This window comes from Triturus cristatus, chromosome 7, assembly GCF_964204655.1.
Source record: "Triturus cristatus chromosome 7, aTriCri1.1, whole genome shotgun sequence".
NCBI classification, from domain to species: Eukaryota; Metazoa; Chordata; class Amphibia; order Caudata; family Salamandridae; genus Triturus; species Triturus cristatus.
Genome location: NC_140590.1, coordinates 67,546,722 through 67,668,617, shown reverse-complemented (window position 1 = coordinate 67,668,617; position 121,896 = coordinate 67,546,722). Strand labels below are relative to the sequence as shown.

Sequence of the window (121,896 nt, the reverse complement as noted above, 5' to 3'; positions counted from 1 at the left end):
GCGAAAAGACGGGAATAGGGGCTAGAAGTATTACACCAGACCCAAGATACATTTTGAAGAGGCGCAGTGTCACAGGGGCTCCTGTAAAGATATGTATAAGGTACACCCTTATAAAATTAGTTTTTATATGCCTGGATAAAGTGAAATTTCACGTTTCACTCCCCACATTCTGGTAAAGTGCTGCTCAAATTCGACTTTGAAGATCCTCCTTCCACAGTGCTTCTAGCATCAATATTTCTGCAGATTAAGAACCCCTAATGTCTCCCCTAGTTGCACAGGGGGTGGGGGTCCTGTCGAAATAAGGGAAATACTTATAAAACATGTTTTTATAAGCCCTGGTGCTAGAAAACTGGCCAACGTCCTTTTTCCCCATTGCAAATCCCAGGCCCTATAGGTTAACATTGCAGGAAGTTATTAAATAACTCCTGATAGGAAGGAGATAGGGCCACCATTCAAAGACTTCTCAGAATAGTATTGCTAAATCCAACAATATCATTGTTGAATTTCTCCTAAAGTGTACATACAAGTTATAAGACTTTCTTGTTTGTAAGTCCAAATTCAGCCTTCCAGTGGTCTGCCCTGATTGGTCAGAGTTAAGTGGATTAGCCAGGCTGCTTTGAAGAGGTGATAGAGTCCCTGGGGTTACCAGCTCTGCTGGGAGGGCAGTGTGCTGGTCCATGGAAATATCAGGCCAGGGAGTGGAGTCGTAAACCATGCTCTTCAAAGGCAGAGGGGAGGCCTGGGTTTCAGTTACACTCTTGACCCAGAGTCAGGGCTAGGCTTAAAGGAAGGTATGTGCAGATGGCAGTGGGAGAGTCTAGGGAAATAAGCCATCCCTGGGGGTGTGTTTAGCCAGGTCTTGACTCTGCTGGAAAATCAGCCATTATGGATTTGGAAGGTGTGATGCACTCTGGGACAAAATAATGCCACTCTACAGGATGTGGACATCGCCTTGAGGAGTTACCCTGCTCCCATTGGTCAGAAGTGACCTGCTGCTTGATCCAGAGAATTTTGAATAAGTATCTGAGAGGGACAGAGCCCTCCAGATCTGCTGCTTGAAACTGAATGAAGCAAGAAGTGCCCTGCTGAAAAGTTTTGCTGTGCAAAGATTTCTAAGGCCTGACCTCTGAAAACTGCGCCATCTGAAACTGCAGCCCTGTGGATTACCTTGCTGCAAAAGGACTACAGAGTGGACTCCCTGCAAGCTACAGGTTAACAGAGCTCATCTGGACATCCCCACAAAGAATTCCCAGCTTGGAGTACCAGTGGATTTGTAAGGGTTTTGTTCATGTGGATTGCGGAATTGAAGTTTCACACTTTCAAGGACCCTCTTGGAGATTCCTGAACCCTGGATTGGGTGTTGGATACTTTGGGACCCGCAAGCAGAACTTCAGGAAGGAGTTCTAACTGGACTCTGCCTGCTGGAGAAGGCACACAACACATTTGGTGAGATTCTCCAGAATAATTTCTAAAGGTGTCCATCAGAGAAAACGAAATGACTAAAAGGGGCACTGTTGGTTTCTAAGCACTAGAAAGTGACTAACCTTTAAAAATTCATATCTCTGGTTCCCTACAGTGGATTTTTTTCATTTTGGTGTCATTTAAAAGATAAAAATATTACCCATTTTTATAAATTGGTGTTGGATTTTTATTTTGTGTTGTGTCTTAATTATTTACTGAAATGGAGTTTTTAAATGCTTTACATACCTGTCTTTGAAGTTAAGCATGTCTGCTCACAGCCACGTTACCAAGGGTTGAGCACAGGAATAATTTTCTAAGACCTATGCTGGATCCCACCATGTGTTATTGGCCCTATTGCCAGTGGCAGACCTACATTTGCCCCTACCAATAACCCACCTTCCAACACATAGCCAATAGGTCTCGCCTTTGGGACCGTATAAGTTTTTAGCCATGCAACACTTGTTGCACCAAGGATATTGTGCTGGATAGCTAAACACTTCTAAGGTCCCAAAGGCGAGACCTATTGGCTATGCCAATGCTAGTTAGTCTTGTTAATGGTCACTATTATTTTCTGCCTGTTTTACCCTCCATGTGCCCCTGCATAGATCCCCCTTTAATTCTTTCTCTTTTGCTACTCTGCTCCTCTGACTTCCCGGTAACGTCCTTTCACCCATAATGGTTGTTTCTAGGGGTGGGTCTGAGAACCACTGAACTATCAGCATGGTCTGACGTAAATATGAACGAGTGAGAATGCGGAACATGTCAAGATTATGACGCTGCCATGACCATCTCACTATCAGGGCCGGACTGGCAGTAGTGGGCACCGGGCGTTTGCCCGGTAGCCGCCAGGGTGGGGGGCCGTTTTTGTTACCGGGGCTGGCAATATCGGTCCCCTGTAATAAAATCGGCCGTTTCAAACAGCTCGGCCGCATCCCCCGCCTCACCCCAGGGGGGCCAGCCGAGCCGTTTGCCAGGGCCGGTTTTGGTTCCCAGTCCGGCTCTGCTCAGTATAGTAAGACCTATTATTACTGAAACGCAAAAAAAAATTCCATATACCAGCCCAACCGGTATCTTGTGAATTGTCAATCATGCAATGCACGACCACTGCATGAACTCCGGCCACAGCACTTGAAAAGGGGGGGCTCTGGGGCCCCCCGCCCGCATGGCGGTGCGGCAACCCCTCCCCATTGTCCTCCGGACCTCTCGGTGGTGGGGCGTGTCCACTGGGGCGCGCCCTGTCACCGATTGGTTGCCACCCCACCCTTGACCCGGATGGCGTTAATCGACATCCGGGTCGGGGGAACGGGGGGGGGGGGTGGACCGCTAGGAAATAAAGAGGCGGGGAGCGCCCAGGTGACCCCCTTGTTGCCTGGACGCTCCCCCACACCGGACGTGCCCCGCGCTCGGGGCCTTGTGTTTTTCACGTGTCTTCTTGATTCCCTTTTGCAGGTTTCGTCGTTACCCAGCTAGAGCGGAGGATCGTTGCGGGGAAGCTGGTCCGGTGCCGGAAAGAGGTTTTCGTGTTGGTGGCGTGCAGGAGCCTTCGTGAGCCCAGCGGGGACTGTTGCGGGGAAGCTGTGCGTTTTTGTAGAGGTCCGGTGCAAAAAAGAGGTATTGCAAGGCAGCGGGTGGGGTGCGGCAAAAAAACGCCGGCAGAGCGGTTTTCCCGCCCATTCTCACGGGTGCTGGGGTGAGTTTTTGGCAGAGGCTGTGGCGTGACCTTGAGAGCTGCTGCCTTCGGACCGGGGTACTCGGGTTCGAGTCGCAGCCAGCCAGACAAAGACCTTCGCCCCCCCCCCTTGGTTCTCGCCCGAGCTCCGTGTGGAGAGAAGCGTCAGTTACAACAACTGGAGCCTGTTAGGAGGTTATTATTTTATTGTAAGTGGGGGTGCTTGGAGAAATAAGCGCAAAGGGCATTAAAGGCTGTAATTAGCGAACATTATTGTTTATGTGATTCTCGCGACAGGAGTGTGTACAAGGGCAGTGGACGGGGCAGTCACAGAAAGTTAGCGCTTGTACATACGTGTTTACCTTTTTACAGTCTGTTTTCACATCTGGGTGATTTACCACTCCCAGGAATTAATATATGTTCTATTTTAGGTGGGTTATTACTGCATTGCTGTTTTTTCCGAGGTAAGCTGCGTGGTGGACGGCGGTGTTGGACGCAGGTCTATTTCCGGCTGGGAGTACGCAGGATTCGAACGGTAAGAGGAGAGCGGGGGGCTCGCATTGCATTGCTTCTGGTAGCCGCCGGGTGGGTCTACGTTAGAGTTCACTCACCCCTGACAAACCGGATAAGCCGGGGCGTTGCGGTTACGGTTGCATGGTGCTTACAGCCCCCTGTACATCCTCCATCTGGTGAAGGTAAAAGCGCACTTACACCTGTGTTGGAATATTAGGAGTGTAGGGCGGTGCACCTCAGTCATGCCGAGGTCGATGGGTGGTAAAGGAGGGTCCAAGATGGAGGCTATGATGCAGGCCATGATGCGGGAGATGAACAGCATTAATAGGCGGTTGGGGAAGGTTGATGAATTGGAGGCCCTCATGAATGAAAGGTTTGCTGATCCCCCAGGCCCTTCAGGCAGGCCCGCGCGGCAGCGAAAGGCACCCTTGCCAAGGGGGGATTTTGCTAGCCCGCCAAAGAAGTCTAAGGCCAAGAAGCCCAGGTGCAGTGCCCCAGCCCCAGTAGTTCCGGTCTCGATTCCTCCAGCACCCCCGAGTCCAGTACCTTTTATACCTGTGCCGGTAGTTCCGGAGCCCGCTGCACCGGCTCCTGCCATGCCGCCGGCGTTACCTCCTGTGGGCCCTGTTTCCCCGCCCGTGGTACCGAGGCCAGTGCCGGGCCTGCCGCCACCGGTCACTCCGTTGCCTGCCATACCAGTGCCACCGGCCACGCCCCCTGGGGCGCCCGTAGTCCCAGTTGATAACCCGGACTCGGTCCCTGCTGAATTGGCATCTCAAATAGCGGCCTTATTGCCTTGGTTACAAAAGGGGGGCGTGTTACCTGCTTCATCAGATCACGCGGCGGAAGCGGCGCAGTTGGTAGAAAGGATTAAATCGGCAGCGGCAGCAGACAGAGCTGTGGTACCATCATCTGCTTCACTTTCAGGTTCCAGCCCCGCTCAACCGAACGCAGATGGTGGTCAACCGGCCCGGGTACAAGGAAATGGTAAGGAGGTGGCGCTACCTCTCTTGGGAGATGGGTCAATTCCCTCCAGGAGTGAGAATTTGGCACAACATGTGTCCCAGGCAAATAAAGAAATGATCTGGGCGGGAAAATATATTTACATTTTTTCGTTGCTACTTGATAGCAGGGAAATGGAACATGCGAAGACACTAAAGGAATGGATGCTTCCTAGTGAATGGAGGGCACAGTGTTCTAGATTTAGGGTGGAGGAAACTTTGCTCAACTGGGTCAGGGCTTTCGCAGTATTCACAACCATCATGTCCGAACGGCCTCCTAATGTGCAGGCGCCATTGGCTTGCTACCAGAGTAGGATTGTGGGGTGGAGCGAGCAGTACCCGGGGGATGCCTGGAAGGAGTATGATGTTAATTTCAGGAAAGCTAAAGAATTTGACTCATCACTGACATGGGATAGGGTTGATTCTGTGTCGTGGCATAGGCAGTTCTCAGGGAGCTCAGCCCCACTCCAGTCCACCAGTGCGGGCAGGGGGTACTCCACCAGACCTCAACACCCCTTTCGGTCGACCCAGGGGAGCGAGGTCCCGGGTAGGAGTAGGGGGGGGGGGGGGGTTTGAGAGAAAAGGGGTGTGCTGGGATTTTAATAAGCGCACCTGCACGAGGGCCCCTGGCACCTGTATATTTAGACATGCATGTGCAGTCTGCGGTCACCCCTCCCACCCTGAGTCATCTTGCAGGTCTAAGCAGGGCAACCACAGTCAGAAGGGGAGGGGGAAGCCAGAGTAGTGCAGATCACTTGGTTATCCCTACCCCTATAGATGTTTTGGCAATGATTCCTTGGTTGAATAGGTACCCGAATCACACAGCGGCCACTCTACTTCAGGAAGGTTTTTCACAAGGTTTTAGGATCCCGGCAGGGGGGTACACAGGTAGTGCACATTGCAGGAACCAACTGTCAGTGCAACATAACCCCACAGTGGCGGCTGCTAAGATTAGCAAGTAACTGTCTTTGGGTAGGATAGCTGGCCCTTTCCAGACGGTGCCTGTTCCCAATTTTGTGTGTTCTCCACTAGGGGTAGTACCCAAAAAAGAGAAAGGGGAGTTCAGACTGATCCACAACCTGTCGGCACCTAGAGGAGCGTCATTGAATGATGCGATTGATGAGGGGATTTGTAGTGTAAAGTACGCCTCATTTGACCAGGCAGTTGACTTATTGCGGGCGCTGGGGCCAGGGGCGATGATGGCAAAATCAGACATAGAATCTGCTTTCCGTCTCCTCCCAGTCCATCCTCTGGACCACCATTTATTAGGTTTCACTTTTGATGGCAAGTTCTATATGGGTAAATGCATGCCCATGGGCTGTTCCATCTCATGTGCCTATTTCGAGACGTTCAGCTCATTTTTGGAATGGGTCATGAGAGAGGCGACGGGCCACCGGCAGGTTATGCATTATCTGGACGATTTCCTTTTTTTTGGGTGCGGCGGGATCTCAGGAGTGTGCGTGGGCGTTGAAGGAATTTTGTGTGCTCATGCGGGCTTTTGGGGTCCCGCTAGCACCGGGGAAGACGGTCGGACCGTCCACCTGTTTAGAATTCCTTGGTATCGAAATTGACTCAGTGGAAGGATGCTTCAGGTTGCCTGTGGACAAGGTGTCTAGGTTTAGAGCAGCCCTACGTCAATGCCTACGCAAAGACAAGGTTACATTGCAACAGCTACAGGAAGTGGTGGGGCAATTGAATTTTGCCCTTCGGGTCATCCCAATGGCACGCCCCTTTTCACGCTCCATTGCTCAAGCCATGAAAGGGTTACGGGAGAAACATCACCGCACGAGGTTGTCATCTGAGGTTCGCCAGGATATGCTTATTTGGATGGCATTCCTGGAGGATTTCAATGGCAGAGTAGTGTGGTCAGGTCCTCCCGCCACATCAGCAGAATTGGGCTTATGGACAGACGCTGCAGGGAGTGCGGGCTTTGGTGCCATCCTGGGGACTAAGTGGGTCGCCCAGCGGTGGCCAGCGGAATGGAGAACATGGGGTCTGACCGCCAATATTGGCTTCCTGGAACTCTTCCCGATATGGGTAGCATTGATGGTCTGGCCGGAACACTTATGCAATCAATCCGTGGTGTTCTGGTCGGATAACATGACAGTTGTGGAATGCATAAATCAGCAGGGGGCACGCTGTCCATTCATACTGCGCTTAATAAAGGAGATTGTGTTGCAATGCTTAAAATGGAATGTGGTGTTCAGAGCCAAGCATGTCCCTGGCATCCTCAACAATGCAGCTGACTCCATTTCTCGCTTTAAAATGCAGGTTTTCAGGGAACATCTTCCTGCGGCAGACCCCCAGCCAGCGCAATTCCCGGCAGTACTTTGGCAGATTGGTGCCCCAGATTACAAGACCTCGTGGTTGCTAGCTTAGCCCCCAGGACCAGGACAGCTTACGAAGGGGCGTTTTTGTCTTACCGGGCCTTTTTGGGGCAGGAATGGGAGGTTAGGTGGGCGCAGGAGGACAGTTTTGCAGCTTACCTAGAATCGATGCACAGGGAAGGGCGCTCAGTTGCGGCTGCGAGCAGACATAGGGCGGCGGTCTCCTTCGCACAGGGTAAGGGTATGCGGGATCCCACTAACACCTTTCTGGTACGCAAGGCCTTGAGGGGTTGGCGCCGTTTACAAGGTTGCCGGGGTGATAAGAGGAGGCCCATTGGACTGGCACGGCTGACAGCATTACTGGGGGCGCTGCACAGTGTATGTAGCTCACAGTGGGAAGTACTTTTGTTCAAGGCTGCATTTTCCCTGGCCTTCTATGGGGCTTTGAGGGTTGGGGAGTTAGTGGCTGGGTCAAAGGCTGATAGGGTGGGTGGACTACAGTGGCCCGGCGTGAAGATCAGGGAGGACGTTCTGTGGATAACAATTCAGAGATCAAAAACTGATCAGGATTCTCGGGGTCACACTATAGTGCTCCGCCGGGCTCGGGCTAACCCTTGCTGCCCGGTTTCACACGTGGAGGCTTTCTGCAGGCAGCGGGAGGGCACGGTGGGGGGCGCACTGTTGTGTCATGCCGATGGTACACCATTGACTAGGTACCAGTTTAGACGAGTCTTGGAGTTAACGGTCGGACGGGCAGGTTTTGATCCAAAGGAATTCGGCACCCACTCATTTAGGATTGGGGCAGCAACTGAGGCAGTGGCGAGGGGTCTCTCAGTTGAGAATGTGAAGAGACTGGGGAGATGGTCGTCCGAACGTTACAAGAGTTATGTACGAATTGACATGTTATGACAGGATGGTGCTCACGCCTGGTATGTTTCTGGTTTTTTGCAGTTTTTCAAACCTGTCACGCAGGGGAGGAACTCGTCACCGGGCGTCAACCACCGACATCGGCACAGCACGGAGGACACAAGAAATTGGTGACTTGGATTGTGGGCCACTCTTATGTTAGGCGTGCCGAACATGTTTTTCTTTCAGGAGACCGTAGGAAGGAGGTGGCGCAAAAGGGGTTTGATATCTCATTCTTTGGGAGAGGGGGTTTATGCCTCAACCAGTTTCGGAACTTTTTTCAGGGACTATTAGCTCAGCAGCCCGCTCCCCCCTCAGTGGTGATACTTCACCTGGGGGAGAATGATTTGGCCAAATTGGGGAGGCGCTTGCTTATTGAGGAGATCGTTTCCACTGCGGGGTGGGTGGCCAGGACTTGTCCGGGTTCCATAGTAGTCTGGTCGCAACTTATCCCTCGGTGGCAGTGGCGAGGGGGGGACTCGGTTAGGGCGTTGAATCACTCGGTACGGAGGATCAACACACAGTTGGACAAATTATTTCGAACCCCCGGTTGCAGACGATTCCACATGGGTGTATCTGGGGTGAGCGGTTCTACCTGAGGGACGGGGTGCACTTGACTGAGGCAGCGAACGTCTTGTGGTCTAATAATGTCTGGGCCTGGTTGGAGGGATTTGCAAGGTAAGCGCGCTCCTGGCTTAGGTCTAGGGAAGGGGGAGGCCAGATCGTCGGTCAACAATGCTGGCCTGTGGCGGTAAGGTCATGACCGGTGAGCAACTATTTTAAGGTCTGAGGGGGCGGGCATCATCCTATGGAGGTTCCCGCCCAGGGGGAGGGGCCATTGGCCCCTCCTAGAACTTCAGGGGCAAGGTAACTGGTGCTTCAAAGGGGCGCGGGTTGGGGAGTCACGCTTTCCTTAGGCTGGTAGCCACCCCGCACGCGCATACTCATGACGTCACCGGATGGCGCAGAGTAAGGGCCCTCCTTTAGTGGGTAAATGAAGTTCACGGTGTGGACCGGGTAATTACCGGGCCCGGCTGCGCATGCGCACATCTGAGGCGCAGCTAGTAGGACCTGACACCGGTTAGCGACCTTGCCATTTGGCCCAGAAATGTTAGTATACAAAAATGCAGATGAGGATGTTAGACTCGGTTAGGAAACAATCTGTATTAGAGTCTTTGTTAAGGATAGTCATTCACACTTGTTGACAATAATGTATCTAATGTCCTGCTGATTTTTGTATAACGGTTTATCATGCAATTATAAAATTTTTATTGTTTTATAACTTAATAAATACGGCCGGGGGGTCTTGAGACCTCCCGCCTTCCAAAGATACCATGCTTATGTTCCTGTTTCTGGGTGTGGTGAGGTCATAAGGGGGGGGGGGGGGGCGGTAGCCAGTCACTGACCATGTGAAAAGGGGGGGCTCTGGGCCCCCCCGCCCGCATGGCGGTGCGGCGACCCCTCCCCTTGTCCTCCGGACCTCTCGGTGGTGGGGCGTGTCCAATGGGGCGCGCCCTGTCACCGATTGGTTGCCACCCCACCCTTGACCCGGATGGCGTTAATCGACATCCGGGTCGGGGGGAAGGGGGGGGGGGTGGGCCGCTAGGAAATAAAGAGGCGGGGAGCGCCCAGGTGACCCCCTTGTTGCCTGTAGGCCCCCCCCACACCGGACGTGCCCCGCGCTCGGGGCCTTGTGTTTTTCCCCACCCACCATCCCTGTAGGACGCGGTTGATGCGTTACTAGTCCGATTTAGGGTGTAAATTGCTAGGTTGGGGTGAACTTACTTTCTCAGGCACGGTAAACTGGGTCTGAAATGTTGGTTTTTCTGATGAGGTTTTCTTTTAGGACTTTCTCTCCCATTGTAGTGATCGATATTGTATTGCGAAGTTATGTTGCTGATTATGCTTTATCGTAGGCCTTTTTTCTCCCAATGTAGTGAATGGTACTGTATTAAGTGTCACTGGTACAATTATGTCTAGGCTTTTTTTCCCTTGTAGCTCTACGGTGTTATACATGATGTATGTTTTGTTTTTAGTCAGTGTAGTTGTTCTTTAGAATTTTTTCCCATAGGTCGTCGTATTTATTAGGAATGGGGCATGCGGTAAGGTCATGACCGGTGAGCAACTATTTTAAGGTCTGAGGGGGCGGGCATCGTCCTATGGAGGTTCCCGCCCAGGGGGAGGGGCCATTGGCCCCTCCTAGAACTTCAGGGGCAAGGTAACTGGTGCTTCAAAGGGGCGCGGGTTGGGGAGTCACGCTTTCCTTAGGCTGGTAGCCACCCCGCGCGCGCATACTCATGATGTCACCGGATGGCGCAGAGTAAGGGCCCTCCTTTAGTGGGTAAATGAAGTTCACGGCATGGACCGGGTAATTACCGGGCCCGGCTGCGCATGCGCACATCTGAGGCGCAGCTAGTAGGACCGGACACCGGTTAGCGACCTTGCCATTTGGCCCAGAAATGTTAGTATACAAAAATGCAGATGAGGATGTTAGACTCGGTTAGGAAACAATCTGTATTAGAGTCTTTGTTAAGGATAGTCATTCACACTTGTTGACAATAATGTATCTAATGTCCTGCTGATTTTTGTATAACGGTTTATCATGCAATTATAAAAATTTTATTATTTTATAACTTAATAAATACGGCCGGGGGGTCTTGAGACCTCCCGCCTTCCAAAGATACCATGCTTATGTTCCTGTTTCTGGGTGTGGTGAGATCATAAGGGGGGGGGGGGGGGTAGCCAGTCACTGACCATGTGCAAAATCACACATCCAACAGCCTGCATGATCGAAGGCATGAACAAATTTTGACAACTTTAAGAAATTGATCACACAACTGACTGCATGGCAGACTTTTTCAACCGTCTGCAAATGTGTGGCAATTAGTATTACAGATTGTAACTCTAATGCATGAGTAAGTCGTCAGCACTGCAAACATCTCAAATGTATGCAACTGATTGTGCGACAGGTTATGGCGACTTGCAGATTGTGTGAGAACTGCATTTTAAACAGCCTCCTACACTTATGTAATGTCATTTTGCCTGGCAGGCCACCTTAAACCGTAGTGACAAGTGAGATAAACAGCAGAAGAAATACAAACAAGTCTCTGGTGTTGTAAGCATCCACACTCGCGTGCTACCGGTCCACAAAGCACTTCAGCACAGCCCCGTCTAGTCTCCCAGGTCCATTCATGGTGTTCTGCACTAGTCCAGGTGATTTGTATTAAATTCTGGGACTTATATTCTTGTTTATTCCATCATAAATCAGGACTACAAGTCCCAGAATTCAATGGAAAACTTTGGCTGGTTCAGCACATCACGCATAGGCCTAGGAAACTTGGCAGCTATGATGTCTGTACCTCCTACCGGGTGGGAAGAGCTATATACAAGGCAGGACAATACTTCTGTAAAAAGTCCTTACTTTGTCAGTCCACAATCGCTCACTCACCACCTATCACTCCCTCAGAGCATGTGCCACTCTTTCCTCCTCGCCACCCTTCCCTCACACCCACCACCCTCATGAGCGCCATCACTCAGGGATGACGTCCATCCCGGGGGTGTTTTTGAGGCACGGTGTGCCAGGAGTGGGGGGGCTCTGTAGGAGTTTTTGCCCTCTATAGGTGGGGCGGGCCGGCTGGGGGTCGCAGGGTTCTGATGGGGTGTGCTACGGGGGGGTCGCAGGGCTCTGATGGGTTGTGCTGCGGGGGGTCGCAGGGTTCTGATGGGGTGTGCTGCGGGGTGGGGGTCGCTGGGCTCTGATGGGGTGTGCTGCGGGGTGGGGGGTCGCAGGGCTCTGATGGGGTGTGCTGCGGGGGGGGTCGCAGGGCTCTGATGGGGTGTGCTGCGGGGGGTCGCAGGGCTCTGATGGGGTGTGCTGCGGGGGGGGTCGCAGGGCTCTGATGGGGTGTGCTACGGGGGGGTCGCAGGGCTCTGATGGGTTGTGCTGCGGGGGGTCGCAGGGTTCTGATGGGGTGTGCTGCGGGGTGGGGGTCGCTGGGCTCTGATGGGGTGTGCTGCGGGGTGGGGGGTCGCAGGGCTCTGATGGGGTGTGCTGCGGGGGGGGTCGCAGGGCTCTGATGGGGTGTGCTGCGGGGGGGGTCGCAGGGCTCTGATGGGGTGTGCTGCGGGGGGTCGCAGGGCTCTGATGGGGTGTGCTACGGGGGGGTCGCAGGGCTCTGATGGGTTGTGCTGCGGGGGGTCGCAGGGTTCTGATGGGGTGTGCTGCGGGGTGGGGGTCGCTGGGCTCTGATGGGGTGTGCTGCGGGGTGGGGGGTCGCAGGGCTCTGATGGGGTGTGCTGCGGGGGGGGTCGCAGGGCTCTGATGGGGTGTGCTACGGGGGGGTCGCAGGGCTCTGATGGGTTGTGCTGCGGGGGGTCGCAGGGTTCTGATGGGGTGTGCTGCGGGGTGGGGGTCGCTGGGCTCTGATGGGGTGTGCTGCGGGGTGGGGGGTCGCAGGGCTCTGATGGGGTGTGCTGCGGGGGGGGTCGCAGGGCTCTGATGGGGTGTGCTGCGGGGGGGGTCGCAGGGCTCTGATGGGGTGTGCTGCGGGGGGTCGCAGGGCTCTGATGGGGTGTGCTGCGGGGGTCGCTGATGGGGTCGAAGGGCTCTGATGGCGTGTGCTGCGGGGGGGGGGAGGAGGTCGCAGGGCGCTGATGGGGTGTGCTGCGGGGGGGGTCGCAGGGTTCTGATGGGGTGTGCTACGGGGGGGTCGCAGGGCTCTGATGGGGTGTGCTGCGGGGGTCGCTGATGGGGTCGAAGGGCTCTGATGGGTTGTGCTGCGGGGGGTCGCAGGGCTCTGATTAGGTGTGCTGCGGGGGGGGGGGGGGTTCGCAGGGCGCTGATGGGGTGTGCTGCAGGGGGGTCGCAGGGTTCTGATGGGTTGTGCTACGGGGGAGTCGCAGGGTTCTGATGGGGTGTGCTGCGGGGTGGGGGTCGCTGGGCTCTGATGGGGTGTGCTGCGGGGTGGGGGGTCGCAGGGCTCTGATGGGGTGTGCTGCGGGGTGGGGGGTCGCAGGGCTCTGATGGGGTGTGCTGCGGGGGGGGTCGCAGGGCTCTGATGGGGTGTGCTGCGGGGGGGGGGTCGCAGGGCTCTGATGGGGTGTGCTGCAGGGGGGTCGCAGGGCTCTGATGGGGTGTGCTGCAGGGGGGTCGCAGGGCTCTGATGGCGTGTGCTTTGAAGGTTACATTTTTGTTACATTTCACTGTATCCTGTTCCCTTTCTTTCCTTTGTTCTCCGAGTCCTGACACTAAGGTCGTCCCTGTGGCGGACACGGCGGCCAGGCCCTTGTCTCGCCCTGTGCTCTGCTGCATGGCACTGCTCCATGGGCCCCCACCCCCTCCCTCTCCGGCGGCCATGCTGCCTCGGCTTGGGCCAGCGGGGCCACCGTACAAGGCCAGGCTCCCTCCCCCGCGCCCCTCCCCCCTGTGGAGCCCTATGGAAGAGCCTGTGCTGCAGGATCCACACCATGGCCGAGGCCCGGAGCCCCCTCTAGCCGCCCCCCGGCGGGGCTGAGGCGGTCCTGCCGCCCCCCTGGGTGCGCCCCAGCCTCCGGCCCCCCCGAGGTGAGCAGGGAAGTGGGAGGAGACCAGCGCATCCCTCTGCCCCTGGGCCCGCCCCCTGCACCCCAGCGTCCCTTTAACTGCCCCTTCTTGTGCAGCCCCGAAGGAGCCTGTCCTGGACTCCGCCGGTGCCTGCCCGCATCTACCCCGAGTGACAGCTCCATCCACTCTCTGCCCCATCTGGTCCCCAAAGTTGCCTCCAACTGTCCTTCTCTTGCATCCGTATCTACCCCAACCCTACGGTCTGCCCTGGTCTCCGCCGGTGCCTGGCCGCATCTACCCCCATGAGTGTTTGTTCTCTACCCGGTCACTTTCTGCCCCATCTGTTCCTTAAGTTATCTCTAACTGCCCCTTCTCTTACATTCGTACCTGCCCCAACCCCCGCTCTGCCCTGTACCCCGCCAGTGCCTGCCCTCATCTACCCCAGTGTCAGTCTCTCCCCTCTGCCCCATTTGTTCCTCTAACTGCGCCTTCTCTTGCATCTGTACCTGCCCCAGCCCGCCCTTGACCCCGCTAATGCCAACCCTCACCCACTCCATTAAGCGTCATTTCTTTACACACTGCCCCATATCTGTTCCTCTGCTCTTCACTTGCCTCTCCATCTGCCCTTACAAGCACCTTCAATCTGACCCATTTACGCCCCTGTCCTGCTGCCCTCTGACTCTCGAATACCTCCTTTATCTGCCCCTTTTGTGATCCTTTCTCGTGCCTCCAATGGTCTCTTTTAGTCTCTGACAGTTGTTCCTGCCTGGTTCACCCTCCAGCTGCCCCAGCTCCCTTCCTTAATCCTCCCCTGTTGCTTCTCAGCTCCTCCATTACCCTTATCACGACTTAAAAAAAATAAACACGACCCCACCCCTCTTCAATCTATCTTTCGGGTGCTTATTTTTCTTGCTCACCGTTTTTCGCGATTTCTTATTTTTCTGCCCGCACCCGTGGTTCCTGTCCTTGGTTCTCACCGTCCTTATCTCGCTCGATTTTTACTTTCTCGCTCTTATCCTTTACTGTTCATCCTCTCTTCATTATATTTTCTGCTGTGTAAACCTTCTTGTTTCCTCTTCACTTCCTTTTCATCTCTTCCACTTTCTTAGTTTATTCATTATTTTTGCCCTTTTCCTTCTTCTCCCAAGTTCCCTTATTTAATGTCGTCTCCATTTACACCATTCTTTTTCTTCTCTCAATTTCCTTCCATCTTTGTGATTTCCCCTAACTTCTTATCTGAATTCTCTTGTCTTTTCCCCGATTATCCCCTTTCCTTTCTTCTCCCCTTCCTTCCTCGCCCTTTCCACCTGCCTCAGCTCCATTTTTTCCTTTTAAAGTAATTTTCTCCCTTCGTTTTTCTCCTCTCGTTCACTACTTCCTATCTTTTCTTTCTTCCTGTTGCATTCTCTCCTTGCAGTCTCCCCTCAGCTCTTTCCTTCCATCTATTTTCTACCTTATTTCATTCTTTCTCCGTTCCTTCCTTCCTCTGCTGTAAACTTGCATATCTTTTGTATGTCTGCCCCGTCTGTTCCTCAAAGTTCCCTCTAAGTGCCCCATCTCTTGCATCTGTACCTGCCCCATGGATTCAGACGCGTCATCCGTTCTCCTCATTAAGTTTGAGTAGCTCACAGGACCCTTTAACTGCTGAAGGTGCTGTATTGTAAACATTGCTGCTTCCCCGGGTACCTTGTGGGTAAAAGAGATCGTGCGGGACTCATCCCACCTCATGGGCTCTAAAGATGCCTACTGTCTGAGACCTGCCATTTATATACAGGGGGCTTCAGGTCCGCCCCGTTCAAAGGTTGGCTTTCTTACAACCAGCCTGTTTCAGTCATTGGCTTGGAATTTGCCCAATCATGTCTCTCCTCAGCTTCAGCAGTAAAGACCTCTCACCTACTACTGTTGGCTATTTGAGTATATCCTTCCGCCTCTGCTTGAACGCTTACATTGAAACTGCAGGTGGAACTACTTTACAACACTCTGTAGCCGCCTGCTGTTTCCCTCCTGTGTATCTCACTCCAATGTGCTAAAATTCCGTGCTTTAGCACATTCAACACACACCTTGGCTTTGCTAGGGCTTGTTTTCCTTAGTTCTATCCACACTTGGCAGGCCCATGTTCTGAAGTCACTTATTAGCTCACGCGGACACTGCTCTGAAAACGGGGTGGAGCAAGGCAGGTAAGGATGGGGTAAAAGGAACTATTGAGGTGTGTGGCCTTGCAAAAGACCAGGGGGCATATTTATAATAACTGACGCATCCCTGCATATCAGCAGGGATGCGCCAGTTATTTTGCGCCCCAGCTCCGCCACCATGGATGCGCCGCATTTATAATGCGGCGCACCATGGGGCAAAAACGGCACAGATGCGTCACGCATCTGTGCCGTAAAAGTGGCGCATTGCTGGAGTTGCGTCGCAAGCGCGACGCAGCTCCAGCAGTGCTCTGGGGGGCCCTATCTTCACAATGCTGCGCCAATCCTTACGCCTGCTTCAAGCAGGCGCAGGGTTTTGACGCAGCATGGGCTCGAAAGTGACTGAGTGAAATCTTGTAGATTTCACTCAGCCACTTTTAGGAGGCGTTCCTGCGCCGGAACGCCCCCACCTGCCCTGGAACGCCTACATGTGGCGCAGGGCTTTACAACGTGACGCATCTCCCAGATGCGGCACGTTGTAAATACCCCGCACCATGGCGCAGGATTTGCGCCGCTGCTGCGTCACAAAAGTGACGCAACGATGGCGTAAATGAGGCGCAAGTCAAACATAAATCTGCCCCAAAGTATTGGGTGCCAAACTCTTTCTTACGCCCGTCGACGACGCAGGCAACTAAACCCGGACAAACAGACGACTGGCTTTTGTGCACATTTTCTTAAACCTCATTTTTCAGCTCCAACAACGTCACTAAAATTGTTTGAACATATAAAGACATGAACAAACAACAAACCTATTGAACCGTTTCCTTTTCAATATTGTATTGACAGCACTGACGGTTACACAACGCAGCAGGACAAAGCTGAAAATTAACAGTTCTGAAAAATACTCCAGCTCATTTTACCATTTGCTAGTTTTCGCAACACTTTAATGAAGGGTCGGCCATACCACAGCTCAGAACCATTAGGGGAAATGTACTTTTTCCTCTTAGCGTAGTTCAGAATGTTCGAGAAGTTGCTTAATTCGAGTTATAGTTTCAAGGAGCCATCGCTCGCAGTAGTGGTGCTTGTCTTTGGTCCACGAAGTCCGGGTCCGTGCCAGAATTTCATGATCACCATTGACCCGGTTTAAAAAAAAAAAAAAGGTATAATTTAGATTTTGTGGTTCTGCTTCACAAAGCCATTTGCGCATCTTAAGTTATGAGTAGATGCACAGATAATATCATGCGAATATAAATTCCCGTTTTGTATTCGCAAAATATCAATTTATTCTGAAATTATTCTAGTGTCAAGTGAAACTAAGCCATCTTGGTCTAATATTTTGTGAGATTAAATCTGCTCTCAGGGGCTGCAATTGAGAGATTCAGACCAGAAGTGCCCTGCACAGGGGGTGAATACCCCTTGCCTGTGTGTTTAGTGAGTGTTCACTTCACAGCCTGGAAACCATGGGAGAGGCGCCAATATGAGGGGCAGGTGTAAATCCCCATCGAAAGGCAGGTGCAACAAAAGAATGGGACATCCCCCCCCCCCCCCCCTACCCCCCCAAATAAAAGTCTGAGCTTCCAGGCACTGGAGGTAGGCTGGCTGGTTCAAGTGCCGGTGGCTGCAGCTTCTGGCACTGTAGGTTGCTGGTCCAGGCACTGAAGGGTTGGTTTGTTCAGCTACCGGAGTTTGGTGTTTGAAGCCCCAGTGGTTGGTACATCCACTCACCATTATCTTTTCAAGTTTTTTTTTTTTAAATTAGTTTTTTACACTTTCGGTGTGTGGCTCTTCATGAGCGAAAGAAGTAAATCATAAAAATATACTGGTGAAATGTAAACTGACACAAGTTAACATAATGCTCCTGGAGGCAGAAAACGTCTTCATAGGGATGAAGGTGGGGAATTTAGAAGGGAAAGGAGCTAAGAAGTGGACTTTGGGGTTAGCTGTTTTGGGGGGAGGCAAAGAAAGGATAATGCCGAGTACATGATTCTCCAGCCGACAGAAAAGGCTTTACAGGAAAGATGGCCTTGAGTTTAGAAGGGAAGACTGAGGCAAGTTTGGAAGGGATGGAGTCGGAAAGGGGTTTTAAAGGGCCAAGTAATAAACATGTAATGCGTTTTGCTAGCGTGATCTTGTGGATGCCCTGGGGAACTTGTAATGTGCCGGCATACATATATAAGCTGAAGAAGCGTGGCACCTTGCTTGACTGGTCTGTTGGTGGCCAGCGGATTGCTTCTCATCCTGTTGAGGCCGCTCCGACCAGGGCCTTTGACTGGGACTGGAGGGTCTTTAGAAAGCTTTGAAGTGTTCCATTGACTCCGCTTCACCTGTAGAACCTGACTGTGAGCAATCCTGGAAAGCAGCGAATAGGGGATCCGTTTTCCTGAGCGAGGACCCCTACATCATGTCGAACATATTCAAGGTCTTGTCTAGTGTGGGCAGGCCTCCTTCGGGCTCAAGGTGATATCTCATACCCATTCTTTCATGTGCTTGAAGACCATTTTTGTGACAATTTGTTTTCTCTTCTTCTTTGTTGATGAGGCCGATATGTCTGTAAGAGATGAAGTCTGCAAGTTTGCCTTTCTTGAAAAACAGGGCTATAGGGGTTTTTCCAGCGTGCCATTAAATATTGATGGTTCATCTTCTGGAGGTTAACGGTACAGAATGTTGGTTCATCTGGGAACCGCAGCCTGTTTTGTCCAGCCACTTGTCCGGCCCGCACCCCTGAAGTTGGTTTGCCTAAGACCCTGTACGTTGGGTGGTCGAGACAAGGCGGGCTGCTTTGAGTAATTACTTGAGGTGTGGATGTTTCAAGGCACATAGGCTGGTGGTTCTTATCACTATATTTCTTCTCTGTTTTTGATATTGCATTTCTTTTGACTCCTCCCTTTTTTCTGCTCTTCCTTTGTATTTCTTACTTTCTTAATTTTCCCTTTTCCACATTTTATGTCTTGTTTCTTTTTAATTTTTTTCCCTTGATCAGCCATACAACCCATGGTAAAGGAGTTTGAAAGTTACACTGTCTCCTTTGTACATAGTTTACAGCACTGCATTAGCAGTTGGGGACCACCCTGAAATGAGATTATATTTTGGGATGTTTCCTTCTTTCTTGTGTGCAGCACCGCACATGATGTATGCGTCTCTTCATTTAATAAGACGGCACAGCTGTCTGGCTGCAAAAGACATACTGTGGGCTTACCAAGAGCCTACAGGGGCTTGGAGACTGCCTGTTGCTTGCCATTGGTTGACCTTCCTGTCATTCTCACCTGTCTGCTTCTTGTTCATGTTCCAGCTTGTCAATCTTGTTCGTACCACCCATGGAGCATATCTGCTTTACCATTTCTTTTGATTGGCTGGCTTTTATGCTTCCTCTGCCTGCTTTTCAAGCACTACTTTATTTCGTTTTGAATAAGCACTTAGTGAGAGTGCTCGGGTGTTGCAGGTGTCTCTGTAATGTGCTTCTATTCCCATGCACTCCGTGTTGCTTAGTGTAGCCTGTGTGCTTCTCCTAACCCCTCTCCATGTTGTGTTTGCTCTTGTTCTTCACCACCATTGCTTTCTCCAATTTGTGCTTCTCCCCTGTACACTCCATGTTGCAGTCTCGTTCGCTGTTTCTCCTCCTCCCCACCCTCATGTTGCTTCCTCTCACTCCCTTCCTCCATGTTGCTCCACCAACTTCACTTAAAAAAAACACTTTTGTGCATTTTGTTCTCATATCTGAATATAAAAATAGAAAGAAGAGTCTGCACCATAGTTTTTTAGGTCGAGCCTGGGAAGCGCATGCGCTGCTGCGAGGCATGCAGGAGTGGAGTATGGCTTTCAAGCCCCGCCCATATTTTTAATTGGCTTGCGTCTTGTCCTTCATAAACGCTGGCTTCTGAGTTATTATTAGGCTTGTTAGTCCCGCCTTGTCTGCCTTTGTTACCTCCCATAACGACTGGACCTTTTACTGGTGGTGTTACATGGACTGCTTCATAAGTCGGTGAGCACTATTTTATTTAATGCTCTTCCCCAATTCCACCCACTACCTCGCAGCACACCACCCGCTTACATTTTAATTTTTACTAATGGCGGTCAGCTTTAACTATAGCGGACACGCTTTTTAATTTATTTATTTTAGCAACACGGTCCGCATTTAGCAGCTGTGCTTATTTATTTAGTTATTTATTTTGTTTACTAGCGCCCATGTGGTGCCTTCACATTCATAGAGCCCGCGCCCCTTTCTTTACAGAAACCATGCCTGAAGAAAGGTACGCGGCGGACGTTAATGTGAAAGAGCGGCATGGGCGCTTTTACCCCCCCCCCAAAACCCATCCGTTTGTCAATTTGACAAACGGATACTTTTTTTTTGTCAAAGCCACCATGCCGCGGTTTCACTTTAATGTCGGAAACACTCCTTTCTTTAGACGTGGTTTGTGGAAAGAAAGGGGCGCGGCCTCTATGAATGTGAAAGCGCCGCATGGGCTAGTAAAATAAATATTTGCAATGTAATAGGTCTCGCATATGCGAGAGTTTATGCTATTGCATTGCCAATAGCTTAAACCCTCTTTAATGCAAGACCTATTGCTTTGAAAATGCTTGTTTTTCTTATTTAGCCATGCTACACACATCAGAAATGCTGTACGTCATGGCTAAGAACCACTCACAAACTTAATAGGTCTCACAGCCATAACACTCTTTTACCTCACTAACCTTTAGCCACGCTGAACCTCAGCCACGCTGGTGTACAACATGGCTAAAACATATTGGCAAAGCCAATAGCTCTTGCATAGGCGAGACCCATTGGCTTTGCCAATGCTTGTTTCTTTTGAGAGTGTATTGTAGAACATTGTGACTAACCATCTCGAAATGCCTCAGATTAGTCGGAGTAAGAGCAGGCAAGCGCCTTCCTTATTCAGGGAGCACAGAGCATTGTTCATGGTCTAAACAGTGGTTCTTTCTGTGTTGTAACCGGTTCTGAAACCGGACTGATCATTGTCTAGTAGGTTATTGTTCGCGATGTATTGATGCCATTGGGGAAATACCGCTCTATAATTATTGCTGCAACGGAAGATGTTACTGGGTGGAAATTATTCAGGTCCTCCAGCTCCGCTACTGTTTTTCTTTCTTTTTCTTCATGAGGGGTGTGACCGCTTTCATGCCGCCTGTGACTTCACCATTGGCCAGTGAGGAGTTGTGGCATCCAGCATAGTGAGGTACCCCTGCTGATGGTTTTAAAAAAAAATTAAGGCAGAGGGAATGAGACCCTCAAAGCATTCAGCAAGATTCGTATTCGCTACAGTTCTCATAATTTTGTCTTTATTTACGTCTTCAAATTCATTCCAGACTGCACTGTTCTTTGGGGGTGGATAGACGATTTGGGCATCAACTAAGTTTGTTTGGAGCAATAGAGAGATCCTTATAATTTTCTCTGTTTAGACATCAGATGGCTCCGCAGAAGAATCCGTAGCTTCTCTGGAGAAGATGGCCGCTGTTGATGCTCGCTCGATCTAATGTCTTTCCTTTCTTCATTCAGCCCTTTAGGGAGCGATTGAGAACCAATGGTTCTCTACAAAACCATTGGTCATTCTTTTAGATTTTCAGTGGCCAAAATATTGCCGATTGCTGTCATTGCCTCAGAATATTGGGAAGAAAGAGGAGTCACTTCATGGTCTCGCCATATACTATCCCGAAATGGCGCCATTTTGTCAGCCAACGTGGCAGGATTAATGTTTGTGAAGCACCTGACTCTTTGTTTAGTTCCTGTAAGTTATTACTGTAGAAGACAGGAGTGAGACGGGATAAGGCGTTTTCTCAACCAACCAACCAACAGAGATCAGTGCCTTCACTTCAGTCTTTCCTTCCGTGACAATCATTGGTACAGTATGGAAGTTGTGGTGTCGGTAGCAGTAGAATGATTCAGATTGTTACTTAGTGAGAACACGTAAAGTTGTGACTCTTCTGCCGCCTTCAAGGCTTTGCAAGTTGAAGTCTCCTAGAAAACTGCTGCTCCCATGTGACATCTGACTGTTAGTCATGAATTAAGTGAGCTGTTCCACGAGTGTGTGTTGACATCCGGCGGTTGATAGATACAATGCTCTTAAGTGAGAGTTGGATCACAGAGCTACACATGGTGTATAGTTTGTGTGATTTTAATTGCTACCTTTCTCTTTTTTAGCTGAATGAGGCATATGATGGCGTAATCTGGTGGAATAGGAGGAGTATCGTAGACTAGCATGAATGCTTTACTCATGGTTTCTGTGACAAATGAGAGGTCTAGGTTTTTATTAGTGGTAATCAGGTTCTAATCCTCTCATCTGTCTTTTGAAGCTGATCTGCACTTCATTAGGAGAAAATTAGTGTTTGTTTTGATCTCAGGTTGTTGTCGTCAGCACCTTTTTTGACACTAGACGTGAACCTTTTTCTTTCTTCGCCACTGCCCTGATAGAGGCTCTTTTGGATGTAGCGTCCTCATGGTCATCTTCTCAAAGGTCCTCTGTATGTTCTTTATTCATCGTGGGTGTAGCTCTACATGGGCGCAGATCATGGACCTGCTGTGGACTGTACCTCTCTTTCGGAAGACGAGCTAGCCTCTGAGAAGGCGCGAGTAGTGTGAGCCTCCGAGTGCTTTCCATGGACGACGCTGCAGCGGTAGTGCTTCGGAGATCTGTCTCCTGAGATCTCATAGCTTCTGGATGAGGCCCTCCAGTTTGTCCATGCGGTCCCTGGTCATGCCTGTAAGGTGGCAGCTGTTTCTGGTGTTTGTGGTAACATGGAACCCTACTTGTCTATTGGATTGAATCAGATTCTGACGCGCCATAGCCCATTCTAACAGGCCAGTGTGCAGAATACTATGTGGCACACCCCCTTGATTACCTTGGGCAGTATGCTGCTAGCACTCTGTGGCACTGCCCCACTTGCTCAATCCGGTGATGCATGACAGGGGGCAGTATCCCGCAAGCGTGCTGTAGCGTAACCCGTTGCAATGTGACAGTGGGTGGTATGCTCTAGGCATGTTGTGGCACATACAGGTGAGAGGGTAATGTTTGGCAGTTCACCCAATGACCCCGGCCAACCCCTCCTTCGAGTAGATGGAGGCTGATGTGTGGCAGCAGGCAGTATACTGATAGAGCAGCCCTCCCTGCAGATGCGGACGAGGTTGTCTCACTGGGCAGTAGACTGTAAGCTTGCTCTGGCACGGACCCCTCAGGCAAAAGATCATGGTGTGTGATAGCGGGCAGTAGACTGTAAGCATGCAGTGGCACCCGTCCCTCACTCAGGCAGGTGAGAATGGGCAGTAGACTGTCAGCTTTCTGTGGCATGGCCCCTTTCGCCAGGCACATGAGAGCGCGGTGTATGATAGTGGACAGTAGACTGTTGGCATCCTGTTGCCGAGATCCCTTGCTCAAGCAGGTGATGGTGGGCAGTATACTGCAAGCATGCTGTGAGTGAGGTGAGTGCGTGGTGTGTGATAGTGGGCAGTAGTCTGTAAGCTCTTAGAGGCCCAGCCCCTCGCTCAGGCCCAGTGAGTGTGGTGTGTGATAGTGGGCAGTAGTCAGTAAGCTCTCAATGGCCCAGGCCCCTTGCTCAGGCCATTGAGTGTGGCACGGGCCCCTCGCTCATGCCCAGTGAGTGTGGTGTGTGAGAGTGGGCAGTAGTCTAAGCTTGCGGTGGCACGGGCCCGTCGCTCAGGCCAGTGAGTGTGGTGTGTGAGTGGGCAGTAGTCTGTAAACTCGCAGAGGCTCAGCCCCTGCACTCAGGCCCCGTGAGTGTAGTGTGTGAGAGTGGGCAGTAGCCTGTAATCCCCCGGTGGCACAGGCCCCTGCGCTCAGGCCCAGTGAGTGTGGTGTGTGAGAGTGGGCAGTAGCCTGTAATCCCCCGGTGGCACAGGCCCCTCGCTCTGGCATGTTTTAAAATAGACCGTCTTTATTTATTTTCCTGGTATTTTTGGATCGTGAAGCCCTGGGACAGGAAGGCCTCGGCAGCGGCTGTTCTCGGGCCGCTTTGGAGGTGCCCTGCATAGAGTCAGAGTTGTCATCCCGTTCGCCCTCAGTTCTACTACTCCGATTCCCCACTCCTCTGAGACACCTTTTTAAAGCGAAGTACAGCTGTTTGACCTGAACCGTCATCCAAGACAAAGGGGCAGAAATGTATTTTATTGTACACAGGATCTCGACCAAGACACCCCAGCTGGTCAGCCTGTTGCGTTGAGTGCCCGGATTGGTCGGAGAACTCAACTGGAAGCAGTTCTCAGCTCGAGTGTGCCAGTTCCCCATGGCTTGTTGTGGTGGTGATTGAGCTGTTGCATATCCGGAAAAAACATTCCAATTTTCCTGGATTAGAGCTCCCAAACATTTGGGTCAAACTTTAAGAAATTGAGTGAATATTTAGATTCGGATCGACTGCATCAGGACTAAAGACCTACAATAACCCCTGCAAGATCTCCAGTGTTTAGCTTCATTTGAAGGAGCTGTGCGCCCCCGTCTAGAGGACGCCGAGGACCTGTGGCAGAGTATTTAGCTGCCGCCTTTGGAGGACAAGGAGTATACATCTAAGACTGAGGACAGGGTTCACGCCACTGAGCCTTGTGTAGAAGGCGATGGACTATCTGCAGCCGTGAGTATTGCCTTTGCACCTCCAGAGCCTCAGTTACAGTCCTGGCTTGTACTGTTCTGTGGGACAGACCAAGATGCGAGAGGTTGCATCACTTCCCAGCCCGACCCAAAATATCTGATCTTCCTGAGTGCTGGGCTTTAACGGACAACGATGCGGACAGCTGGTTGGTATGTGTGACTCTTGCTGGACATTGGGCGCATGGATCGTCACGTCTGTGCGGCACTGCACCCTGACCAGGACGCTCACCCACAAAGACTTATTGAGGCAAATACCCCTACCTTGGTGGCCCATCATCTGCGGCGAGCTCCTGAACCTAAATCGAGCCACTGATTGTGACCCCGCACTCCATCAGCAAGCTGTGAGATGCCAGAGAACATGCTGGTTTCCTCTGGAGCTTCCATGGTCGCCTGAGCCTGGAATTACAGCAGTTGACTTCATGCTGCTGCTGCGGCCGGCTCATAGTGGCTTCACGCAGCACAAGTACTGATAAGAACATGTACTGCCTGCAAAGGCTGTCTGACATGGCCACTACTGTGGTCTCCTTCCTGTACCTGTGACTGCCAGTGGATTCAGAGGGAGAACTCCAAGATACTTGTGCTTCCCAAAATCCCATGCTCAAGCAATACATGCTTCGCTTGCATATGGACACGTGTGTTTGTTTGTACCACTGAATGCCTGTATACACCCAGTGCTATAGTATTAGAAAAAATTGCATCTTATGCAGAAGCATTACAGTTGACTTATAACTTTCTCCAGTTACGGAACATATTCCCATCAGAATTGCAAAATATATTTATTTCTTACATTTCTTATTATGCCGCATACGCTGCTGAAAGTTGACATTGTTTTATTTTCTGACTATATCCTGATATCACGGCTCAAGAATCAACATCGCGTTAGAGGTCCTAACAAAAAAGGACAGTGTTGCATAGTAGTGGTGGTGGGGGAGCAGTTTGCATAAGCATGAGGATAATACTGATGGAAGAGGCAGTCGGCTTGCACTTATGGACAGTCCAAGTTGGGCGATGGGTGCAGCAGAAAGTGCTGTCTGAGATCCCTGTTACAGGTGGAGATTGGTGGTGCCTGCCTGATATGTACCGGGAGAGTATTCATGTCTCTGGAGCGTTTCCATCCAAAGAGGTTTCAAATGTGAAGGTTTTTCTGAATATGTTGAGAGATTTTGGGGTATTTGGAACAGGTATTCAAGCTTTCTTAGGTAGATTATCTTGTAGGTAATACATGCACTCTGACACACCGTAAGATGTTCACAAGAATGCCAACCTTGCGATGGGAGCGTGAGTGATGCACTTAAATCTTTCTTTGTTTGGAGACCAGGAGTGTTGGTTTGTAGAGGACAACTTTGATGGGACAGTTTGTGAAGCCAGTCAGTCCCGATGGGACAGTTTGTGAAGCCAGTCAGTCCCGCATTACCATAGTTCCTGTTAGATGACTAGCTCTCAACAACCAACTTCTAGTTTTGTTTTGGAAGGATAGCTTAAGACTTTCAAGAAGTTTTAACTGGAATCTGATGTTTTCTGGCCCTCTCTTAGATGTAAATATCAAGGTCTTTTGTCAAGTTTGAAGCAAAGGGGTTTTGTAGAGTTGATCATTTCAAGTATAAGACTCTCTTCCCAAGTTGATTTGTCCAGTTGGAGAGAAGAGCCTGCTCTATGGTGGGGAGACCGAGGAATCCTGTCTGCATTTGTTAGTTTCAGATTAGCCATCCTGTTTTGAATTCCTTAAGGGAAGAGGTTAAGGTCACGAGACTGGTTGAGTATATCATTTTAATGCATTCTTGCATATTGTAGAAACGAGCTACCATTTGTGTTGTTGGGCATCTCCCAGTGGATGCACAAAAAGTTTGAAAAGTAAAGGAGCACGAGGCTAGAGCCCTGAGGCCCTTCATACGGCGCTATGATGGTATTTGAGGATCAACTTCCTAGCTTGATGCATTGTGTTTTCTTGGCTAGCTCTGACCTCAACCAGGCAGTACTGCCCCTTCAGTGCCCTTTTGCTTTCGGAGCCCCTGATGGTCAAAAGATTCCAAAGTCACTGATGAGTCACGAAGGATCAGTCGGCAGGAAGGAGTCTGTGATCCGATTAGAAATGTTAATCAGATTAGAAATGTAACCGGATTGTTACTGGTCTTTTAGTGCCAGATGTGCTATTGTTCTGGGAGCAGAAAACAGTTGCAATTTGCGACCAGTTTTTCTAAGCCCAGACACTAATTTTGCAAACCAATTTATGTGTTCATATGTCAGTTAGCAAAATAAGGACTTGATGTCAGTCGCAATCCGACCTGCCTAATTAATATTCATTAGATAGGTCACCAAGGGCCTTATGTAGGTGGGCTGGCATTTACCACTTCATAAATACCGAATCATACCGATTCGGTATTTATGAAGTGGTAAATGCAATGTAGGTAATGAGTCGGTAAATATTACCGATTCGGAAAAATTCGGTAATTACCGAATCGGTATTTACCGATTCGGTAATGAGGCATACCTTCCCATTGATGGGAAGGTATGCCTCATTACCGAATCGGTAAATACCGATTCGGTAATGGGGGAGCACATGCAAGGGTGGCAGGGTGTCACATTGACACCCTGTTGCACCCCTGATTCGGCCATGTGTGCACATGTGGCACACATACATGCCCTAAGGGCATGTATGTCTGCCACATTGCACACTTCTAAGCGCTATAAAATGCTTTTAGACATCCATTCTTTATTTACCACCAACTATTAGTTGGTGGTAAATACCGACTCCAAACAACACCCACACACTCCCCCCTACATCTCATTTCTGTATTCGGAATTTACCGTATCGGTAAAATTACCGATTCGGTAATTTTACCGATTCGGTAAATTACCGAATACAGAAATGAGCCCCCTACATGTCACAAGCCTAAATACCGGTCGGTAACGGTATAATTACCGAAAATCGGCCGTTACCGACCGGTATTCGGCTACGTACATGAGGCCCCAAGTGTGGCTCACTCTGGCCACTTAAAATCAAAGGCTTTGTGGCCAAATGTGCGTAACTGATTTTAAATAAACTTTTATTTTTAAAGCAGCATGGTTTCCTTAGGGGCACAGAGATGCTTTAAAAGAAGCTTTGGTAAGTTTCAGAGAGTCGGCAGTGGTCCTCTGGACCACTACCAAGTTCCCTGAAACCTGTACCTCAGTTCTCAAAGGGCGAGGGGTCCAAACAGTAAAACTTCACTTTTGCGGATATGTTACCACTCCACCTTGGGAGCTGGTAACCTTTTTAATGGTTTATTAAGGCTCTTTTTAAACTTCCCCCAAGTTCGCCCACTGCACCCTTGAGATTATACTTGGCTCTCAACCCAATACATTTAACCATTTTAATAAAACCATTGGTATATTGGATCAGACTCTGTTCCCCGCAAGAACTAGCAATATACAGGGACCGTGGAAGAGACCGGCTGGCTCTCGATAGGGATCGGATAATCACATAGAATAGGAATGGGCAAACCATGGATGTCCCCAGAGCTGATTACTAAAAGAGACGCCCAGAAAGTAAAACACCTGCAATGGGAGGCAATTTTGACGCAAACATGGAAAGGGTGTCAGGATAGTAGCTTAACTGGCCTCTTTTTGAACCATAAGTGTGCACCATTCTTCGAGTCCTAAATCAACAGAATACATCCATTTCAGTCTAAATTTCTATACGTGCAAAATTAGATGTGGGCTACTTCCTTTGAGAGCTCACACCTCGAAATGGAATAATACAGCGTCCAATTCCGTCAAAGCTGCCCTAACATTGGAGGAGCATTTTATGTTTTTCTGTCTCCTATATAAGAATGAGCGCAACCAATGGTTGTTAGCTGCATGTACACATATGCGAGGGAGACATTATTGAGAAGCTACAAGGCTTATTAAGAGCGATACAAGAGAACAATTCGCCTTTGCGGTATCTCGCTAATTGCATTGTGCCTGGAACCAAAGGAATTAGGCCCTAAATAATTGCCAATCTTGATAGCCAAACCGTTAGAAAAAGCTCTCAGTAGGTTTATCTTGTGTCCCTTCCTTTTATCTTTTGATTCAAGTATTGGGTGGGTCTCTTTTTTTTTTAACCCGTTCCGTGCTCATGACGGAACCACTCCGTCATGAGCCACGGGCGCCGTTTGCTCATGACGGAGTGGTTCCGTCATGATGCGGCCGTTGGCGGCCGCTCCGCCCACGCGGCGCTAATTCCCCGCCTGTGCGGGCGATTAGCGCCGTGGGCGGAGTCATGACGGAACCACTCCGTCATGAGCACAGCTCGCCCGTGACTCATGACGGAGTGGTTCCGTCATGAGCACGGCGCCGCCGCAGTGCCCCCAACGCCCCCCCCCCCCCCCCCAGCGCCGCGGCGGAATTCCTGCCGCGGCGAAAGGGTTAAATAATTGTTTTTATTCGTCAATAAACACATAGATTGCCGGCCCCTGAGGTCCCAGGGGTACCGGCCCAAGCATTGCACCAATCATGACATTGACATTTTTATCGTAATAGGATACTTGAAATGCGTTTCAGATGAAAACAAACCCCCCACCCCCGGATCCCCCCCCCCCCCCGACCGCACCGTACCGTATCCAACAAACGACAACTTGAATGAGCATAAGCCGGAGAGATCCAACCCCAGTCCCTGCGCACGCCCCCTTGATGGACACCTCCTCCCGCTCCTCCGGAACCGGCTCCAGGGGGAGACCCCTATAGTCTGCCCAACGCTTCCATATCTGGGTGGGTCTCTTTTAATTGCCATGGTTTTACTGATCGAAGTAAATGATTACGAAATGTGTGTATGTATGTAATATATATATATTTTAATCACCAAATGCCCGAAAGCTTTGTAGGGCACTCCGCAGTCATCCAACCATCCGATTTGTATTTTTAGCTCCCCTTGGCATCCCGACACGTTCATTAATTGCCCGACGCGTTTCGATGTAAAGCGCATCTTATTCATAGGTTGCTCGAAGGAGGACTTCATGTCCCACAATGCCATTGAACTAATATGCACTAAGCAAAGCCCACTGAGGGCAATTGACTAATTGGGCAGGCGGAAACGGAAATAAAAAGAGCGCTTTCTGACACGCTCCCTGCAAGCCTATGAATAAGATGTGCTTTACATCGAAACGCGTCAGGCAATTAATGAACGTGTCGAGATGCAGAGGGGAGCTAAAAACACAAACCGGATGTTTGGATGACTGTCGAGTGACCTCCAAAGCTTGCAGGCATTTGGTGATTAATATAAATAAAAATATATATATACATTTACCGATCTAGGTACTGGTCAAAAAAGGATAGGTCACTATGAGACTTTTTATTGCGCATTTGCACAGCCTTAGATGTGACATCTTCAAACCAATGCATTTATGCAGGAATACATTTTTTAACTTTAATATTCAATATATAATATTATGTGTTTAATTATTTTACAAATGTGTTTTTAGTCTTTTTTTAAAAACATTTATTATATTTGAAATTTTAGCTATATTTCAATGTTTTTAAATTGACTCGTATATTTTGAACAATATCATTTCAAGATATAATAGTGCTATATTAGCTACTATGCGCAATTAATATTAGCTCGCCAGTTAGACCGACAATCCAGCATTTAGCGCGCTTACAATGGATCCAATAGACAAATTAGCGGACCTGAAGAAACACTTGTACGAAAGATTCCAGCATAGTATGCTGTCTCTGTTTATTTGTTACTCACGTGACACGGGTGTATGACACAATGCATTATAAACAAGCATTTGCAATGCAATAGGTCTCGCATTTATAAGAGTTTGAGCTATTGGCATTGTAAAATTACAATGCCTTTTATTTATGTTTTGGTTTTATAACAAATAAAAGGCATTGTCATTTACAATGTCAGTAGCATAAACTCGCATAAAAGCAGTGTATGGCGTGCAGCAGTGTGCGGCGTGCAGCAGTGTGCGGCGTGCAGCAGTGTGTGGCGTGCAGCAGTGTTTCGTGTAGCAGTGTGAGGCATGCAGCACTGTGTGGCGTGCAGCGGCGTGCAGCAGTGTGCGGCGTACAGCAGTGTGCGGCGTGCAGCAGTGTGTGGCGTGCAGCAGTGTCGTGCAGCATGCAGCAGTGAGTAATGCAGCAGTGTGCAGCAGTGTTTGGGGTGCAGCAGTGTGTGGCGTGCAGCAGTGTGTGGCGTGCAGCAGTGTGTGGCGTGCAGCAGTGTGTGGCGTGCAGCAGTGTGTGGCGTGCAGCAGCGTGCAGCAGTGTGTGGCGTGCAGCAGTGTGTGGCGTGCAGCAGTGTGTGGCGTGCAGCAGTGTGGCGTGCAGCAGGGTTTCGTGTAGCAGTGTGAGGCATGCAGCACTGTGTGGCGTGCAGCGGCGCGCAGCAGTGTGTGGCGTGCAGCAGTGTGTGGCGTGCAGCAGTGTGTGGCGTGCGGCAGTGTGTGGCGTGCAGCAGTGTGTGGCGTGCGGCAGTGTGTGGCGTGCGGCAGTGTGTGGCGTGCGGCAGTGTGTGGCGTGCAGCAGTGTGTGGCGTGCAGCAGTGTGTGGCGTGCATCAGTGTGCGGCGTGCATCAGTGTGCGGCGTGCATCAGTGTGCGGCGTGCATCAGTGTGCGGCGTGCATCAGTGTGCGGCGTGCATCAGTGTGCGGCGTGCAGCAGTGTGTGGCGTGCATCAGTGTGCGGCGTGCATCAGTGTGCGGCGTGCATCAGTGTGCGGCGTGCATCAGTGTGCGGCGTGCATCAGTGTGCGGCGTGCATCAGTGTGCGGCGTGCATCAGTGTGCAGCGTGCAGCAGTGTGTGGCGTGCAGCAGTGTGCGTCGTGCAGCAGTGTTTCGTGTAGCACTGTGTGGCATGCAGCACTGTGCTGCAGTGTGCGGCGTGCTGCAGTGTGCGGCGTGCAGCAGTGAGTAATGCAGCAGCGTGCAGCAGTGTGCGGCGTGCAGCAGTGTGCGGCGCGCAGCAGTGTGCGGCGCGCAGCAGTGTGCGGCGCGCAGCAGTGTGCGGCGTGCAGCAGTGTGTGGCGTGCTTTGTAAACAGCAAGAAAAGCGGACATCAAAGGAAGGGTGGGAGGAAACGAGCATATGGGGTGTGAGTTATAACGAAAGTTAGTTGTTGTAAGAGGGGATGCAAGAAGTGAGGCCGAGCGCGCGCTGGCCAAAGCAGTCTGCTGCTTTCAAGTCCGATGCCAGATGCCAGCTTCGCGCTTGAATGCCTCACATGCACTGGCCATAAACCACATTCCTAAGGTCTTGTGCCCCTTACTAAATCTCTCAATGTGTGAGGTGGCGCACGCGCAGGAAGTAGCTGGTGGCAAATGGAATGCGCGTGGTTGTGCGCGTAACCGCCACCCGATCCGCCTGGGAAGCCTTTGGGAGCATTTTCTGAAGCCCCTATGTAAGTCTCCCTGAGCGATCGCTTATGCGATAGCCAGGCGAGACCTAAAACTGAAGGCAAACTGTGTTTCCGCATGTGATCAAGGGCATTTCACTGCCCGAAACGCGTCATACGGCTATTCTGAAATAAAGAAGGTTTTTGCCACGAATTTTGGGTCCGTGACTCTCTTTCCAACCAACTGGATGCAGGAGGGAGACATACTCTGATCGGAGATATATATATGTACTTTATTAGATTGTTATTTGCACTAGAGGTCAATCCAGTTCATTTTAAAAATAACATTCTATAAAGTAGTGACATGAACTGTATTTATAACAACTAACCTCCACTTTTAATCTAATTGTATACGTGCAAAATGGAAGCTTGAATGATATTTGTTGTTATTGGATTTTATGTCTGTAAACCTTTTATGGCTTGGCAGCTGATATTAAGATATTTACTTACTAATGGTTTGCGATTGGAAATCTGGTCGCAACCATTTATTCATGGTACTGATTCACAATTTGGATGGGATGCTCACAAACTGCTCCTTCCAAATTCAGAATCGCTAACCATTTAGAAACCCATTTTTGGAGATAGTAAATGCTGGAGTTTGCAGCCGCAGAATGGGTTAGTATACCTAGCCTCAAGTTTATTCGCAATATATGATTGCGCAGAGTGATGTGTCTATAGTCGTTCAGCAGTAGGTTTCTTGCGAATAGGCACATTTATCTCATCTAAGGGATTCCAGGTACCAGCCCTGGTGGAGGAAAGATGTTATGAATTGTAACCACAGAGGGGAAAGAGCATTAGAGAGTTCCTTTGCTAGAGAGGGCGGGATCAGGTCTAAAGAGAGAATTGATGTAGTGGTCTGCTCACGTCACTCTCAAACTGTGAGCTGTGACTGACCTCGAAAGCCAAAACCTAAAGATGAGGCACTTGGCAAGTTAGTGAGTCAGCACTGGCGCTGATCACTCAGGCCCTGGAGAACTGGACTGACATGTATGTACAAGATTTGAGTGACACCGCATGTTTCATTGTTTTTAATTGGTTCTCCTCTGTACATTTTAATGTATTTGTACTGAATGTTGTAGTTTTTGATTATTGTGTTTTATGAATGTATAGCTTTTAGTGCCCAGTCAAAGAGATAAACCTGTTCTGATCTGAGTGGACTTCTATGTGCATCATTGGAGTCAGCCTGTTCACCAGAACCTTACCCAACACCTTGTAATCCGGGTTGAGCAAAGAAAGCGGGCAATTTGATGCCACCTCGAGCGGATCCTTTCCGGGTTTTGGTAATACCGTGATTAGAGCAACTCCTACTTTTTGTGAGACTACCACAGTCTCGTACATATCGGTACAAGGGCAACAACCTCGGGGGTAAACTGGCTCGGTATGTGGCGTAGAACTCGATACGCATTCCGTCAGGTGTCTTGCCTGTGGCTATTAGTTTGATGGGCAAGGAAATCTCTTCCAAGGTCAGAGGAGCATCCAGTTCTTGCATCCATAAGGGATTGATAGTAGAGGTCTTAAGAGGTCGCAGGTAAGTGGATAGCGCCTCCGAGGTCACACCCAGGGAGCACTGTATAGTGACCTGAAATAACTTTCAAACTCTTTATTTATGTTCAATTGAGAATTCACTATGATACCTGTTAATCGAACTAATGTCCCCAATAGAATGCATGGGTATTCCGATCACAGTAACCATGGCGAAAAACTGCTGGCCTTGTCTCCCATGTCATAGTGGGGTTGGGTGTATACTTTAAAATCAAAGTTGTCAAAGCGTCCTGATAGGTTCCTATAGTCAGTCCTGAGACCCTCCAGTACTGAATGTGAGGTGGGATTGGCACCCAGTTCTCTTCCGCTATCCTCCGGTTGTCCTTCAGCTCTAGTATCCCAGCCTGTAGGGTGCACCTCATGCCATATCTAGTGGCCATACCCCCCCCCCGTAATACCACCTTGAATGCATCCCATTCAATCATTCTGTCGGATGCAGTGCCCTCATTCTCCCAAAAATGTGTTCCCCTACAGTAGTTTGAAACGCCAATCCGTTAGTGCCAGCAGGCACAAGGTGGGAATGGTTGGTCATGGCCTACCTTATTGAAAGGTCACCATTAAAGGACAGTGATCAGAAAGTGTCCGCTCTAAGTATTCCGTTCGACTACATTTAACCACAAGTGTCCCTGTATGGTATACCAGATCTATTCTAGTGTGTAGTGCATATAGTGCCGAGTAGTGGAAATATTCTCGTTGGAGGTAAAGTGTCTGCCAAATATCTGATACTTGTATATTATTAGACCATTGTCGATGTTGCTTAGTGGCAGAACGTGACTGCGCCGCCTGGATAGCAGGGGTAGACCTATCCATCTCAAAGTTCGAAACACAATTAAAGTCACCACACCAGGATGCAGAGGAGTGCACCAAGCTGAAGAGGGCTGGTTTCAATGAGGATAAAAAGAGCCGTTGTCCCACATTGGATGTATAAAGTACCACTACGGTGAGCGGTTCCCATCCAGTGTGCCCTCTGCAATGACATATCGACCCTCGGGATTAATTAACGGTTGGTTTAGAATAACCCGTACTCTCAGAGCTACCCGCAAAAGGACCCCTCTAGCGTAAGTCGAGCCCAGTATGATGCCCGGCCAGCGGTTCTGTAATTTCAGGAGTTCTCTCTTTGTTGAGTTGATCTCCTGAAGGCAGGCAAAGTGAATACTGCGTCATTTCAAATATGTGTTGAGCTTGTGTCTCTTACTGTACGTGCTTATGTCCCTCACATTCCATGTTAGTATGTGTTGTTCATATTTGAACATATGTATGGTGTGAAATGAGAGATCCTAGTTATGATCCGGGAGGAGGTGTAACAGTGAGCTGGGTAATGGAAATAAAATATCTATTGTGAAAAAGGTAACGCACAATAAGCACCATCCCCAACAGTCCCTGGCGACACCCTCAGTCGGTAACGGTCAAGCACTGACATCAATGATTGGGCAACTGATGTAACGTCTACTCGATAATGGTGGCTAGGGGCTTATACAGTCATCACAGAATACCACTAGCTAGCGACCCCTTGACAATACAGGGGAAAGAGTACCTACCTCTTCTGCCTGCGCAGTAATATAGTTTGTCTGTCACAGTTTCTCACCAGTTACCCAGAGGAGCCCCACAAAAGAAACAAACAGTATCAAAATGATATACGTCTTGCCATCAGGCATTCTGCAACAGGTCTGCAGTCATTGGGGTGACCACAGAGCCTTGCTCCTCTGGATAGTCGCTGTCCTGTATGGCCTCCCGAGGTGCCCTCGTATCCTCATTGGAAGCGCTGCCATTTTGAATGGACAAGGATACATGTTCCGCTGCAGCCAATGCCTTCACCCTGCCCCTCGCCACCTGCACCTTCGATAGTCTACCACAGGCGCCTACTGGTTCGCCAAGCCTTCCAGGTTCCTTCTGCGGCCAATTGGGGGGTAGGGTGGAGGGAGGAGTGCTGATAACCACCTCATGTCTCCAGCTGTGTCCTCACTTCTTGAGGCGTCCGAAAGAACAGTGTATTGGTGCTTGAGATGACCTTAAATCGTGCAGGGAACTATGGTGCTTATTTCATATCCAGTGCATGCAGGTGCTGTTTCACCTCCTGGAATGAGTGTCCCTAAATGCGCCCTTCAACTCTATATTCCGGAAAAAATTGTTACAGTGTTATTCTCCACAGTCCAGGGGCCTCAAGTAGAAGAATATTGTCTCTATTCTGGAAGTTGAACAGTCTTGCCTCCACAGGCAAAGGGGTCGCTCCCAGCAGTGGCCGACGGCCCGACACTCTAGGTGGCGCCGTTTCACAGAATAGAACTTGGAGACTCTCTCCCTGTACCTGCTCTGCTATCCACATTTCCAAGTGTAGGTCCATATTTGGGCCCTCCGCGACCTCGGGTAGGCCTGCCACCCTAATATTATTCCGGCGGGAGCGCCCAGAGTGTTCTGGTGAGGAGTCGGATGACTCGCACCTGCCTCCCAAGGAACTGACCAGATGATCCCTGTTAGACGGACCGGGAGGGTCGGCCGAGGACAAGGGGAGAGGTCTCCGGGGAGAGCCGTCTCCAGCGATCGTACAGACGAATAACTTCCCCCCCACAGATGTACACCACACAAGGATAAGGTTTAACGTTCTTTATAAGTGATCTCTTAGGTACGATAGAATGGTACAAGGAGGTCTGGACTCAGGGGTCCCCTCGATTCTAGTCTCTTGGTTGGGAAAGGGGGTAGCGGGACAGTCTGGTTACCAATCTGGTAGGTGCGATGATGGATAGCTCACAATCCTCGAGCTCGGTGTTCTAGCTGGACGGGCCGCGGCAGCGCCAGCAGGTCCCGGTGAAGGTGGTCATTACACGGTCCGCGGCAGCGCCAGCAGGTCCCGACAAAGGTGGTGGTTCCAACGGTCCGCGGCAGCGCCAGCAGGTCCCGACAAAGGTGGTAGTTGCAACGGTCCGCGGCAGCGCCAGCAGGTCCCGACGAGGATGGAGGATGTAGAAGGCCGCGGCAGCGCCAGCAGGCAGGACGATAGTTCACAAGGCAGGGCTACGGCAGCGCCGGTAGTCCGTCAAGGATGAGTTCTTCTCGGTGTCTCTCGACTCCAGGATACAACTACCTTCCTGCTCTGGAGCTGTCCTAGTTATAGGTCTGGCGCCCTTTGATGTCCGGACCCTCGCACTTGGAGGTCGGGAGGCCCGGGATGAGGGAGTCCAGACACCCAGCAGGGGGGTGGAGCCAGCGCCCGGGGAGCTGGAGGGCGATCGGTACCTGGCGGGGGAGAGCCATCGACACTTCTTTCTCCCATCGACCTGCCAAGTGGTCCGTTCACCTCCTGGGTGGATGGTGGTGCCGGGATACCGGGGCCTGGCCAGGCCCAGGGTTAGGGTCGAGCTGAGGCCACGCGGCCTCGTGGTGCAGTGTCCAAGATGGCGGCCGGTCCGGCCGAGGGAGCCGGTAGTGGTTCGGCCCCAAGATACAGAGATGTCCGGGGGCAGGAATTCCGTCTGGAGACGGGGTGCGGGTTGTTTCTGTGGGTAGCACCTGGAGGGCCGGGGCTTGGGCCCTGTCATGCGGGGAGGGAGCAAGCCCTTCATGCGGCCTGTCCAACATGCGTCCCCCCCAGCTGAAGGCGGGGAGAGTCACCCATCCTCTTGGGGACTCTCCTCGTCGAGGCGGAAAAAGCGTGACAGGCCATCTGCGTTGGCGTGGTCTTGGCCCGGTCGATGTTCCACAGTGAAGTCCATCCCCTGCAGGGAGATGGACCAGCGCAATAGTTTGGGGTTTTCCCCCCGCATCTGCATTAGCCATTGCAGGGGTCGATGATCTGTTTGCACCCGGAAGTGGGTACCGAAGAGATAGGGCCGGAGCTTTTTGAGGGCCCACACCACTGCGAAGGCCTCCCTCTCGATGGTGCTCCAGCGCCGTTCTCGGGCCAGGAGGCGTCTGCTGATGAAGGCCACCGGTTGGTCAAGTCCCTCGGGGTTCAGCTGGGAGAGGACCGCCCCGATGCCATGGTCGGAGGCATCTGTTTGCACAATGAATTCCCGACTGTAGTCGGGGGGCCTGGAGCACCGGGGCAGTGCACATGGCGGCTTTCAGCTTCTCGAAGGCCGCTTGACAGTCTGGGGTCCAGTTGATCTTCTTCGGGTGGTTCTTGGATGTGAGTCCCGTGAGGGGCCCCACAATGCTGCCATAGTCCCTCACGAACCGCCGGTAGTAGCCGGTGAGCCCCAAGAAGGCTCGGACCTCGGTCTGCGTGACTGGGGGCTGCCAGGACTGGATGGCAGCGATTTTGAGTTGCAGAGGGGCCACCAGACCGCTTCCCACCTGGTGTCCGAGGTAGGTCACGGATCCCTGACCAATTTGGCACTTGCCGGCCTTGATTGTGAGGCCGGCCCGCTGGAGGGCCTGCAGGACCTCTCGGAGGTGGTGGAGGTGGTCGGACCAGTGGCGGCTGTACACAGCGATATCGTCCAGGTAGGCGGCGCTGAACTCCTCGAGCCCCGCCAAGACCTGGTTCACTAGTCGCTGAAAAGTAGCTGGGGCATTCTTCATGCCGAAGGGCATGACTTTGAAGTGGTAGTGGCCATCGGGGGTAGAAAAGGCGGACCGTTCTTGGGCCCGGGGTGTGAGACCGATCTGCCAGTAGCCCGCTGTCAGGTCGAAGATGCTGAGGTAGCGGGCAGCCCCCATGCGGTCGATCAATTCATCCGCTCGGGGGATGGGATGAGCGTCGGTTCTCTGACAGCATTCAAGCCCCGATAGTCGATGCAGAATCGGAGCTCAGGGGTAGTGCCGGGGGTAGCAGCTTTGGGGACCAGCACGACCGGGCTGGCCCAGGGGCTGTCCGAGGGTTCGATGACCCCGAGCGTGAGCATCTTGGATACTTCCTCTTGGATGCAGGCGATCTGGTACGCGGTATGCCCGGTGTCTGATAGGGGGACTGTCCCCAGTGTCCACGTCGTGCAAGCACCAGGGGGTGACCCCTGGGGTGAGGGAAAACAAGGTAGCAAACGGCAGCAGGAGGTCCCGGCAGCCTTGGCGCTGTTCCGGGGTGAGGGCATCGGAGAGCCGGACCCCGTCCACGGAACCATCTGTCTCACGAGTCTTCAGGAGATCAGGGAGAGGCTCGGAGTCTTCTTCCGCTCCACTGTCTGTAGCCATCAGGAGGCTGAGCTCCGAGCGCACAAAGTGTGGTTTGAGTCTGTTGGTGTGGAGGACCCGGAGGGGGTTCCTGGGAGATTCCATATCGATGAGATAGGTGACGGGGCTCTTGCGTTCGACCACTTTGAAGGGCCCCGTCCACTTGTCCTGCAAGGCACATGGTTCGGTGGGGGACATCACCCACACTTGTTGGCCAGGTTCGAATTCGATGGAGGAGGCATTTTGATCGTACCATTTTTTCATGTCCTCCTGACTGGCCTCAAGATTCGCTTTTGCCACTTCTCGGAATCGCCTGGTCTGATTGCGTAGGGTCAGGAGGTACTTGAAGACGTCTGGAGGGGTCTTTAGGGGGGCCATCTCCCAACCTTCTTTGACTAGGCTGAGGGGCCCTCGCACAGGGTGCCCGTACAAGAGTTCGAAAGGGCTAAAGCCGAGGGACTTCTGGGGAATTTCTCGATAGGCGAAGAGGAGGCACGGAAGTAGTACATCCCACTGGCGACGGAGGGGCTCTTCCAATCCCCCAATCATTCCCTTGAGCGTGCGGTTGAATCGCTCGACTAGTCCGTTTCCCTGAGGGTGATAGGGGGTCGTGAACCGGTAGGTGACCCCGCACTGTTGCCAGAGGGACTTCATATACTTCGAAATAAAGTTTGTGCCTCTGTCGCTGACGACTTCTCGGGGGAAGCCCACCCGGGAGAAGATCCCCATTAAGGCCCGGCCGACCACCGGGGCTGTTACCGTTCGCAGGGGCACAGCCTCGGGGTAGCGGGTGGCGTGGTCCACCAGTACCAGGATGAACCGATGTCCTTGTGCTGTACGGGGGTCCAGGGGCCCCACAATGTCTATTCCCACCCTCTCGAACGGGGTGGTGACAACTGGGAAGGGTTGCAGAGGTGCTTTGAGTTTGCGGCCGCTCTTCCCGCTGGCCTGGCACGTGGGGCAGGACCGGCAGTGGTTGAGGACGTCGTTCCTCATCTTTGGCCAGAAAAAGTGGGTCACCAGGCGACTGTAGGTTTTGTCCTGGCCCAGGTGTCCAGCCAGAGGGACATCGTGGGCCAAATTTAACAGGAAGTCTCTAAAACGGAGGGGCACCACCAGCACTCGACTGGCCCCTAACTCCGCGATTCTCTGTCCGCTGTACAATAGGTCGTTGTCCCAATAGATCCAATGGGCTCCGGTGGTGTCCCCTGCGCTTTGGGCGAGGGCTTGCTGGCAGAGTCCCTCGAGGGAGGGACAGGTCTTCTGTTCTTGACGGAACTGTTCCTGGGTGGGCCCCCCTTCTTGACGCCACTGAGCCAGGTCGGGGAGGTCCTGGGGCTGAGCGACCCCTTCGGGGGGTTGCTCTGGGGGGTCGGTATAGTCGGTGTCCTCTACTGGAGCGATCGGGGGAGGAGGTGCAGGCCATTCTGGTTCTTCTGGTCGGGGGATGGCACGGGCGGCCATGGACCGGGTGGTTACGCACGCCCAGTCCGGGAGGCCCAACATCCCCAGGTGTTCTCTTCTTTCTACGGCGGCCCACGGGGAACTCTCAAGATCATTCCCCAGGAGACAGTCCACGGGGGCATCATCCCGGACCGTCACCTTCAACATGCCGGAGACTCCTCCCCATTCGAAGGGGACGCAGGCCATCCGACATAGACTCTCTGAATTGTCGGCTGAGCGGACGGGGCAGAGAATGTTCGGCAGGATCTGCTCTGGTTTTACCAGGTGACAGCGGACGGCCGTCACACTGGCCCCCGTGTCACGTAGTGCTTCGGCCCGGCGCCCATTAATGTTCATCCACTGGCTATATTTTCTGGTGTTGGCGGGTAGGGGAGCCCGCGGGATCATGTCTCTTCCCCCTAGGCACGCTAAAACCATGGCGGCCGGTTCCCACTCTTGTTGTGCCTGTTCGTATTCTTCCTGTTCTTCGGAGATTTGTTCTCCCCCCAGGGCGGCGGCAGCTACCTGGCGGGGTCTCGGAGTTTGGTTCTGTGGACAGTTCGGGTCATTGGCGTAGTGGCCGACTCGCTGGCATCGGTGACACGTGACGTTGGCTCGGAACCCCGGGCGCATCGGGGGGTTGCCCCGGCTGGCCGGGGGCGGGGTGCTGGCAGCGGGAGCGGCCGGGACGGTGTCTCTCCCTCGTCCCTGGCCTCCTCCACCTCCTCGGGGACGGTGCTGACCTTGGTTGTTCCGGTTCTGTTCGTGTGGCCCTCTCCGGCCCACTCGGGTGCTTTCCCACCGGTCAGCTTCGGCGGCGAGTTGCCGTGGGTCAGTCAATTTACTGTCGAGGAGGTGCTGCCTGAGCTCGACGAAGCTGTTGTTAGAGAGGTGCTCCCACACCATGAGATTAAAAAGTTGCTCGTAGGTCGTTACGTGGCTTCCCTTGATCCAACCCTCGAAGGCTCGGCTGAAATAGTTGACATATTCCACCCAAGTCGTACCCGGGATCCGGGTGCAGTCTCGAAACCTCTGGCGGTACATTTTGGGTGTGAGCCCATAACGGGTGAGGAGGGCAGCCTTCATGTGGTCATAGGATGACATCTGATGGTCTGGGAGCTGTAGCAGGGCATCGCGGCCTTCGTTGACGAACCTCCCCCATAGACCGGCTCCCCAGTCACTTCGATCGATCCGGTGGGAGGTCATGGCGATCTCGTAGGCCTTGAACCACTGTTGTATGTCGTCCTCTCGGACATACTCTCGAACGACATCCTTGGGGATGTGGACTTTCTTTTCTGTCGCTCCCGGGGTGCGCGGTCGCTCGGGCACCTCCGGTTCTTTGTTCTGCTTCCGTAGGTCTATTTCTGCCAGTTTGCGCTCGTGTTCGTATGCTAGTCTCTTTTCTTCGAGCTCTCTCTGCCTCTGTTTTTCTTCCCGTTCTTCTCGGAGCCGCAGATGTTCTAGGTTCAGTTTTTGCTCGGCTAACTTTAGTTTCCCGTCCATTTTGAGCCGTGCCATTTCTAACTCATGTAGTCTGTTTCTTTCTCTCTCTTGGATCTCTTCCTGCGAGAGGCCCGTTCCTCGCTCCTCGGGAGCCGTGGCGTTCCTCTCTGATGCTGCAATGTTTTGGCCCGGGGATCTGGCGGCCCCAGTTTCTGCCCACGACTCAATGGCGTGCTTGAAATCGTCTTTGGTACTCAGGCCGGTGGTAGCAATGCCTAGTTCCATGCAGAATTGTTTCAATTCACGATGGCTGTACTCTTCCAATTTCTCCATCTGGAATTTCTCGGTGGATCCGTTCTCTTTGGTTGACATTGTGGTTTTGTCGTGGGGTGAGCTACTCTCTGTACGATTACGCGTTGATTCGGATCGCGCCGCTGGCCACCAATGTTAGACGGACCGGGAGGGTCGGCCGAGGACAAGGGGAGAGGTCTCCGGGGAGAGCCGTCTCCAGCGATCGTACAGACGAATAACTTCCCCCCCCACAGATGTACACCACACAAGGATAAGGTTTAACGTTCTTTATAAGTGATCTCTTAGGTACGATAGAATGGTACAAGGAGGTCTGGACTCAGGGGTCCCCTCGATTCTAGTCTCTTGGTTGGGAAAGGGGGTAGCGGGACAGTCTGGTTACCAATCTGGTAGGTGCGATGATGGATAGCTCACAATCCTCGAGCTCGGTGTTCTAGCTGGACGGGCCGCGGCAGCGCCAGCAGGTCCCGGTGAAGGTGGTCGTTACACCGTCCGCGGCAGCGCCAGCAGGTCCCGACAAAGGTGGTGGTTCCAACGGTCCGCGGCAGCGCCAGCAGGTCCCGACAAAGGTGGTAGTTGCAACGGTCCGCGGCAGCGCCAGCAGGTCCCGACGAGGATGGAGGATGTAGAAGGCCGCGGCAGCGCCAGCAGGCTGGACGATAGTTCACAAGGCAGGGCTACGGCAGCGCCGGTAGTCCGTCAAGGATGAGTTCTTCTCGGTGTCTCTCGACTCCAGGATACAACTACCTTCCTGCTCTGGAGCTGTCCTAGTTATAGGTCTGGCGCCCTTTGATGTCCGGACCCTCGCACTTGGAGGTCGGGAGGCCCGGGATGAGGGAGTCCAGACACCCAGCAGGGGGGTGGAGCCAGCGCCCGGGGAGCTGGAGGGCGATCGGTACCTGGCGGGGGAGAGCCATCGACACTTCTTTCTCCCATCGACCTGCCAAGTGGTCCGTTCACCTCCTGGGTGGATGGTGGTGCCGGGATGTCGGGGCCTGGCCAGGCCCAGGGTTAGGGTCGAGCTGAGGCCACGCGGCCTCGTGGTGCAGTGTCCAAGATGGCGGCCGGTCCGGCCGAGTGAGCCGGTAGTGGTTCGGCCCCAAGATACAGAGATGTCCGGGGGCAGGAGTTCCGTCTGGAGACGGGGTGCGGGTTGTTTCTGTGGGTAACACCTGGAGGGCCGGGTGTAGGAGAGTAGGGTCTGCTATCCTATGGTCACCCCAAATTTTTGCTTTTTGCTTCACTGGTTTTTGACATATTGAGGCTGTGGGCCTGCCAATCAGACCCCCAGCCTGCTGTTCTCTCTACTAAATTAAAACTATGCACCCTAGGTGCATAACCAATTGGAAGTGGATCACCCTGTCAGCCCCTGTACCAGTGTACACTAGGTACCCAGGGCATTGGTGTACCCAAGGCCTGCCAGGGGCTGAAGCATGTATTATGCCACCCCAGGCTTGGCCTAACAATTTGACACAACTGACTGATCACTCAGCTGGGGTAAGTTGGTGTAATCACCTCTTACTTAGGTGTAGTATACCTATACCTAACCTTAAATGGGACACCTGGTAACCTATAAGTCACTCCTATGGCAGGCCTTAACAATCCTGAAGGCAGAGTGCTTGGTTCCATGTGAGATGGTGCTCTGGCATGAGCTGAGCCTGTCTGCAGTGGTCGGAACAACTTCCTTCTACTGTTTCCAGATATCGTCATACCATATACTCTTAAGTGCATTATGAACCTCTCGGTTAAATGCTATCTTTGGTTTGGCTTTATCAAAACATGTCGAGTAAGGTGTCATACGAATTGGAATACTAACCCCTCGCCAATTCTGGCGACGGGGTTAGCATTCCACCCTTCTAGAGGGACACGACATGTACAGTACCTGAAACCCGGGTAAAATCAGACATAGCCTCAGCTCCACAAAATGGATGCTGCCACCACAGACACAAGTCTGCCCTCCTGCTGCTGGGAGTCCTTCCAGCTTGGGAGGTGTGGACAAAGGGTTTCCTGCCAGGGGAGGTGCATGCACCACCCCAGACAGGATTTTGTGTATTGGTCAGGTAGGGCTTGAAAGAAACCAGACATGCCTGTGGCTCACAAGGAGCCTCCGTGCATATGCCAGTTCAAACCGGTCCTGGGGCACACCAGTCCCGGGCCTGGGGCGAGCTGGACAAAGGATTGGGGGTGTAACCACCCCCCTTCCTGGTCCCACCCATAGGGAGGGACCTAGCAGGTAGTCCGGCCCCTAGAATCCGCTTAAAGGTAGGAGCTGTGTCCTAAGACTTCAGACATCCTGGAATCAACTTAACACTAAGAAGAAGACGGGAACTTCGACGCTCTGCCGCACAGAGGACTGAAGCCAATCTCCCCTTGGTCAGGGAGTGACCACCTTGCTAACGCAAGCACCATCCAGCGAATCAACGTCTGCTTTGCCGCCGCCTCCCGCCGGAGCCCGAGCCCAGAGACTGACAAGACCTGGACCTCCAGACCTCTCACCGCCCGATCCACAGTCCCTGAAAAGAGGAGACCCGTGGAGGCACCGAGACACGTGGAGCCAGCCATCTTGAAACGACCACGACAAGCTGACAAGTGCAACAACCGAGGCTCCCTCCAAGTTGTGCTTTGGGATCTGAGAAGCCCAACCCTCGAGCAGCATCTGCACCAAAGGTGAGCCCTCCAGCATCTCCACGATCTGCGTGGGGCCCTTCTGCATTTTGCCACTCGACGCGCCTAACCGGTTGCTGGCCCGCTGGCTAGTAGCCATCTTGGCGACGAACTCTACGAAATACACCGCTGGTCTGGTTGCTCCAGACTGGCCCTTGCTCCCCTCCAAAGGAGCAGTCCTTCTGACCTTGCTGGTCAGAACCATCAGCTTATTTCATCTCCTACAACAATTGCTTTTGCCAAGGCTTGTTTGCTTCGATCAAGTCGCCGACACCGCCGACAGCGAGAGCCTGCGTGGGACAGCTCGTGAACCGACTCCTGGACGTCGTCGACCTCCAGGGACCACGTGGCTGCAGAGACAAGCTACCCCTTTCTTCCTGTTTGCACCCGACATTGCCTGGTACCCACCTGGTGCCACGCTGGTCACTGGCTAGTGACTGTGAACACTGTCCCCTCTGCTTACAGGTCTTCAACATCTCCGATCCACTCTTGGATCCACTGCATCTCTCCCGGACCGACCGCCTGCAGCATCTTTGTGTTCAAGCTCCACGGAACAGATAGAAGAAACCCGACGCACTTCGAGGCCTATGCACCCGCTTCCTGTGGGTGAGGTAAAGCTGGCACACCTGTGCCCAAGTGTAGTATTACATCTCTAGTGCCTGTGTTCCAAATCTTGAGTTCCTAGTCCATCCGGAAGATCCTCTTTGCAGTAACTTTGTACTTTTTACGCACCCATTGAAACCTATGGGAGCACGCGTGTGACTATTTGCTCTGCACACGCCACCCGTGGACCTCCTGGTCACTAACTGAAGTTAGCTCCTTGTAGGCCCAGCGATTCTAGAGGCCCTAGGCCTTTTCCCTTTTCTGTTCGTGGTACTTATACCACTATTTTAGTATATGGTTCGAGCGGCCACCAGGGCCTATCCATATAAAGTGCAACTTCTGTGTATTCTACTGTAATCTTGTTTGACGATTTGTGCTCCTGTGCTCATAAAGAGACTAGGGGTTACTTTGAGAAATAAATACATATATATTTTGAATATATATCTGTGTGGTGTCCTTTCATTGGTATAACAGGGGGTTACATTTGGTAAAACAGCTGGCTTAACACGCTTCACGAGTTTAGCCTCAAAGACTGCTTAGCCTACGCTACCACTAGGGCAGCTAGTCCGAAAAGGTTGACTTACAACCACACCATAAGGGTGGCTTGGCATGGTACAAGGTGATCACTTTAACTAGTGAGCATCATATACCAGGCCAACTTCTCACATTGGTGAGCAGCGGTTGGATTTGAGCTTGCTGTGTTTTACCATTGTAATCTCTTGGTTACCAATTGAAAGATCACATAGGTACCTGTAGGTACATATAAATCAAGATTAGATATACATAAGTTCTACTGAACTTAGTTGTTGTAGAGCAAAGGGAGTAGCACACCCTGACTACAACTACTAGATAGGTTTAGTATGTAAACCCAAGTGTAGGTAGATTGCAACACATCCACCCACACTTAAGAGCAATGGCCGGGGCAGAGGGGTCCACTGTACCCATCTCTGTTGAGAGTGACCCCCAGAGGGCACCATCCAGCTTTGCTACCCTTAATCAGAATGAGCTCAGGCATTTGGCAACTCTTAGAGGCCTTAAACAGCCCAAGAACCCTACCTCTGCTGAGCTCAGAGAACTCTTGCAAAATGATGAGAATCAGAGAGAACTCAGGAAAGCTTCCCAGTTAGCCCCCTTAGGGTCAGGAACAGGAGGCCCCCCTTCTGAAGATGCTACAGAGGTACCCAGTTCCAATAGCCATCCCTTAGATGAGAATCATACTACAGGGGAGGAAAGTGGTGAGGATACAGAAAGTAGTGAGGATGAAGGGAGAACTAGCCCAGTGCCAAGTGTTATACTTGGCCCAGCTAAACTAAGGCTATTGGGGATTGACAGTGGGTTTACCCCATTGGATCTCCCCAGTGGACTTAACACAGGGCTTGGGAGGCAAAGGAATCGCTCAGGTGACTCCAATGCTTCCCATGGCTCTAGAGGCTCTCAAGGTCACTCCAGGAAAAGGATGACCACCCCTCAGAGGAGGGAACATGAGGCCAGAATGCAGGAAGCCCAGCTGAGGATCAGGAAGCAGGAGCTAGAAGTAGCCCTGATGGAAGAAAAACTGAACAAGGCTAGGCAACCTAGAGAGAGTGGGTCTATACCCACTGGTGGCAGCATTGTCCCTAAGGACAAAGATAGGGTCTTTGATAATAGGAACCTGTCTAAGGTTGTGCCCCCCTACAAAAGTGGGGATGACATCCACAAATGGATAACTGCTCTTGAGAGAGCCTGCAAAGTACAGCAGGTTCCTGAAGACCAGTGGGCAGCAATCCTCTGGCTCTCCTTTGAAGGAAGAGGCAGAGACAGACTCCTCACTGTTAGAGAAGAGGATGTCAGAAATTACAGAGTCCTGAAGAGTGTTCTGGTAGATGGGTTAGGCTTAACCACTGAACAGTACAGGTTAATGTTCAGAGACACCCAAAAGACACAGACTCAGGACTGGTCTGAATATGTTGAATGTGCCACTAAGGCTTTGGAGGGTTGGTTGCTGGGAAGTAAGGTATCTGATTTTACAGGATTGTATAATTTGATGATGAGAGAACAGATTTTAAATAACTGTCAAAACCAGCAACTGCATCAACACTTGGTTGACTCTGATCTGACCTCTCCCCAAGAATTGGGAAAGAAGGCAGACAAATGGGTCAGAACCAGGGTTAAGCAAAAGAACCAGGGCCAAGGGGGTGATCAGAAGAAAACAGACCAAAAGGGTGGAGATCAGAAATCTAAAGACCAGAAGTCTTCAACAGGGCCCCAAACTACTGCTAAGGAGGGTGGGTCCCAACAACAGTCCAAAAAGAAGAAAGAAGGTCAAAAGAAACCCTGGTGCAATCATTGCAAAAATACAACTCACTGGACTAGTGATTGCAAAAAGGGTGGAGCCCCCAACACTGTTGCCCCTAAGGCACCTGCTCCCAGTACTACTGTTAGCAGTGTTGGTCCCCAGACAAAGGGTGTAGTGGGAATCACTATGGGAACTGAAGGAGATTCTGACTTAGACACTTAGACAGAACCCTGACACAGGCAGTCTTGATCTGTGATGGGGACATTGATTTGTCCCTCACTGTGAGCCCCAGTAACCTGGGCAAGTACAGACAGACTCCTTTAATTAATGACAAAGTGGCTCAAGCCTACAGGGACACATGTGCCAGTGTCACTATGGTGACACCAGGCTTTGTGGACCCTGGACAGTACATACCAGGTGAGAACTACCTGGTGACCAATGCCAGCAATGCCACTACTTCACACAGTGTGGCAGTTGTTAACTTCTCATGGGGAGGGGTAACTGGCCTCAAAAGGGTTGTGGTTAGTGCAGACCTCCCAGTAGAATGTTTGTTGGGCAATGACCTAGAGAGTTCTCTATGGTCAGAAGTGGAGTACAGGACTCATGCAGAGATGTTAGGTATATCATCACATGTCCTTGCTGTGACCAGGTCACAGGCCAAAAAGTGCCTCACTGAACCTCAGGTCTTGGATCCTGGAACAATGGACCAAGCACCTACCAAGAAGAACAGCAGGAGGGTCAAGGCTATGCCTTCCCCCCTGCCTCAGAGTGATGATCAGCCTTCCCAGGAAGCTGATCTAGAGGACCCTGAAGGAACTGTCCCTGAAGAGCTTGAACCTGATCAGGTTGAGTTTCTGGGGACAGGGGGACCTTCAAGGGCTGACTTGAGGCAGGCTCAGTTATCCTGTCCCTCTCTTGAACCCCTCAGACAGCTGGCTGCTGCTGAGGCTGCTGGGAATGCTCAAGGTACCCATAAAGTGTATTGGGATGAAGGGCTCCTTTATTCAGAGGCTAGAGACCCCAAGCCTGGTGCTACCAGGAGGTTGGTTATACCTCTGCAATTTAGGGGCTTCCTTCTTACCTTGGCCCGTGATATTCCTTTAGCAGGACACTTAGGCCAGAATAAGACTTGGGACAGGCTTGTCCCTCACTTTCACTGGCCTCATATGAATGAAGATACAAAGGAGTTTTGTCGCTCCTGTGTGACCTGCCAAGCCAGTGGCAAATCAGGTGGCACAACAAAGGCCCCCCTAATACCACTACCTGTGGTGGGCGTCCCCTTTGAAAGAGTGGGAATAGATATAGTGGGTCCCATGTATCCTCCCACTGCATCTGGGCACAGATTTATACTGGTGGTAGTGGATCATGCCACCAGGTATCCAGAGGCAATTCCCCTTAGGACCACTACAGCTCCTGTTGTGGCCAGGGCCCTGCTGGGAGTATTCTCCAGAGTGGGGTTTCCTAAGGAGGTAGTATCTGACAGAGGTACCAACTTTATGTCAGGATACTTGACAGCTATGTGGAAGGAATGTGGTGTCAACTACAAGTTCACCACCCCTTATCACCCACAATGCAATGGGCTTGTTGAGAGATTCAACAAGACCCTAAAGGGTATGATCAAAGGATTACCTGAAAAGCTCAGGCGAAGATGGGACATCCTTCTACCCTGCCTTCTGTTTGCTTACAGAGAGGTCCCACAAAAAGGAGTTGGCTACAGCCCCTTTGAATTGTTGTTTGGGCACCCTGTAAGAGGCCCACTGTGTTTAGTGAAGGAAGGATGGGAGTTACCTCTCAAAAAGCCTAAGCTGGACATAGTGGACTATGTACTTGGTCTCCGCTCCAGGATGGCTGAGTATATGGAGAAGGCATCCAAAAACCTTGAGGCAAGCCAGGCCTTACAGAAAGCTTGGCATGACCAAAAGGCTGTCTTGGTTGAGTTTCAGCCAGGACAGAAGGTATGGGTGTTGGAGCCAGTGGCCCCAGCAGCACTCCAAGACAAATGGTCTGGACCCCATACAATCCTGGAAAAGAAGGGAGAGGTCACCTACTTGGTAGACCTAGGAACTCCCAGGAGTCCCCACAGGGTACTCCATGTTAACAGGCTTAAAGCATATGTTGACAGGGCAGACATGGGCTTGCTCATGGCTACAGATGAGGGACAGGAGGAAGAGAGTGACCCTCTCCCAGACCTGTTGTCTCAGAACCCTGAAGATGGCTCAGTGGAAGGAGTGACCCTTGGAGGCAACCTCACTGCCCATCAGCAGACTGAATGTAGACAGGTTCTACAATCATTTTCACATATGTTTTCCTTGATACCTAGTCAAACTGACTGGTGTACCCATGTGGTGGACACTGGTGACAGTCTGCCTGTAAAGAACAAGCTTTACAGACAACCTGACCACGTCAGGGACTGTATAAAGGCTGAGGTACATAAAATGCTGGAATTAGGTGTCATTGAACCCTCAGAGAGCCCCTGGGCTAGCCCAGTGGTTCTGGTCCCCAAACCTCACACCAAAGATGGCAAGAGAGAGATGAGGTTCTGTGTGGACTACAGGGGTCTCAATGCTGTCACCAGGACAGATGCACACCCTATTCCAAGGGCAGATGAGCTCATAGACAAACTAGCTTCTGCAAAGTTTTTGAGCACATTTGACTTAACAGCTGGCTATTGGCAAATCAGATTAGCTGAGGAGTCTAAGGCCAAAACAGCATTCTCAACCCCAGGTGGGCACTACCAGTTTGTGGTGATGCCCTTTGGTCTGAAGAATGCACCTGCCACCTTCCAAAGGCTGGTGAACCAAGTCGTTACTGGGTTGGATGACTTTTGCGCAGCATATCTTGATGACATTGCTGTCTTTAGCTCCACCTGGGAGGATCACCTGATCCACCTGAAGAAGGCTCTTGAGGCTCTGCAAAGGGCAGGCCTCACTATCAAGGCTACTAAGTGCCAGATAGGGCAGAGTAAGGTTGTATATTTGGGCCACCTTGTAGGTGGAGGCCAAGTTCAACCACTGGAGAGTAAGATACAATCCATCAAGGACTGGTCCCCTCCAACCACCCAGACTCAAGTTCGAGCTTTCTTGGGCTTGACTGGGTACTACAGGAAGTTTGTTAAGAACTATGGGTCCATTGTGACTCCTCTTAATGATCTGACATCCATGAAGATGCCCAAAAAGGTTCAGTGGATAGTAAACTGTCAAAAGGCATTTGATGACCTGAAGGAGGCCATGTGCTCTGCACCTATCCTGAAAAGTCCTGACTACTCCAAAGAGTTTATTGTCCAAACAGATGCTTCTGAGTTGGGTGTGGGAGCTGTGCTGTCACAACTTAATGTAGATGGTCAAGACCAACCCATTGCTTTTATTAGCAGAAGGTTGACCCCCAGAGAGAAGAATTGGTCAGCTATTGAGAGGGAGGCCTTTGCTGTGGTGTGGGCCCTGAAGAAGCTGAGGCCATACTTGTTTGGCACTCACTTCAAGATTCAGACCGACCATAAGCCCCTCTTGTGGCTAAATCAGATGAAGGGTGAAAACCCCAAACTGCTTAGGTGGTCCATTTCCCTACAGGGGATGGACTTTACAGTGGAGCACCGGCCAGGTACTGACCATGGGAATGCAGATGGTCTCTCCAGGTACTTCCACTTAGGACATGAAGACGAGACTGGTCAAGGCTAGTTTAATGTCCCAGCGTTTGGGGGGGGGGTTGTGTAGGAGAGTAGGGTCTGCTATCCTATGGTCACCCCAAATTTTTGCTTTTTGCTTCACTGGTTTTTGACATATTGAGGCTGTGGGCCTGCCAATCAGACCCCCAGCCTGCTGTTCTCTCTACTAAATTAAAACTATGCACCCTAGGTGCATAACCAATTGGAAGTGGATCACCCTGTCAGCCCCTGTACCAGTGTACACTAGGTACCCAGGGCATTGGTGTACCCAAGGCCTGCCAGGGGCTGAAGCATGTATTATGCCACCCCAGGCTTGGCCTAACAATTTGACACAACTGGCTGATCACTCAGCTGGGGTAAGTTGGTGTAATCACCTCTTACTTAGGTGTAGTATACCTATACCTAACCTTAAATGGGACACCTGGTAACCTATAAGTCACTCCTATGGCAGGCCTTAACAATCCTGAAGGCAGAGTGCTTGGTTCCATGTGAGATGGTGCTCTGGCATGAGCTGAGCCTGTCTGCAGTGGTCAGAACAACTTCCTTCTACTGTTTCCAGATATCGTCATACCATATACTCTTAAGTGCATTATGAACCTCGCGGTTAAATGCTATCTTTGGTTTGGCTTTATCAAAACATGTCGAGTAAGGTGTCATACGAATTGGAATACTAACCCCTCGCCAATTCTGGCGACGGGGTTAGCATTCCACCCTTCTAGAGGGACACGACATGTACAGTACCTGAAACCCGGGTAAAATCAGACATAGCCTCAGCTCCACAAAATGGATGCTGCCACCACAGACACAAGTCTGCCCTCCTGCTGCTGGGAGTCCTTCCAGCTTGGGAGGTGTGGACAAAGGGTTTCCTGCCAGGGGAGGTGCATGCACCACCCCAGACAGGATTTTGTGTATTGGTCAGGTAGGGCTTGAAAGAAACCAGACATGCCTGTGGCTCACAAGGAGCCTCGGTGCATATGCCAGTTCAAACCGGTCCTGGGGCACACCAGTCCCGGGCCTGGGGCGAGCTGGACAAAGGATTGGGGGTGTAACCACCCCCCTTCCTGGTCCCACCCATAGGGAGGGACCTAGCAGGTAGTCCGGCCCCTAGAATCCGCTTAAAGGTAGGAGCTGTGTCCTAAGACTTCAGACATCCTGGAATCAACTTAACACTAAGAAGAAGACGGGAACTTCGACGCTCTGCCACACAGAGGACTGAAGCCAATCTCCCCTGTGGTCAGGGAGTGACCACCTTGCTAACGCAAGCACCATCCAGCGAATCAACGTCTGCTTTGCCGCCGCCTCCCGCCGGAGCCCGAGCCCAGAGACTGACAAGACCTGGACCTCCAGACCTCTCACCGCCCGATCCACAGTCCCTGAAAAGAGGAGACCCGTGGAGGCACCGAGACACGTGGAGCCAGCCATCTTGAAACGACCACGACAAGCTGACAAGTGCAACAACCGAGGCTCCCTCCAAGTTGTGCTTTGGGATCTGAGAAGCCCAACCCTCGAGCAGCATCTGCACCAAAGGTGAGCCCTCCAGCATCTCCACGATCTGCGTGGGGCCCTTCTGCATTTTGCCACTCGACGCGCCTAACCGGTTGCTGGCCCGCTGGCTAGTAGCCATCTTGGCGACGAACTCTACGAAATACACCACTGGTCTGGTTGCTCCAGACTGGCCCTTGCTCCCCTCCAAAGGAGCAGTCCTTCTGACCTTGCTGGTCAGAACCATCAGCTTATTTCATCTCCTACAACAATTGCTTTTGCCAAGGCTTGTTTGCTTCGATCAAGTCGCCGACACCGCCGACAGCGAGAGCCTGCGTGGGACAGCTCGTGAACCGACTCCTGGACGTCGTCGACCTCCAGGGACCACGTGGCTGCAGAGACAAGCTACCCCTTTCTTCCTGTTTGCACCCGACATTGCCTGGTACACACCTGGTGCCACGCTGGTCACTGGCTAGTGACTGTGAACACTGTCCCCTCTGCTTACAGGTCTTCAACATCTCCGATCCACTCTTGGATCCACTGCATCTCTCCCGGACCGACCGCCTGCAGCATCTTTGTGTTCAAGCTCCACGGAACAGATAGAAGAAACCCGACGCACTTCGAGGCCTATGCACCCGCTTCCTGTGGGTGAGGTAAAGCTGGCACACCTGTGCCCAAGTGTAGTATTACATCTCTAGTGCCTGTGTTCCAAATCTTGAGTTCCTAGTCCATCCGGAAGATCCTCTTTGCAGTAACTTTGCACTTTTTACGCACCCATTGAAACCTATGGGAGCACGCGTGTGACTATTTGCTCTGCACACGCCACCCGTGGACCTCCTGGTCACTAACTGAAGTTAGCTCCTTGTAGGCCCAGCGATTCTAGAGGCCCTAGGCCTTTTCCCTTTTCTGTTCGTGGTACTTATACCACTATTTTAGTATATGGTTCGAGCGGCCACCAGGGCCTATCCATATAAAGTGCAACTTCTGTGTATTCTACTGTAATCTTGTTTGACGATTTGTGCTCCTGTGCTCATAAAGAGACTAGGGGTTACTTTGAGAAATAAATACATATATATTTTGAATATATATCTGTGTGGTGTCCTTTCATTGGTATAAAAGGGGGTTACATTTGGTAAAACAGCTGGCTTAACACGCTTCACGAGTTTAGCCTCAAAGACTGCTTAGCCTACGCTACCACTAGGGCAGCTAGTCCGAAAAGGTTGACTTACAACCACACCATAAGGGTGGCTTGGCATGGTACAAGGTGATCACTTTAACTAGTGAGCATCATATACCAGGCCAACTTCTCACACCGGGGCTTGGGCCCTGTCATGCGGGGAGGGAGCAAGCCCTTCATGTGGCCTGTCCAACAATCCCCGGTTAAGATCAGCGATACTGCGGGGATTACTTGTGTAGAAATGCGGCGGCAGGTCGGAACTCATGTTTCTGCGACCATCCCGTCTGCCATTTGGACATGCCCCCTAAAGAAGGCTTTAATATTTTCAGAGCCTCATGCTATAAATAAATCATAATAAAAAGGCATACAGTTATATAGGCTTTGTCAGCCCTCCTTATCCAGTGGTCTGCTCAAGTGTCATATACATATTGCTTTTGCCATCTGCAGCAAGGGGAAATGGTTCAATCCACTTCAGCCATTGGCTTTGTTCAATTTAAGGTGATTGTATTTTGCGCATGTGCACACCCACCTAGAAAGTAGTCCACTTCTGAGCTAGGGCTTGAAGGCCAATCTCTGCGTTCATTTCATGTTTTTATTTTTTTTAAACCGATGAACAATTTTTTAATGATAATTTTATTTATTTACTTTTTTGTGCAAAATGTTAATTTGACCTTTAGACATTTCTACTTTTGTACTTTGTATTAGTTTCATATATATATTGACTAATACTCACTGCTTCATCCGTGGCCACACCTTGGAAGTATTGCAGTGTTTTCCTCCTATTTCTCCTGTCACCTCCCAGGTTACAGATTTCTTTTTTAGGTTGAAGCATAAACAGCTAACGTCATCTTTGGGACATTCGGAAAGCTTCCCTGGGAATGCACTCTGCCCGTTGTTTACCATTGGCTTTGTGGTTTGTAACTTACATTTGCTTGCTTTCTGTTTGCTGGCACTATTTGCATTAGGCTGTCAAGCTTGAGTTCATCCCTTCCACTGCCCAAACCCTATTTACTATATGTGCTGGAGTTCTGTAAACAGGCCTTTTATTCTTGTTCTTATCTTGTCACATTTGCTGTGCATTCAAAGGCCAAATGTCATGCTCCATCTTACGAAGCAGCTTGGTGTTTACTTTTGTTTCTCTGACTTCAAAGTGAGAGGATTTATGTGACAACGATGTTGGCCACAGGGAGGGCTTGAAGAAGGCCATGTGATATTTTTTCTAACACACAACAAAACTTGAATGTCTGTACATGAACTGTGCAGATATTTCAACATTATAAAAGCCCAGATGAAGCACATTTTTTGGTCATTCGGAAGTATGCTGAAAAAAATATATACTTCAAAACAAATCATTACACTAAGTGATAACATTTCCACACATTATCGTTTTGTGTACTGTACACTTTTATCTGTGAAACTGTTTGTGTGTGCAAATGTAATGGTGATTTCAATTGAAGATGTGCTGTCTGTAGTGGAAGTGTGCTACCACACCACGCATATTCCACTCTACACCATTCCACTCTACCCTGCACCACTCCACGCCACTGTACTCTTGAGCTTGAGAACTCTCTATTGACTGCTAGTGAGGAAGTGGATGACTTTTAAAGCCCTATGCCTAATAGTTGAGGTTCTTCATCAGCAGGGCTCACCACACTCAACTGAAGAATTTCAGGGAGAGGAGATGGCCTAACGGCTAGAGCGGTCAACCTCGATTCTGGGGAACTGGGTTCGAGTCTCTGCAATAACGCTGAACATTCTGTGATTCTCTGCAAATCACTTAATCTCCCTGTGCCTAACAAAAATGAATGTGTCCTCATGTAATGCAACTGGTGTTATGTAAAGTGCTCTGATACCCGATTTGGGTCAAGTTTGCGCTATATAAAACTACGTAAAAAAAAAGAAAAACTCCCAAGAAAAATGCCCCCAACACTCGACTCGAAGCCAGCTTTAACCACAGAAAGGAGCTCTTCTGCATTGTCAAGGAATTCTACAACCCCACAGCCACTGAGGACACGATCACCCCTCTCTCCGGACCTCTGCGACTCGCTCGCAAAATTTTCCCACAGCAAAACCGCAACCTTCTATGAACACTTTGACCCTCAACCACCCCTAGCTGACCTTGACGGACTACCCACCAACAGCGACACCAACCAAGCAACAATCACTACGTGGGAGACTCTATCTACAAAGACCACCGCCTCCATCATCAGCTCCATACACTCTGGAGCACCCAGAGATCCATGCCCCCACCAAATGTTCAGCCTGGGAAACAACTCCATCAGCAAGGAGCTTACCACCATCTTCAACACCTCCATTACCTCTGCCGACACAGCAGAACTAAAAAAATACTGATCAATCTCCCTACTCCCCATCCTAGCTAAATTCCTGGAGAAAGCAAAAAATGGCAAACTCACTAATCGCCTGGAAACCAACAATCTCCTGGACCCCCTCCCAATCAGGATACAGCTCAAACCACAGCACCAAAATGACCCTTATCGCATCCACCGATTACATCCGAGCAATCCTGGCCAAGTGAGAGACCGCAGCCTTCGACACCGTGCCTGCCTCTCTGCAGCCTTCGACACCGTGCCTCTCTGCAGCCTTCGACACCGTGCCTCTCTGCAGGCTTCGACACCGTGCCTCTCTGCAGCCTTCGACACCGTGCCTGCCTCTCTGCAGCCTTCGACACCGTGCCTCTCTGCAGCCTTCGACACCGTGCCTCTCTGCAGCCTTCGACACCGTGCCTCTCTGCAGCCTTCGACACCGTGCCTCTCTGCAGCCTTCGACACCGTGCCTCTCTGCAGCCTTCGACACCGTGCCTCTCTGCAGCCTTCGACACCGTGCCTCTCTGCAGCCTTCGACACCGTGCCTCTCTGCAGCCTTCGACACCGTGCCTCTCTGCAGCCTTCGACACCGTGCCTCTGCAGGCTTCGACACCGTGCCTCTCTGCAGCCTTTGACACCGTGCCTCTCTGCAGGCTTCGACACCGTGCCTCTCTGCAGCCTTCGACACCGTGCCTCTCTGCAGGCTTCGACACCGTGCCTCTCTGCAGCCTTCGACACCGTGCCTGCCTCTCTGCAGCCTTCGACACCGTGCCTCTCTGCAGCCTTCGACACCGTGCCTCTCTGCAGCCTTCGACACCGTGCCTCTCTGCAGCCTTCGACACCGTGCCTCTCTGCAGCCTTCGACACCGTGCCTCTGCAGGCTTCGACACCGTGCCTCTCTGCAGCCTTTGACACCGTGCCTCTCTGCAGGCTTCGACACCGTGCCTCTCTGCAGCCTTCGACACCGTGCCTCTCTGCAGGCTTCGACACCGTGCCTCTCTGCAGCCTTCGACACCGTGCCTGCCTCTCTGCAGCCTTCGACACCGTGCCTCTCTGCAGCCTTCGACACCGTGCCTCTCTGCAGCCTTCGACACCGTGCCTCTCTGCAGCCTTCGACACCGTGCCTCTCTGCAGCCTTCGACACCGTGCCTCTCTGCAGCCTTCGACACCGTGCCTCTCTGCAGCCTTCGACACCGTGCCTCTCTGCAGCCTTCGACACCGTGCCTGCCTCTCTGCAGCCTTCGACACCGTGCCTGCCTGTCTGCAGCCTTCGACACCGTGCCTGCCTGTCTGCAGCCTTCGACACCGTGCCTGTCTGCAGCCTTCGACACCGTGCCTGTCTGCAGCCTTCGACACCGTGCCTCTCCGCAGCCTTCGACACCGTGCCTCTCCGCAGCCTTCGACACCGTGCCTCTCCGCAGCCTTCGACACCGTGCCTCTCCGCAGCCTTCGACACCGTGCCTCTCCGCAGCCTTCGACACCGTGCCTCTCCGCAGCCTTCGACACCGTGCCTCTCCGCAGCCTTCGACACCGTGCCTCTCCGCAGCCTTCGACACCGTGCCTCTCCGCAGCCTTCGACACCGTGCCTCTCCGCAGCCTTCGACACCGTGCCTCTCCGCAGCCTTCGACACCGTGCCTCTCTGCAGCCTTCGACACCGTGCCTGCCTCTCTGCAGCCTTCGACACCGTGCCTCTCTGCAGCCTTCGACACCGTGCCTCTCTGCAGCCTTCGACACCGTGCCTCTCTGCAGCCTTCGACACCGTGCCTCTCTGCAGCCTTCGACACCGTGCCTCTCTGCAGCCTTCGACACCGTGCCTCTCTGCAGCCTTCGACACCGTGCCTCTCTGCAGCCTTCGACACCGTGCCTCTCTGCAGCCTTCGACACCGTGCCTCTCTGCAGCCTTCGACACCGTGCCTCTGCAGGCTTCGACACCGTGCCTCTCTGCAGCCTTTGACACCGTGCCTCTCTGCAGGCTTCGACACCGTGCCTCTCTGCAGCCTTCGACACCGTGCCTCTCTGCAGGCTTCGACACCGTGCCTCTCTGCAGCCTTCGACACCGTGCCTGCCTCTCTGCAGCCTTCGACACCATGCCTCTCTGCAGCCTTCGACACCGTGCCTCTCTGCAGCCTTCGACACCGTGCCTCTCTGCAGCCTTCGACACCGTGCCTCTCTGCAGCCTTCGACACCGTGCCTCTGCAGGCTTCGACACCGTGCCTCTCTGCAGCCTTTGACACCGTGCCTCTCTGCAGGCTTCGACACCGTGCCTCTCTGCAGCCTTCGACACCGTGCCTCTCTGCAGCCTTCGACACCGTGCCTCTCTGCAGGCTTCGACACCGTGCCTCTCTGCAGCCTTCGACACCGTGCCTGCCTCTCTGCAGCCTTCGACACCGTGCCTCTCTGCAGCCTTCGACACCGTGCCTCTCTGCAGCCTTCGACACCGTGCCTCTCTGCAGCCTTCGACACCGTGCCTCTCTGCAGCCTTCGACACCGTGCCTCTCTGCAGCCTTCGACACCGTGCCTCTCTGCAGCCTTCGACACCGTGCCTGCCTCTCTGCAGCCTTCGACACCGTGCCTGCCTGTCTGCAGCCTTCGACACCGTGCCTGCCTGTCTGCAGCCTTCGACACCGTGCCTGTCTGCAGCCTTCGACACCGTGCCTGTCTGCAGCCTTCGACACCGTGCCTCTCCGCAGCCTTCGACACCGTGCCTCTCCGCAGCCTTCGACACCGTGCCTCTCCGCAGCCTTCGACACCGTGCCTCTCCGCAGCCTTCGACACCGTGCCTCTCCGCAGCCTTCGACACCGTGCCTCTCCGCAGCCTTCGACACCGTGCCTCTCCGCAGCCTTCGACACCGTGCCTCTCCGCAGCCTTCGACACCGTGCCTCTCCGCAGCCTTCGACACCGTGCCTCTCCGCAGCCTTCGACACCGTGCCTCTCTGCAGGCTTCGACACCGTGTCTCATTACACCCTCCTACATGTTCTCCACCAGAAGGGAATCCAAGGCAGAGCCCTTAAGTGAATCGTTTCCTTCTCACTGGAAGAACCCAGCAGTAGCCGCCGGTATGTAGAGTGGAAGGGCGACGGACGAACGGAGTGATGACAAACATTTTTTAAAAAGCATTTACCTGTGCATCCCCCCCTCTCGTCTGCTGGCACAGGCCCCCCGAGTGCCCTGCGGCCAATCCTGATGCTGCTTTCATGCTGCTGAAAGCAGCGTCAGGATTGGCCTGGGCACTGATGATTTGCGCCTCATTTAGACTGGGCGCCTGTGCCTGCTCTCTCCAACCCCGCAATGCAGCTCGGGTTGGGGAGAGCTTCAGTCCACATGACGGCTTGCCCGTACCGAGATGGCTGGCCAGACCGCGGCCAGACCGTCATGCCCACTGAATAGCAGTGCCCAACACTACCCCCTCCAGCCTGTCATCCCCCTGGCCCTGCCCCAAGCCTCAGCTCCAGAACAAAAGAAAACAATAATAAACAAGGGTGTATTATCGTCTTTTGGGGGGCTGCTGGTAGGTGGGTTGACTCTCCACCGCCATAGCTTAGCAGCCGCTACTGGAACCCAGAGCATCCGCCTTTTTCCTCGGGCCCAAAGGACATCATTTGCGGCATCCCACAAGGATCATCCCTAAGCCCTACTCTCTTCAACACATTTTGGCTCCGAGGGCCGCCCTGGTCAGAGCACACGATATGAACATCATATCCTACTCTGATGGCACACAGCTTATCCTATCCTCGTCCTCCGACCCCGCCGCCACCAAATCAAGCTTCCACAGATGCATGACCAGCGTTACCAGCTGAATGCAGAACAAATGCCTCAAACTCAACACTGATACAGAGGTACTCCTCTTCGGGAGAACAGCCCCCTGGAACAACACATGGTGGCTAACTGAACTTGGTCCCCCACCCTCGACCACAGAACAAGCAAGGAACCTAGGCACTATACTCGACCGCAAGCTCTCGATGAGGCAGCAGATATGCCATCTCGTCATCATGCTTCCTCATCCTTCGCATGCAGAAGAAAATCTTCAAATGGCTCCCCACCAACACAAGACTCATCGTCACCCAGGCACTCATCACCAGCTGCTTGGACTATGGCAATACACGCTGTAATTGGGGATCATGTCCTCGACCTAAGGCGGACCCACATATCCCCCACCTAAAAGCACTACACTGGGCCACCATCAACAAACGGTGCCAGTTCAAACTACTCACCCATGCCTACAAGGCCCTCCAAAACACGGGCCTAGCCTACCTCAAACACACAGTCAGTTTTTACCAACCCATCAAACATCTATGCTTCTCATCCCTCTACCTGGCCTACACACCACGCGTCCGCAGGAGCGGTGACCGCGCCTTCTCCCACCTGGCCGCAATAGACTGGAACGACCTCCCTCTACAACTCCGAACAGCCCCGACCCTGCTGGAGTTCAGGTACAGTCTGAAGACTTAGCTAGTCGACTGCCCACAGCAGCAGCACCCCCTCCACCCCCACTCTCCCATCTCCTGGATACCCTCTAAAGTTGCGCTTTACAAATCCAGTTTGATTGACTCTATGCCTCTCTACACTATGGCACTCTACTCTGCACCAGTGCTCTCTACCGCACTGAACTCTACGCCACACTATTTCGCGCTACTGCATTCTTTGCCAGTGCACGCTACGCCACTGCACTCTACACCACTCTACTCTGCACCACTCCACTCTGCACCACTCCACTCTACTCCACTTCACTGTATGCCACTGCACTCTATGCCACTTTACTCTGCACCTCTCTATGCCAATTCACTGTATACCAGTCCACTCTACGCCACTCCACTGTACTCCACTCTATGTGAATCCAATACACAATACTATGCCACTTCACTCTACAACACTCTACTCCTCACTTTGCTATTCCAGTCTCCTCTACACCACTTTTAACCATGCTGAGCAGTAGCCATGGTGGTGTCTAACATGGCTTAAACACATTGGCCAAGCCAGTAGCTCTTGCATAGGCGAGACCTATTGGCTCTGACAATGCTTGTTTTGCTTCTCCTTACAACATTACTTGAAGCACACCGTACGCCATTCTACTAGTATTGCTCTGAGCGGTCTTTATCCTACTCTGTTTTTCCTTGGCATTGAGTCTAATCCGAGATCTGTGAGACTTTAAGGGCTTTTAGACTCTAAACACACGCTCGTGCGTGTCCTTTTTTGTTTTCACACGCTATTGGCCGTTGCAACATAAATACACTCCACATAATACCACTCAGTGCCACGTAATAACACGCCACATAATTACACTCTACTCAATGCAACATAAATACACTCCACATAATACCAGTCAGTACCACATAATCACATCACAATTACCCTCTATTCAATGCAACGTAAATACAGTTCCCATAATACCACTGTGCCACATAATTACACGCCACATAATTGCACTCTACTCAATGCAACATAAATACACTCCGCATACAACTCAGTACCACATAATTACACGCCACATAATTACACTGTACTCAATGCAACATAAATACACTCCTCATAAATGCACTCTATACCACATACCACCAATCAACATAAATGCACTCCACACCATGACACAATTTCACTAAGCATAATTTCACTCAACACCACAGTCCAGGCCACACAATTCAACTCCACACATTTCCAATACACACCACATAATTACACACCAAACAACATATTTTAACTTCTACTCCACAATCCACAACGTGCCTCCAATCCACACCATAGTAGCACCACCTGAGCACCAAACATCACTCACCACCACCATTTTGCATCAGCGACCACCTAAGCATCACCTAAACATCACCTAAGCATCACGTTAGTCTGCCCTTGGAATCTGGCATCTGTTGATTTTCCCCTAGTGTCCGTCCGCTGCTCGTGTTCTAATTAAATTACTGTTTTCCAACCTCCACTCCCCCGTTATTTATGTCTCGCTCCCCCATAACAATTTTTTTTAAAACAAACAAGCATGAGAACAGGCAGGAAGCAGTTGCCAGCAGCGCAAGTACAAAAAATCTAGAAGACATTTTTTATGTTAAAATCGTTTTTTAATCAGGTTGTTCAGTTGTATATAATGTCGTCTTGGTTTGTATAAAGGTAACAAAAATGCTTAACACTTTTTATTATAACTTTTCAACATGATCCGCAGCAGCCACAATGCTCTACAACAGAGCCAAAAGTTCTGGCTAAACACATAAGGTCCCAAAGGCGAGACCTCTTGGCTATGCCAATGCTTGTTTATTCTCTTACTATTTTGATAATGTCTCTGCTCGGCCTCCCCTGCACTCGCCCCACCATATTCCCTTTCAAAAACCTCTCTGCTGTGGTGTGCTGCACTGGCCTGAATTCTTACTTGCTGTTCCATGTTTCTCCTACCAGATGACTTGAACACTGGAGCATAAGCTTTGACGTTTGAGGCTATTCTAGGTGCACCTGCTGTGCGTCATTACCCAAAGGAATGGTCGGGTCTGGAATAAACATGGGGAAAATAAACGTTTTATTCACCTGTACTGTCGTTTTACCGCTTTATAGTGCGTGGATATTAAAACTGCCTGATAGCACGTCCCCTCTCGCCTCTAGTGGTATACTCCTGTCTTGCTAAGCGCCAACTACTGTCACGTCCTGACATCTAGGGTGTAACCCAAGAGCTTTACTTCCGTGTCTCTCCAGTTGATGACGCTGTGAACAGCAGCTGCGGGGGTTTATTTTTAATCTCATACAACAGCATGTCCCACTCTCATGTGACTTGTTATGCTTTTTCTGTCATGTTTTCCTTTCTCCTCCCTTGACCCCGCGCGAATGCTTATCTTTACATTCAGGTGCATTGAATATTGGCTCCCACCCTACTTCAACTCATGCATCCTCCTCTTTGTGGGTGAATAACCTTTGCAGCTCTTTGAAGGGGCATGCCATTCTTTCTACAGTGCCCTTGGTAAAAGCACCGGGGGGCGGGGCCATTGTGCGGACAGTCGAGGTGTTCCATGCATTGCTTGCACACCCTCCCCCCAGGTGCACCTCATTCACCTGTCCTGGTAGCCTCCTGTCTAATAGACCTCTCATGATGGGGGGGCCACACGGGTATGGGACATTGCATTCGCCTAGGATCTAAGCCAGTTAAGGTTTATACTTTGTTCAAGGTTAACTAAGTTGTTTGTTGTGGCACATCTGGTTTTAAATTTGTTTATGTTTGTTATGTTTATGAGATTTATAAAGCGCTCAAATACCCATGGGGGTGTCGGCGCTGAAATTTGTGCCAATGTTTCCAGCATTCAAGACTGTTCCCTTACAGTGTTTGCAAGAAAGAAGGTCGCATATTTTTGTTACATAGAGCTGTGGTCGCCACGGCTGAGAGTCATTCTGGGAATTGAGGGAATGAGCGTATAATGCACCAAGCGTGCCAACTACTCTGTGCTACGCCGAGCCGTGTGAAAGCGCTTGCGTGCGTATGTCGTGCAATAGGTGCGGATTTCCTTGCGCCTCTTGCTGAATTGAAAATTAAATGGGAGACAGCCCTAGAACTCCATATTGCAGATCTGGACTGGGAGAGGATTCTAGTACATATACCTGATGTCTCGCAAAATGCCAGGTTTAAATGAATACATTTTCGCGTCTTACTTAGAGCATACCTTACACCTGGCAAGATCAATTTGTTTTATGTGACTGCTGCTGCGAAGTGCCCGAAATGTGGAGAATTGGGGCCAGAATTGTTCAATAGGATTTGGTCCTGCCCGGTTTAAGCTGGATTCTGGGATTCACTATGGATTGTATAAATGATGTAACTTTTTGGGGCGATCCCTTGTGGTCCCACTGCCTGCCTCCTTGGGGGATATCCTCGTCCTAAAAAGAAGAAAATCACTACTAGCTGTACCGATTTGGCATGGATTCTGGCTCCATGTGAATTGACACAGCATTGTAAGTCTCTGCGTGGACCTCGGTTCATTAGATGGTGAAAAGAGCTGGTTCAATGGGCTGGACTGCGGATTGTTGTGTTGTTTCAGGAATCGAAGAGAGGGCGGGGAAAGATTGAAAGTGCACGAGCTTGGGAACACCTTGTGCACTGTTTGCTGACCCGACACAGACTTGGATACACCTAATAGCTTCTAGCTCTCTGATATCTAAGGAGGATTTTGAGATGGAATTAACTGTCTCTGCATGGGTTGTCAGGGGTGGGACTTTGAGCTACTGAGATGAACTTTAGTGACTTTGGACTACTGTGGTATATGTTGAAATTCTGGCCATTACGGCGTTCTTTATCTGGCAGCTTGACCAGGGGAACTTTGGGTAGCGGTGTTAGTTCTTGATTGCTAGTTGGAGGCTGAAATGATCTAAAGGGATGTTACCCCGAAACCGGTCCCAGGATGCTTGTTTCCGGTCCAGGAAAGGCATGGCTTGGCAGTTCGGGCTGGACATGTTCCATGAGGCACAGGGTCAGACTGATTTGCATATGGCTGGGTCTGAACTGGGGTGGCAGAGTGAGCTTAAGACCAATGATGGATTCAACCCAGATCTGTGACTGGGGGTGAGTGTCTGAAAAGTTTCAGCGCTCCATCCATCGATTCCTAATTTTTGCTTTGTTCACCCTAAATTGGCAGGGTATGCTCGGACGTGGTTCACTTGCTCACTTTGCCACTGGATTCACGCTAGCCTGGCTGATGAGGGGTGTTACCCCAAAACCGGTCCCAGAAGGCTTGTTTCCGGTCCAGGAAAAAGTTTGGCTTGGCAGTTCGGCTGGACTGTTCCCATGAGGTACATGGTCAAGACTGATTTGCATATGGCTGGGTTTAAACTGGGGTGGCGAAGTGGGCTAAAAAACGATGATGGATTCAACCCAGATCTGTGACTGGGGGTGAGTGTCTGAAACGTTTCAGCGATCGTTTTGTTTGCATTATATTTAGTACCATGATTGTATTTATTGTATGTACTTTTTTTAAATCCACTTATTAAGGCTAATGTGTACTTGTCAACTTAAATGTACATTCTAACTTATTATTTATTCCCAATTTATTCTATGCATTGATTGAACAATCCTATTTTTCTGTACACTTGCTGTTTTTTTTTTATGGGCTATATTGAAAATAAAATTATTTTTGAAATGGGTAAAAAAAACAAACAAAAAAAAAAGGAAGGTGATCGGGTGAAAAAGGGACTTTTCTATAGTTTTAATGCCCAGAAATGACACGTTTCAAATTGCTGCTGCTCTCAAACAATTTATTCCTGTTTACCTTCCACCAATAATTCCCTGGTCCTGTCCGTGTTCAGGATTTTCAAGATCCTTTTTCTCTCTTACCTGCCTAAGAGTTCACAGAACTCCTGCCATCTAGGAGAGACATCTCCCTGGCGTATTCAGACTTTGTGTTCATCAAACATCAGACTGTTCTGGCACTGATACACAAAGGGAGTCCCTGTTCCTTGTAGAGAATGAAAGAGGAAGAAACTTTTTTGTGTGTGCTACTCTATCTGTGGGGGACAGTGTGTCCTCATCATAATGCCCTCACACACCCCAAAGGATGTTATGCTTCATCATTTTGGCTTTGCTCCTCGTCGGGCCGGCGCAGCAATGTTCTACGGGTCCCCCGAAGGGTCTCTTTGTCGGAGATCTTTTGATGAGAGGCCGTTTGGGTGCATGGGTGTAAGTGGCAGTGAAGTCTAAAGTAGTGTGTTAAAAAATGACTGGAGGGAGAGTGGGTACTATTTATTTGGGGGATCCCTCTGTCATTGTTAGGAGATCCAAAGCGCTTCTTCAGGACCAAAGGAGCTGCGTGCCTCTCCCTGTCTCCGCCGGTCGAGGGAGAGGCACGCATGTGGATCGGCCCTGCTACTATGGGAGTACCTTCCCGAGTGCCCTCACCGATCTCAGGAGGTCCTGACTCTAATAATAAGGGAAACGCTACTTCCTTCTACACACTTGGTGGCACTGGTTAGTTCAGGCCGCCACTGATACTAAAATTGACCTTCCTTTGGTCCTGAAGAAGCGCTTTGGATCTCCTTCTGAGGCCACTTACAGCGCGAAACATGTTGACCGTTATATATGTCCATTAGGGACATATACCCAGCTACAGAGGGAAATAATATCCCCTAGAGCAGCACTACACACTTTGTTTTAACAATGACAGAAGGATCACCCTAATAAATAGTACCCACTCTCCCTCCAGTCATTTTTTAACACACCACTTTAGACTTCACTGCCACTTACACCCACGCACCCAAACGGCTTCTCATCATAAGATCTCCGATATAAAAAGATATATAAAAAATAAAAAAAGATCTCCGATAAAAAAGATCCTTCGGGGGACCCGTAGGGCATTGCAGCACCGGCACGACAAGGAGCAAAGCCCAAATGATGAAGAATGACATCCTTTGGGGTGTGTGAGGGCATTATGATGAGGACACACTGTCCTACAAGGAACAGTGACTTCCTTTGTGTACTAGTTACTTTTCAGGAGCAAGGGTCACTGGACCTAATAATCAGCTCCTAGTGTCCCCCCTCTCTATAAATAGGAATATTCTGGCACAGAACCACTGAAAATATTCCTCAGTCTCTTTCCTTAACTTGTTCCTAAAACTCAGCCCTGCAATGTGCTGCTGTTTTTTTTAAAGTGCAACGTCCTGTGGAGACCATCCAGAGGAATCCCACAAATGCTGATGGCGGGAATTCTTACAGATATTCTAACCACTGGCGGCCGCTTGGGTGAGCATCCAACCCATCATTTTTCAACTACTCTAGGCAAAGGCTCGCCTCATGATGTTTTTTAGCTCTCGCCTTCGCAGCGCGCATGTGCTGCATAGGAGGAGACCTTTAGAAATCGATTTGGTTTTTGTGCCAAAAATGTGCACGCATTGCATTGCTTTCAATGGCAACGCGTGCAGGTTTGGCGATTCCCTTGCGGGAGCGAGCTTTGGCAACATCTATTTGTAATTAACTTCCAAACAGATGGTGCCCAAGGCTCGCTCTTGCAAGGGAATCGCTGTGTGTGCTCTCGGCCCCTCCCACTTGTTAACCCGCGGGCTCTAACATTGCTGCAGGCTTAAAGCCATTCCTCTGCAATGAGCCTTAACTTTACGTAATGCCAAGAACGTCAGTTCCTAAAAAGAAAATAAATGTGGTATATGTTTGCAAACGGTTATTTATAAGCATCCTTGCTTGTTTTTAAATGCATCGTCACTCGGATGTTTTTTCCATGCTTTTACGATAAATACTTTTACGCATATTATTGTGTTGCTTTGCATCATGCGATTACCCGTGCAAAACGTCAGTAAATCACCAAATTCTTGCTGTAAAGCTCACTATCAGAAAAATATGGGTTGCACAGTTCAACCAAAGTCATTCCAGCATTTCAGATCGGCATTGATGTCGGACGAGTTTTTAGCTATGAAATTACTCAAACCAGTCCCCTGTGCTTTAAGCCGACGTCAATGCTGTCATTACTGAGCCCGCAGAAGCTAATACCAGAGATACTTTTACAGACCATGGCAGACCAGAGAGGAGCGTCTATCGCGCCGGCCATGTTTTGTAGGAGAAACAGTATCCGAATCACAGATGGCGTCCTGTGCCAGATGGAGCCAGCCTCCAAAGGGCCACGGGAGTGTATTTTGTGTTTACAAGGAGTTTAATGAAATCGTTGCCTGTTTCCGGTGTGTGCAAATGTGCTGAGGCCGTCACTTCGCGCAAAGCAGTGGAAACCCAAGCTCCCAGCAATTTCCTTTCACTCACGAAGAGTTGAAAAGTTGCCCCTCAGAAAAGATAGTGAGGTGAGGGTAAGAAATAAACAAAGCTTTTTAGCAATATGGCGGGACTTTCGGGAGTGAAAAATCTATGGAAGCGTATGTTTGAAACGTCAAAATATTTACCTCTATGCAGTGTTTTCACAGTCCAGACACGCGCCCGACAGGGAAACATAGAGGATTTGTTGGGAGAAGAAAATAATCTTCTTATTTTTAGTTTTAAAATTAAAAATATTTTGCTTCCTGAAATCTTACACCTAAAAATGTACTTCTGATTGCTACTCAGACAGCAAATTAATTATGAAACATACATTTTGGCTGCCTTTCGCTTATATTGATGATAAAGCTGTAAACAGACTCCTTTCATTTAGGACTGTTGCCATACAGTACGTGCTTTTCTGAATCAACGTTTCTCGCATTAACTATTTGTTGTTTACCTGCTTTATAATTTTAAGGATTTTTTTTATTCACACAATGAGTTCAAAACAATTATTTCACCCTTAACTCTGCCACCCCTAACCCTTACCTCCCTTTTCCCCTACTAGCCCTAAACCCATAATTTACCCTTACATTCCTTTACCTCTACTCACCCTTGAACCCTAAAATCACACTCCCCTCATCTTTACTGTCCCCGACCCCTCAAGTCACCTTCGCCTCTCTTTACATCGAACCACCTCTGAGCCCTCAAGTCACCCCCACGTCCCTCTACCCGCCCCTGAACCCTCAAGTCTCCATCATCTCACTTTACTGCCTCCGAACCCCAAATTCACCCTCACCTCCCTTTACCTCGGATATTTAAAAAAAAACAAAAAAAATACCGACCTGCATGGTAAAGTACGGCGTGGTTAAGGGATATATGCCTGCGTGGTAATTACCTGTGTAGTAAAGACTGCTTGGTAAAGGCTGTTTCCCCTCAGGCAGAACTCATTCCCGCCCTTTTCCTAAACACTCTCCTGCCTTCACCCTAGCGCTCCTAAATGATTTGGGGGCACTGTTGGCTGTTTTATACCCATCTGTATGTTTAGGGGGTACCAAAAGGTTTTATACACATATGTATGTTTGGGGGGTGCCAACAGATTTCAAGATGCTACAAAGACGCAGGCAGCGCTGCACTCCCTGCTCTGCATGGCCTTTCTGGCGCTGTCTTCATGCGACTTTTGTGACGTACAAAAGATATGCAGATACTGCTAAAAACATATCACAGTTAGGGTTGCTTGTGGTTGTCATTGCCTACAAGACACGGTTAAGCTATGAAGACCAATGAGCAAGTGTTCAGGAAATATGAACCGGCCTCACTTCGGATGAAATATGTATTTCATAGAAACTATTTATGTGAAATTTAGAAAAAATGTCATGGGTTTTAATTCATCTCTATGAAATATTGGTTTTGAAACTGCAACTTATTATGAACTGAAATCAGTTAAACATAACGTGGAGTAATCCAAAATCATACCCATGTAATTTCCGTCCTGAATTGCAATTGAGTGGTTTTGGTGGCAACAGTAACCATGAAGTCGGGATGTTAGTTTGGAAAAAAGTGTTCTTTTTTATAAACAGAACAATATTTATTGAGATAACTGAGTGAGATACTAGACTGTTCTCTTTGGGTGTGGGTAATAAATAGAACAGTAAATACCACTTTTTTTTAGTTGACCGCAGAAGTTTAGAAAAAAACATTACGTTGTTAAAAATAGATTCTTTCTATAATCAATCAATCAGGGGTTTGTAAAGCGTGCTACTCACCCTTGAGGGTCTCAAGGTGCTGGAGGAGAGGGGGGGCAGCTCCGGATCAGTCGAAGAGCCAGGTCTTGAGGTCCTTCCTGAACGTGTGCAGGGTCGGGGAGTTTGTTGTTCACAGGGAGCGTGTTCCAGGTCTTGGCTGCGATGTAGGAGAAGGCTCTCCCGCCTGTTCTGTTTCTGCGGATGTGGGGGACCACTGCCAGGGCGAGGTCGGCGGAGCAGAGGATCCTCTTGGGCACATGGAAGGATATTCTCTCGTTGAGGTAATTGGGTCCGAAGTTGTTGAGGTATTTGTAGGCATGGGTGAGGAGTTTGAACTTGACCCTCTTCTCGACGGGGAGCCAGTGGAGGTTTCGTAGGTGCTGGGTCATGTGTTCGTGACGCGGTTTGGAGTTTGTGTAGAAGGGTTCTGTTGATTCCGGCATAGTGTGTTGCCGTAGTCCAGTCTGCTGGTTATGAGTGTGTGAGTGACTGTCCTTCTGCAGTCGGGGGGGATCCACTTGAGGGTCTTGTGAAGGATGTGCAGGCAGTTAAAACTGGTGGAGGCAACGACATTGATTTGGTGGTTCATGGCGAGGGAGGAGTCGAGGATAATGCCAAGGTTGCGTGCGTGGTCTGTAGGGGTGGGTGAAGGAAGAGATTGTTGAAGATGTTTTCTCCAAAGTTCAACCCACAGTTGGTATTGATTAGGAGTAGAATGATCAGATCTGGTTTGTTTGGAGTTTGGAGTTATTATGATGTTGGTACAACACACATCTCACTGGGACCTGTGAAATGTTTTGCATATTTAATTGGTCCCTTAGAAATATTGGTTTTTATGCTACTGGATTTTCTGCAATAAAAGCAGCTGAGATCTATCTATCTATCTATCTTACCTAAAATGTATCCTAAATGCCTTCCTATGATTATTCAATCTTACGGTCTTCTGGTGAATCAATTCACCCTATCTGTATCCATAGCATAGCTTGCCAAGACCTTGTGTCTCTATTCACATGCTGCCCAGATGTCCGTGCACCATTCCTGCTCTGCGGCTACCATGTCCTGCTGTTTATGCCTTTAGCCACTGGGCAAAGAACTTCTCCCTCTATACCCTTCCCATTGCCAAACTCAAACCCCAAAGCAGCAGCATGAAGCAGGTTCCGTTGCTCTTTTTCCTATTCAATTTGTTTCGGATATACAATAGATTCTATATGAAAGTGATACAAATTCCAGCAAATTACAAATATTTAGGTAATCACGAGGTTAAAAATGGGTATCCATATGGTCATTAATTGAAACTGCTTCTTAACTGGAGTTTCAGGTTATGTAGTATTCTCGAATAGTGTAGGGATGAGCTGGGAGATGAGTGTTCTCTTCTCCTATGTCATCTCTTCAGTAAGTCTATAGTTGCCTAGTTGCATTCCATTAGGATTGTATTGTTTGAAATGCAGTGGGGCGGTTGGAGGTTAATGGAAAGTTGGTTGAGAAGTGCTGTCTACCGTGTTACTCTTTTACACAAATAAACTCATCAAAACTCGTTTTACTCCTGTGATATTTAACACAAAAATTTGGCGACGAGTTGGCTACACGGCTACATATGGAACCTTTAGCGTGCAACAACGCACTTTCAATTCTACGTTGAATTCTCGTGTCAAGCATTTCAAACCCTACCTTCTACAGGGGTAAGCCAGTTTTCTGCTTCTGTTTCATGTCCTCCTTTGTGTATCAAGTTGCTCTCCTCCTTCGTCAGTGACTGCTATGCTGATCGCTTGTCGATTTCACTGCCTTGGTGCGAAGAGTCACTGTGCTATCTGCCGTCCAGCCTGTGCTTTTGTTTCTGTGTTTGGATCTCCGCACAAGCTTCTTTTTTTTCCATTTTGTGCAACAGGCTGTATGTCTGAAAATTTGCATGACTTTGCCTGACCTTCGCGTCTCAACGTCTTTCCAACTTTCTACCTGCTATGTATTAGGGCTGACGTTGCCTGACTTCTTGTATGGCAGTGCGTACTAGGCCCAACGTTGCCTGATCCTGCCTGACTTTCTGTATGGCCGTGCATACTAGCCCCAACATTGCCTGATTTCCACTTTCTACTACATGTCAGTTATCTTTGTCTTCACATCGGAAGGCAATTTCCTAGTTGCCGAGCAACACGCCTCTCTGTGACGTTGAATATGCTTCTTGCCTAGCAACGCTGTTGTCCGATACCGGAGCTTTTCTTTGGTGACGTCTGGCTCAACGTTGCATTGTTTTTGTTCGGCTCAGTCTGCGGTGATCCGCTCACCACCATAAGGTTATATTATATGGGGATTCGCACACCCTGTTTCGTTCTATTGTGGATCGTTCATTTTCACAAAAACTCTGTGGTGATCTGCATACCATTATTTGTTGTTATTTTACACGGTGATTCGCACACCTTGTTTTAAAAAATATATATATATTTTCTTGTGGATCATTTGTCATTGCAGTTACACCTGCTGGTATTACATTTCATCACGGTGATTCACACACCTTTTTGGTATTCTTCTAATTTTTTTATCTTACAAGCATATCAGTGATTTGCATACTTCTAGATATAATTTCTTTTCGTTTTTTAATTTACAATCTAGACATTATTCATTTTTTTTACTCTTCCTTATTTTTTTATTCTGTGCACTTGTTATTCACAGTTTTCTTCTTCACTACTTCCTATGGATCAACCATTTACACACTTTTCTAGTTGTTTCTCACAGTTTTTCTATATTTCCTTATTCTTACTATGTATACTATGCAATTAGTTGCTCCTCCACCATCATTTCTAGATAGTCCTGGTGAACCTCTTGTACGATGGGAAATATAGTTTGACACATTTGAAACTTATATAGGTGCCATCGGTGCTTCAAGATTCAGTGCTGATTGAAAAAAAATGTCTTCTGCTTCACTCATTGGGCTTTGAAGGAAGGTCGGTTTTTAAACATTTACCTGAGATAACACATCAACCTGGAAATAACATGGATGAATATCAAGATACTATTACCAAACTTAAAATCAGGTTTGATAAGCAACCAAGTCTCATGGTTTTGAGGCATACATTTTTCAAGCGACATCAAGGTGATGTCTAAGATGTGGATAATTATATTTCTGTGTTGCGCAGATAAGCTTCTTTTTGTCAGTTTGAAACCTTTACTGATCAGTTGATCAGAGATCAATTTGTTTGTCATTGTAAAGACAAGGAAATTTGTCAAAAATTGTTATCCTTAGAGAACCCTTCTTTAGAAGAGACTATTACAATTGCAAAAAATATTGAAATCTCACAAATCTCCTTAAAGGAGTTGGAAGACAAAACTCTTCAATCTGTTAATGTTGTTATTGGAAATAGTAAAGGTAAACGCAGAGATTTTCGTAATTTTACTATAACCAATGTAAAGAGTAGAAATTAATTTGATTATATCAGCTCTAAACCTATGTGTCTTTATTGTGGTAACCCTCCGCATCAAAAAGGAAGAAGATGTCCTGGGGCAAATGTTGTATGTAACTATTGTAAACAAGCATTTACAATGCAATGGTCTCGGCATTGTTAAAGTTAGAGCTATTGGCATTGCTCATGACATTATTTTTGTTTTTGTTTTTCAAACATTTAAAGAAACGGCATTGTCATTTACAATGTCAACCGCTTAATCCCTCTCAAATGCGAGACCTATTGCATTTGCACCCACACACAGAGCCACACACACAAAGCCACCCACACACACACAGAGCCACCCACACAGAGTCACTCACATAGAGCAACCCACACACAAATAGAGCCACCCACAGAGCCACCTACACACACAGTTACCCACACACAGACAGAGCCACCACGCATATAGCCACCTACAAAAAAAGCCACCCACAGAGCCACAGACACACAGAGCCAGACACACACACAGAGCCTCCCACACACACACACAGAGCCTCCCACACACAGAGCCTCCCACACACACACAGAGCCAGCCACACACACACACACACACACACACACAGAGCCAGCCACACACACACAGCCACCCACACACAGCCACCCACACACACACACTTCAATGAAAGACAGCTACGATTTCTAATACAGCATTATTTAAATAATTATTATTGGCTCCGTTACGGAGCTCTAAACACAAACTAAATTGTTGCTGATAAAGATCAGGAATTTAGTTGCTGACTCACCTGGGCATCCTCCAAAATAAATTGACGCCGGGACCCCGAGGGTCTCACTTAACCCAGGCAGGAGCGTAGGGTGCGGGGGGGGGGGGGGGGGGGGGGGAAGGAAGAGTCCAGGAGAAGGGAGGGGCTGAGAGTTGATCTCTTAGCACAGCCCACCGGACACAGCCTGATTACCCCATAGTAATCAGAAACGGGGCAGTAAAGTATGTATATACACGCGTTTGCCTGGGAATCATTCGAAGAGTTTTTAGGACGATGGGTCAACATAAGTGAAAAACAATGCCAGCGCAAAAGTTTTTATTGGAATATCTCCTCCAGCCTCGGGTGGGAAGGCTCTCTGGCTGCCTTCAGGTGGGTCTTGGGTGGTCTCTGCCGAAGCCGTCTGGGGGGCTGGGGATGGTCTCTGCTGGGGGGCGGTGGGGGGGAATTCCCCCCGAGTGCGGCTTGGTGGCGGCATGGGCTTTTGGAAGAAGAGGGGCCCCCCTGTAAATGCCCTGTCTCATTACCACCCCACCTCCAGAGAAGCAGCAGCAGCCGCCCCTACCTCTGCGGCTGGTATTCTGCAGAGCCCCGGGGCGCTCTGTTCCAGCGAGTCTCACAAAGGACTTGATTTACAAGCGTGCAGGTTGCAACACGAAATGCTTGGGAGGCGTTTTTTTTGTTAATAGTCATCAGTTGTGCAGAACTCCAGCTTATGCTTAAATCTGCTTTAAAGCTCCGAACCCTTTCATTTTTTGCCTTTTAACTCCAGACTGCAGTGCCCTCCCCTGTTTGGCTCCCTCACACACCACCCCCTTGCTCATCTTCCCCAGTGATGACGGTCCGGCAGGAATGTCCCGGTGCAGCGGCGTGACGTTTATTTTGGGGGTTGGGATCGTGTGGCGCTGCGATGCGAGAGGTGCCGGCTATTTGCAGTGCTCTTAGTAGTGCAGGAGGGAGCGAGGATGGGGGAGGGCCGTGCAGTTGTGTCGCGTTGTTTTGGGAGAGAGTTGTATAGTGGTGCTCAACAAAGGCAAACTGATTAATGCATCACTGCAGGTGCCTCAGGGCGTCAGTCGCGTTTGAATGAGACCCCGGCTTGGGACTGGGCTGGATGGAGGTGGACACATCGCTGCTGAGCGCGGGGGGCCGCCGGTGCCCAGGGCTCGGCTTTGGAGGCGATGTGCCGGTTTTACAGCTCCTCTTCCGTGTTTGGCAGCTGCCTGGGACGGAAACGCCGCGTCTGATCGCACGTCGGGCAGGGGTAGCCAGCTCGTCGGTGGCTGGCAGGCTGCAGGGCCGTGTCCTTACTTGCCAGGCCGCCCTGATACTGCAGCCGGGGGGCTAAAGGAAGTCGTAGAGCGACAGGAGAAAGAAGCAGTTATTCTGACCTCAAGTATCCACCTATTGTTAAAATGTTAAGAGCTGGGACGTGTCAAGCTTCAATCCACCGCCAGCGGTATGGCGGTCCCCTGGAACACAGAGCGCATGCGAACCCTGCGAGCACAACACTGGCATGAGCGCCCCGGGGGCGGCCTTTAGAGCATTAATTTTGGCAAACGACACCAGAGCTGCTCAGTATGCCATTACTCTTTTGGAAATGTCTGAGGCAGGAGCTTCTGTGCACATTAAACTGGCTGCAGTGACGCCCTTGACCGGACGATGCCAAGCGAATTCTTGTGATGTGTTTTTTTTTTCCAGTTAAACCATACAACTCTACTGCAAAATGTGGAAGGCCTAGTTCTTGAGAGGGCTCAAACAGTGTTAATGCATAAAACCATAGTTATAGAAACCAGCTTACCTGTTTGAAGATTTAGATCTAACACAACTCTCCCGTCAATCAATTTAAGGTGAGGGAGCAACGCCGGGACACCACCGCCTTTCTCCGAGGCAGAGAAGAACTGCCTCGGAGAAACGCAGCCTCGGTTTCGGATTCGGGGGCGTGTTTCTTTTTCTCTCCTCTTGCCATTGGCTGGAGGAGAGAAAAACACGCCCTGCGAAAAGCAACGAAAAAACACGCCCCCCGATCCGAAAAAGACGGGGCTTCAACGGAGTGACTGGACCTCTTCTCCAGTGGCTGGCCAGCATTTAAGAGGCCAGCCAATGGAGAACAGGATAGAAGAGGGGCGGGTGCAAGCCCCTCTTCTCAAAGTCACTCCAACTCATTAAATCTCGGAGCGAGACTGCGCAAGCGCAGCCTTTCGCAGCCGAGACCTAAAAAATGGGACATTTTGCCTAGGAGTGTCTTTAAAAAAAAAAAAAAAAAAAAAAAAAAAATCAAAAGAAAACTTTGGCATGCATGGTGGTTCAGGAATCTGATTCAGAAATAGTTTCAGTTGTCACAGATATTTGTGTATTGTCTGATGATTCTGAAACTGTAGAGGGTGATCCATCTAGTTGTGTTGATCCTATTGTTGTTGGAGGTAAATCACTAAATCTACTTGTTGATTCTGGTGCCAGAATCACTATGGTCACTCACAAACTTTTCAAAGAAACATGGGGTGACAGAACATTAGAGCCTCCCGATCGTTCTCCTGTTTCCTATGAAGGGAGGAGGATCGAACTTCTTGGTTATGTGGAGGATGTGTTAGTTTTCAAAGAAAGGAAGATAAAAGGGAAAGTTTATGTTGCCCTCAAAGGTCTAAACATCTTAGGTTAGTATCGTCAAGGATTGTTTGGCTTGGTGCTTAGACCAGGTTCCAAGGAACAAGTGTTAGTAGTTTCTGATGATGATTCTCAATCAAAGTGGAAAGAAAGGTTTCCTTCTATTTTTGGTGATGGTCTAGGAAACATACATGGATTGCCGCTCGCAGGCGTGGACCTTGCCGATTTGCTTTCTCTAACTCTTCCTGCATTGAGAAGCCCTGGGACATACTACTGAGGACGCTCACACCGGGAGGCTGCCTGTTTGCTGGGACTGCGAGGTCCAGGGTGCGTAGCTGCCAGAATCAATCAGCGCACCTGGTCACTCTTCCCGGCCCCTCCTTCAGCTCCTCCGCCTACAAAATGCCTCGCGGCCCCCGCTTCGCGGGAGCCGCTCGCAGGCGTGGACCTTGCCGATTTGCTTTCTCTAACTCTTCCTGCATTGAGAAGCCCTGGGACATACTACTGAGGACGCTCACACCGGGAGGCTGCCTGTTTGCTGGGACTGCGAGGTCCAGGGTGCGTAGCTGCCAGAATCAATCAGCGCACCTGGTCACTCTTCCCGGCCCCTCCTTCAGCTCCTCCGCCTACAAAATGCCTCGCGGCCCCCGCTTCGCGGGAGCCGCTCGCAGGCGTGGACCTTGCCGATTTGCTTTCTCTAACTCTTCCTGCATTGAGAAGCCCTGGGACATACTACTGAGGACGCTCACACCGGGAGGCTGCCTGTTTGCTGGGACTGCGAGGTCCAGGGTGCGTAGCTGCCAGAATCAATCAGCGCACCTGGTCACTCTTCCCGGCCCCTCCTTCAGCTCCTCCGCCTACAAAACGCCTCGCGGCCCCCGCTTCGCGGGAGCCGCTCGCAGGCGTGGACCTTGCCGATTTGCTTTCTCTAACTCTTCCTGCATTGAGAAGCCCTGGGACATACTACTGAGGACGCTCACACCGGGAGGCTGCCTGTTTGCTGGGACTGCGAGGTCCAGGGTGCGTAGCTGCCAGAATCAATCAGCGCACCTGGTCACTCTTCCCGGCCCCTCCTTCAGCTCCTCCACCTACAAAACGCCTCGCGGCCCCCGCTTCGCGGGCGCCGCTCGCAGGCGTGGACCGTGCCGATTTGCTTTCTCTAACTCTTCCTGCATTGAGAAGCCCTGGGACATACTACTGAGGACGCTCACACCGGGAGGCTGCCTGTTTGCTGGGACTGCGAGGTCCAGGGTGCGTAGCTGCCAGAATCAATCAGCGCACCTGGTCACTCTTCCCGGCCCCTCCTTCAGCTCCTCCGCCTACAAAACGCCTCGCGGCCCCCGCTTCGCGGGAGCCGCTCGCAGGCGTGGACCTTGCCGATTTGCTTTCTCTAACTCTTCCCGCATTGAGAAGCCCTGGGACGTACTACTGAGGACGCTCACACCGGGAGGCTGCCTGTTTGCTGGGACTGCGAGGTCCAGGGTGCGTAGCTGCCAGAATCAATCAGCGCACCTGGTCACTCTTCCCGGCCCCTCCTTCAACACCTCCCCCTCTTACTATATAATCCCCTGAACATCTACGCGCTAGCGGGACGCGTGCGGGGCGCAGCCCGGGCAAAGGGCGGGCCGTTTGAGGCCGTTAGAGGACGGGAGACGTTGGGCTTGGGCCACCCTCCTTGGTTCAACCAGGGAATTCATTTGGATTTCGAGGGCTACTGTTGGTGTTTGCCAGTAGAGATGACGACAAGGGAAACAAGGAGTAAAAGTGCAACGGCTGTTGCAGCTGCATCAAAGGGAACATTGGATAATTACTTTGTGAAAGCTGGGTCCCTTTTAATAGAGGACATTACGCTCCTTGAGAGGCGAATATCTCAGGAATTGGACTGGGTGAGGAGATCATCTATGGGTCCCCTGGCTCAGGCAAAGTCTCCTGAGGTAAGCCCAGAACTTATGATCCCTCCGGGACTCTGGATATATCAAATTGTACCTCCCAGTTAAGCATGAAGGACCCTAGTGACTCTGTTGACCTCAGCATGCTAACTCTTTCGCCTGCTCAACCCCATTCCATACCTACCAGATACCCCACCCCAGACCCCGAAAATGCTAACCCCTTAGGCCCAAAAGCGAACAAGCGAAAGGGGTTTAGAGAAGGAGCAATCCCGAAAAAGAGAGGAGGGCCCAAGAACAAGGGCGAGCGAAAGCTAAATACCTCAAAACCCACCTCGCACCCGCTATTAAACAGTTCTTGTTTAAACATTAGGGAAAAAACGCAAGTAGATAGAGCTGAGGCCATGTGCTACAATTCACTGGGGCAGACAAGCACCCACGCTGAACTGAATTTACTAGAGCCCACTGAGGAGGATGTTACCCTTGTGGATATAGGTGCCCTCTTAAGAAACCTTTTAAGCCCATTGGAAGAAAGGCTAATAAAAATGGAAGCTAGGTTAGTGGCCATAGAAAAGTCGACAGTCCAACTAGCTGACAGTTTCAAAGTAATTAATAATGGTGGATCCAAGGTTTCCGACAGAGCAACAAAAAAGGGACCCCCTCATGCTACAAATCAGGTTAAAAGTGCCACACATACAGCGCAGCAGGCAAAACCTACCCCGTCCATAAGTAATAATATATACTTGAAGGCAAATGCTCCAAAAAATCATGTAGAACAGTATAATCATCCATCTTCCCCCCCCAATTAGTGCAAAGCAAGTTGGGGAAAGTGATCCTGCTCCTCTCATCGCACCGAATACTGGAGAACTAACGTCCGAGGATAAAGCCTGGACCAATACACCTTCCCCCAGAGGCAGCTCCATATACTGTTGTTCTAGTAGGGGTACCAGAATTGAACGCTACCACTAAAGAATCCACCGTTTCCCTAAAGAATAAGGTGATAAATTGGCTATGTACATATAGACCGCTCCCGGAAGGTATATTGAGCGCAGTCCTTATGGTACGAAGGGTCCCTTGGTTGGGTAGTTCAATTAAATCCATCAATGGTGACTGTGTTATAGTCAACTTTAAAGACCATAGGACGGTCCTGCATATATGCGGATGGATCTCAGAGGATGAGGGGACTACCATCCAATCCCTACCCCTCTCCTTTTTTTACCCTCCTCTAGCATATGATAGAGAGGATGAGACTTGGGGGGCCCAGATACAAAGACCGGCCGGGTGGGCAGATACCAAAAGATGGGGAGTTTTCCATCGCCCCAGAAGCCAATACCAAGGGTACCCTGAAACTAACGTACAAGGCATACATTCGGAGAGATTGGGTGGGGGGTTCCCAAGAGGATGGAGAGAACTCCCCAACTCCAGAAGACAGGAGCCAGCCCATTACACCACCAATATGGTCGACGAGGGTTGGGAAACTTACCATAGGAGAGGTGGTAACCGGGGCGCTAATGGGCAAGACTACCATCCCCGGAGATCCCTGCAGCAATTTTACTTTCCAACGCAGAATAGGTACAGTCAGCTAGACATGGTAGATTGACTGCCCACATATATAAGCAGGAAGTGTAATTCAGCAGTACGGGAGGCTGCGGACGGAATCAGTTCAGAGAAAGAGTCGCCCAGCGCCCTAGAATATTATGGGGTTTTGAATAATTCCACTGGCAAGCCACGTCACAATGTGGGGGAAGAAACACGTCTCCCCCCAATATACCCAGAGATCAAGGCCAGCGATAAAGGGAATGTTTCAACCCACACTACTATTTTGAATGATACGCCCCTGCCATTGAAAGTATTGTCATGGAATGTGGCAGGTTTGGGAAATAAGTCCGACTGCCAGGAATGGATTGAATATACCGATTCCAAAGATCTATGCATGTTCCAGGAAACGTGGGAGAGAGAGGAACATGCGAGACAGGGTTTTGCAGTATTCTCCATTCCTGCGAAATGGGGGGGAAGGGGGCGCCCATCGGGAGGCCTTGAAACCTGGGTCGCAGTTCATCTGGGATGTCAGGCCACGCGTTTTCCAGTGGCATCAGAAGATATACTTGTGGTTCTACTGGAATGGTCCCATTGCTGTAGATTAGCGGTGGTAAATGTATACTCAAGGCCGGTTACCATCTCGCAGGAGTCCCCCACCATTGACAAACTGTCGGATCTTCTCGCTGAACTCCCTAACGGGCTCCCTTTTGTAGTGGGTGGGGATTTGAACTCACATTTTGAGCCCTTAGCAGGTCTCTTAGATGGGGCCTTTTTAAAGGAAGACGCAAGATGGTGAGTACCATTGGTAGATTCTATACCGCCCAAAGCTTGGAGCCCACTAGCGCTCCAGATTACTGCCCTAACTTTGCGACATGGGGTGAGGGCTTGTAACGGGCGTGTCAAATCTGATATCCCGAGTAAACCCACATTCAATCGGAAAGGTAGGGAATCAAGATTAGACTATATTTTAGTGCAACTATCCTCGTGGTCACATGTCATTGATTTTAGGGTTACTGATAGAGAAGACAGTGACCATAATGCCCTGGAACTGGACCTTCTCCTACCTGGACGGGACCATGGGGAAGTAGCATCGCCTAAGACAAACCCTGATCTAGTCCTTGAAAGCAATAGGAGGAGAATTAGGTGGGAAAAAATAGTAGCAAGTACAGTCACGCTCCCCCGGTTTTATAATAATTTTATTCCCTTATTGGAGAACATGGCCACTTTAAGCGATGAACCTAGTTCAGGGGAAAAACAAAAAAACAAAAAAAAAAAATTTGGCTGAACCATGAAGAAGTCGTAAAGACTCTGACAGCAGATCTATTTAATAATGGACCAAGGAGGGGGGGTGCAAGGAATCAGTGCACATGGTACAATGCGGTGTGCCGCAGAGCAAGGAGGGACCTTTTGTCGAGCATTAAGAATCGCAAAAGTAGGCCTGAGATCCAAGCCAGGAGACGCGATTACAAGAAGTTGATTGCTAATGCTAAGATTGAGTGGGACCAGAATAAATGGGAAGAACTCGCCAGCTCTCTATCCACTATGGACTCACGGAAGTTTTGGCGAATTGTCAACACAGGTTCTGGGGAACTTGTTTCGGCAATAGAGCCAAATATTTCCTCCAAGATGTGACAGGAGCATTACCAGTCTCTGTACACAGTGGAACCAGGGCATGGAGGCGGTATCATTCCATCTGTACACAATTGTCTGGAAGGGGACCCATTCACCGAAAAGGAGGTCCGGGTTGCCATATCAGCGTTGTCAACTGGGAAGGCACCTGGCCTGGATGGTCTCCCGGGGGATCTTTTTAAACAGGAGCCAGACATATGGGCCCCTTATTTCCTGGTACTATTCAATGCGATCCTGAAGGGCATGGAGGTGCCCTGTACTTGGCTGGGTGCAGAGGTGGTTCCGATCTTTAAGAAAGGCTCGCCCCTGCTCCCATCCAACTACAGGCCCATCAGCCAGATAGATGTGTCACAAAAACTTTTTGGAAGGCTTATGTTGGATCATCTACAGAATTGGATAGAGGATACCGCTACCATGAGTCCTTACCAGGCCGGGTTCAGAAAGGGGGTATCCACCATGGACCAAATTTTCCGCCTTAATCTTATTTATTGGAGGACGGCACTTGTCGAGGGGGGCAGCTTGTACACGGTGTTCGTGGACTTGCGTGCCGCCTTCGACCTGGTGCCAAGATCCAAACTCTGGAGTGTCCTGGATGACCTGGGAGCCCCGTCAGATATCCTGGCCATCCTGATTAAATTACATCAAGATAACTTTGCGCGGGTCAGGTGTGGCAGGATGGGGGGCTTAACAGAAAGATTCCCCGTTGACAGGGGGGTGAGGCAGGGATGTGTGCTTGCACCCACCCTGTTTTGCCTCTTTGTCAACGGGGTAATCGCCCATCTGTCCCAGATAGAAGACATTGACGCTCCTAAACTGAATGGCAGCAGGGTGCCTGCCATAATGTTTGCAGATGACACCCTGCTGCTGTCTAAATCCCCCATGGGAATTCAACGGACAGTGGATGGGTTCCTGAAATTTTGTACTGAGAGGGGCCTCGAAATTAACGCCTCCAAGACAAAATTCATGATTTTGAACCCTACCCCCTCAACACGTCCTAACCCTTTGCTAGGTATGGTGCGATTGGAGAGGGTTTCCACATTCGAATATTTAGGGGTAACCCTGAATGAGAAAATGACATGGGGGTCACATATCATTAAGGCAAATTTGAAACTATCACAGAAAGTGGGGGGTATTACTAGAATGGCGGGCAAATCTATATATCACCCACTTTATTATCCGTCCAAGCTGACTACCGCTTTAGGCAGTACACGGGTAGGTTCACTTACTCATACATTTATACAATCGAAAGACTCTTACGTAATGGAAAGTGTTTTAGACGGTATGGGTCCTGCGTTGGCAAGAAAGCTATACCTACAGTGGAGATACGGTTCCCTACCCCTCAGGGCCTTCACTAGCTCTTGGTCCCAGCCTCCATCAATAGAGCAGTGCCCAGCCTGTGCATATCCCCAGGAAAGTGACTTACATGTGGTCCTTTTTTGCAAAGCCTATCAAAGAGTGAGGAAGTACTGGCTTCTACCCATTCTCAAAAATATGGGATTCAGGAAATATCTGCCTGCGTTTAGAATCTTAAAAACTGATTTGTCACCACCGATTGTTTTTGCTGTGGCAAAGTACTTAATGGCCATGTGGCATGTTCGATCTCGTTTTTTAAAAGAGGGGGGGGGGGTTGTATAATGTTATAAGATATTGGATTATCTGTTTTTATGTTTTCTTTTAATGCTCATACTATGAAATTTTCGAAAGTCATTCCTTACATGGATTTGTTGAAAATATTGAAAACCTCAAAATTTTAAAAAACTGTTATGTATTTTTATCTTTGATGATCTAAACGATCGAGAATAAAGATTTATTTGATTTGACATGGATTCAAGCACTAAATCATTGTGAAGGATCGTTCTTTTCCCATTAAACCTAAATTGAGGAGTCCCATTCAGTGTCAGAGATGATTTGGATAGAGAGTTGAAGTCTTTGTGTGCACAAGGTATTATCGAGCCTACAGAGTCCTCTTTATGGCTTTCACCTTTGGTTGTAGCTCAAAAGAGGTGTGGAAAGTTGTGCGTCTGTGTTGACTTAAGGTCTTTGAATAAGGAAATCTGGGTGGATTCCCATCCTTTACCCAAGATTTGTGATCTGTTTGCATGTGTTAGAGGTTCAAAGTTTATCTCCAAATTAGATCTGGCCAGCGCTTGCCATTAGATTGAGTTACACCCCGATTCACGTCCTTTGATGGCTTTTGTTTCACCCTTAGGGACGTTTCAATATAAAAGTATACCCTTTGGTTTAGCATCAGCTGCCTCTTTTTTTCAGCGAGTTATGCAAAATTTATTGGGTGGCATTTAATCTGTGTTAGTTTTTCAGGATGAGGTGCTAATTCATTCTAAAGATGTTCAGTCGCATGACATTTTGTGCAATGTGTTGGACATTTTTCACAAACATGGGGTTGTGGTTATATCTGAGAAAGTTACGTTTTTGAGCAAAGAAATTGAATATTTAGGGCATCTTATTTCTGAGGAAGGCATTAGACCTAGGAAAGGTCTTTTGGATGCCATTCTTCAATCCTCTACGCCTGTTGACAAATCAGGAGTGAAATCCCTACATGGTCTTTTTGATTATTCTAAATTTATAGCAAACTTTGCTGCTATGGTACGCCCCATAAGCATCCGTCTCAGTAAGGGTGTGAAATTTGAATGGTCAGATGAATGTGAGTCTGCTTTTCGGAGTGTTAAGGAATGTTTGAGTAAGAGCAAAGCACTTAAGCCTTTTGATCCTTCGTATCCTTTGTGCGTAACTGTTGATGCCAGTCAAGTCGGATTAGGAGCTGTGTTGACACACAATTTACACAATGATGAAAATGCTGTTGCTTTTGCTTCGAGAGTTCTTAGGGATGCGGAATTGCAATATTCTTTCATTGAAAAGGAGCTTTTAGCTGGTCTTTGGGCTATGGTAAAGATTCACCCATATGTTTGGGGTAGGTGTTTTCTATTAAGAACTGACCATAAGCCATTGGTCAACATCTTAGGTTAGGGTACCAATAAGTGTTGCACTCATAGAATAGTGAGGATGGTTTCTCATCAAATGCAGTGTAAGTTTGATATTATACATATTTCTGGTGGAAGGAATCTTAGACCTGATTTCTTATCATGTTTTCCACTTAAAAATATAGAAGATTATGATTTCCAAGAATATTGTGAAGAAGATTTTGAAGACTGTTTTGTAGTTGCTCTTGATTTAAAGGAGTTTGATCCTTGTTCTGAAGAAAGCTGGATGAAAGCTCTAGAGGATGATGAAATTTTGCAGCAAGTCTGTAATTTTGTTAAGAGTGGTTGGCCCAGAGAGAGAGAGTGCTTTTCTCTCTTCTTAAGTCGAGGCAGAGATATCGTTAGAGAATGTTGTTTTGTTACGTTCTGATAAATGTATTCCTCTGCAGAGTATTAGAAGAGTTATTATCTCCAAAGCTCATGAGGGTAATTTAGGTGTGTCTCTTACCAGACGACGCATTTGTGAATATTTTTGGTGGCCTTCTCTGGATGGCGAGATTTGTGAAGTTGTTGAGACGTGTGTTGTATGTAAGTCTGCATACAAGAGTCTGCAGGTTATCATTCCACCTCTTATTCCAATTGAATGTCCCTCAGGACCAAGGCTCAAAGTTGGTCTGGATATCATGGGTCCTTTCGACTCTTTGCCTGGTGGATGTCGTTTAATTTTTGTTCTTATTGATTATGGCTCTAAATGGCCTGAAATCAAGTTTGTCAGAGATCCCTTTTCTGCAAATCTTGTATCTTTTTTCAAGGAAGTGTGTATGAGAGAGGGTTTTCCTGAAATTTTGGTTTCTGACAATGGGACACAATTCATGAGTGCTGATTTTCAATCTTTTTTGGTGTCTTGTAATATAAAGCACTTGAAAAGCTCTCTTTATCACCCTCAGACAAATGGTCTTGTAGAACTATGAACCGTGTTTTGGGAGAGTGCATCAAATGGGCTAAGACCTGAAACTATGATGTTGTGATATCTTTAGACTGCATGTTAAGGATTTACAGGACAACTCATTCCACAACCAAGATTTCTTCGTGTGAGTTATTAAGGGGAAGAAGAGCTAATACCAGTTTCAAACCCTAGTTGGATGAACAAATGGATTAAGTCTATATCCAATGTTGAATCTCTCATGGATATTGCTAGAGAAAATGTTTTGATTTCTAAACAAAATGTTGGTTTGATAAAAAAAAAAAAGCTGTCAAGACTGTACCTGTGGCTGTTGGAGATTTTGTGCATATCAAGTCTCCTGTACATGTTAAGAAAGGAGAAAGCACATTTGGTGCACCTATTTCTGAAATAAAGGTAGGGAAAATGCTGTTCAGGTTGAAAGTGGAAAAGTGTGGAATGTGGGTAGAATTGTAAGAGTCAAAAACTGTGACCAAGAGAATTCTGATTGTTTAGGAAATCGTGGTGCTGTTATTTCTCCTAACATTGTTATTAGAAGAAGCTCCAGATCAAGAGTTATCCCTAGCAGATACCGTTTGTGAACTGATGTTTTGCTCCTACAGGTACCGTTTGTGCTTTATTGTTTTCCTTATAATTTATGATGTTTTTCTTTGTTTTTTTTGTTACTTTTGTTTTGGTTCTTTTGTTTTCTTTATTATATTGAGAAAGGAGGATATGTAGTATTCTAGTATAGTGTTGGGATGAGCTGGGAGATGAGTGTTCTCTTCTCCTATTTCATCTCTTCAGTAAGTTCTGTAGTTGCTTAGTTGCATTCCATTAGGATTGTATTGTTTGCAATGCAGTGGGGTGGTTGGAGGTTAATGGAAAGCTGGTTGAAAAGTGCTGTCTACCGTGTAGCTCTTTGACACGAATAAACTAATCAAAACTCGTTCTACTCCTGTGATATTTACCACAGGTCAGTAGGGAACCTGTTGTAGAGTTTTGTGAAAACACAAACGTATCATTCCGCCTGTTTAGAAAATCACCACTGCAAATATTGATGTTCTAGGATGGGATTAAAGTACAAGCTTTGAAGCCGAATGTGGTTTTTGTTGCTGTTGAAAGAAAGACTTATGTAATTGAGGCATTGTAGCTTGGTGTGATCCTCTGTTTAAACCTAGCTCATCACCTTTAAATTTCACCATGTGGGGTATACCCCCCTCCCTGACCTGCTTTGTGCACACAATTCCCTATCTCCTACTCACACTTATATGCCACCCCTTAGATTTAGATTCAACCCAGCAACCCTATGTGGCTTCACCAAACAAAACCAACTCCTCTAGTATAATGCCAATAATGGTTTAGCATGTCTGATTGATGGGCTGAAATGGAATAAAATAAAAAAATTATAAAAAATCCTGTTTCCTTTTTACAGGATTTGTTGCCCGTGAGGAGGTAGCGGTCTTACTCGGAAGACGAATGTGAAGCCTCGAAGGAGTATTTTAAACATTGCTGCAAGAATGTGACAAGAAATAATTTTGAGAAAATGCTGTCTTTGGGTAAGTTGCAAATCGCGCTGGCGGTTTCTTGGCTATTGTAAATTTTGCTTCTGCATTTCTTTTTCTCCACCACCTGATCTTGAAGTGTTGACCTTCTTGTATCCCTCCACCCCTCAATTTATTTATCATCTGTGGTGCAGTTTTTGTTCACATTTCAATGTCTGAGTGTCTGGCAAAGTGCAACATATAGTAAAAGTACAGGTGTGTGGTAGCAGCAGATCCATATCGCTGGAATAGACCTATTCAAGTGGAGTTTGATTAATGCTGTTGCATTTTGATTTGCATGCTTTGATTTCAGCGAATTAACATTCAGTTGTTTGATCCAGAAGAAGTAAGAGAGTCTTGAGGTTTTTAATCCCCGATTCTTCTCCTGGATTATGTATTTCCTACTTGTCACTTCCTGCTTACTCCATTGAATCATCCCCCATCTTCAGTATTGTTCTAGTTGTCACATTAGGTAATGCTCTGGTTGCTCACTGGGTGGATATTTATTATTTAAATATGCCACTTCTGCATTGGCATCAGTGGCGTGCCAAAGGCAAGCCTGTCTGCACCCATCCATGCCCAGGGCACATCCAGTAGCAACAAACACTGCTCCACAAAGAACAGATCAGGTATTCCAGCACTAAAATTCACCATGACAGAGGTATGAAGCTGGGCTAATGGGAAGATCTCCCGGGGAAACAATTGTGCAGAGAATCTTAACTCAACTGGGCATATTAACACATTTCTACTAACCACACAGTGGCTCTCTTGGATAAGGAGTCCTGCAGTCATAATTATTGTGGTCTTGAATCTAACTCTGAAAGTTATAACCAGCTTTAAGGGAGTCCTGCCGAATGACCTGTCAGCGGTTAGCAACATTCTGCATATTGCAGACTTGATTGCTGACCAAGATTTAAATCAGCCAGATTTAGATTTAGCTGTGATTATTAAACAATCCCTAAAATGTGAGATATTTCGTGTTCATGTTCAGGCTAATTCGGACACTTTAACAGAAAAGTTTATTTACCCAGATCAAGTTTTGTGCCACATTTCACTTTGCTGTAGACGGTCCAATTGTCATTTTAATGCATCACTTGAATGATTGAGTTGTCACTTAAGTTCCAGCTCATTGCCTAATACCAGAAATGCCACTTGCTGATTTTAATATGCATTTGGATGCATCTCCTGATAGTGAGCGACGGAGGTTTAACAATTTACCATTGATGTTTGATTTTAAGATCCAATCTACTCCTAGAGCCAAACAGATGTTACATGTTGTCTATCGTGACAGTGTGGCTTGCACTATTCATCCTCCTTTTTGAAGTACTGTGGGCTAATTGTGCTATTATACCTTTACCTGGGTTTTAGCCTCTCACACCCCGAAGACAACTGAGTTAAGTTTTCCTATGTTTTGGAAACATTAGAGGTTTCTAAATTACGAACATCTATCCTTCGTCTTTGAGGAGGTGTTGACTGATAGTGATGGGTTTTGGGAACCTGGGTATTTCATTTTACCATTAATGCTCTTCTTACAGACAGACTGTGTCCGTGTACGAACACATGTAAGCAAGGATACCACAAAACCAAGAATTGGTTCTCCGAGGCAAGCTCAAGCAAGAATGGCAGCGTGATTGATAGGATAACACAAAATGTCTCTGGCTTTCATTCAGTAGAGAATACAAAAAGGCGATCAAAGCTGCAAGGGCTAACTATTATGGAAATCTATATTTAAAAGCACCAAATTCTACGAAAGCAGTTTTAGAGATTAATAATGACTTGCGGGAAGTTCCCTCTGTGATCAGATGCAACCAATTTGGGCAACTCATTGAGTCTAAACTTAACAGCTAATCAAACGCCTAACCTATTGATAGTAGAAATGATGGCTTTGAGAATACTGTAACATTCAGTCAATTCAAAGCTTTAAATTATAAGGAATGTTTAACCTTAATTAAAAAAAAATAGCAGGTCTTCTAAATAAAAGGGTGACCTGCTACTAGCTGAAGTACTTAGAATTGAAATCTATTGCAAAACGGTTCAATGCCGGAGGGTCATAGGGAACAATTTTAGAGACCGCACAGGATTATATCCCCAAATACAGTATGAAAGACACTAAGAACCCTGGGGTCTAGAATTAGCTGAAGAAAGAAGAAAAAGGTGGTGGGTGAAAAAGAACAAAAGGGAGTGCCCTCTCACTAGGTGAATTGGGCTTGTGTTCTTTTTCACACACCACCTTTTTCTTCTTTCTTCAGCTAATTCTAGACCCCAGGGTTCTTAGTGTCTTTCGTACTTAGAATTGATTCTCAAGTGGCAATGGAAACACTTGTAAAGTCTTCTCTCCACTCGGGCTAAGATCCAGTGGATCTGAGGAAAGCTAGGATCGTCCACTGTTGACCAACTCTTGACCCTGAGTCTTTGGATCATTTTAGACCAGTGCCCTAGCTCCCCTCCTTGGCAAAGATGTGGGAGCGAGAAGTATTTAATCAGTTATCTCCTTCACTCAACTAAAGTAGATTTCCATGCCGGATGTAGCACAGAAAGTGTAGTTCTAGCGGTGTTGGATGACCTTTGGCTCTACTCTGATCATGATGTACTAGCGGCCCTGATATTGTTAGATTTGTCTGCTACATTCGATACCGTAGACCACCGGCTGCTACTTCAACCCATGGTGGAAAGCTGTATCGATGACACAGCCTTGAACGAGTTTCAAATATTGGTGACCGATCGGGCAGTACATGTTGAGCTAGAGTCTTTATCTTTCAGAGGCATTACCTGTGATTGGTGTTCCCCAAGGTTGGGTATTGTCTCCTCTTTTACTCAATCTGTATATGACTCCTTTGGCGTAATTCATGGAAAACCTTGGCTCAACATTTTCAATGTATGTGGGCAATACTAAACTTTTGTTTTGTTATAAATGGTGACCCAGTTATCAAGGCTGCCAATTTACAAAATTGTGTGACCTATGTTCAAAGGTGGATTGTTCAAAATAGTTTAAAACTAAATGGAGTAAAGACAAAGTCTTATGGTTTTCTGCCGTACAATGACGTGGAAGTATGCATTCTGGCCCGCATCTTTGGGCCAGCAGCCCACACCAGTAGCAAATGTAAAAAACCTGGGATAAAGCATGCCTCTGGCCTAACTATTGAGGGACATAGTAAAGATATGACTAAGATCTCTTTATGCTAATTATGGATCCTTGTACAGATTATCTATCTTTTTCATCACCACCAAAATACACAGATAATAAACACCTTTATTTCTGCAAGACTTGGCTATTGCAATTACATTTATCTTGTTTTTCCGACCAGGCTGTTAAAACTTTAATTGATGCAGAATGCATCCGACAGACTGATTTCCAATCCCACCCAGAGTCGGCCAAACTTCATTGGCTCCAAGTTTTTCAAACAATCTGTTCCAAACTATCTTTTCACAAAAGCATCAAATGACAACAGACCCAGCCCACTGTTCAATAGATTCTCCTTTTACATCCCAAACCAGAGTTTGCAATCTGTGAAAGCTTCACTTGTGAATGTCCACAGTTTCCGTAAAGTAACACTGGGCGGCTAGACTGTGAAATAGTCGCCCCTTGAACTTCACCTGGAAAACTGTTTGCTGAAATCATAACACTTTTAAAGATGTGTCTTTTCATAAGGACCTTACTTACGTTTTCAATAGTAGCTTAGACCTGTAGCTCCAAGATAGCCAATGGGTAAATGTTTGCAGTCTTTAAAAATAAAAAATAAATATTTCTTTATGCTATTTCATAGCACAGTGAAGCCATTTGGGCATTGAGGTGCATGTTCGTGCGTTTGCAAGATGTAATCATGATACCACCTTGAAAGTACAGTAATATAGGCCAAATAGAAGTGTCTGAGCAGAGTAGAATTTAGATATGTCAGTGTTCTGGGAAAGATACTGCTTCCACTAGGGCATTTATGTTCCTAGCAAGTATTTATGGAGAGGGACCCTATCTACCAAGGTGAATATAGTGGAGAGAGGTGACTGTCTCTGTGGTGGCCTTCAAGCTGGCATGTGGGGGTGATTCAAGCTTGGGTGTTCTAATCCGTGAACCATACTTCGGGCAGATCGAATTCCTGCAGACCGATGTCCATCATGAGGTTGAATAGGAATGCTGTGAGACAGTGACTGGTGCTGCTGTCGCAGTAATTGAATCTCTCTAAGAGTATGTACTTGGCACTTGTGAGAAGTGCTTGAGCGTGCAGATGCACCCATTCCAGCAGCGTATGATCCTTAGTGTTAAGAGCTCCGAGTATGCAGGATCATTTGAAAAATAGGGCGCTACCATTCTGCATGAATCTTCAACGCAAGCCCGCAAAGAGCCTAATTCCCAAGAAGTAGTACAGCGCTTACCCTCTTATAAGAAGGTGGTGGAGCTTTTAGTTTGAGGGGAGGCGCGGGTCATTGCTTGAGCATAGAATCAAGAGCAAAGAAGAAATTGTCCAGAATACAGGGGTTCCTTTCTGGATCAGTCTCTGCAAATCTACAAAGTAATGTGTAAGACATTCTTTAATAGAAATGGCTCCTTCATGGTAAAGCTCTTTCAGGGCAGTCTGAGGGGGACTCTTTACTGTATTTGGTGTGATGGTGCTGCGAAAAAAACAGCGTGGTTTGAAAGTTGTCTCCACCGATGGTGCTGCCGGGCTTGGAAGGCATACTGTGTGTTCTTTGTGTACTGGCTGTAGCCCAAGGAGTCTCCCCTTTATTGTCTGTAATAGTATATCCTACATGTTTTCTACAACCAGGAAAAAAATCATAAATGAAGCTTAGTTCTTCATGAACATGAGTGGAGGTTTCTTCCACCTTGGGAGGAATTATGCTTCTTGGTGTTTTACTGGGGTGCTCAAGACTTGGTCCCTCGACTTGTGCTACAGGTCGGCTCCACAGTTGTGACAACATTGCCGAGTAACAAATTTATGATAAAACAGTATTTGATAAAATCTACAATACAGTACAGATGGATGCAAAAAAAAACTTGACATAAAATGAAAAACAGTATATGAGATTAAAAAGGACATAAAACCAATTTTGTATCAAGACTTAGACTTAGATCTAAAACACTATATACATAGAGTGGCATAATCCCTCGCAGTAGACAATGTGTAAAGTGCAAGTGCTACATATGTGATTAACAGTATTCCAAAATTGTAAAACATTCCAAAATGGTAAATTATTTTAATCACAAATAATGGGACATAAATAACTATAATAGGGTCACACCTCGTTGGGCTCTAATCCTAATTTGCCAAGCTTGGCCTAAAAATGTGGCCACTCCACAAGAAAATAAGACACTGGGATAAGATTTTAAAATACGCATAGCAGACCGGTGATCGTGGGTGCCCATGCCTCTACAAATTATTTCTAACCATTTGCTCCTAGCTTTATTGTAGGCAGGGCAGGCAAACAGGACATGGGCATCACACTCCACCGGAGCTCCACAGCACGGGCAGCTCTCTGTCGTGTCCTCGGCTTTACACCACTTTGCCTTTCGAATATTAACAGGGAGCGTGCCGTATCTAAACTGGATGTATAGGGTCCTATCTCGTAGGAATTGGATCACATCTAAATAACGCTCCAAGCTTCTAGTGTGTTTGAACAGGAGGAACTCCTCTGTCAGCCTGCCCAACATTGGCTTGCAAAGTTCTTGCCTGTGAATCTAATCCCAATAGTATCTCTTGAGTTCCGCTTTACTAGGGGGAACCTGACTGTCCCATGCTCTCTCAGACCAAGCTGCATCATAACTTTCTTTACATACGATAACCATTTGACCTTATAGTTAACATCCAACTTCATTACCTTCGTTAGAGCTGCAGCATAATTGGTAAGCTCTTCAGTGCGCCGAAGGCGGGCCCAAAAGAGCAATGGTCATAACCTAGCGAAACGGACGCCTACCCATGTCATACATAAGCGGTGTTAAAGGGTTATTGCGGGGGAGCGTCACCAGTTCCCTCAAAAATGTATGCTCAGACCTACTTATTTCGTCCACGTTTTCAAACCCCCATATCTCGTCTCCATACATGGCGGAACTAACTGCCTTTGCTTCATAAATTGCTAACGCAGGGGCAACTGGCCTACTGTACGAGGAGCGGTGTTCTTTGCTTAGTGCCCCAGTCACGCGTTTGTGATTCAGAAGCATTTTGGATATATGGGGCCTCCAGAGCATTTTGTCTGAGAGGCGTATGCCGAGGTAATCAAAGTTCCCAACTCTTTCCAGAGGGGTAAATTTAATGTAAAATTATTCCTAAAAAATTTCAGGGGGTTAAAAACCATAAGCTTAGTTTTCGTGGTATTGATAACTAGGCCCCGTGCATCACAAAAGGATTGATATCTGAACAACAATTTTTGAAGCCCAACTGGAGTCTTAAACACCAACAGGGTGTCGTCAGCGAATAAAAGCATTGACACTTTGTCACCCACTAAAATAGGCGCATCCGCTGGGTCCTCCTGTAGAAACTTCACCACCCAGTTCACATAAAGGGAGAACAGGGTGGGAGCCATTACGCAACCCTGGCGCACTCCCTTGTCGACAGAAATCCGCTTCGTTAGCTGACCCTAAGCACCCCATCTCACCTGAGCATAATTACCCTCATGAAGCCGGATTAACAAATTAAGAATAAGTGGAGGAATGCCCATATCATTTAGAATCCGCCACAAATTAGCCCTCGGTACCAGATCAAAAGCTGTTTTTAAATCGATAAAGGCCATATAAAGGCTACCTTTCCCGATTAAAACCACTTTCCAGTATATGAGCATTAGTCTAAAAACCTGATCGATTGTCCCAGTTAAATTTTTATGAACAATGATGTAGACAACTTGTACAGAAAAGACTCTAGAGGGTGCTTGGATTGGTTTTCTGGTACCCTTGAATTGATTCTTCAGTTCGCACCTCTTCCCAGTAGTTCGTTTGATGGCTTATAGCAAGATTAGCAAGAAATCCTAGCCATGAGACACATTTGGGAAAGCCATAAGGGTGTACAGGTGGCACTGATTAATGTGCAGTGTGCCTCTTTGCCTCCTGTCCCTCTCTGTGCTTCACATTTGCAGCATTATCAAGCTATTTTGCAAACCAGGTGTTGCGTTGTTCAAGCTTACAAGATGAAGAGAGACCAGATCACATGGCGTAAGCACATGCATGTTCACATGCATCACCTTGAACCATGAAGCTCGCCAGAGGTTAAACATGCATGGTGGAATAACAGATTCAGAGTGAGAGGCAGCATTATCAAGGTTGCTTGACCAGACTCCATTAGGAAGAGCCGTATGGTGCAGAATGATGAGTAGCATGTTCTACCCAGAGGATACCCTAGGATTGACATGAGAACTACAGAGACAGCTCACATGTCCCAGCATTTGTGACTGACCAATCAGGTCCACTGTTCTGGAAAAGTAAGTGTTGGAGACCAGGACAGGAAGTGTTCATTGATGTGAAAGATTAAATGACCTCAGGTGCCTTGTGACAGGCTTCTGGCTGCAGTTGATTGTTGTTTGAAAGCTCCCGGCTGATAAAGAACCCCAGTCTCTCTTGGTACCTGAGTGTTCTCTGTGTTCCTGTCTTGACAAGTACAGGTCTTGGTGTGCCGTAAGAAGGTTGTGTAAAGTAATCAATCAGTGTGTTTCATTTACCAAGACTTTGACTTCAACAGAGACCTGCTAGGACACTACATTGGTGCAGTGGTACTCTATGAGTAATTCATCTGATGGGACTGAACTTCTTTAATACATAGATTCGGCAGATTGTGAATTTTGCACATCTGTGTAAGTTTAGGGTCTTAGTATATTCATTCTGGCAATGTATACTCTACTCGCATACTGACTTTTGCCTTCTTGTTTTTCCCCTTTAATTGACTTTTTTGCCTCCACGTTTTCCATCCATCCAAACCACTTTTCCTCCTCGTTCTTTCTCCGTCCAATTTACTTTTGCCTCGGGTGCGCCTGCACCCGTCCGCACCTGGACCGCTCCCCTTGCAAGGACCCCTGGATCTCCCCCCACGTACAGCTACTCTGACACCGAAATTACAGCCCTGAACCCGGACCCAGCAGCAACTACTGCAACTGCAATGGCAGGACCCTGATCCTGTCGCCACTGCCGGTTCTCCTTCAGCCTCAGACTGCGTCCCAAGAGCCCCCTCCCACAGTGGCAGACCCAGCAGGAATCCAGTGCTTTCTGATTAACTCCCACTCCCTCCACAAACACGCCGCTGAGATCTGAGATACCATTATCTCTCACACCTGACGTCGTCGTCTTGACAGAGACCTGGCTCAACCCTGCCTCAGCACCAGACATCACAACTGCCACGCCATACAGATACAGGATCATAAGCCGGGACCGCGGCAACAAGCATGGCGGTGGAATAGCCATCATCCACAAATAATCCCTCCACTGCACAGCATCCACTGAGGACACCACCCCGTAATGGAACACCTAAACTGCCAACTCAACCCAGAAGCTCTATCAGAAGCACCCTGGCATACAGACCACCAGGGCCACGGCCTGCCTTCTGCGAGGCCATCTCTGACTTTATTGCCCCCTAGTCATTAAATCCAGGAACTTCATCTTCCTCTGGAATCTTAACTTCCACCTCAAGTACCCCAGTGACCCCATCACGGCCAGCCTAATCGAGATCATGGACAACCTAGGCCTAGTCACCGACCCCATGTACATCGCGGGATACACACTGGGCCCCATTTTCACAGCCAGCAATAGGATCGGATACAGCCACACCTCGGAAATAACTTGGTCCGATCACTCAATCTTCACAGCCACCCCTGACACCTACAGCACCCAAGCATACATCCCCTAGAGGAGCTGGAACAAGGTAATTGACGACCTCTGGACTGACACCCTCGGCTCATCCACCCAAGACACCACCTCCAACCTCGCGGTGGCTGTCAAAAACTTCCACACTTGCATCACAGAATGCGCCAACAGAGTTGATCACCTTCAAACCTGCCAGACCAGACAGACCCACCAAGCACACCAGCTGGTTCACCCTGGAGCTCAAATCCACCAAACTCACCTGCAAATGACTCAAAAGGATCTGGCGATCCAGCAAAGCGCTCAACGACCAAGCCTTCTTCAAACAGGCCCTAAACCACTACCACCTACTCCGGAAAAAGCTAAAAAGTATTCCCTGACTGCCCGCCTTGAAGCAAGCTCCAACCTCAGCAAGGAACTCTACAGCATTGTCAAATAGTGCTTTCGGCTGCTTGGTGATTTGAAAACTATCACCCCCTCCCAAAAACTCCGCAACTCTCTGGCAGGCTTCGTTTACAGCAAAATCTCCGCGATCTACGAACACTTTGACTCCCAACCCACTATCCCCTACTCCCATGACCTCTTCACCCTCACCGACTCCACACCCTCCCCAAATATCACAGCTTGGGATCCCTTCACCACACAGACAACTGCCACCATCATGAGATCCATCCAATCTGAGGCAGCCGGTGACCCCTGTCCCCATCACATGTTCAACCTGGGGAACAACCCCATCAGCAAAGAACTCCCCTAAATCCTCAACTCTCCATCTCTACAGCCTCCTACCCAGCTAAATAGAAACATGCGTAGGTCAAACTCCTTCTTAAGAAACCTTCCGCAGACCCACAAGAAGTCAAGAACTACTGGCCCATCTCACTCCTGCCCTTCCCTACAAAAGGTCAGAAAAAAGCAATGCGCCACCAACTCACGACCACCTGGAGAACAACAACCTTGTTGACCTCTCCCAATCCGGATTCCGATCAAATCACAGTACGGGGACCACCCTGGTCACAGCCGCTGACGATATCAGGCCCCTCCTAGAACAGCGGGACACCACAGGTCTTGTCCTGCTCAATCTCTCAGCAACATTCGATAGTGTCTCACCACACCCTCCTAAATGGACTCCACCAGTTGGGAATCCGAGGGGGATGTCCTTAAATGGATGGCATCTCTCCTCACTGGAAGAACACAGAGTGTCCAACTCCCGCCCTACACCTCGGACCACAAGAACATCATCAGTGGAGTTCCCCAAGGCTCCTCTCTGAGTCTCACCCTGGCCGCCTTGGTCAGAGCCCAGGGTATGAGCATCATCCTATACACAGACAGCTCACAACTCCTACTCTCCCTCTCTGCTTGCCCCACTAACACCAAAGCTAATTTTCACCAGTGTATATTCAGCATCGCCAGCTGGATGCAAAGCAACTGCCTCAGACTTAACACTGACAAAACAACGCCCCCCGCTGCATCATACTTAACAACAGATAAACACCGTATCCTCATCTTGCTTCCTCACTCTACGCATGCATTGGAAAATCTTCAAGTGGATACCCATCCGTATCAGACGCACATTCACCCAGGCCCTCATCACCAACTGCCTGGACTAAGGGAGCACCCTCTACTTGAGGATTACCACCCGGCTTCTAAGCAGGCTACAAACCATCCAGAATGCAGCAGCCAGGCTCATCCTCGACCTCCAGAGATGAGCCCGTATCACTCTGCACCTCTGATCCCTCCGCTGGCTCCCCATACACAATAGATGTAAGTTCAAAATGCTGACTCATGCATACAAAGTCCTGCACAACTTAGTGACAGCCTACCTCAACCCCAGACTGAGCTTCCACCAACCCACCAGACTGCTGCATTCCGCCTCCCCCGCCCACACTTCTCAGTATCACCGAAGCAGGACAGGCGGTCGCTTCTTCTCCTACCTTGCTGCCAAGACCTGTAACAACCCCCTCCATCTTAGGACCCCCCCCACACTGCAAGAAGTCAGAAATGACGTTAAGACCTGGCTGTTCGACTGACAGCGCCCAGCAGCATAATACCCTCACACTGCCCCTTTCCCTCCCCCCACCCCTCCCCCGCCATCCCCCCCGGCGGCTTGATTCCCTCACGGGGTGATAAGCAGTGCTTTACAAATCCAGATTGATTAATTGATACTTGGCATGTTACTAACACTAACTCACTTTCCTGGCCTTGCAAAGGAACTGGGCGCCGTTATTAATTTGTACATAACTAATTGTATACAATGTGGTATAAATAACTGTATCATCCCAAAAGATCGTCTTGGGAACCTACCATCAGTGCTGCTGGATTCAAGCTAGTTGGCTGATGAGGGGTGATGCCCCGAAACCGGTCCTAGGATGCTTGTTTCTGGTCCAGGGAGGACCTGGCCTGGCAGTTCGATCTGGACTGTTCCCATTGGGCACAGGGTCAAGTGTGATTTACAAATGGCTGAGTCTAAACTGGAATGGCATGGGGAGCAAAAAAAGTATGGATTAAACTCTGATCTATGTGACTGGGGTTGAATGCTTGATTTGTTGAGCATTCCGTCCGTCAGTTGTTCTTTTTTCATTTGTCACCCTAAGTGGGAAGGGTATGCCCAGATGTGGGCCCCGGGCTCACTGTGCCACCAGATTCAGGCTGTCCTGGCTCATGAGGGGTAATGCCTCGAAACCAGTCCCAGGATGCTTGTTTCTGGTCCAGGGAGGATCTGGCCTGGCAGCTCAAGACTGATTTGCATATGGCTGGGTCCAAACTGGGGTGGTGTGGTGAGCAAAAGAATGATGGATTTAAGCACAGATCTCTGTGCTAGGGGTGAGTATTTGACATTGTTCAGCATTCCGTCCACCTGTTCTTTTCAAAAATGTGTTTGAGTTGCAGGAAACTTCCTGCTTTCCCTGTGGCTAGCACTTTGAGATCACTAGAGCTGCGGTGGATTCAGTCAAGTACAAAATCTGAATGATACAAAGCTGACACTGTCGCAGTCACGTCAGCCATTCGTAGATGCATTTTGGATTTTGTTTTTTTGGTTTGCATATACATTAAGCTACTAGGAAGGAGGGTTGGGCACGCCAAAACAACTTACCTGAAAGAGGTACCATCTGTCTGACTCTTTTTGAAGCATGAGAAAAACACATTTCTTTGCATCAAATGCTCACTTTACTGAATAGATGCTCACACCTGCATGCATCCTTTATGTCTCAGGTTTAAATATCAAAAAATAAACTAAAGCATTTCCTGTGCCTTTGGGTGATGACTGTGTGTGAACAGCAAACTACGGGTTTCATTTGTAAGTATATGCCACACAAACCAGGACAATTGTTCTGTTGGTATGAACTTCAACAGTTCATGCAGTTTCTTTTTTTTTTTAAATCTATTCTTTTTATTAAATACAGGTTCATCTTTCCACAACATGGTTACATAACATGAAACACTTCCCCATACCATTGATACATCTGAGTTAGGTTCTTCAGTACTCCAATTGTTAGCACAGTGCTCTGCCCAGAATTCTCTCGCTCCGTATTCGATCAGCTAGAGTCTAATGTTGACGCACTTGGGGGTCGGGCACATATATTTCCTCTATAAGAGTTCCATTTTTCCCATATGCGTTCCCATTTCTTCGGGCACCCCCGATGGATATATGCTGCCCTTTCTACCACCATTACTGTGTCCATATCTCCACGCCACTCTCGGTGTGTCGGTGCCAGCTGTGTCCCCCAGTGTTTAGCTATGTTGCGTTTGGCAATCATGATCCCTAGTGTCGTCCAGTCTGGCATTGCATGATTAAGGTCAGTAGTTTCCCAAATATTTAAGAGACATCTCTTAGGTTCAGGGGTGACCGTCGCTCCACAAACTTGTGTGATTGTGCGCATAATTGCGCCCCATTAGTGCGTTATTACAGGGCAGTCCCACAGCGTATGATAGAAGGTGCCCACTTTTCCGCACTGTCTTAAGCAGTATGGATTCTCTGTCATCCCTATTTTATGCATGATGTGTCTCGTATAGTAAATACGATGGAGTATTTTCAACTGGACTAATCTCAATTATGATGATATTGCTACGGTCCGGGGGAGGAGAGGGCCTCTTGCCCGTCCGTTTCATCAAGTTCCCCTACGTCTATCTGCCATTTCTCACGGTGAAGATCATACAGAGAACCTTTCACGTTCTCCCTTTGGCATTCTGTGAGTTTTCAAAAATACTATGGACAGTATATTAAAGTTCACTCCAGGCCACACTAGAGAGTCTCTCCAATCATGGAGAGAGCCGGCTGCTCTGATCCCGCCCTCTTACATGCAACATTTTCAGTCATCCGCAACATTGAAGTTTTGCTCATGTCTTTCATCTCTGGCGCTCCATGAGTGAGGAGGTGTGTGGTCGTTGAATGAAGGAACAGACGGTGGGGAACTCTAAATCATCAGGAAAGCCTCCCACTTACATCTGGAGTGATCTAGCCCTTTCCTAAAAGAGTAACCTGGGCTTCATTCTCTCTTCATTTGTAGGCCACCAGATCCGGAAGCCTGTTGCCCTCTCGGTAGCTGGCCAGGAAGAACCCTGCGTCATGGAGCCCGGCGAGCCCTGTGCAGAAGGTAATTGCAAAACGACGAATGCGATAGCTGAAAACTCTGGTCCAGGATATAAACACAGCACAGACTAACAATTTGTGGACTTCTTGCTACTGTCATTGTGGCATTGGCTCCTCCCTTAGTGTCTCTCCCTGCTTTCATGCCGCCACCAACACCCATTGAACTCTCTCTAGCCGTAAAAGATTATAAAGGTCTGTGCGAATAAATCTATAAGTAAAAAAGAAAATACAGATCAAAGGGAACAGAGTTCCACGTAGCTGTCCGAGGACAGTGAAAGCCATCCTGCCCATCTGTAATGCGTAAACCTATAATGCAGGAAATGTAACTCCCACCCTAGAAAGCCAAATGAGTAACACAAGCGTACTGAAATTGTTATTTCAGATCACTTGAAAGAAGCTTGATGCCAAAATACTGACCAATCTAAACTCAATCGTTTTATAAATAGGCACGCCAAACCCCGTTTACGCAGTCAAGTCAAGGAGTAGAAGAGGCCATGGTAACTGTAGACTGTTGGTTAATGGGTAGATACCTAGGGAAGGTACTTTTTGTTTTTCCTTTATTTGCAGGATCTAATCTTCCCTAGATTGTTTAATAACCCAACCTCTTTTCTTACTGGAGTGATTGGAGAGCAACACAACCATGTTAATGGAGCAGTCACCGAGCAGCAGGAGCGTGTCCTCATAGAATGTGGCTTCGGGGTAGGAGTAACTTTGGGGGGCTTCTGTGTGTATGCTCCAAGTGTCCTAGCAGGTGGGTGCCCACAAACACCAGGTGACCAATGTCTCCCTTTCTTGTCCTCCACCATCCTCGCCTCCCCTTGCACAGAAGTTCTGGCAGACAACTGAACTCTTCTTTCTGCCTCCTGCGGAGTCCTGGGCATCCCCACTGCTGGAGCTTTTCCTACAGCGTCTCATATGTGCTGGAGCAGTGTTATGGAGATCACCGTTGACACATTCTGCCACTGCACAGCCATGTCTAACACAGGTCTTAGGCCTGGGTCGTAATAAGAGCCTCCTTAAGTGCCACGCTGCCTACATAACACTTCCATAACAGCCTGGTGGGGGACCACCCTCATCGTAATCACCATGCGAAACAGCAACCTAATACCACAAATCTCACCAGCCGGGGGTTCGGCACAGAGGGTTGAGGAATTATGGACCTGTTGCATCCCTTCCAGTCCCTGCCCCATTTCTGCCTGTTTTAGGGAAGATTGTGCTGCTGCCTTTGCTGTACCTGTTCTGTGTGTGATTGATGCCTGAACTGAGGGTAGAAGGCTGGAACAAGATCTGTAAGACGAGGCAATTTTGAGGTCTGCAATATTGCATACAGGGATGGGAGACGCAACCGAGATTGCTTGGTGCTATTGAGGTGCTGCTTGATTGGGGTTTGCTTTGGGGTATGGCTGTGTGATAGTATTGCATTTGACATTTGAGCACAGTATGATCTACAATAAAAATGAGGCAATGCTTGAAGGCCTTAAAGATGCAGCATAGCAGTTGACAGGCTATGGGTGGCCTTGGCTAGGAGCAAGGGGGTTTCAGATCTGGGGATTTGCAGTTTCTTTTCTTGATTTTAGCTCATTTGCTCTCAGTGATTTCTTGGGTGCACCATGATGTGGAGAGCTTTTCTTGTGTAGGTCATTCCTTTAGAGCAAGTTAGTGCTTGCTTCCCAGATAAGGTTGGCTAAGTGCAATAGAGGGCTAACATCGGCTTTGGAGTCAGTTGTGTTTGCCACAGTTTTTGCTTGCCTGCGGAGATGTGTGAGGGTTAATTGCACTCCCCTGTCTGTGCTTTGGAGGTTTGGGTGACCAATGCAAAAAGAAAAATTGATGGACGGAATGCTGAACAATGTCTTACATTCACCCCAGTACAAAGATCTGGGCCTAAATCCATCGTTTTTTTGCTCCCCATGCCATTCCAGTTTAGACCCAGTCAAATGCAAATCAGTCTTGACCCTGCTCTCCATGGGAACAGTCCAGCCTGAACTGTCAGGATAGGTCCTCCTTGTCCGGAAACGAGCATGCCAGTACTGGTTTCAGGGTATCACCCCTCATCTGCCAGGGTAGCTTGACACCAGTGGCATGACCCACGTCTGGGCATACCCGTTCCACTATCAGGACGACAAATGCAAAACAAACAATTGATGGACGGAATGCTGAACAATGTCAAACATTCAGCCCAGTACAGAGATCTGGGCCTAAATCCATAGTTGTGTTGGTTCACCGTGCCATTCCAGTTTGGATTCAGCCATATGTAAATCAGACTTGACCCTGCTCTCCATGGGAACAGATAAACCTGAACTACCTGTGAGAAGTTGGCCTGGTATATGCTGTCCACTAGTTATAGTGGGCACCCTGTACCAGTCCAAACAACCCCTTATTGGTTATAGGTTAAAGACAACATTCATTGAAAGCTATCCTAGTGGTAGCTATGGAGAGCAGCCTTCAGGCTAAGTCTTGAAGGAATGTAAAGCAGCTTGTTTTACCAGTCTATAATCTCTTGAATGATCAAATGAAAGGACAACCACACCAGGTATATATATCTAAAATATATGTATTTATTACTAAACACACCCTCCTAGGCTCTTTACGAGACTAGAGGTCAAAACACATAAGTTACACTTCAAATATCACAGTAAAATAGTACAAATACACGTCAGGCCCTAGGGGAGAGCCAAACCATATACTAAAATAGTGGTATAAGATCCAAAACTTAACTAGACACAAGTCCTAAAGCCTGTAGAATTGCTGAGACCCCAAGGAACCACCCAAGGTAGTGACACAGGGGACCCACGGGGGCCATGTGCAATGTGAGAACACAGCCGTGAGCTCCCGTTAGCTTCTATGGGGAAAGTCGCGGTTAGATTTTAAAAGATTAGGGACACTTGGAAATGAGTCAGGACCAAACGCTTTTGGACTTAGGAAGTTCTAGGGGTGGAAAATGTATTCTTTATCTTGACACTCGCTAGCCATTTTGTACTCTGTGAAAAAGTATGTCTGTTATCTTGCCATTCGCTCCGCCATTTTGCGCTTCACCCACCCTTCATCACTGACCTCTCTGTATCACAAATGCTCTGTGGCTTCACATCTTGATGCACCTCACCTCTGCACTGCCCTGTTTCTGACCTGACCTACCGCCACCTGCCTGAACTCATGCTAAACCAGTGGAGCAGGACTATCCGTGCCCATGTTTGCCACAATCTGACTGAACTCTTGCTAACCCCAGTTGAACAGGACTGTTCACCCGCGCTTACTGTCCTCACCCTGCCCTTCGCCCTGCAGGGCAAGACAGCTACCATCTTCAGACTTATCCGATTGACCTCTGCTTGTTCTGTAATTATGGGTTTCACCTATGCCCTGCAGGGACCCAACAGTGACCATCTGCTAGCTTATCAGATTGACCTCTGCTTGTGGTGTAATTATGGGTTTCACCTATGCCCTGCAGGGGCCCAACAGTGACCATCTGCTAACTTATCAGATTGACCTCTGCTTGTATAATTATGGTGTTTATTGTTTACTGTACACGTCTCCCTTTGTATAATTATGGTGTTCATCGTTTACTGTACACATCCCCCTTTGCATAATCATGGTGCTCTTTCTTTACCGTACACGCAGGGGGTGGGGATGAAGGGTATATAAGACGTGGAACCAAAGTGCTTGGCAGATTGCCTCCTCAGACAAGCTGCGGGTGTCTGTTGCCGATGCTCTCTCTCGCCATCTCATGAGATTGCAATAAATATCCTTTCTCTCGGCGCTCCAGTGTTGGTCTCAGTTTGTATCCCGGACCCGTGGACGAAGGGTGGACCCTGCACCTTTGGGTGGTCTTCCAAGGTGACCCCCAAATCCACATAGGGCCAACACCCATGGGAGCACCGCAGTACTTGTGTTACCTCACCCAGGGAAGCTGGGTGCATAGGTGTCAAATGATGTCGGGTCGCGTCGTCGATTTAAATGGGAGCTGGCAAGGAAATGCTGCTGCCGGGAAGATGTGAAGTGTCCAAAGAGATCCAAGCCTGGATCGAATTTGAAGAACCTGAAAGCAGAGGGGACAGAGTCTGGGTCACTTGCCAGTGACCAGGAAGGCGATAGGCAGATGCCCACCGATGTCGGGTGATTTCAGGTGAAGCTTGACTCTTCAGCCACGAGGACCAGGAGGCGTTGAGGATGACCAGGAGCTGTATTTGAGCTGTCCCACGAAGGATGTCGAGTGCTGCAGCATCGGTGCCCGGATTGGACACAACAAGCCTTGGCAACAGCAACCCACGCAGAAAGGAGAAAGATGCTTCGGTGCAGACCAGCAAGGTCTGAGGGACTCACCACTTGGTACGGAGTCGGGGCACGTCTGGAGCAACCAGGGAAGCCCAAGGAAATTCAAAGTTACCCCCTCAGGGACCCACCAGTTGACGGACCAGGGATCGTGAAGTGACCTCGAGAGGAAACACAAAATGGCAGCCCACGGGTCACTCGGGGTGACTAGGCCGACAATCTTCAGTGGATCCTCTGCGCGAGGTGGGGGCGACAAGTAACCCCAAGCACGACTTCAAGAGACGTCGAGAAGTCAATGCACTTGCAAAAGTGCACGGTGACCAGGAGTTCTGGTTCCACGCTACTCATGAGGGCTGCGGGTCTCAGCTTTGCTGGGGACTCGGGTCAGCATCTGAGATGTCTGGAAATCCTCTTCCTGGGTTGCAAATACTTCGGAGTCCGGTGGGAGCTTTGGAAATGCTGACCGGCAAAATGCTTTGTTGGTGCCTGCCAAGCAGGGGAGTCACTCCTTGACCCCAAGGGAGATTTCTTCAGTCCTCTAGTCTCTAGTAGAGTGTCGAAGTTCCAGGATTTAGCTTCAGAGTTTCGTCCAGGGATATCTAAAGTTCTGATTACAGAGGTTCCTTACTTATACCTAAGGAAGGGGTTGGACTAGCTCTAGGGACCCACCTATGGGAGGGTTTTGAAAGAGGGGTGGCTACACCCATTTCCTTTGATCAGTTTCGCGCCAGAGCAGGGGCTGGAAGCCCCTGAACCGGTTTGAGCTGGACTATGCACAGGGACACCAAATGTGCCCCCAGTGCAGGACTTCAAAGCACTCAGAGAGTCCTCCCTCCTATCCCCAATACACATAAGCCTGTCTGGGAGGTGGTTACACCTCCCTGTGACAGGAAACCTATTGTCCAGGCCTCCCCTGCTGGAGTTTCGGTCAGCAGCAGGAGGCCAGACCCTTGTCTGTGGCTGCAGCGTCCATTTTGTGATGCCAGGGCTCTATTAGATTTCTACCGGGTATACCAGTACTACCATGTCTCTCCCTCTAGAAGGGTGGGATCATATCCTCACATCAAGAACTGATGTGGGGGTATGATTCCAAGGTGTTTGACACCAAACACAACATGTTTCCGTGCAGTCAGTCTAAAGTTCGGATTAACCGTTTAAGATATAAAGCACTTAAGAGTATATGGTCAAGCTGCACCACTGACAACCCCGGCGAAGAGATTCCGAAGGCTGCAGAGGGGCTCAGCTTATGCCTTGGCACCCTCTCACATATAACCAAACACCCTGCCTTCAGGATTGATAAGGCCTGCCATAGGGCTGACTGATAAGGTTACCATGTGCAGTGATAGGTGAGGTATAGTGAACCTATACCTCAGTAAGGGGTGCATGCACCACCTTACCCAGGCTGCAGTAGCAGACCTGTGGTGTCATTTTGCATGGCTTCCCAGGGGTGGCACAATACATGCTTCAGCCCCTGGTAGGCCTCTGGGGTACCTATGCCCTCGGTACATACTATACCATATACTAGGGACACAGGAGTACCCCAGAATCCAATCTGGAGTGTACCTAAAGTACATGCAATCAATTTAGAGATGAAGCAGCTAGGCTGGGGCCCTAAATAGCAGGGTCCCAGCCAGACTAAAGTCGAAAAACAGTGAAACACCAGCAAAAAGTGGGGGTAAACATGTGAAGCAGATCCTACTCTCTTACACTACCAGGCCAGGTCCTCCTCGAACTGGAAACAAGCATACATTCATCACTGTTTTGTATACTTATTGTGTCGCCCTAAGTGAGACGGGTATGCCCAGATGTGAGTCCCGTGCACACTATCACTGGAACCAAGCTGTATCTGGCTGATGAGCCCATAATTAAGTAGAAACCAGTCCTGGGTTGCTTTGGTTCCGGTTTTTGGCGGACCTGGCTTGGCAGTTCGGACTGGACTATTCCTGTTGGAGCAGGGTCAAGACTGATTTGCATATGACTGGGTCCAAACTGAGGTTGCATGGTGTGCAGAATAACGATAGATTGGGATGCGGCCCAGAGTGATCACCAGTGGTTGGGATTAATTCAAGCATTCCATCCATCATTGTTTTGTATACTTATTGTGTTGCCTTAAGTGGGACGGGTATGTCCAGACGTGGGTCCATGCTCACTGTGGCACTGGAGCCAAGCTGTACCCGGCTGATGAGCCCATACCTAGGGCGAGACCTGTCCTGGGTTGCTTGTGTTCCGGTTCAGGGAGCATCTGACTTGGCGGTTCAGGCTGGGCTGTTCTTATTGGAGCAGAGTCCAGACTATTTTGCATATAGCTGCTATCAAACGGAGGTGACATAGTGTGCAGAGCAACGATTGATTGGGATGCGGCCCAAGTGATTACCAGTCGGTGAGATTAATTTAAGCATTCCATCCGGCACTGTTTTGTATACTTATTAGAGATTTGGGCGGCAGAGCTGTAGGCAATCCCAGCTGTACTCCAAGGAAGGCTAAAAGATGACTTTTAAACTCGCTCTCCGCCGCAGACACTCTTGGATGATTTCTGAGCTGTTCTTTTCCGTAAAAAATCATATTCTATTTTTAGGCAGCTGCATTTCTCCATACCTTTTCTTTGTGAGATTTCCAAAGACCAAGGGCCTTAAAACTCTCAGTAATGCCGAGGCGTGGTCTGTGGGACTACTGCACTGTCAGAAATTACTAGGCTTTTGGTGGACGATTGTCTTGTGTGATTTTTGCATCACTTGTTATTTAATATACATTGTTTTTTATGCACATACACCAACCAGCCTACCGTTATCTGTAGATGTGACCACTGTCGTAGTAGGAATTATATAATATAGACTTTCTACAAGCTTTGTGGTGAGTTGCGAATCGAGTGCAGGGGTTATATGCATAGGTGTGACTTGAGATCTTTTCCAGGGGCATCATTAAGACCCTGGTCAGCACACGTCCAGTCTTGTAAACCTTCCCGAAGTTTAGGGAGGTCTTTAAGTGGGAGAGGTTCTTAGTGTCCCCCAAAGGTTTAGATTATTTAGTGAGGATTTGTGACTCTGTATTTAGGCATGACCAAATGCCACGGTCTGCTTTTTGGGGATTGGATTTTCCTAGACCTTCAGGTGTGGAGCTCCAACTCATGACTGATGTGTAGCCCCTGTAAACAACCTAGTATTCCAATTATAACCATGCAAATCTGGACACATACATTGTCTTGATACTCAAAGTACTCTGCAGTGAGACCAGGTCCAGGCTTCGAGAATACCACAAATAGAATACATATGAGCACTGTAAAATGCTCTAGATTAAGCTACCATCTACCTGGTTTGCAGTGATTCTGTGTGAAAGAACATGCAAATTCAGAATTATCTTCATTGTTTTCCTTGGATTTTTTTTCTATTTGAATCCAGGTCTAATATTGTTTTTCTTTTTTTGTTTGCAGAGAAAGGATTGTCATTGGAGATGACTCTGAATAACACAGAAGCCAAAGATATTTTGAAAACGGAGGCGTCTTCCTTTGAAGAGGCTGACAACGCCATCACCGATGGGATGGTTCCCCAGTACGCCAGACAGTACCAGCCGACGGGGTTTGGAGAGCGTGAGGCTTGGCAGGCTGTTACACAACAGAACGAAGCGGAGGGTGTGACCGGGGACCTTACATACATTAGGATGACTCCGATGGGTGGAGGTGGAGTTCCAAGCCACTTGCACTATATTGAAGAGACAGCCCATATCCATAGTGAGCAGAATTACCAGGCCACCGGAGAATACGTAGAGCCCCTACCAATGCACACTGGAAAAAGTGACCTGGAACTAGTTGATCACTTGAAGATCCAAGATGAAGTGCTGACACGTGGGTACTTTGCTACACAATCCACTAATTGTTTGGACGGCAATTCAGATATATCTCTTCCTCGAATAATTGCCTGCCACTCCTTGTCTTCCTCTGCCATGCCCATCAACAATCTCCTGCCTGTGGAGAGGGACTCGCTTGAAATACTAGAGGATGGAATGATACAGGACAACATGTTGGCAATTCCGGACCATGAGCTCATGCAGGGGACCTGGGGCCTGGTCCAGTGCCCCTTCTGTACCAGCACGTTCAGAGACCCAACAGAGCTCCTGGAGCACCAGAAATCCCACACCCAGGAGGAGCAGTTTGAGCGCATCGATCATGAGGTGGTCCTGGCTGAGTGTCAGGAAGTGCCCGGAGATGCTAAGATCTACCAGTGCATCGTATGCGACCGGAGTTTCAGCAAGCAGTCGTCCCTGCTGACTCACCTACGCATCCACACTGGGGAGAAGCCCTTCAGCTGCCACATGTGTCAGAAGACCTTCAACCAGCGCACCAGCCTGACTGTACATCTGCGCACCCACACGGGTGAGATGCCCTACCCATGCGACAAGTGCAACCGAAGCTTCCGCCAGAAGTCCAATCTCACCCATCACCTGAAGAGCCACATCACTCAGGACATCCTCAGCTACCTCAAGGGTGTGGAGAACTTCGACCACCAGGTAGAGCTACAAGTTCTACACCCTGATCCCTCAAAGTACCCCCAGCGGTGCAATCAGAGCTCCGCTGGGACTGTTAATCCAAAGATAAGCACTAGAATGACTCAAGACCCCAAAGACCGCTTCATTTCACACTCCGCTCAAGTGTTCGGGGTAAAGCCCACCAACCTGGAAGGTACCTCGAGGTTGCCCTTTGATCTCGCTTCCCACCTGGAAATCCCTGCAGGAAAAAGGCCCTACACTTGCAGCAGCTGCTACAAGAGATTCACCCACGAGTCAAATCTCATTGTTCACCAGCGGATCCACACAGGAGACAGGACCTACAGGTGCCACGAGTGCGGCAAGGAGTTCAGTCGACGCACCAGTCTGATGGTGCACATTAGGACACATACTGGGGAAATGCCCTACCAATGCCGTCAGTGCAAGAGGAGCTTCAGACAGCAGTCCAATCTCATCTATCACCTGAAGACCAACAGCGTGCAGGGCGTCCTATCTTGCACCGAGAGCACAATGGGTGCTGGACTGCTGAATGGCCGCAATATTGTTCCCCTACCAAGGATCAAGTATGAAACTTCTGGAGACTTACACATCACTTCTTCACACATCAAGGTGCCGGTTAGGCCATCAGAAGACTTGCTCAGGTGGCCATCATCTGGGGCCCTTAAATTTATACCATCTGGAAACATACCAATCCCGAGTTCACCTGTTGCTGTAAAGGCAGAGCCTTCTGAGTATACACTCAGTAGTCATTCACATGTAAATTCTGATTCTGCACTCTCCCAAAAGATACGCATGTGTCCTGCACATGTCACCGGCAAGCCTAGCACCCATGAGCACCTGCTGCATATCCAGGCACATGTAAACGACCAGTCCCACCCCTCCCAGGGGCTTCCCGCCTGTCGTCCACATACAAACTTTAAACAGGAGCCCTTGGATCAACCACTTAATCAATCCCTTGTGAACTCAATGGTTACGTCCTCTCTAGAGCCACCCGCCTCTCATTCGTGTGTGGACACTCAGCCTTCCGAGGGAGTCCTGATCACTCCACCTCTCACGGATTTGACGTCTAAGCCCTCTCAGGAGTTATCTGCTTCTCCTTCACTTGTGGATCCTCTGCCTTCCGAGGGAGTGCTAGTTTGTTCCTCCCTCATAGATATGATATCCAGTCCATCCCTGGAGCTTCCACTTGGTCCTTCACTTACACACTTCCAGTCTCAGCCGAGTGGGGACTTGCTCATAAGTTTGTCACAAGTAGATGGGGGCCCGGAGCCTGCAGAGCGCCTTCTCAGCAGCCCTTCTCTAGTGGATGTCAAATCAGAGCCCCCTGAGGAGCTGCTTGTCAGTGGGGGTCCCACAGCCTCCGGGGATCTGCTTACCCATCAGCCACATGTTGCTGTTAAGCCTGAGCCCCCTGATGAATTTCTCATCCCTTCCTCACGGGATATATCGATGTCCACTGAAAACCAGCCATTCAGTCCAGTCCATATGGATATTAAGCCTGAGCCCGGGGAGGACCTGTCGATCACTCCTCAGGGAGAGCCTCCCTTGGTTCCTTCACAGAGTATTCCTGCATCCACCCCTGTGACGCAACAAGGCCATTTCAACAAGCAGACACTTTTGATGGGCCCTGTGACACGAGAAGGCAACTTTATTAAACCCTCTCTTTTGATGGCACTTCCACCACCCGGAAAGCGCAAACGAGGCCGGCCTCCCAAGTACATGAAACCAAATGTTATTGACAGAGCTTCGAACTTTTTCGAAAGCTTGATGCCTCCTGTTAGTATTTACAAATGTGAACATTGTCCCAAACATTTCACCCACGAAGCCAAGCTGCATGCCCACAAGCGCATGCACCTGGTTGAAAAGAAGCACCCATGCCAGGTTTGCGGGAAGAGGTTCGGCCACCGCACCAGCCTGATGGTTCACATGAGGACACACACCGGAGAGATGCCCTTTGAGTGTAAGCAGTGTGGCCGGCGCTTCAAGCAGCAGTCAAACCTCCTCTACCACCTTAAGTCCCACACTGTGCATAGCTACAGGGTACAGAATGTGGAGGGCTCGGTTCCTGGTGGTTCCCAGCATGCAGGCAAGGCTGATCAGGTGAACGGTTGCTTGGCCATTACTAAAATGCAAGCCTACATGGGGGAGAGGACGTTTAAAGGTGTCATGTCGGAGAGGAGTACCAGTCAACAGTTGGATTTTCTAATGCATCACCGGTCGCGTGGCAGAGGCCGACCAAGGAAATACTTCAAATTTAAGCCGAACTTTGGTACTCATGGCAACCCCTTATCCTGCCAGAGGATGCCTATGGCGAAGAGACCATACCGATGTAGAAAGTGTCCCAAGAGGTTCAACCACAAGTCTAACCTAGTAGTGCACCAGCGGATCCATACAGGGGAGCTGCCCTACCCTTGTGACCAGTGCGAACGAAGCTTCCGCCAGCAGTCCAACCTTAGTCACCACCTGAAAAGTCATGTTCTGCTGACTGTAGGGACTGCCAAAGACCAGGGTCAGCACAGAACCTTTCATGGGTACCAGATAACTTTAAATGGGCTTGCAGAAATTGCCAAGGGAGAACTCATTACTCCTTCAGGTATAGACATTACAACAGGCTTGTATGTTGGGAGGGACAGTGAATGTGATAGTGTAAAAAGTAATTGTTCAGTCTTAACTGGGGGCACCACAACAACTAATATCAAGCTGGAAGAAGACCTTTCCTCCCAGCTTCCATTTTCTGTTGAACACCGGCCTTTCAAATGCAACGAGTGTTTCAAGACTTTTAACCACATCTCCAACCTCATCGTGCACCAGCGGATTCACACTGGAGACAAGACGTATCGGTGCCATGAATGTGGCAAGCACTTCAGTCAGCGCACCAGCCTAATGGTGCACCTGCGGACCCATACTGGGGAGATGCCCTACCAATGCATGCAGTGCAAGAGGTGCTTTCGGCAACAGTCCAACCTCATTTACCACCTAAAAAGCCGCACAGTCCAAGGAAAGCTGGCCTGTAAGGAAGGTGAAGACCTCCCTAGCCAAGCAGCAGCTGGACGCAGCTCCCAACAGACGCTCAAGCCTGAGGCATCTGATGAGGTGCCTGAGGCCCCCTCACACCCAGAGGTGAAGGCAGAGGACGGTGCTTGTGGTGTAAGTCGGTCACCATCTGTTGTGGAGCCACGACAAACCCGTTTGCGAGAAAGACTGCAAAATGCCAAGAGTGAAGAGGCCGACCCAACTGAAGATGCGAAGTACAAGTGCAGCGAGTGTTGCAAGACTTTCACTCATGAGTCCAACCTCATCGTTCACCAACGGATTCACTCGGGAGACCGGCGCTATCAGTGCAAAGAGTGCGGCAAGGAGTTCAGCCAGCGCACCAGCCTCATGGTGCACCTGCGGACACACACTGGAGAGATGCCCTACCAGTGCCAGCTGTGTGAGAGGAGCTTCAGGCAGCAATCTAACCTCATCTACCACATGAAGAGCCACAAGGCTCCTCGCCCCCATGGTAGCTCACAGAACACTGCAGAACCCGAATCCTCATGTGTGAACTCTGATAAGGCTTCTGCTCAGGACCTTAATAACAAGGTGACTGCTGGAGACAGCAAGCAGCAGGCACCCAGTCAGCATTTACCCCACCAGGGCCGCCCTAGAGGAAGACCACGAAAGCATGTGAAGTTAAAGGCCTCCTGTGGTAAGCATGGTCGCCTAGTTGTACTCTAAAATATCTTCAGTGTTATTTTTACTTTAGTAAAACATACTTTGTCTTAATCACATAATTTCTGTTGGGGAAAACCGAGGCGTCGTTCCTTCATGGACTATCGTGCTTGCTTTCCTCTTTTGTTTTGGGCAATCAGAAGTATCATCTGGGCCAAGTGGAGCTTCAAAAATCAGTGTGTGTGTGCTGGGAGAGATCAGGGTATTTTTATTGTACACTGAACATACCAGATTTGTGCTGATGGACGGAAAATCTGTATCAAGTAGCTAAATTTGAATTGGAGATGGCCTTCTCGTGGGTTGCATTTTTGGTTTAATTATTTAGGGGCCCATTCACAAAGGAAATTACAGCAGTAAGTGTATGTTAACAGCTGAAAATACTTTGTTTATGCCTGCCAGGAATTCATATAGGGATTCCTGGTGGGCATAAATGCATTTTCTACTGTGGATGTCTCTGTCCAAAGTGCTGTGAAATCTGCAGTAGTAAATCCCACTTGAGTGGTGGGCATTCCAAGGCATGGTTTGTCTTGGAATTTTAGGAATACACACAAACGTAAACGCCTTTGTGCATTACCAAATTCCAATCTGGCCTCTTTCCGCCCTAGAAATGGCAAAAGATTTCCCCACTTGCAGGATGGAAAGGACAATGGATCAACCCCCAGGTTTGCAGAGGGTTTAGAGAAAGAGCTTTCTCTATGGGGAAAAATGTTTTTTTTTTTTTTTTTGTCCCCTGTGCAAAAAAAAAAAAATCTGCACATTCCCGCCATGCTAAGCCGTATAGAAATCTAACCAGCGGATCCCCTAGGGATGTCCCTTGACATTCCCAATAGTACGCCTAGAACACGCTGCCTGTGCAGCTTTCTAAATGTACTACTGCGAATGCTGGTGAGTTGCTAAAAATCCTACATAAATGTAGTGGTGTCTTCCACAGTGTTGTCTACTGTAGATGTCAGATTTGTGTTAAGCGAGAAGGCTTCCTTTTCATACAGTTCCTTCTTCAGTTAGGAAGTGATTGGAACATTAACGCAGAAGTAAGACGCAGGAGACGTTATCTCTGCACATGGTATTTTGTTAATGGGAAGAAGGTGTATCCCTTCCTGATTTGCTGACAGAAGCACTGGTATTTATCATACGTGTTAATAAGTCCTTGTTGACCATGCTTCATTTGTCTGACTCTTAATATGTATGTTTCTGATCCACAGGTGCACACAGAAGAGAGCTACCGTGTCAGTAGCGAGTCTAGGACTACTTCCACTCGCATGCTCACCCGGAGCGACCGCCTGGGCCAGTGTTGGGGCAACTGTGTAGGAACATTTCAGCAGCGTTCTGACTATCTTGGCCAGGGGAATGAAAACTTCCAGGCTAAGACAGCTTGGATCAAGGATTCTGAAGGACACTTTGAGGTGAAGGTCAGTCTTCTACCTCTCCCGGGCCTGGGCACAGGTGACCACTACACATGAGGAACGGAGTCCGCCCGTATCCCAGGACTGTTACAAAGCACACGCTGACTGATGCAGGGCTGGATCGTGGGCCCAATGTGGTCACTCATTAAGTAAGAATCCCAAGTAGAGGTGAGAGAAAGCTGATAGGAAGCTATGCCCACACCTCCTCCCCTACACCATTTTGAGGTATTGCAGAGCACCCCAGCTGTTTCTTCCAGCTAGGATGTTTGATGAGTTTACATCTTCAAGGTGTAGTGACTCGAGGCCTTATGCACAGATAGTGGGATCAGGAATTCTTTGCAGCACAGCTTGAAAAATATTTATTAGATAGTGGAGTTTGAAAAATATTCACTAAATAGTGAAGTGGAATGCTGGGTAGGTCCATCAGTAACCTCCCACTAGGAAAATATATTAATGTGGTGAACGTCCTTCAAATAATGGTTTCCCAAGTAGTACCTAACCTCAAATCAACGATGGCGGGCAAGAGTGATACCGAGGCCCGTTAACCTGTGGCGCCAGTTGTTGCTTGCGTCTTCCACTTTCTGAATGACAACTTGAGAGTTAACAAAGCCACAGTCGTTACCATGCTATCTTGGAATTTCCTTACAATGTTCATCCTCAAACCATCACCTAACATGGTTCGCAGATGAGACGCTTATCGCTGAAATGAGATGCTTGATTTGATGAAGTGATCTTGAACTCACTGATTAGTACATCATTCATGCTTCTTTGGTCACATCTTCTAAGGTAGCCTGGAGGGAGTGTCAAGAGAGAGACCTTGGGCCAATAAGCCAGCCATCACGGCGTGAGTCATAAGAAAGCTGTTTTTTCTGGAGGACTGATTCTTGAAGTTATGGTTTTGACAACCGCTTTTAGGAATAAAATATTGGGTAAGTTGCTGCAAACACTACTTTATCGAGTAGTCCAGCTGAGCATAGACTGGTGATCATGCTCCCAATTGAATCTTCTTCATGCGGTCCACTGGCGTTTCGACTGCTTTTGTATGTGAAATGGCCTTTATTGGTCTGGCTGCTGCAAGTAGATAGGAGCACGTTAATCCAGTTTTTGGCTGGATGCTTCCTGGTGGTGAACTGCCTACTTTGATGCATTGAGTGGTGTAGGGTCTGAGTCCTGTCTGAAGATGAAGCAATTACATCCTTTCAAAGCTTTCCTACATGCCTTTTGTTGCATGTGGGTGGGTATTGGGGGGCCTGTGGATGTTGCTGCTTAGTTTCGTAGTTGAGTCTTTAGTGAATGGACCACAGGTGTGTTTGATTTTATGCCTACAAACTGGCACACGCTCTCGGTTGCCAGTATACTTGGAAGGGGCAAACCGTGAGTAAATCTTCCTAGTTTATTCTTCCTAGTAGCTGAGAGTAGCAGTAGCCCACGAGTTGCACACAGAAGGGATGGTCATTATTTTTTTTTTTTAAATGTGTTTATTGACTGCATACAAGGAACAGTAATATACAAATCCGAGTGCCATCAACCCTAGGCCCGCCATTTTGTCTCATCTCGCAATCGATCATATCGGCTATCCCACATCCCGGAGGCCGGGCATCACCGTGCTAAACTGAATAAACACCCAATGCTTCCCGAGTGTCCCTCCAGTTCATCGCTTGCATGCGGGGCAGACCCCCTGTCTGCGGTCAGGCTTTAACGCGCTCCTTTCCCCAAAGCTTAGGGGACAGTCACTCTTTTTATGGCCATAAAACTCCAAACCCCCTCCCTCCCCTCACGCTTCCCCCAACTCCCCCAACCCACCCTCCCCAACCAAACCCCTGAGGTCCTAAGTCAGTCGCAGTATCGCTCGCATCCCGCACTCAGCCGCCACTCATCTTCATCTAGCGTCACCCGCCCGAACACCTCCTACGGGGGCTCCCTCTTCTGCCACCTCCGTGTCAGGGCCCCCATCCGGGCTTCCTGCTGCAGCCCCCCGCCCGCTCAGATAGTCCTCATACAATTCCCAGAAGTTTTTAGGCCTGCTACGCGGCGGCAGCAACTCGCTGAACCTCTCCGCTTGGGTGCAGCAGTACAGCACATCGCGTTTCCACCGCTCCACCGTGGGCACGGGGCCACGCATCCAGCTCATCGCCACTCGTCGTTTCGCCACTAGCATCCCCATATCAACCAGGCGTCTGGCCGCCCTTGGTACACCTCTTGAATGCCCCAATAGCGCCACTGCCGGGTCCGGAGCCAGCTCCACCCCCGTCACCCCAACTATCTGTTGGTATACCGCCACCCAATAGTTGTATATGCCCGGGCATTGCCACGCCAGGTGAAGGAAGCCAGCCGTCGGGTGTCTGCAACGTTCGCATACAGAGTCTTCACGCAGCCCATATCTATGCAAGCGCTCCGGCGTGTAGTAGTACCTGTTGAGGAATTTGAAATGTACCAGCCGGTGTCTGCCATGCAGAGAGATGCGTCTAATCCCCGTGCAGCAGTACGCCCACATTGCATCGTCAATGGTAATACCTAAGTCCCTTTGCCAGTCCAGTCTGCATTTTGCAAACTCGTGCACCCTATGAGATTGCGCCATTCTGTACAGCTTAGAGATCAACCCGCGGGGGTTGTCATTCTTAATTATGTGTGTCAGTTCCTGAACCTCCGCCGGCTCCTCCATATCACTCCCCAACAACTGTCTCCAGGCCTGCCTGACTCTGTAATACTGAAAACGCTGCAATTGTGTGCCCTCCGCGCCCGAGGCTGCCACCGCCGCCCACGTCTTGACTTGGCCGTCAGCAAACATGTCACCCATGGTGTGCACTCCCATCTCCTTAAGCGCTCGCCGCACTCCCTCCTCCTTGCAAGGGGCCAGCCACACCGCCCAGGCAGTGGGCATTGCCGGTGAATACAGCTGCGCCCCAGAGTCGCGCTGTAGTATACAGTTCCAGGCATGTCTAGTGGAGTTCAAGGAATCAAGAAATCCCGTGCGGCGGTCCGGATGCTCAAAAATGACCGCTGGGAGCGGCAACGGCGCCGCAAACAATGTCTCCAGTCTGAGATACGGGACAGCCTCACCCCCGTGTATCCAACTATGCGCCTGAGCTCCCTGCGCCACCCGGTAGTACAGCTCCATGTCGGGTGCCCCAAGGCCACCCATCTGGTAGGGATGGTCATTATTTATTTTCTTTTCTGTTTATCCAAGATTTCCTGGCTGCTCTTTTGAAAACTCAGGTTTGAACATTATGCTCCTGCAACGTTCTGTGTTGGGGGGTTGGCAGAAAATATTATTATTATTGAAGCCCTGACTGCGAGCCTTCTAAGGCTGCAGCTCCTTTGTCTGAAAGACATAGCTTGCAGACAAAGAAATATGTTCTCTGTTCGACCAGATCCTGGACAGCACGTGCAGAGGTGTAGCAATTCTCAGCATATTGAATTTAGAGTACTTTTTCGGCACAGTGCAATGGAAGAAAGATATGTGGCACAATGGATGCCTCTCTTGAAGGACCGTGCAATAGAAGGTCTTAATCTCTGTGATTGAGAGCGTGTATCGTCTTACATTACAGTTAGATTTCAGTCACACTTTCACATATGTAATTATCTGGTAGCATGGTAAATCATCAATTAATCATATGCAAGACCTGGTAAAAGGATGTGATGCACTTCCACATTGATATCATCCCCACACACATGCAAAGAAATCATTAATGCTAACACAGCCACCCTCATCCCTGGAAGTGCTGGAGTAGATGTTTCTTACTCATGGTTTGTATGAAGTGGATATGATCAGGAGACCAAAAAAAACCTTAGAAGTTCTTGACAATGGGCATGCCATGCCTCACAGACCACATTATCTGGAGGTCCTAGAGAGGTGATTCTGGCCCATTCTTAACTTCTCATTATGAAATCCTGGGTTAGAATTGTATGCCCAACCCCTCACGTTCATCTGCAAGAAATGTAAGGCTAGTGACCCATACCCAAACGACAGTTGAAATCCACACCAAAATCCTCGGTTAAATATACATACCACCCCTACCTCTCATCTGCATAAATGATGAGGCCGCTGATCCATGTCCATACCAACTGTTAGCCACAAGAAACCCAGGGCCTTGAGGCCAGTACCCAACTTTAAGCACTTGTCCACAAGAAATCCTAGGCTAGACATGTACATTCAGCCCTGGCTCTCATCTACTGGAGATCCGGGGATAGAGATGGGAACCTAGCCAATACCTGTTATCTACATTAAGTCTTAGGCTACAGCCCATGCCAACCCATAGCACTCCTCATGGGAACCCCTACTCAGCCTATGGAAGTGGATCAGCAGGCGTTAGAAAGCAGAATTCTTATAAAAAGGGTGTGGTCCTTGTGCACAGTCTTCATCCTCCTGAATTCCGAAACCCGTTTTCCCATCGACTTTGAATGAATATTGCATTTAAAGCCCATATTGCCTATTCAGTTTAGGAAAGAGTTGAGCCACCACCTTTTGAACCCTTTTGATTGCAGTTCTGGATTGCATGCGGAAACCCTAGAAATCACCCTAGCTAGAAAAACTGAAGTCCTTCCTTCTGGTGTGATTAGGAGCTAGGAGGGTAACAGCTTGAGACTCTGAATGCTCCTTAGGGTATGAAAACATGTGAATGGGACCGTCTCCTTTGATTTCCACACAAGTGTTAAATATCTTTGTGAACATTTTAACCAACATGTTCAATATGTAGAGAGCCCTTTGTTGCAAAGGTATTCCCAAGAACAGATCTTGTATCTGTATGTTATCCTTCTTGGAGATTGAACTCTAATTTGCAAAGGCTATATCAACAATTCTAATTTCTCCTCGGCAATATCAAGCAGAAGTTGAATTTGTTCACTCGGCTAACAGTCCCAGCTGCTGAGTCAACCATTATTGTAATGGCGCACCTGAACAGAAGATGAATCGGTTCTTTCTCGCGATAGACTCATCCTTCGAAGGATCTAATATTCTAGGAACCTTTCCCACAAGACAATGACTTGGTTCCTTCTGTATTATCGACTCCCTGTCTTGAGACCACCTCTGCTTACGGCCTGTGCTGGACGTATTACCATAGTCAGTAGCTGGGCTTGAAGGATCTGCTTCATCTGTGATGACTTCCCCTCTCAGGAAATGAACCCTCCTAATCACTGGGCATTGCATCTTCCATGGCAAATGTATCCTCTGCATTTGCACATGTCCTAGAAGAGCAGATTGTGGTATTTCAAGCTGCACGGAAGCCTTTTACCTACGGCGATCAGATTAAGGAAAATCCACGCCCCTCCCCTCACTCTGCAATAATTGTCCTCCATGTTTTTTCTTCCCTTCGTGGATCCCAGTTGTGATTTACTGCCAAGGAAACCCTCTGCCCTGAAACAAGAACTAACCCAGGGGTGTGTGTATCTTGTATGTGTTACTGTTGTTTGTTATCCCCAGGCATATTCCTTGTAATTAACCATTCACTAATAAACTATTATTACATCGTGTTACCAAAAATTAATAAACACCATAATCAACCTGATTTAGTGGCTCCTTGGTGTATGATTTGTGGGGCTGTTCTTGGGAGAGGCCAGTACATTTGTATACTCAAAGACCTTTGAGGAAGACCCGGCAACTGCTAGATGGCTACTTCGCTGGTGAACTGATTCCGATGATTATAAACATGTTTGTAGCATATGATGGTGTAGATACACATGTTCTGCATACTCCTGCAATCTAGTGTTGGTCTCGGGCGTTTGACAGTTGTTTTTCTTTATAGAAAGTCTTTCAAGTTACATGATGTAGTGTGACTCCTCCCTTAGCTGGCAATGAGCATGGGCACCAACTCCATGTTCAATTGTTTTTTTTTTTTGCCATGGTGTTCTGATGTGTATTGTGTTTCTTCACACTTTAACTCAGACCCACACAGTGATATTCGATTACGATCATCTAGAAAACCTTTGTTGTCCACATTCTTTTCGACGACAGCCTCCCAGAGACTGACTTAGCCATTGACCGTCACCATCCCGACTAGAGGGTCTCAGGCACTCTTTTAGGCGGCACCCACCCCCTGTTTTCGACCGCTTCTCTGTAGAGAAAGCCCTCGTGATGATGGCACAGATGCCATTCCAATACTGTCCTCAGTACCATGCCAAGTATTTGTGGTCGAACCACTATAGACACCATATTTTGGTGGGTCATCACCAGTGTCCACATGAGACGCCACGCCTTTATCCCATTTCAGGCTTTAAACCAAAGGTCCAGCAACATCTGTCCAACCTGCCCTTCTATGGAGAACATCTGTTCTACTCGCAGGATGATCAGAAGTTAAAAACAATCAAGACGACTCTGCCACCTATGGGCTCCTTTTACAGGCAACTACACTGGACTGGTTCTAAAGCAGCTTCACTGGACCCTACTCCCTCATACCAGCAGTACTAGAAAGCATACCACTAGTAGGTGGCACAAGGGGTGTCTACAAGGACAAAAACTACAAGGAGCCTCCATCTTCAAACATTGACTATCCTTCCCACCTGCTGGGACTACCTCCGCTTCATGGTAAGTAATCATCACTACCAGATCAAGGTACACATGTTTAGCGTCATCACTGCTCCAAGGGTTTACACCAAGTGCCTGGCAGTAGCCACATACTGGAAAAGGGGTGTATCAACGTTATCCCTTACCTCACTGATTGGCTGATCAGGAGTGCAAGCATCAATGCCTACAGACACCCAGGCTTCCATCTCTATCTTGCTCATTCTCAGGCTCACAATAAATGCCACCAAATCACACCTACAGCCCCTTAAAATCCAGCCTTTAAAAGGGGCAGTGCTAAACTCAGTCACATCCTACCCAAGAGGGTGCTGGCCTTGCATCAGCTCACACCTCTTTTTCAGCAAAATCATTAATTATCGGAACCTATATGCGCTTTCTGGGCATGCTGGCGTCCTGTATCACTATAATACCGCATGCCCTGCTCCACATACACGCGCTACAACAGTGCCTCTTAGCTCAATGCCCACAAAAAGAGGGTCAATAGGATGATCTATCGTTGGTAAAGGATGGCACCCGTTTCTCTGCAGGCTTGGAATAGTATCAATCTGCTGGAGGGTGGGCTCTTCCTAGACCCAGCCGCAAGTCCCCATCACCATGGATGTCTCTCAAACCAGCTGGAAAGCGCACCTTGAACAAATGACTATACAAGCTGTATGGGTCCATCATCACCAGGGGAACCACATCAACTACCTTGTGCTCCTTGCCTTTCACCTCACCCTGAAAGCCTTTCTTCCCTTCATCCAGGGCAAGGTAGTTTTAATCAAAGCGGACATGACAGCCATGCACTAACTTCAGAAACAGGGCGGTACTACCAACAAACCATAGAGCTCCCGATGTTTAGGTCTCACCTAGCGTTGCAGTGCGCATGCGCTGCTCGCTCTGCGAGACATATTGTGAGAGAGGAGATTTCAGAAGGGGGCTTGAAGCCCCGCCACTAATATTCATTGGATGGTGTCATCGTTGATGGTAAACGATGGCCTCCGATTGAAAATGAGGGTACTTTGTTACCGCCCTTTCTCCTTTTGGGACGGCCCATCCGGACTGGATCGATTGCTTCGCGGCTGTCGTGAAGCAATTTCTTATCTAAAGGAGGCTTGTTATATAAAAAAGCAGTGAAGCAAAGGATCCAGTCCGGATGGGCCATCCCAAAAGGAGACCGGGCGATAACCAAGAACGTTCCTGCCTTGCTAGCTATTCCTCAGATCACGCTTGTTCACAAGTGAAAGTTAGTGAACAAAACGATCGCCACCCGCCTCGAGGGGCCCCCCCTCCCCTCCCGAAAGCGACAGTCTGCGATGTTACTTGTTGTATCATATATCTGGATGCCATAACCGGAACAGCAAAATACAAGTTAGGCGGCACACTATGCTAAGCACCAACCTGTGCTTCTATAGATACACACATGCACGCAAATCACTGCAATTCTCGACCGAAGTGTGCGGCTGCCTTTTCCCTCACGGGCACTTACTCCACTTCAGGTCCAAAGGGCGAGTTTGGGGTCCACTCCTGTCCTTACTTACACACACACTCACTCACTCACTGGTCCGAAGGGCGAGACTAGACTCTGCTCTTGTCCCCTCATACACACACTAGTCCGAAGGGCGATCCTGGCCTCTCCTGTCCCTTCTTACACACACATACACGGCAAGCCCGGCTCTTCTCCAGTCCCGTCAGACACTGGGCTGAAGGGCACGTCCGGCTCGCCCCGTCCCCGGCTACCACCGCATCAGTCAGTCCGTTCCAACTGAACTTCCCGCCCCATGGCTGGATAATTGCCCCTCGCTGCGGGGTAAGCGCGGCCAGAGCTGTGGGACAGGGGTGAGTGGAGGTCTCTACTCCCAGCCTCCAGGACATGTCACGGAGTTAAAGGGCAGTTTTCATGTGAGCAGCGGGGTCGGATGTCCCTCTGG

General features: G+C 49.3%; 1 protein-coding gene across 2 annotated transcripts; it reads left to right on the top strand.

The window, feature by feature from the left end:
• Positions 1–13,303: 13,303 nt before the first annotated feature.
• On the top strand, positions 13,304–118,973 carry LOC146808837 (uncharacterized). Of its 2 annotated transcripts, XM_085615658.1 has the most exons (5): positions 13,304–13,440; positions 86,126–86,249; positions 99,507–99,593; positions 107,283–112,043; positions 113,269–118,973. In XM_085615658.1, exons 2-5 carry the CDS (start codon positions 86,237–86,239, stop codon positions 113,298–113,300), a joined length of 4,893 nt encoding a protein of 1,630 aa, XP_085471784.1. In that variant the 5' UTR covers positions 13,304–13,440; positions 86,126–86,236; the 3' UTR covers positions 113,301–118,973. The 2 variants fall into 2 exon arrangements, with proteins under 2 accessions (XP_085471784.1, XP_085471785.1); XM_085615659.1 differs by lacking the exon at positions 99,507–99,593.
• The last annotated feature ends 2,923 nt before the right edge of the window (positions 118,974–121,896 follow it).

Bases quoted from the DNA above. Each gene is read 5' to 3' on its own strand.
- LOC146808837 (XM_085615658.1), top strand. The intron at 99,594-107,282 runs GTAATTGCAAAA...TTTTGTTTGCAG, and splicing joins CGGCGAGCCCTGTGCAGAAG to AGAAAGGATTGTCATTGGAG. The intron at 112,044-113,268 runs GTAAGCATGGTC...TCTGATCCACAG, and splicing joins GAAGTTAAAGGCCTCCTGTG to GTGCACACAGAAGAGAGCTA.